Genomic DNA, 144,179 nt, shown 5'->3' on the forward strand with positions numbered 1-144,179 from the left:
TCGGCAACAACGTTAAACTGTCTGCAATGTTGTTATCAGTCCGCAATATTGTTAACAGACCACAACATTGATAACAATCCGCAACATTATTAACAATCCGCAATATTGTTAACAATCTGCAATATTGCTAAAAGTCTGCAACATTGTTAACAATCCGCAATATTGTTAACAATCCATAATATTGTTAACAATCTGCAATATTGGTAACATTCCGCAATTTTGTTAACAATCCACAATATTGTTAACAATCCATAATATTGTTAATAATCCGTAATATTGTTAACAATCCACAATATTGTTAACAGTCTGCAGCATTGTTAACAATTCACAATGTTGTTAACAGTCTACAACATTGTTAACAAGTTGCAATATTGTTAACAGGTTACAACATTGTTACCAATCCACAGTATTGTGACAGTCCGCAACATTGTTAATATTCGGCAATATTGTTAACAGTCCGCAACATTGTTAACAGTCTGCAACGTTGTTATCAATGCACAATATTGTTAACAGACCACAACATTGATAACAATCCGCAACATTTTGAAACTGTCTGCAACATTGTTAACAGTCTGCAACGTTGTTATCAATGCACAATATTGTTAACAGACCACAACATTGATAACAATCCGCAACATTTTGAAACTGTCTGCAACATTGTTAACAGTCGGCAACATTGCTTACAGTCTGCAATGTTGTTAACAGACCGCAACATTGATAATCCGCAACATTGATAACAGTTGGCAACATTGTTTACAATCTGCAATGTTGTTATCAGTCCGAAACATTGATAACAATCTGCAACATTGTTAACAATCCGCAACATTGTTAACAGTTGGCAACATTGTTAACAATCCGCAATATTCTTAAAGTTCCGTAATATTGTGAACAGGCTGTAATATTGTTAACAGTCCACAACATTGTTAACAGTATGTAATATTGTTAACAATCCATAATATTGTTAAAAGTCTGTAACATTGTTCACAGTCTGTAATATTTTTAACAGTCCGCAATATTGTTAAAAGTCTGCAACATCGATAACAGTCGCAACATTGATAAATGTCTGCAACATTGTTAACAATCCGTAATATTGTTAACAATCTGTAAAATTGTTAACAGTCCGCAACGTTGTTCAAAATCCGCAACATTGTCAAAAATCCGAAAAATTGTTAACACTCCGCAACATTGTTAACATTCTGTAATATTGTTAACAATCTGTAATATTGTTAACAGTCCGCAACATTGATAACAGTCCACAACATTGTTAACAGTCTGTAACATTGTTAACTATCTGTAATATTTTAACAGTCCGCAACATTGATAACAGTCCACAACATTGTTAACAATCTGTAACATTGTTAACATTCCATAATATTGTTATCAATCCATAATATTGTTAACAGTCTGTAACATTGTTAACTATCTGTAATATTGTTAACAGTCCGCAACATTGATAACAGTCCGCAACATTGTTAGCAGTCTGTAATATTGTTAACAATCAATAATATTGTTAACAATCCATAATATTGTTAGCAGTCTGCAACATTTTTAACAATCCACAATATTGTTAACAATCCATAATATTGTTAAAATTCTGTAATATTGTCAGTTGTCTGGAATATTGTTAACAATCCACAATATTGTTAACAATCCGTAATATTTTTAACAGCCTGTAATATTGTTAACAGTCCACAACATTGATAACAGTCTGTAATATTGTTAACAGTCTGTAATAATTTTAACAGTCTGCAATAATGTTAACATTCCATAATATTGTTAAGAATCCATAATATGTTAAGAGTCTGTAACATTGTTAACGATCTATAATATTGTTAACAGTCTGCCACATTGATAACAGTTCACAATATTGTTAACAGTCCGCAACATTGTTAACAATCCACAATATTGTTAACAGGCTGCAACATTGTGAACAAACTGTAATATTATTAACAGGCTGCAACATTGTTAACAATCCACAATATTGTGAACAGTCTGCAACATTGTTAATATTCGGCAACATTGTTAAAAGTTGGCAACATTGATTACAGTCTGCAATGTTGTTAACACTCCACAATATTGTTAACAGACCACAACATTGATAACAATCTGCAACATTGTTAACAATCCACGATATTGTTAACAATCCACAACATTGTTAACAGTCTGCAATATTGTTAACAGCCCACAACATTGACAACAGTCCGCAACATTGTTTACAGTCTGTAATATTGTTAACAATCCATAATATTGTTAACAGTCTGCAATATTGTTAACAGTCCACAACATTGACAACAGTCCGCAACATTGTTTACAGTCTGTAATATTGTTAACAATCCGTAATATTGTTAAAAGTCCGAAATATTGTCAACTGTCTGTAATATTGTCAACAATCCGCAATATTGTTAAAAATCTGCAGTATTGTTTACATTATGCAATCCGGTTTTACTTTCACTTCCTTTGAGTGCACACACAACAGCTCTGCTGTCCACCCCTTTAATATTTCTGTCCATGAAAAGCTGTTCTCATGTGCCCAGAATTAATACATGAACCCACAATGTGTTGGCCCAATCCCTTCTGAGCGACTGGTGCCTTTATATCATGTTGACTATGTGACAGATGAGAAAAGATGGGAGGAAGCATAGACACTGGCCTCATTCTGTGCTCTACACAGTAAAGTCCCACAGCTTGTGACTTCTCCTTTAGCGATTTTGTTTACCTGCGCAAAGGTCTTTGGACACGCAATAGCCCATTGTGGACCCAGATCGTCACCTATCCCTGATTTAAGCAAACAAAAAACAACAAGAACTTGTAACAAGTTAGTTCTTTCTGCAAGCCCTCTGCCAAACTGCCTACCTTTTCGATAGGATGTATATCCTTGGATATTTAGCTCCCAGTCCTGATCCCCATGCAACCATGTCTCCGTGATGCCCACCACATCATACCTGCCAATTTCAATCTGCGCCTAATATCATGATCTAAAATTGTTGAACTCAATATTCAGTCTGGAAGGCTGTAAAGTGCGGAGTCGGAAGATGAGGTGCTGTTCCTCCAGTTTGCATTGAGCTTCATTGGAACATTGCAGCAGGGCAAGGATGGACATGTGGGCATGAGAGCAGGGTGGAGTGTTAAAATGGCAAGTGGGGCAATCTGTTAGTCTGCAACAGACCCAGACATTGGGTGAGCAATGCCCCTCTCCCCAGTGGTTTGGGAAATATAGATCCCAAGTTATCTGTTCTTCCAAAGCTTGTTAACCCTATCCCTGCTCTCAGAGGCTGCATCATAAAATGTTATTTTCTGTTAGATATCTACCTATATTTTTATTTGAATGAAATAACACACCTTGCCCCCACTGTCACCCTCAAGAGGCTTGTTCCACAGATTGACCGCTCACTCACTGTGATGATTGTTTCCACAGATTCCACAAATTTCACCCCTCTTCAAGCTTCAGGGGGCTACAGTTCTGGATAAGGTGAAGAAGACGCAAGATTATTCTGGAAAGAATCAAGCGAGTTCTGATTGAAGGCATAGCTTGTGAAGACTGGATCCTTGAAAATGAAGTCACACAGCTGCCAGACGTTCATTGGAAGACCAAGGATAGAAAGTAGGCCATAACATGAAACCAAGTTTAAAACATCAGCTTTTGAGATCCGTAGTAAAACAAAATAAACTTTAAAAAATAAATTCTCAAGAAAAACAACATTCACCTCCTTCACACCGGTTCGAGAAATATTATTGGACTGTGTGAAAGTTCCTTTGTACTGCAGTAATACGTAATATTGTTAACAATCCACAATATTGTTAACAATCCATAATATTGTTAACAATCCATAATATTGCTAACAATCCACAATATTGCTAACAATCCACAATGTTGTTAAAAGTCCACAATATTGTTAACAATCCACAATATTGTTAACAATCCATAATATTGCTAACAATCCGCAATGTTGTTAAAAGTCCACAATATTGTTAACAATCCACAATATTGTTAACAATCCGCAATGTTGTTAAAAGTCCACAATATGATAAACAATCTGTAATATTGTTAACAGTCCGAAACATTGTTAACATTCCACAACATTGATAACAGTCTGCAACATTATTATCATTCGGCAACATTGTTAACAATCTGAAATATTGTTAAAAGTCCTCAATATTGTTAACAATCAGTAAAATTGTTAACAATCCGTAATATTGTTAACAATCTGCAATGTTGTTAACAATCCGGATATTGTTAAAAGTCTGCAACATTGCTAACAGTCCGTAATATTGTTAACAGTCCCTAATATTGTTAACAGTCTGTAATATTGTTAACAGAATGTAATATTGTTAACAGTGCGTAATATTGTTAACACTCTGTAATATTGTTAACAAACCACAATATTGTTAGCAATCTGCAATACTGTTAACAATCCTTAATATTGTCAACAATCAGCAATATTATTAACAATCTGTAATATTGTTAACAGGCTGTAATATTGTTAACAATCCACAACATTGTTAACAAAACGTAATATAGTTAACAGTCTGTAATATTGTTAACAATCCACAATATTGTTAACAGGCTGCAACATTGTTAACAATCTGCAATATCGTGAACAGTCAGCAACATTGTTAATATTCGGCAACATTGTTAACAGTCCATAACATTGTTAACAGTCTGCAACATTGTTGATAGTCCACAACAATGATAACAGTCCGCAACATTGTTAACAATCTGCAACATTGATAACAGTCCGCAGCATTGTTAACAATCCGCAACATTGTTAACAATCCATGATATTGTTAACAGTCCACAACACTGATAACAGTCCACAACATTGTTAACAATCTGCAATATTGTTAACAAACCACAACATTGATGATAATCTGCAACATTGATAACAGACCGCAACATTCTTAACAAACCGGAATATTCTTAACAATCTGCAAAATTGTTAAAAGTCCACAGCATTGTTAACAATCCACAACATTGTTAACAATCTGCAATATTGTTAACAGTCCGCATCATTGTTAACAGTTGGCAACATTGTTAACAATCTTCAATATTGTTAACAGTCCACAACATTGTTAATAATCCGTAATATTGTTAACAATCCACAATATTGTTAACAATCTGTAATATTGTTAACAATCCACAATGTTGTTAACAATACATAATATTGTTAAAAGTCTGCAACATTGTTAACAATACGCAATATTGTTAAAACTCCATACTGTAATATTGTCAACATTCCATAATATTGTTAACAATCCGTGATATTGTTAACAATCTGTAACATTGTTAACTATCTGTAATATTGTTAACAGTCCGCAACATTTCTAACAGTACGTAATATTGTTAACTAGCCATAATATTGTTAACAGTCTGTAACATAGTTAACAGTGTGTAATGTTATTAACAGTCTGCAATATTGTTAAAAATCTTCAACATTGTTAACAATCCGGAATATTGTTAACAGTCTGCAATTTTGTTAACAATCCGTAATATCGTTAAAACTCTGCAACATTGTTAACAATCCACAATATTGTTAACCATCCATAATATTGTTAACAATCTGTAATATTGTTAACAGTCTGCAACATTGTTGACAGTCTATAACATTGTTAACACTCCACAACATTGTTAACATCTGTAATATTGTTAACAATCCATAATATTGTTAACAGTCTGTAACATTGTTAACTATCTGTAATATCGTTAAAAGTCCACAACATTGATAACAGTCCACAACATTGTTAACAGTCAGCAATATTGTTAACATTTCATAATATTGTTAACAATCCGTAATATTGTTAACAATCTGTAACATTGTTAACTATGTGTAATATTGTTAAGAGTCCGCAAACTGATAACAGTCCGCAATATTGTTAACAATCCATAATATTGTTTAAGTTCCGTAATATTGTCAACAGTCTGTAATATAGTTAACAATCCACAATATTGTTAACAATGCGCAATATTGTTAACAGTCGGCAACATTGTTAACAGTCTGTAATATTGTTAACAATCCTTAATATTGTTAACAGTCTGCAAAATTGTTAACGATCCAAAATATTATTAATAGTCCGCAACATTGTTAACAGTCCACAACATTGTTAATGATCCATAATATTGTTAACAGTCCGCAAAATTGATTACAGTCTGTAATATTGTCAACAGTCTGTAATACTTTTAATAGTCTGTAATATTGATAAAAGTCTGTAACATTGCTAACAGTCTGCAAGAGTGTTAACATTCCGTAATATTGTTAACAATCCGCTATATTGTTAACAGTCTGTAATATTGTTAACAGACTGCATCATTAATAACAGTCTATAATTTTGTCAACAGTCCGCAACATTGTGAATAATCCGCAATATTGTTAACAATCCGCAATATTGTGAACAGTCCGCAACATTGTTAACGGTCTGCAACATTGTTATCAATGCGCAATATTGTTAACAGACAGCAACATTGACAACAATCCGCAACATTGATAACAGTCCGCAATATTGTTAATAGTCGACAAAATTGTTAACATTCCGCAACATTGTTAACAATCCGCAACACTGTTAACAGTCAGCAAAATTGTTAACAATCCGCAGTATTGATAACAATCTGCAATACTGATAACAATCCGCAATGTTGTTAACAATCCGTAATATTGTTAACAATCCACAATATTTTTAACAATCCGTAATATTGTTAATTTTCCGCAATATTTTTAACAATCCATAATATTGTTAATAATCTGTAATATTGTTAACAATCCACAATGTTGTTAACAATCCACAATATTCTTAACAATCCATAATATTGTTAACAATCCAGAATTTTGTAAGCAATCCACAATATTGTTAATAATCTGTAATATTGTTAACAATCCGCAACTTTATTAACATTCCACAACATTCTTAACAGTATTCAAGATTATTAAGATTCTGAAAAATTGTTAACAATCTGCAATATTGTTAAAAATCGTCAGCATTGTTAACAATCTGTAATATTGTTAACAGTCCGCAATATTGTTAACAATCCGTCATATTGTTAAAAGTCTGCAACATTGTTAACAATCCACAATATTGTTATCAATCCATGATATTGTTAACAGTCCATAAGATTGGTAACTGTCCATAATATTGTCAATACTCTGTAATATTGTTAACAAACCACAATATTGTTAACAATCTGCAATAATGTTAACAATCCGTAAAATTGTTAACAATCAGCAATATTCTTAACGATCCATAATATTGTTAACAGGCTATAATATTGTTAACAGTCCACAATATTTCTAACAGTATGTAATATTGTTAACAGTCTATAACTTTGTTAACAGTGTGTAATATTATTAACAGTCTGCAATATTGTTAAAAGTCTGCAACATTATTAACATTCCGCTGCATTGTTAACAATTTGCAATATTGTTAAAAATCTTCAACATTCTTAACAATCCGGAATATTGTTAACAGTCCGCAATATTGTTAACAATCCGTAATATTGTTAACAGTGCATAATATTGTTAACAATCCGCTATGTTGTTAACAGTCTGTAATATTGTTAACAGACTGCATCATTGATAACAGTCTGTAATTTTGTCAACAGTCCGCAACATTGTGAACGATCCGAAATATTGTTAACAATCCGCAATGTTGTTAACAATCCGTAATATTGTTTAAATTCCGTAATATTGTCAACAGTCCGTAATATAGTTAACGATCCGCAAAATTGTTAACAATCCGCAATATTGTTAACGGTCTGCAATATTGTTAACAGTCCGCAACATTGTTAACAGTCTGTAATATTGTTAACAATCCTTAATATTGTTAACAGTCCACAAAATTGTTAACGATCCAAAATATTATTAACAGTTCGCAACATTGTTAACAGCCCACAACATTGTTAATGATCCATAATATTGTTAACAGTCTGCAAAATTGATTACAGTCTGTAATAATGTCAACAATCTGTAATACTTTTAATAGTCTGTAATATTGATAAAAGTCTGATATATTGCTAACAGTCTGCAATAGTGTTAACATTCCATAATATTGTTAACAATCCGCTATATTGTTAAGTCTGTCATATTGTTAACAGACTGCATCATTGATAACAGTCTGTAACTGACAACAGTCCGCAACATTGTTAACAATCCGCTACACTGTTAACAGTCGGCAAAATTGTTAACACTCCGCAGTACTGTGAATAGTCCGCAACATTGTTACCAATCCGTAATATTGTTAACAATCAGCAATATTTTTAACAATCCGTAATATTGTTAACTTTCCGCAATATTTTTAACAATCCGTAATATTGTTAATAATCTGTAATATTGTTAACAATCCACAATGTTGTTAACAATCCACAATATTGTTAACAGTCCATAATATTGTTAACAATCCACAATTTTGCAAACAATCCACAATGTTGTTAACAATCCATAATATTGTTAACAATCCATAATAATGTTAACAATCTGCTATATTGTTAACAGTCTGTAATATTGTTAACAGACTGCATCATTGATAACAGTCTGTAATTTTGTCAACAGTCCGCAACATTGTGAATGATCCGAAATATTGTTAACAATCCACAATTTTGTAAACAATCCACAATATTGTTAACAATCTGTAATATTGTTAACAGTCCGCAACATTGTTAACATTCCACAAGATTCTTAACAGTCTTCAACATGATTTAGATTCCGCAACATTATTAACAATCTGCAATATTGTTAAAATCCTCAACATTGTTAACAATCCATAATATTGTTAACAGTCCGCAATATTGTTAACAATCCGTCATATTGCTAAAAGTCTGCAATATTGTTAACAATCGACAATATTGTTAACAATCCATGATATTGTTAACAGTTCATAATATTGGTAACAGTCCATGATATTTTCAACACTCTGTAATATTGTTAACAAACCACAATATTGTTAACAATCTGCAATACTCTTAACAATCTGTAAAATTGTTAACAATCAGCAATATTCTTAACAATCTGTAATATTGTTAACAGGCTATAATATTGTTAACAGTCCGCAACATTGTTAACAGTCTGTAATATTGTTAACAATCCTTAATATTGTTAACAGTCCGCAAAATTGTTAACAATCCGCAATATTGTTAACAGTCCATTACATTTTTAAAAGTCCATAATATTGTTAGCGGTCTGTAATATTGTTAACAATCCGCAATATTGTTAACAATCCACAGTATTGTTAACAATCCATAATATTCTTAATAGTCTGTAATATTGTTAACAGTCCGCAACATTGTTAACGATCCATAATATTGTTAAAAATCCACAATAATGTTAACATCCATAATATTGTTAACAATCCATAATTTTGTTAGCAGTCTGCAACATTGCTAACAATCCGCAATATTGATAACAATCCGTAATAGTTTTAAAAGACCGTAATATTATCATCAGTCTGTAATACTGTTAATCCGCAATTATGTTAACAATCCGCAATATTGTTAACAGTCTGTAACATTGTTAACTATCTGTAATATTGTTAACAGTCCACAAGTTTGTTAACAGTCCGCAACATCGATAACAGTCTGTAACATTGTTAACAGTCTGTAATATTGTTAACAATCCATTATATTGTTAACATTCCGTAATATTGTTAACAGTCCATAATATTGTCAACAGTCTGTAATATTGTTAACAATCCGCAATATTGTTAACAATTCTTAATATTTTTAACAGTCTGCAACATTGATAACAGTCCACAACATTGTTAACAGTCTGTAATATTGTTAACAAACTGTAATATTGTCAACACTCTCTAACATTGTTAACAATCCGCATTATTGTTAACAATCCATAATATTGTTAACATTCAGTAATATTGTTAATAGTCTGCAACATTGATAACAGTCTGCAATATTCTTAACAGTCTGTAATATTGTTAACAGTCCGCAACATTCTTAACAGTCTGTAATATTGTTAACAATCCGTACTACTGTTAACAGTCTGCAACATTGATAACAGTCCGCAAAATTGTTAACGATCCATAATATTATTAACAATCCATAATATTGTTAACATTCTGTAGCATTGCTAACTATCTTTAATATTGTTAACGGTCTGCAACATTGTTAACAGTCCGCAATATTGATAACAGTCCACAACATTGTTAACAGTCTGTAATATTGTTAACTACCCATTATATTGTTAACAATCCATAATATTGTTAGCAGTCTTCAACATTGTTAACAATCCGCAATATTGTTAACAATCTGTAATATTGTTAAAAGTCTGTAATATTGTCAACAGTCTGTGAGATTGTTAACAGTCCACGACATTGTTAACAATCCATAATATGGTTAATAGTCTGCAACATTGTTAACAGTCTGCAACACTGTTAACAATCTGTAATATTGTTAACAATCTGTAATACTGTTAACAGTTTGCAACATTGATAATGGTCCACAATATTCTTAACAGTTTGTAATGTTGTTAACAGTCCACAACTTCGTTAATGATCCGAAATATTGTTAACAGTCGGCAACATTGATAAAAGTCCGCTACATTGTTAACATTCTGCAACATTGATAACAGTCTGCAATATTGCTAACAGTCTGCAACAGTGTTAACAGTCCACAGCATTGTTAACTGTCCACAACATTGATAACTGTCTGCATCATTGCTAACAGTCTGCAACATTGTTAACAGTCTGTTATATTGTTAACTGTCTGCAACATTGTTAACAGTCTGCAACATTGATAACAGTCTGTAATATTGATAACTGTCTGTAACATTGTTAAAAGTCCACAACATTGACAACATTCTGCAATATTGTTAACAATCCGTAATATTGTTAACAGTCAGTAATATTGTTAACATTCCACAACATTGATAACAGGATGTAATATTGTTAACAATCCGCAACATTGATAAGAATCCGCAACCCTGTTAACAATCTGTAATATTGTTAACAGTCCACAACATTGGTAACAGTCTGCTACATTGTTAACAATCTGTAATATTTTTAACAGTCCGCAACATTGGTAACAGTCTGCTACCTTGTTAACAATCTGTAATATTTTTAACAGTCCACAATATTGTTAACAGTCTGTAATACTGTTAACATTCCGTAATACTGTTAACAGTCTGCAACATTGTTAACAATCTGTAATATTATTAACAATCCGTAATATTGTTAACAATCTGTAATACTGTTAACAGTCTGCAACATTGATAACAGTCCACAATATTCTTAACAGTTTGTAATATTGTTAACAGTCCGCAACTTCGTTAATGATCCGAAATATTGTTAACAGTCCACAATATTGATAAAAGTCTGCTACATTGTTAACAGTCTGCAACATTGATAACAGTCCACAATATTCTTAACAGTTTGTAATATTGTTAACAGTCCGCAACTTTGTTAATGATCCGAAATATTGTTAACAGTCCACAACATTGATAAAAGTCTGCTACATTGTTAACAGTCTGCAACATTGATAACTGTCTGCAATATTGCTAACAGTCTGCAACATTGTTAACAGTCTGCAACATTGATAACAGTCTGCAACATTGATAACAATCTTTAATATTGTTAACAGTCTGTAATATTTTTAACAGCCTGTAATATTGTTAACAGTCCGCAACATTGACAACGTTCCGCAACATTGTTAACAATCGTGACATTGTTAACAGTCAGTAATATTATTAACATTCCACAACATTGATAACAGGATGTAATATTGTTAACAATCCACAACATTGATAACAATCCGTAATCTTGTTAACAGTCTGCAACATTGTTAACAATCAGTAATATTGTCAGCAGTGCACAACATTTTTACCAGTCCACAACATTGCTAACAGTCTGCTACATTGTTAACAATCTGTAATATTGTTAACAGTCAGTAACATTGTTAACAATCTGTAATATTGTTAACAGTCCACAACATTGGTAACAATCTGTAATATTGTTAACAGTCCACAACATTGGTAACAATCTGTAATATTGTTAACAGTCCACAGCATTGGTAACAGTCTGCTACATTGTTAACAATCTGTAATATTGTTAACAGTCAGTAACATTGTTAACAATCTGTAATATTTTTAACAGTCCGCAACATTGATAACATTCTGCAACATTGTTAACAATCCGTAATATTGTTAACAGTCCACATATTGTTAACAGTCTGTAATACTGTTAACATTCCGTAATACTGTTAACAGTCTGCAACATTGGTAACAGTCCGAAACTTTGTTAACAATCCGTAATATTGTTAACAATCCGCAACATTGTTAACAGTCTTGAACACATACACAGCAATCAGTTAGTTACTAACTATCCATTCCTTTTCTATTATACCCTATTAAAGCTGCTCACAACTGACCATTGCTCCTGTGTGGAGGTGACCTGCTCCTGCTTCTGTTCCCACTCCTGTCTCTTCTCCCGTTTCTGCTCCTTCTCCAGCTCCCACTCCCAATCCTGGTCCAACTCCCACTTCTGTTGCCACTCCCGCGTCTGCTCCTTTTCCCGCTCCTGCTCCCACTCCCGCTTCTGCTCCTGTTCCTGCTCCCACTCCCGCTCCCACTCCCATTCCCGCTTCTGCTCCAGTTCCCACTCCCACTCCCGCTTCTGCTCCAGTTCCCACTCCCATTCCCGCTTCTGCTCCTGTTCCTGCTCCCACTCCTACTCCCACTCCCACTCCCATTCCCGCTTCTGCTCCAGTTCCCACTCCCATTCCCGCTTCTGCTCCAGTTCCCACTCCCATTCCCGCTTCTGCTCCTGTTCCTGCTCCCACTCCCACTCCCGCTCCCACTCCCATTCCCGCTTCTGCTCCTGTTCCTGCTCCCACTCCTGCCCTGGCTCCCACTCCCATTCCCGCTTCTGCTCCAGTTCCCACTCCCACTCCCACTCCCACTCCCACTCCCATTCCCGCTTCTGCTCCTGTTCCTGCTCCCACTCCTGCCCTGGCTCCCACTCCCACTCCCACTCCCACTCCCATTCCCGCTTCTGCTCCTGTTCCCACTCCCACTCCCACTCCCACTCCCACTCCCATTCCCGCTTCTGCTCCTGTTCCTGCTCCCACTCCTGCCCTGGCTCCCACTCCCACTCCCACTCCCACTCCCATTCCCGCTTCTGCTCCTGTTCCCACTCCCACTCCCACTCCCACTCCCACTCCCATTCCCGCTTCTGCTCCTGTTCCTGCTCCCACTCCTGCCCTGGCTCCCACTCCCACTCCCACACCCACTCCCATTCCCGCTTCTGCTCCTGTTCCTGCTCCCACTCCTGCCCTGGCTCCCACTCCCATTCCCGCTTCTGCTCCTGTTCCTGCTCCCACTCCTGCCCTGGCTCCCACTCCCATTCCCGCTTCTGCTCCTGTTCCCACTCCCACTCCCACTCCCACTCCCATTCCCGCTTCTGCTCCTGTTCCCACTCCCACTCCTACTCCCACTCCCACTCCCATTCCCGCTTCTGCTCCTGTTCCTGCTCCCACTCCCACTCCCACTCCCATTCCCACTTCTGCTCCAGTTCCTGCTCCCACTCCCACTCCCATTCCCGCTTCTGCTCCTGTTCCTGCTCCCACTCCTGCCCTGGCTCCCACTCCCATTCCCACTTCTGCTCCTGTTCCCACTCCCACTCCCACTCCCACTCCCACTCCCATTCCCGCTTCTGCTCCAGTTCCCACTCCCACTCCTACTCCCACTCCCACTCCCATTCCCGCTTCTGCTCCTGTTCCCACTCCCACTCCTGCCCTGGCTCCCACTCCCATTCCCGCTTCTGCTCCAGTTCCCACTCCCACTCCTACTCCCACTCCCACTCCCATTCCCGCTTCTGCTCCTGTTCCCACTCCCACTCCCATTCCCGCTTCTGCTCCTGTTCCCACTCCCACTCCTACTCCCACTCCCATTCCCGCTTCTGCTCCTGTTCCCACTCCCACTCCCACTCCCACTCCCACTCCCATTCCCGCTTCTGCTCCAGTTCCTGCTCCCACTCCCACTCCCACTCCCATTCCCGCTTCTGCTCCAGTTCCTACTCCCACTCCCACTCCCACTCCCATTCCCGCTTCTGCTCCAGTTCCTGCTCCCACTCCCACTCCCACTCCCATTCCCGCTTCTGCTCCTGTTCCTGTTCCCACTCCCACTCCCACTCCCACTCCCACTCCCGCTTCTGCTCCTGTTCCTGCTCCCACTCCTGCCCTGGCTCCCACTCCCACTCCCACTCCCACTCCCACTCCCATTCCCGCTTCTGCTCCTGTTCCCACTCCCACTCCCACTCCCACTCCCACTCCCATTCCCGCTTCTGCTCCTGTTCCTGCTCCCACTCCTGCCCTGGCTCCCACTCCCATTCCCGCTTCTGCTCCTGTTCCTGCTCCCACTCCTGCCCTGGCTCCCACTCCCATTCCCGCTTCTGCTCCAGTTCCCACTCCCACTCCTACTCCCACTCCCACTCCCATTCCCGCTTCTGCTCCTGTTCCTGCTCCCACTCCTGCCCTGGCTCCCACTCCCACTCCCACTCCCACTCCCATTCCCGCTTCTGCTCCTGTTCCCACTCCCACTCCCACTCCCACTCCCATTCCCATTCCCGCTTCTGCTCCAGTTCCCACTCCCACTCCTACTCCCACTCCCACTCCCATTCCCGCTTCTGCTCCTGTTCCTGCTCCCACTCCTGCCCTGGCTCCCACTCCCACTCCCACTCCCACTCCCACTCCCATTCCCGCTTCTGCTCCTGTTCCTGCTCCCACTCCCACTCCCACTCCCACTCCCATTCCCGCTTCTGCTCCTGTTCCCACTCCCACTCCTGCCCTGGCTCCCACTCCCATTCCCGCTTCTGCTCCTGTTCCCACTCCTACTCCCACTCCCACTCCCACTCCCATTCCCGCTTCTGCTCCTGTTCCCACTCCCACTCCCACTCCCACTCCCACTCCCATTCCCGCTTCTGCTCCTGTTCCCACTCCTACTCCCACTCCCACTCCCACTCCCATTCCCGCTTCTGCTCCTGTTCCCACTCCCACTCCCACTCCCACTCCCACTCCCATTCCCGCTTCTGCTCCTGTTCCCACTCCCACTCCCACTCCCACTCCCATTCCCGCTTCTGCTCCTGTTCCTGCTCCCACTCCCACTCCCACTCCCACTCCCATTCCCACTCCCACTCCCATTCCCGCTTCTGCTCCTGTTCCCACTCCCACTCCCGCTCCCACTCCCATTCCCGCTTCTGCTCCTGTTCCCACTCCCACTCCTGCCCTGGCTCCCACTCCCACTCCCACTCCCACTCCCACTCCCACTCCCATTCCCGCTTCTGCTCCTGTTCCCACTCCCACTCCCATTCCCGCTTCTGCTCCTGTTCCCACTCCCACTCCCATTCCCGCTTCTGCTCCTGTTCCCACTCCCACTCCCACTCCCACTCCCATTCCCGCTTCTGCTCCTGTTCCCACTCCCACTCCCACTCCCACTCCCACTCCCACTCCCACTCCCACTCCCACTCCTGCCCTGGCTCCCACTCCCACTCCCACTCCCACTCCCATTCCCGCTTCTGCTCCTGTTCCCACTCCCACTCCCACTCCCACTCCCACTCCCACTCCCACTCCCACTCCCACTCCCACTCCCACTCCTGCCCTGGCTCCCACTCCCACTCCCACTCCCACTCCCATTCCCGCTTCTGCTCCTGTTCCCACTCCTACTCCCACTCTCACTCCCACTCTCACTCCCACTCCCACTCCCACTCCCACTCCCACTCCCACTCCTGCCCTGGCTCCCACTCCCACTCCCACTCCCACTCCTGCCCTGGCTCCCACTCCCACTCCCACTCCCACTCCCATTCCCGCTTCTGCTCCTGTTCCTGCTCCCACTCCTGCCCTGGCTCCCACTCCCACTCCCACTCCCACTCCCATTCCCGCTTCTGCTCCAGTTCCCACTCCCACTCCTGCCCTGGCTCCCACTCCCACTCCCACTCCCACTCCCATTCCCGCTTCTGCTCCTGTTCCCACTCCCACTCCCACTCCCACTCCCATTCCCGCTTCTGCTCCAGTTCCCACTCCCACTCCTACTCCCACTCCCACTCCCATTCCCGCTTCTGCTCCAGTTCCCACTCCCACTCCTACTCCCACTCCCACTCCCATTCCCGCTTCTGCTCCTGTTCCTGCTCCCACTCCTGCCCTGGCTCCCACTCCCATTCCCGCTTCTGCTCCTGTTCCTGCTCCCACTCCTACTCCCACTCCCACTCCCTTTCCCACTCTTGCACCCGCTCCCTCTTCAAGAAGGTAGCTCACCATCACCTCCTCAAGGGCATTTAGGGCTGGGCAATAAATGCTGGCCCAGCCAGTGACGCTCACATCTCAAGACTCAATTATAGAAATGAATTTAGAGGTAATTGTGTGGAATCATGAACGATAAACTCAACTAACTGGTTAATTAATGCCTACTGTAACTTAATGACAATGGGTGGAATTCACTCCTCCTGACATGGGCCTCACACGTCCATTGCAGAACTGGTGGGAAACCCATGTCACTTGCGCAGTGGGTGAGCGGGGGAGCCCCTCAGACACCGATCTGCTAACATCGGGCCTTCCTGACAACGTAGGACCCTAGCGGTGGAAATCCTGCCCACTGGGAGCTGCCGGCCAAACAGAGGGAGCAGCGGATGCTGCCGCAAATGCTGCAGGGACCTCACTTGGGATTGTCATCGGCTCCCTGGTCTGAGGTGAGTGAGGGCAGGATGGGGGGGGTGGGGGGGTGGGGGGGGGGTTGTCGCGGGGAGGGCCTTGCAAGAAGGGGGCATGAGGATCAGAGACAAGGGCAGGGGGTGGTTTCCAGCAGTCCTCTCCCGAGCCCATATCAGTCCCTCGATCAGGCACAGAGTGCCTGACAGCGAGGGATTCCCCTCACCCCCATACCCCGGGAATCCGCTGGCAATCCCAGCAGGATTTGCTGCTCGGTCTTTGGGAGGCATGGGAAAGCTGTGCGGACCTCAGTTAATCTCAGAGATGCTAATCGATCCCGGTGGGCTCAGGGCTAACTGGTGTCAATTGGCTGATTCCTGAATCTAATTGACATCCTGCTGCAAGTGGGCAAGTTTCTCCCATGGGCTCATTCCCACCTCCGATGTAATTGTGGGAGGTTTTGCCTCAGCGAGAGGGCAAGGTGCACCCTCTCACACTGTTCAGTTCTCCCAGCTACCATCCTTCCCTCCACGACCGGCTGAATTAAATCCTGCCACCACCTTCTCAGGGGTGACTAGTGATGGACAATAAATGCCAGCAATGCCCACATCCTGTGAACGAATAAAAAAAATATTGCTGAGTTTGTCATCTAATATTTCCTTACTACTGGATGATTATTGTGCAGCAACCATGGAACCTTCTTGAGGCCAACCATTGAATGATGGAGGCCACTCAACCCATCATACCTGTGCTGGCTCTTTGAAAGAGCTAGCCAATTAGTCCAATTTCCCTGCCCTTTCCCCATTGTCCTATATATCCTGAGAGTTACTATTGAATCAGCATAGACGGTGCATTCCAGATTGTAAAAACTTGCTGCTTCCAAAATTATATTCTCCTCACTTTCTTGCTGGCTTTTCTGGAAAAATCCCGGATGATTTCTTATTTGTGACAAGTCTACCGTATGTGGTCAGCTGGTAGTGAGACATCCATTGGAATAGAGATTTCTCAAGAATCCAAACCCATGAGCAGGAAGATTGAGGTGTTGCTGTGAAGCCCTGGGTCCAGTTATTGGTTTGTACCATCTGCCAGGGAGGTATCTTCAGTTTGACAGTTCTCGGTCCAACGAGCTATAAGCTCAGCAACCTTGGTGAACTCAGAGTATTTCCAATCATCAGTTTTGTTGTAAAAGCGACTGTGAAAGGGGAAGAGTATGTGTTGTAAGCTGTAGGTTATAATGAGTGAAAAGGTGTTGACAGCTTGAGTCTGTGCTCGCAGTTTGATCTATGAACATTGGAGGCTTCTAATCAGGTGTTATTGTTGGATGTGTTACAGAAAATCCTTCTGTATTTTTGCAAGTGTTTTGGGGGAAGCTCCACAGTGATGATGCACAATTCCAGGGTAGGAGAAGGCTTAAAATAATGATAAAAACAAAAAATTGCGGATGCTGGAAATCCAAAACAAAAACAGAATTACCTGGAAAAACTCAGCAGGTCTAGCAGCATCGGCAGAGAAGAAAAGAGTTGACGTTTCGAGTCCTCATGACCCTTCGACAGAACTAGGTGAATCCAAGGAAGGGGTGAAATAAAAGCTGGTTTAAGGTGTGTGTGTGTGTGTGTGTGTTGGGGGCGGGGGGGGGGGTAGGTGGTGGTTGGTGGGTGGGGGGGTTGGGGGGTGTTGTTGGGTGGGGGGAGAGAAGTGGAGGGGGGTGGTGTGGTTGTAGGGGCAAGCAAGCAGTGATAGGAGCAGATCATCAAAAGATGTCACAGACAACAGAACAAAAGAACACATAGGTGTTCTGGCGCACTGACCTCTACCTCACAGAGGCTGAGCGTCAACTCACAGACACTTCCTCCCACCTCTCCCTGGACCATGACCCCACCACTGAACATCAAGCCATTGTTTCCAGGACTGTCACTGACCTCATCTCCTCTGGGGATCTTCCTCCCACAGCTTCCAACCTGATAGTCACCCAACCTCGGACGGCCCGCTTCTACCTCCTACCCAAAATCCACAAACAGAACTGGCCCGGTAGACCGATCGTCTCAGCTTGCTCCTGCCCCACAGAACTCATTTCTCATTATCTTGATTCCCTTCTCTCTCCCCTTGTCCAGTCCCTTCCCACCTACATCCGTGATTCCTCTGACACCTTACGTCACATCAACAATTTCCAGTTCCCTGGCCCCAACCGCTTCCTCTTCACCATGGACGTCCAATCCGTCTACACCTCCATCCCCCACCAGGATGGTCTGAGGGCTCTCCACTTCTTCCTCGAACAGAGGCCCAAACAATCCCCATCCACCACTACTCTCCTCCGTCTGGCTGAACTTGTTCTCACGCTGAACAATTTCTCCTTCAACTCCTCTCACTTCCTCCAAATAAAAGGTGTGGCTATGGGTACCCGCATGGGCCCCAGCTATGCCTGTCTCTTTATGGGGTATGTGGAACATTCCTTGTTCCAATCCTACTCCGGCCCCCTTCCACAACTCTTTCTCCGGTACATCGATGATTACTTCGGTGCTGCTTCATGCTCTCGTCAGCACTTGAAAAAATGTATTAATTTTGCTTCCAATCTCCACCCCTCCATCATTTTCACGTGGTCCATCTCTGACACTTCCCTTCCCTTCCTTGACCTCTCTGTCTCAATCTCTGGTGATAGACTGTCCACCAATATCCATTAAAAGCCCACCGACTCCCACAGCTATCTCGACTACAGCTCCTCACACCCCGCTTCCTGTAAGGACTCCATCCCATTCTCTCAGTTCCTTCGCCTCCGTCGCATCTGTTCCGATGATGCCACTTTCAAAAACAGTTCCTCTGACATGTCCTCCTTCTTCCTTAACCGAGGTTTTCCACCCACAGTCGTTGACAGGGCCCTCAACCATGTCCGGCCCATCTCCCACGCATCCGCCCTCACGCCTTCTCCTCCCTCCCAGAAACATGATAGGGTCCTCCTTGTCCTCACTTATCACCCCACCAGCCTCCGCATTCAAAGGATCATCCTCCACCATTTCCGCCAACTCCAGCATGATGCCACCACCAAACACATCTTCCCTTCACTCCCACTGTCGGCATTCCGTAGGGATCGCTCCCTCCGGGACACCCTGGTCCACTCCTCCATCACCCCCTACTCCTCAACCCCCTCCTATGGCACCACCCCATGCCCATGCAAAAGATGCAACACCTGCCCCTTCACTTCCTCTCTCCTCACCGTCCAAGGGCCCAAACACTCCTTTCAAGTGAAGCAGCATTTCACTTGCATTTCCCTCAACTTAGTCTACTGCATTTGTTGCTCCCAATGTGGTCTCCTCTACATTGGAGAGACCAAACGTAAACTGGGTGACCGCTTTGCAGAACACCTGCGGTCTGTCCGCAAGAATGACCCAAACCTCCCTGTCGCTTGCCATTTTAACACTCCACCCTGCTCTCTTGCCCACATGTCCGTCCTTGGCTTGCTGCATTGTTCCAGTGAAGCCCAATGCAAACTGGAGGAACAACACCTCATCTTCCGACTAGGCACTTTAGAGCCTTCCGTACTGAATATTGAATTCAACAACTTTAGGTAGGTCTTGACATCCCTCCTCCATCCCCACCCCCTTTCTGTTTCTTCCCCCTTCCTTTTGTTTTTTCCAATAAATTATATAGATTTTTCTTTTCCCACCTATTTCCATTATTTTTAAATATTTTTAAATCTTTTATGCTCCCCCCACCCCCATTAGAGCTATACCTTAATTCCCCAACCATCCATTCTTAATTAGCACATTCGTTTAGATAATATCACCAACTTCAACACCTATGTGTTCTTTTGTTCTTTTGTCTGTGACATCTTTTGATGATCTGCTTCTATCACTGCTTGCTTGTCCTTACAACCACACCACCCAGCTCCACTTCTCTCCCCCCACCCAACCCACACCGCCCCCACCCCCCCCCCACTCCACAACACACACACGCCTTAAACCAGCTTATATTTCACCCCTTCCTTGGATTCACCTAGTTCTGTTGAAGAGTCATGAGGACTCGAAACGTCAACTCTTTTCTTCTCTGCCGATGCTGCCAGACCTGCTGAGTTTTTCCAGGTAATTCTGTTTTTGTTTTGGAGAAGGCTTTCCATCTTAAACATGTGAGACTGGGATGAATCCACTGACACAGCAGAAACAACTGACCCTGACTGAACCTGAACCTGGGAGGTTTTGGGGATGGTGGGTGGGTGGGTGGGTGGGGGGTGTTGGGTTAGGGTGGGGATGGTGTTTGTCTGTGACTGGACACAGAGATCGCTGAAACCTCTCATACCATGGGTTCAACTGACACAATACAGACAGTAGCAGGGTCAGCTGTGATCGTGGGGATGGTCATACCTGCTCCTTTGTGAGTTGTCCCAGGCTGGGATAAAGGCACCAGGTTCAGGGCTATGAGTCACGGCCAATGGCAGCAGAAAGAGTGACTTTTCGGTGCTGATAGTGGAAGATCTGGAAGCTCGAGGGACAAAAGCTGCTTAAAGGTGGTGGATCCTTTGGGAACAGAACTTGTGTTTGCTGTAAACACAGGAAGAAGGTGATAGGAAACCACCTCACGTGTTCTTTTCCCAGTCGTATTGTTCATTGAAACTGAAAATGAGAGGCTCATGTGAGCAACAGAAAAGACAGAGCAAGACCACAAATCTGGAGAAATGGGCAGAGGAGCTCTCTTAGACAGATCACTGCTGCTCCAGTAAATGAGGCATCGCAGATTAATGAGGACAAGGTGAACAAGGCCTTTTATTAACCTCCGTCCCCTCAGGGACTGTTCAGAGGATCTCCCTTAGACAGATCACTGACCTTAAACATGAAACACGGTGTATTTCTGCCAGGTGTTAGTTGTGATTCAGTGAGTAACATTTGTGACTCTGACTGTGGATTCAACTCAAATTCTAGTTGTACGGCAGGAGATTGGAAAGGTAAATTCAACCTCTGCCTCACTCTACAGCTGACAGCAGATCCCGGAGCAGATCCCGAAGCAGATCCCAGAGCAGATCCCGGAGCAGATCCCGGAGCAGATCCCAGAGCAGATCCTGGAGCAGATCCTGGAGCAGATCCCAGAGCAGATCCTAGAGCAGGTCCCAGAGCAGATCCCGGAGCAAATCCCAGAGCAGATCCCGGAGCAGATCCCGGAGCAGATCCCGGAGCAGATCCTGGAGCAGATCCTGGAGCAGATCCCAGAGCAGATCCTAGAGCAGATCCCAGAGCAGATCCCGGAGCAAATCCCAGAGCAGATCCCGGAGCAGATCCTGGAGCAGATCCCGGAGCAGATCCTGGAGCAGATCCTGGAGCAGATCCCGGAGCAGATCCAGGAGCAGATCCCAGAGCAGATCCTGGAGCAGATCCCAGAGCAGATCCTGGAGCAGATCCCAGAGCAGATCCCAGAGCAGATCCTGGAGCAGATCCAAGAGCAGATCCTGGAGCAGATCCCAGAGCAGATCCTGGAGCAGATCCCGGAGCAGATCCCAGAGCAGTCCTGGAGCAGATCCCAGAGCAGATCCCAGAGCAGTCCTGGAGCAGATCCCGGAGCAGATCCCAGAGCAGACCCTGGAGCAGATCCCAGAGCAGATCCTGGAGCAGATCCCAGAGCAGTCCTGGAGCAGATCCCGGAGCAGATCCCGGAGCAGATCCTGGAGCAGATCCCAGAGCAGATCCTGGAGCAGATCCCAGAGCAGCCCTGGAGCAGATCCCGGAGCAGATCCCGGAGCAGATCCTGGAATAGATCCCAGAGCAGTCCTGGAGCAGGTTCCAGAGCTAATCCCGGAGCAGATCCACTCTCAGTGAGAGCACTGCTCATGCTCACTTATGCAACTCTTTCTCCAAAAGGGGCCAGTTACCTGCGAACAGGAAGGTGATTTGCACCAATCAAATACCCGAAACTGTGGGGGTCCCGGCATTCCCCTGGGGGGTGGGGGGGGGGGCAGAAATCCCCCTGGGAGAGGGGGGCTCGGTGTTTCCGCTGGGAGAGGGGGTACTGGGAGAGGGGGTACTTGGGGGGTGCTGGGAGGAGAGTACTGGGAGAGGGGGGGCCGGGGGCTGGGAGGGGGGTACTGGGAGAGGGGGGGCTGGGAGGGGGGGGGCCGGGGGCTGGGAGGGGGGTATTGGGAGAGGGGGGGCTGGGAGGGGGGGGCCGGGGGCTGGGAGGGGGGGGCCGGGGGCTGGGGGGGGGTACTGGGGTGGAGGAGGGGTTCAGTCTCACTGGGTCTGGCTGGGGGTGTGGGCTCTGTGATCTCTCCCATATCAGGATGATTGATTTACCCCCCTTGTGGGTACGTTAATTGATCCTAATTGACCACCCAGTGGGCAGGTAGCTGGTCCCAGTCTCCCCCCCCGATACCCTTGGCAAGATCGCAGAGGCGGGAACACACGGGGCTGAATCTCCGGAGATTTTCACTGAAGTGCGGGAACAGGCAAGAAAAACCAACGTTTTACACCTGCCCCCACCCCGACCCCCCCCCCCGGCCACAATGGCGGCTTCTCAGGCTGTGTCACATTCATCAGTATTCCCGGGAAACACAGCGTTCCCATGGCAGGCATGCTCCGATTTGCCCGTCACTCTGTCACCTCACTGCTTCATCTCGCCGGGCCCCACATTTAAACTCCAGCGCCTCTCAGCGCTTCCAGCCTAGGTGCTGCGGGGAAGACGTGGACTCGAAAGGCACAAAGACTGGCAGCCCCCAGCTTTAATGAGGCGGCCCTCGAGCTCCTTCTGGACACCGCGGAGGCTCACCGTGATATCCCCCACCCCTGCTGTGGGCAGCTACATCACCAGACCAGCTCGGGAGGCAGTGGCAGCGATGGTCAGTGCCAACGCTGCACAGGAGAGGTCGGCCATCCGATGCAGGTGGAGGGTGAATGATCTCAACCGTGCCCCCAGGGTAAGGCAACCATCTCATCGCTCTAACCTCACACACTCACAAGCCCATCACACACTCACTGACATCTCACTCACTGCCAGCTCAAGGGACATCACCACTCGCTCTCTCACACACACACCCACCCTGGGATACCCTCCTTCCACAGTACAACCCACGCCCTGCAGCTTCATCCCTGGCGTGAGGCCACTTCTCCCTCTTCACCAGGCCAGCCCCAGCCCTGCAGCTATTCAAAGTCACCCCCACTTTATTTTATGGTTTGTCCGGTAGGTAGAGATCTGCCTGTGAGCCCCCTAACAGTGAGGTGGTGCTGTCTGTGAATCCTGGCGCTGATGACTAGGGGTGCTGCCTGAAGCAAGGTAAACAACCAAACCTCGAAGTCCCGAGCAAAGTGCAGGTCACCAGGCGCACGTCGCTTATGTACAGATGTGAAACTCGTCGGCGTGTAATCACACTGATGTGGGCAGATAATCCAGGAGTGGGGGGGGGGGGGATGAGTATAGCGAGCTGGCCTTATAATGATATGCAGATGTATTACAATAAAATTCCTGACATCCAATGGTGGGAAACACAGCCCGCCATCAACAGCTGAGCGGACAATCGCAAACTGGTGCCACCACCTTCTCACCATCTTGTCTGCTCACATTGCTGAGCACACCCAACATCAGCGGGCACGGACCACTCTGCCAGTTGACTAGATAACTTCTGAAAGCTGTTTCACTTTCAGAAATTCCCCTCCTGTCTCCAAAACCACCTCCAGGCCACTGAGAAGATTCATCCTCTGTCTCCTATCTCTCTCCCCACTTTCTCTCTCTCCCTCTCTCTCTGTTTGACTCTCTTTCACCTCCCTCCCTTTCTCCTGCTCAACAATCCCTATCAGTGATCATCAGGATAGTGTGATCTCACTCCAGGCTCAGCCTGCTAATTACATCAATGTAAACTCTCCCAGGGCGAGTGTTCTCTTCTGCTGAGTTGGGCAGTGTGGCGAGGTCTGCCCTGTGTTCCTTCTCCTTTAAGGTTACATCTGAGTGGAGCTAATGAGTTACAATTTGTTCTCAAACCAGCTGTATCTTAACTCGCTAATAATTCACCATATTACATTCCTGCTAATTGAATCAACAACAGATAGCCATCAGTACAAGGCTTACTAACACAGACAAACAACTCACACAATCCATTCAGAGTCACAAACCCCTTTATGACCAAGAGACACTTTGCAGTTTAGATGCAGCCATGTCTTAAACCTTCATTGTTTGAGGCCTTTACCATTCTGTGCAATTTCTAAACCCATCTGTTAAATTAGATAAAACATCAAATCTATTCTGTTTTATTTAGGATCTGCTTATTTTAAGTGATGCCCTCCTTCACCAAATGGGACTGCATCAAACAACAACTTGTATTTATCTAGCACCTTTAACATTATAAAACATCACATGAGGACATTATTAAACAATTGACAGTATTTGACACTAAGCAGCATAGGCAGATGTTAGGACAGGTGATTAAAAGTTTGATTAAAGAGATAGGTTTTAAGGCGCTTCTTAAAGGAGGAAACAGGGGTAGGGAGGTGGAGAGGGTCAGGGCCCAGGCACAGCACCAATGCTGGAGTAACTAACCAGGGAAGTACGAGAGGCTGGAATTGGAGGACCACAGAGACCTTAGAGTTGTGGGCAGGAGAAGGTTACAGAGATAGGGAGGGGTGAGACCATGGAGGGATTTGGAGGATCTCATTGGCTGTAAAACACTATGAAAGGTGCTATAGAAATGCACTTGCTCTATTATTCCCTATTTTCTTGGTTTGAAAAGCCATGTATTTTCCGAAAGGATGGAATTCTGAAAAAGGTCAGTGAAAACCTTCCCTATTCGTGGCTTCCCTTGTTGACACAGTAAGTTCTTGAGAGCTATGTTACCCAGGGGCAGTTACTTTTCTAATGGCTTAACAAAGAAACTGTTTTATATTCTGCTCCTGGTTTTATTCCCTGACAATACTGGCGGGAGGAACTTGCCTGCTGGCTCCAGCTGGGAGAGCTGATTGGTGGGACCATGTCTGACCTCCTTCCTGTCTAATGCTGGTGGAGGATGACAGGGGTGGAATATCCCAGTGACTCCAGCCCAAAGCCCCTCTCCCATTCACTTCGGCTTGAGTGTGCCACTAGAACTGGTGCACATAAGGGAGGGAGTGTCACTATTAAAATATCTTTCTAAAAGCCTTTTGAAACTCAGTGATAAACACCAGTTTGGTGCTTTAGCCTAGTAACCTGTCAGTTCAAATGTGAGAGACAGCCATCCTGTTTTTACAGACTAGGTAAACATATTTTGTTCTCACTGGAAAAGCCTCTTACTGATCTGAGTCTGAGGCCCAGTTCAGAGCTCAACAACAATGTGTGGCTCCACTCAATCACTACTCGCTGTTAAATCCTGTTTAGAAAAAAGCTTGTGTAACACCAGATACCTGGGAGTACAGTTTAAATATTTTGGGATTACCTCTCCTCCATCAACTCCCAGAGAATGTGGCTGATTAAAATCAAAATCAGATTAAAATTGCGATTCATCGCAAGAATTCAATGCCTGATCCGGGGTGTGTGGGTAAGCTAGGTGTTATTAGTGGCTCTGTAACTCAGGGATTGAAAGTAGATGTTAACAGTAGGTGCTGCATGAGGAGGCAGGCATTCATGGTGTCCAAACATCCACTGAATTTCTGTGTTTTTTCTGATTGGATGCCTCTCCTTCTTTCGAAAGAAGTGTCTTTGATCACTTGACAGAAACACACAATGTGGCCCTGCTGGTCCAAATCCAGTAACTGGAGCACGTGCTGCACCGCCTGTCTATCAGTAACTGGAGCATGTGCTGCACTGCCTGTCTATCAGTAACTGGAGCATGTGCTGCACTGCCTGTCTATCAGTAACTGGAGCACGTGCTGCACTGCCTGTCAGTAACTGGAGCGTGTGCTGCACCGCCTGTCAGTAACTGGAGCACATGCACATGCTGCACCGCCTGTCAGTAACTGGAGCACGTGCTGCACTGCCTGTCAGTAACTGGAGCACGTGCTGCACTGCCTGTCTATCAGTAACTGCAGCATGTGTTGCACCGCCTGTCTATCAGTAACTGGATTACGTGCTGCACTGCCTGTCTATCAGTAACTGGAGCATGTGCTGCACCGCCTGTCAGTAACTGGAGCACGTGCTGCACCACCTGTCAGTAACTGGAGCACGTGCTGCACTGCGGGTCAGTAACTGGAGCACATGCTGCACTGCCTGTCAGTAACTGGAGCACGTGCTGCACTGCCTGTCAGTAACTGGAGCACGTGCTGCACCACCTGTCAGTAACTGGAGCACGTGCTGCACCGCCTGTCAGTAACTGGAGCACGTGCTGCACTGCCTGTCAGTAACTGGAGCACGTGCTGCACCACCTGTCAGTAACTGGAGTACGTGCTGCACCGCCTGTCAGTAACTGGAGTACGTGCTGCACCGCCTGTCAGTAACTGGAGTACGTGCTGCACTGCCTGTCAGTAACTGGAGCACGTGCTGCACTGCCTGTCAGTAACTGGAGCACGTGCTGCACTGCCTGTCTATCAGTAACTGGAGCATGTGCTGCACCGCCTGTCTATCAGTAACTGCAGCATGTGTTGCACCGCCTGTCTATCAGTAACTGGATTACGTGCTGCACTGCCTGTCTATCAGTAACTGGAGCATGTGCTGCACCGCCTGTCAGTAACTGGAGCACGTGCTGCACCACCTGTCAGTAACTGGAGCACGTGCTGCACTGCGGGTCAGTAACTGGAGCACATGCTGCACTGCCTGTCAGTAACTGGAGCACGTGCTGCACTGCCTGTCAGTAACTGGAGCACGTGCTGCACCACCTGTCAGTAACTGGAGCACGTGCTGCACCGCCTGTCAGTAACTGGAGCACGTGCTGCACTGCCTGTCAGTAACTGGAGCACGTGCTGCACCACCTGTCAGTAACTGGAGTACGTGCTGCACCGCCTGTCAGTAACTGGAGCACATGCACGTGCTGCACCGCCTGTCAGTAACTGGAGCACGTGCTGCACCGCCTGTCAGTAACTGGAGCACATGCACATGCTGCACCGCCTGTCAGTAACTGGAGCACGTGCTGCACTGCCTGTCAGTAACTGGAGCACGTGCTGCACCGCCTGTCTATCAGTAACTGGAGCACGTGCTGCACTGCCTGTCAGTAACTGGAGCACGTGCTGCACCACCTGTCAGTAACTGGAGTACGTGCTGCACCGCCTGTCAGTAACTGGAGCACATGCACGTGCTGCACCGCCTGTCAGTAACTGGAGCACGTGCTGCACCGCCTGTCAGTAACTGGAGCACATGCACATGCTGCACCGCCTGTCAGTAACTGGAGCACGTGCTGCACTGCCTGTCAGTAACTGGAGCATGTGCTGCACTGCCTGTCTATCAGTAACTGGAGCACGTGCTGCACTGCCTGTCTATCAGTAACTGGAGCATGTGCTGCACTGCCTGTCTATCAGTAACTGGAGCACGTGCTGCACTGCCTGTCAGTAACTGGAGTACGTGCTGCACCGCCTGTCAGTAACTGGAGCACATGCACATGCTGCACCGCCTGTCAGTAACTGGAGCACGTGCTGCACTGCCTGTCAGTAACTGGAGCACGTGCTGCACTGCCTGTCTATCAGTAACTGGAGCATGTTCTGCACCGCCTGTCTATCAGTAACTGCAGCATGTGTTGCACCGCCTGTCTATCAGTAACTGGATTACGTGCTGCACTGCCTGTCTATCAGTAACTGGAGCATGTGCTGCACCGCCTGTCAGTAACTGGAGCACGTGCTGCACCACCTGTCAGTAACTGGAGCACGTGCTGCACTGCGGGTCAGTAACTGGAGCACATGCTGCACTGCCTGTCAGTAACTGGAGCACGTGCTGCACTGCCTGTCAGTAACTGGAGCACGTGCTGCACCACCTGTCAGTAACTGGAGCACGTGCTGCACCGCCTGTCAGTAACTGGAGCACGTGCTGCACTGCCTGTCAGTAACTGGAGCACGTGCTGCACCACCTGTCAGTAACTGGAGTACGTGCTGCACCGCCTGTCAGTAACTGGAGTACGTGCTGCACCGCCTGTCAGTAACTGGAGTACGTGCTGCACTGCCTGTCAGTAACTGGAGCACGTGCTGCACTGCCTGTCAGTAACTGGAGCACGTGCTGCACTGCCTGTCTATCAGTAACTGGAGCATGTGCTGCACCGCCTGTCTATCAGTAACTGCAGCATGTGTTGCACCGCCTGTCTATCAGTAACTGGATTACGTGCTGCACTGCCTGTCTATCAGTAACTGGAGCATGTGCTGCACCGCCTGTCAGTAACTGGAGCACGTGCTGCACCACCTGTCAGTAACTGGAGCACGTGCTGCACTGCGGGTCAGTAACTGGAGCACATGCTGCACTGCCTGTCAGTAACTGGAGCACGTGCTGCACTGCCTGTCAGTAACTGGAGCACGTGCTGCACCACCTGTCAGTAACTGGAGCACGGCTGCACCGCCTGTCAGTAACTGGAGCACGTGCTGCACTGCCTGTCAGTAACTGGAGCACGTGCTGCACCACCTGTCAGTAACTGGAGTACGTGCTGCACCGCCTGTCAGTAACTGGAGCACATGCACGTGCTGCACCGCCTGTCAGTAACTGGAGCACGTGCTGCACCGCCTGTCAGTAACTGGAGCACATGCACATGCTGCACCGCCTGTCAGTAACTGGAGCACGTGCTGCACTGCCTGTCAGTAACTGGAGCACGTGCTGCACCGCCTGTCAGTAACTGGAGCACATGCACATGCTGCACCGCCTGTCAGTAACTGGAGCACATGCACATGCTGCACCACCTGTCAGTAACTGGAGCATGTGCTGCACCGCCTGTCAGTAACTGGAGCACGTGCTGCACTGCCTGTCAGTAACTGGAGCACGTACTGCACTGCCTTTCAATAACTGGAGCACATGCACATGCTGCACCGCCTGTCAGTAACTGGAGCACATGCACATGCTGCACCGCCTGTCAGTAACTGGAGCACGTGTTGCACCACCTGTCAGTAACTGGAGCACATGCACATGCTGCACCGCCTGTCAGTAACTGGAGCACGTGCTGCACCGCCTGTCAGTAACTGGAGCACGTGCTGCACCGCCTGTCAGTAACTGGAGCACATGCACATGCTGCACCACCTGTCAGTAACTGGAACACGTGCTGCACCGCCTTTCAGTAACTGGAGCACATGCTGCATTGCCTGTCAGTAACTGGAGCATGTGCTGCACCGCCTGTCAGTAACTGGAGCACGTGCTGCACCGCCTGTCAGTAACTGGAGCACATGCACATGCTGCACCACCTGTCAGTAACTGGAGTACGTGCTGCACTGCCTGTCAGTAACTGGAGTACGTGCTGCACTGCCTGTCAGTAACTGGAGTATGTGCTGCACCGCCTGTCAGTAACTGGAGCACGTGCTGCACTGCCTGTCAGTAACTGGAGTACGTGCTGCACCACCTGTCAGTAACTGGAGCATGTGCTGCACAGCCTGTCAGTAACTGGAGCACGTGCTGCACTGCCTGTCAGTAACTGGAGCACATGCACATGCTGCACCGCCTGTCAGTAACTGGAGCAGGTGCTGCACCACCTGTCAGTAACTGGAGCACGTGCTGCACCGCCTGTCAGTAACTGGAGCACATGCTACACTGCCTGTCAGTAACTGGAGCACGTGCTGCACTGCCTGTCAGTAACTGGAGCACGTGCTGCACTGCCTGTCAGTAACTGGAGCACGTGCTGCACTGCCTGTCAGTAACTGGAGCACGTGCTGCACTGCCTATCAATAACTGGAGCACATGCACATGCTGCACCGCCTGTCAGTAACTGGAGCACGTGCTGCACTGCCTGTCAGTAACTGGAGCACATGCACATGCTGCACCGCCTGTCAGTAACTGGAGCAGGTGCTGCACCACCTGTCAGTAACTGGAGCACGTGCTGCACCGCCTGTCAGTAACTGGAGCACATGAACATGCTGCACCACCTGTCAGTAACTGGAGCATGTGCTGCACTGCCTGTCAGTAACTGGAGCACGTGCTGCACTGCCTGTCAGTAAATGGAGTACGTGCTGCACTGCCTGTCAGTAACTGGAGCACGTGCTGCACTGCCTATCAATAACTGGAGCACATGCACATGCTGCACCGCCTGTCAGTAACTGGAGCACGTGCTGCACTGCCTGTCAGTAACTGGAGCACATGCACATGCTGCACCGCCTGTCAGTAACTGGAGCAGGTGCTGCACCACCTGTCAGTAACTGGAGCACGTGCTGCACCGCCTGTCAGTAACTGGAGCACATGCTACACTGCCTGTCAGTAACTGGAGCACGTGCTGCACTGCCTGTCAGTAACTGGAGCACGTGCTGCACTGCCTGTCAGTAACTGGAGCACGTGCTGCACTGCCTGTCAGTAACTGGAGCACGTGCTGCACTGCCTATCAATAACTGGAGCACATGCACATGCTGCACCGCCTGTCAGTAACTGGAGCACGTGCTGCACTGCCTGTCAGTAACTGGAGCACATGCACATGCTGCACCGCCTGTCAGTAACTGGAGCAGGTGCTGCACCACCTGTCAGTAACTGGAGCACGTGCTGCACCGCCTGTCAGTAACTGGAGCACATGAACATGCTGCACCACCTGTCAGTAACTGGAGCATGTGCTGCACTGCCTGTCAGTAACTGGAGCACGTGCTGCACTGCCTGTCAGTAAATGGAGTACGTGCTGCACTGCCTGTCAGTAACTGGAGTACGTGCTGCACCGCCTGTCAGTAACTGGAGCACGTGCTGCACTGCCTGTCAGTAACTGGAGTACGTGCTGCACCACCTGTCAGTAACTGGAGCATGTGCTGCACTGCCTGTCAGTAACTGGAGTACGTGCTGCACTGCCTGTCAGTAACTGGAGTACGTGCTGCACTGCCTGTCAGTAACTGGAGCATGTGCTGCACCGCCTGTCAGTAGCTGGAGCACGTGCTGCACCGCCTGTCAGTAACTGGAGCACGTGCTACATCGCCTGTCAGTAACTGGAGCACGTGCTGCACTGCCTGTCAGTAACTGGAGCATGTGCTGTACTGCCTGTCAGTAACTGGAGCACGTGCTGCACTGCCTGTCAGTAACTGGAGCACGTGCTGCACTGCCTATCAATAACTGGAGCACGTGCTGCACTGCCTGTCAGTAACTGGAGCACATGCACATGTTGCACCACCTGTCAGTAACTGGAGCATGTGCTGCACTGCCTGTCAGTAACTGGAGCACGTGCTGCACTGCCTGTCAGTAACTGGAGTATGTGCTGCACTGCCTGTCAGTAACTGGAGTACGTGCTGCACTGCCTGTCAGTAACTGGAGTACGTGCTGCACCGCCTGTCAGTAACTGGAGCACGTGCTGCACTGCCTGTCAGTAACTGGAGTACGTGCTGCACCACCTGTCAGTAACTGGAGCATGTGCTGCACTGCCTGTCAGTAACTGGAGTACGTGCTGCACTGCCTGTCAGTAACTGGAGTACGTGCTGCACCGCCTGTCAGTAACTGGAGCACGTGCTGCACTGCCTGTCAGTAACTGGAGTACGTGCTGCACTGCCTGTCAGTAACTGGAGTACGTGCTGCACCGCCTGTCAGTAACTGGAGCACGTGCTGCACTGCCTGTCAGTAACTGGAGTACGTGCTGCACCACCTGTCAGTAACTGGAGCATGTGCTGCACTGCCTGTCAGTAACTGGAGCACGTGCTGCACTGCCTGTCAGTAACTGGAGTACGTGCTGCACCGCCTGTCAGTAACTGGAGCACGTGCTGCACTGCCTGTCAGTAACTGGAGTAGGTGCTGCACCACCTGTCAGTAACTGGAGTACGTGCTGCACCGCCTGTCAGTAACTGGAGCACGTGCTGCACTGCCTGTCAGTAACTGGAGCACGTGCTGCATTGCCTGTCAGTAACTGGAGCACGTGCTGCACTGCCTGTCAGTAACTGGAGCACATGCTGCATCGCCTGTCAGCCTGATTGAGTGCTGTGCTGTTGCTGACATCTTTCAGATCAAACATTAAACTAAGGACAGGATTTTCCAGTCCCGTCTGGTGTCGGGATCGTCCGGTCCCTCTGAAAGTCAATGGATTTTTGGCTGGGCTGCTGAATCTCCCACAGTGGGTCCTGCCACAATGGAGCCAGGAAATCCCGGCCTCAGGTCCTGTCTGCTCTGCCAGAGAGTGGTGAATGTGGCACTTCACTACACAGTGGCTGAAGTGAAGTGTATAGATATCTGGAAGGGGAGGCTGGATAAACACATCAGGCAGAAAGGAATAGAAGGATCGAGTGGGATGAAGAGGGGTAGGCAGAGGTTCCTGTGGAGCAGAAACACCAGCATGGATCAGATGGGCCGAATAACCTGTTTCTGTGCTGTACATTCTATGAAGGCTCATACCCACCCTATTGAACACTCTGCTGCGGACTGACCCACTGGGATATGAAAGGAACTTCATAAACTCAAGCTGTTTCCAGGCTCATAAGCAATTGGACAATGGAGGAATATGATTGGACAATGGAGGGATATGATTGGACAATGGAGGGATATGATTGGACAATGGAGGAATATGATTGGACAATGGAGGGACATGATTGGACAATGGAAGGATATGATTGGACCAGTGGAAGGACATGATTAGGTGATGGAGAGAGATAATTGATCAATAGAATGATATGATTGGGTGATCGAGGGATATGATTGGGCGATGTAGGAATGTGATTGGATGATGGAGGGATTGCTGACTTTTGATGCAGAGTCCTGAGACTGATCCCGTGTGACTCACAGTGTTCACCCTAGCTGAAAGTTTACAGCTTCAAGCTTCTGGGCTTGGGAGACACTGGGGGTTCTTTGACTTCGTCAGATAAGCGAATGAGACTTGGATCAGCAGAATCTTTGACCATTTTATATCGAATTTTATTGTGACACAGAATTGCTCCGGGTTGCTGCTTCCTTAGATGTTCAGCATCCTTATACTGGGTAAAATCCTGCTGCGTTCAGTCTCTGTAAATGACTCTAGTGGAATGAGAGTTTATAATCGAGCAAGTCCTTACTCTTTCAGCACTGCAGGTTAGCAACTCAGTGATTACATTCTGACCCCTGTTTACATTCAAGCTGCCATTTATTTTCTAACTATATTGACAGCCTAAAGATATAACACTGAGGAGTTCTGGGGAGGTTAAATATTTAATAAAACTAGTAGCAGCTCACTGGGAGAGTACTGAAGGATTTGACAATGTGTTAAGGGTGAGTTATACTTGACTTTTATAAAAGCAGAGAATTGTGGAGCAGAATCTGCGAGGTTATATGGCCATGTTATTGTTACTGCAGCTGGGTCAGTCCCACCCTCTTTGGATCCTAATCTGCAACATTTCCTTATCCAGGTGATTCACTGGAGAGAAATAGCCCTCGAACTAAAAAAATGAAGCTTTTGTAATGCAACTATCAGTTTGTGAAACAGCTTGAGTTTATGAAGTTCCTTTCATATCCCAGAGCACACCTCAGCCAATGAAGTATTTTTGAAGTGTGATCACTGTTGTATTGTAGGAAGCGCAGTAGGCAATATGTGCATAGCAAGATCCCACAAACAGCAATCTATTTGAAATAGATAGTCTTTTTAAGAGATATTGGTTGAGGGATAGGGGATTGGTCAAAAGACAGAAAACAGAGAGTCAGAATAAACATATCATTTTCAGGATGGCAGACTGTGATTAGTGGAGTGCCACAGGGATCAGTGCTGGGGCCTCAGCTATTTACAGTCTATATTGACTTAGATAAAAGGGACCAAGTAAAGTAACCATGTTTGCTGAACTTGGTGGGAATGAAAGCTGTGAGGAGGATGCAAAGAGGCTACATAGGGATAAGTGAGTGGTCAGCAAGGTGGTAGATGGAGTCTCATGTGGGGAAGTGTAAGGTTAATCACTTTGGTAGGAAGAATAGAAAAGTTGAATGTTTTTTCAAATGGTAATAAACCATTAAATATTGTGTTCAGAGGGATTTGGGTATCCTTGTACACAAATCACAGAAAGCCAACATGCAGGTGCAGCAAGCGATTAGGAGGCAAATAGCAAGTTGGCCTTTATTGCGATGGGAATTGGAGTACAGAAGTAAGGAAGTCTTGCTGTGAGACCACATAATGTGTGCAATACTGGGTGCAGTTTTGGTCTCTATACCTAAGGAATAACATTCTGTCTTGGAGGAGGTGTAGTGAAGGTTCACCATCGATTTCCGGGATGAGGTTTCTTCTATTAATTAATAGGAAGAGGCCATTCAGCCCCTCAGGCCTGATCCACCATTCAATGAGATCATGACTGATCTGTGGCCTAACTCCACACACCTGCCATTGCCCCATACCTATAACTAATAGTTATCAAAATCGAAAAGGAGAGATTGAGTATAATGGACCTGTACTCTCTGGAGTTTAGAAGAATGAGAGGTGATCTCAATAAAATGGATAGAATTCTTAGAGAGCTAGACAGGGTAGACACCCTGGGTAGAGAGGTTGTTTCCCCTGGCTGGGGAGTCTAGAACACAGGGACACCGTCTCAGGATAAGAGATCAGCCATTGGGGACTGGGATGAGGAGAAATTTCTTCACTCAGTTTATTCTGACTCTCTGTTTTCTGTCTTTTGATTCTTTGGAATTCTCTAGCCCAGGGAGGTGAAACGCTGAGTGAATCAAGACTGAAACTGACAGGTTACAGATCTCTCAGGGAATGAAGGGAAATGGGAGCAGGTGGGAAATGGAGTTGAGGCAGAAGATGAGCTACGATCATGTTGAATGACAGAGATGGGCCGAATGGTCTATTCCTGCTCCTATGCTGGAGTTTCCAGGAACTCAGACAGCCTCCGGATGTGGTTCCTCCAGCTCCATTCTAGAAAGGAGCATCCCATTGGCTATAAACTCTGGTGGGATTACAGAGGGGAGAGGGAAAGGGTTCATTTACTGTGACCCAGAACAACTACCTAGTCACGAGGCACATCTCTGTCTCCCTGTCTCTCTCTCCCTGTCTCTCTCTCTCCCTGTCTCTCTCTCCCTGTCTCTCTCCCTGTCTCTCTGTGTCTCTCTTTCTCCTCTCTCTCACTGTCTCTCCCTGTCTCTCTCTCCCTGTCTCTCTGTGTCTCTCTTTCTTCTCTCTCTCACTGTCTCTCCCTGTCTCTCTCTCCCTGTCTCTCTCTCTCCTTGTCTCTCTCTCTCTCCCTGTCTCTCTCCCAATCTCTCTGTGTCTCTCTTTCTCCTCTCTCTCACTGTCTCTCCCTGTCTCTCTCTCCTTGTCTCTCTCTCCCTGTCTCTCTCTCCCTGTCTCTCTCCCTGTCTCTCTGTGTCTCTCTTTCTCCTCTCTCTCACTGTCTCTCCCTGTCTCTCTCTCCCTGTCTCTCTGTGTCTCTCTTTCTCCTCTCTCTCACTGTCTCTCTCTCTCCTTGTCTCTCTCTCCTTGTCTCTCTCTCCTTGTCTCTCTCTCCTTGTCTCTCTCTCACTGTCTCTCTCTCTCCTTGTCTCTCTCTCCCTGTCTCTCTCTCCCTGTCTCTCTCTCCCTGTCTCTCTCTCCCTGTCTCTCTCTCCCTGTCTCTCTCTCCTTGTCTCTCTCTCCCTGTCTCTCTCTCCACCTCTCTGTGTCTCTCTTTCTCCTCTCTCTCCCTGTCTCTCTCTCCCTGTCTCTCTCTCCCTGTCTCTCTCTCCCTGTCTCTCTCTCTACCTCTCTGTGTCTCTCTTTCTCCTCTCTCTCACTGTCTCTCCCTGTCTCTCTCTTCCTGTCTCTACCTCCTTGTCTCTCTCTGCCTGTCTCTCTCTCACTCTCTCTCACTCTCTCACTCTCCTGTCTCTGATTGTCTCTTTGTGTCTCTCTAACCCTGTCTCTCTCTCTCTGCTTCTCTTTCTAACTCTGTCTCTGTTTCTCTCTCTTTGTGTCTCTGACTCTGTCTTCTCTCTGTCTTTCTCTCTTTCTCTCTGTCCCTTTCTCACTCTTTCTCACTCTCTCTCTGTCTCTCTCTCCCTGTCTCTCTCTCTCCTTGTCTCTCTCTCCTTGTCTCTCTCTCCTTGTCTCTCTCTCCCTGTCTCTCTCTCCCTGTCTCTCTCTCCCTGTCTCTCTGTGTCTCTCTCTCCCTGTCTCTCTGTGTCTCTCTTTCTCCTCTCTCTCACTGTCTCTCCCTGTCTCTCTCTCCCTGTCTCTCTGTGTCTCTCTTTCTCCTCTCTCTCACTGTCTCTCTCTCTCCTTGTCTCTCTCTCCTTGTCTCTCTCTCACTGTCTCTCTCTCTCCTTGTCTCTTTCTCCCTGTCTCTCTCTCCCTGTCTCTCTCTCCCTGTCTCTCTCTCACTGTCTCTCCCTGTCTCTCTCTCCCTGTCTCTCTCTCCTTGTCTCTCTCTCCCTGTCTCTCTCTCCACCTCTCTGTGTCTCTCTTTCTCCTCTCTCTCACTGTCTCTCCCTGTCTCTCTCTCCCTGTCTCTCTCTCCCTGTCTCTCTCTCTACCTCTCTGTGTCTCTCTTTCTCCTCTCTCTCACTGTCTCTCCCTGTCTCTCTCTTCCTGTCTCTACCTCCTTGTCTCTCTCTGCCTGTCTCTCTCTCACTCTCTCTCACTCTCTCACTCTCCTGTCTCTGATTGTCTCTTTGTGTCTCTCTAACCCTGTCTCTCTCTCTCTGCTTCTCTTTCTAACTCTGTCTCTTTTTCTCTCTCTTTGTGTCTCTGACTCTGTCTTCTCTGTCTTTCTCTCTTTCTCTCTGTCCCTTTCTCACTCTTTCTCACTCTCTCCCTGTCTCTCTCTCCCTGTCTCTCTCCCTGTCTCTCTGTGTCTCTCTTTCTCCTCTCTCTCACTGTCTCTCCCTGTCTCTCTCTCCCTGTCTCTCTGTGTCTCTCTTTCTCCTCTCTCTCACTGTCTCTCTCTCTCCTTGTCTCTCTCTCCTTGTCTCTCTCTCCCTGTCTCTCTCTCCCTGTCTCTCTCTCCCTGTCTCTCTCTCCCTGTCTCTCTCTCACTGTCTCTCCCTGTCTCTCTCTCCCTGTCTCTCTCTCCTTGTCTCTCTCTCCCTGTCTCTCTCTCCACCTCTCTGTGTCTCTCTTTCTCCTCTCTCTCACTGTCTCTCCCTGTCTCTCTCTCCCTGTCTCTCTCTCCCTGTCTCTCTCTCCCTGTCTCTCTCTCCCTGTCTCTCTCTCTACCTCTCTGTGTCTCTCTTTCTCCTCTCTCTCACTGTCTCTCCCTGTCTCTCTCTTCCTGTCTCTACCTCCTTGTCTCTCTCTGCCTGTCTCTCTCTCACTCTCTCTCACTCTCTCACTCTCCTGTCTCTGATTGTCTCTTTGTGTCTCTCTAACCCTGTCTCTCTCTCTCTGCTTCTCTTTCTAACTCTGTCTCTGTTTCTCTCTCTTTGTGTCTCTGACTCTGTCTTCTCTCTGTCTTTCTCTCTTTCTCTCTGTCCCTTTCTCACTCTTCCTCACTCTCTCTCTGTCTCTCTGTTGTTGCATGTGTCTTTGTCTCTCTCCGCCTCTCTCCCTCTCTGCCTCTCTGTCTCTCTTTCTCCTTTCTCTCCCTGTCTCTCTCTATATATATCTCTCTCTCTGTCTGTCTCTTTCTCACTCTCTCGCACTCTCACTCTCTGTCTCTGATTATTTTTTTGTGTCTCTCTAACTCTGTATCTCTCTCTGCCTCTCTCCATTTTACTCTGTCTCTGTTTCTCTCTGACTCCGTCTCTCTCTATCTCTCTGTTTCACTCTCGCTCTCTCTCACTCTGTCTCTCTGTGTCTCTGTTGCTGCATGTGTCTCCCTCTCTGTCTCTATGCGTCTCTGCTTTTCTCGTTCTATCTCTCGGTCTCTCTATCTCTCTGACTCTGACACATTTCCATTTCTTTTCTCTTTGACAGCTGTGTGTTTTTATTTGAATAGCCTGAGTTTATCTTTACTAATGGTTTTGAATTGGGGACAAGTGGTGTTGGCAGAGAGACTGCCTGTCCCTAATCTGTTCTGGTGTGACTCTGCTCAGCTCCTGAGGTCAAACATCAGTGACCTGAAATACAGAAGCTCTGAACTACAAGGCTCTGAGGCAGTTTGTGAATGCTCCTGATTTTGGACCCTGAGCGACAGCTTTGGACAAGGGACAGGGATAGATCTCAGGGTATGGGGGAGGGTCCTTGTTGATGATTTGTCTTCTTTTTATTTGTGGAGTGAATAAAGCTTTGTTTAGGCTACAGAAATGAAGCAGCTTTATCACTGCAACATATCAATGGAGTTGATTCCTAATGTGATGAAGTTAACATCTTAAGAACTGGAGGAGTCCATTCAGCCCCTCGAGTCTGTTCCATCATTCAGTGAGATTGTGGTTGATCTGTATTTTAACCCCATTTACCCCCCCCTCCTCCCTTGGTTCCATCACCTTTCCGACATTGCTGGTAAAAAATCTATCAAACTCAGTTCTGCCATTTCCTCCCCCCCCCTCTCCCACTCAGGAGAGAGTTCCAGATTTCCTCTCCCCTTTGAGTGAAAAAGAGCTTCCTCATCACCCCCAAACAGCCCAGCTCGAATTTTAAGGTTCTGCCCCCTTGTTCTGGACCAGCCCCCATCCCCACCAGAGGAAATAATTTTTCTTTAATGACTCTATTGAATCCTTTCATCATCTTAAACACCTCGATTAGATCACCCTTTAATCTTCTAAACTCAAGGGAATTCATTCATGGGATGTGGGTGTCGCTGGCTGGGTCAGCATTTATTGCCCATCCCTAAATGCCCCTTGAGAAGGTGGTGGTGAGCTGCCTTCTTGAACCGCTGCTGTCCATGTGGTGTAGTTACACCCACAGTGCTGTTAGGGAGGGAGTTCCAGGATTTTGACCCAGCGACAGTGAAGGAACGGCGATATATTTCCAAGTCAGGATGGTGAGTGACTTGGAGGGGAACTTCCAGGTGGTGGTGTTCCCATCCACCCGCTGCCCTTGTCCTTCTAGATGGTAGTGGGAGTGGGTTTGGAAGGTGCTGCCTAAGGAGCCTTGGCGAGTTCCTGCAGTGCATCTTGTAGATGGTACACACTGCTGCTACTGTGTGTCAGTGGTGGAGGGAGTGAATGTTGAAGATGGTGGATGTATAGGAAATGACTGGGTCTAGATGTTTCAGATACCCAATCCCAATGCTCTCTCGCACTGTAGCTGATGTATGGAGTGTGTGCAGATGTTTAGGGTGCCCAGGCCCAATGCTGACAGACAGCCTGACTGACTAAGCCTCTAAATTCAATCAAAAAGAGAAGATGCAGAGATGGAAACACAATCACTGTTCCCTCTTGGCTCCAGCTCTTATCTCAACATTCCCTGTTTATTACTGAGGCTGCTGGAGCAGCAGCTGGAAAATATGCATTTCTGTTTGAGATAGCCTGGGATTGGTTTGAATTGTCTAATGGGTGAAAAATGTTCTGTGAGGATGTGGAAAAGAGATAGTTTTCCTGTCACTCACTATGGGAAATGACATCATTAGTAAATCCATCTCCATTGCAATCTTGACTAAGTAGCTCTATCGTTCTCTGTGTCGAGTGAGATAATTGTCCTCCCATTCCTCCCCTGCCTGGTGTAAGCATGTGCTGATTTGGTGTTAGTTTGTGGAGAGTCTGCAGTCTCTCAATTCCACTGTTTGTGGAGCCAGGCTACAGATTAGGCTGTGTTCAGACTTTTTCAGCTGTCCCATAACAACCCACCCACCCACCCTGCTGCCGTCAGCCTGTTTTCTGTTGTAACTAATTAGATTGTCTGTCTCTGACTGTGTCTGGGGACCTCAGGCACAGGCGAGGAGCTGTGACTTGGTGAGCTGACAGAACACACAGATACAAAGACTTCAAATGTCGACATAACTGGCATTCAATTTCCTCTCTGCTGTGTTTCTGAAGCAAATCAACATCGGCCATAAGCCTCCGTGAACATTACTTAAATATTCACATATCTAATATATAATATTAGATATAATCTATAATAATGTATAGGCACCATTAAATGGACTAAAGATTATTCCAATAATTTGTAACAATGAAACAGTGAGAGAAACGCAAGGAAAATGAGAGCTTTTCCCTCACAACAGGAGCCGAATGACAATCTCGGAACTAAAATCCAAACCAAGTTAAGACAAGCTTTAAAGTGTGCAGCTGGGGTGCCTCTTGAGAAAAGGGTGTTTGAGTTGGTTTAAGAGGTTTTTGAAGATTTGAACACCGTTTACTCTTTCCCATCCTTCTGGATAGGAAACATCACTGGTCAAGGCTGAGGGAATTGAAGAGCAGAAAGAGGCTGTGTGAGGGCAAGATGTCGATAATAACTAAAACGTTCAATTAATGATCAGAAAAATGTAGACCCTCAACCAATGAGGGGACAAACAATAGGAGATGATCAAGAAACTCAAGCCAATAATGCAGACCAACATTACCATTGCCAGTACTGAGGGAGTGCAGCACTGTCAGAGGGTCATTACTGAGGGAGTGCTACACTGTCAGAGGGTCAGTACTGAGGGAGTGCTGCATTGTCAGAGGGTCAGTACTGAGGGAGTGCTGCACTGTCAGAGGGTCAGTACTGAGGGAACGATGCACTGTCAGAGGGTCAGTGCTGAGGGAGTGCTGCACTGTCGGAGAGTGAGTACTGAGGGAGTGCTGCACTGTCGGAGGGTCAATACTGAGGGAATGCTGCACTATGAGAGGGTCAGCACTGAGTGAGTGCCGCACTTTCAGAGGGTCAGTACTGAGGGAGTGCTGCACTGTCAGAGGGTCAGTACTGAGGGAGTGCTGCACTGTCAGAGAGTGAGTACTGAGGGAGTGCTGCACTGTCGGAGGATCAATACTGAGGGAGTGCTGCACTATGAGAGGGTCAGCACTGAGTGAGTGCCGCACTTTCAGAGGGTCAGTACTGAGGGAGTGCTGCACTGTCAGAGTGTCAGTACTGAGGGAGTGCTGCACTGTCAGAGGGTCAGTACTGAGGGATTGCTGCACTGTCAGAGAGTGAGTACTGAGGGAGTGCTGCACTGTCGGAGGGTCAGTACTGAGGGAGTGCTGCACTGTTGGAGGGTCAGTACTGAGGGAGTGCTGCACTGTCAGAGGATCAGTGCTGAGGGAGTGCCGCACTGTCGGAGGATCAGTACTGAGGGAGTGCTGCACTGTCAGAGGATCAGTACTGCGGGAGTGCTGCATTGTCAGAGGGTCAGTACTGAGGGAGTGCTGCACTGTGAGAGAGTCAGTACTGAGGGAGTGCTGCACTGTCGGAGGATCAGTACCGAGGGAGTGCTGCACTGTCGGAGGGTCAGTACTGAGGGAGTGCTGCACTGTCAGAGGATCAGTGCTGAAGGAGTGCTGCACTGTCAAGGATCAGTACAGAGGGAGTGCTGCACTGTCAGGGGTTCTGTACTGAGGGAGTGCTGCACTGTCAGAGGGTCAGTACTGAGGGAGTGCTGCACTGTCGGAGAGTGAGTACTGAGGGAGCGCTGCACTGTCAGAGGGTCAGTACTTAGGGAGTGCTGCACTGTCAGAGGGTCAGTACTGAGGGAGTGCTGCACTGTCGGAGAGTGAGTACTGAGGGAGTGCTGCACTGTCGGAGGGTCAGTACTGAGGGAGTGCTGCATTGTCAGAGGGTCAGTACTGAGGGAGTGCTGCATTGTCAGAAGGTCAGTACTGAGGGAGTGCTTCACTGTCAGAGAGTCAGTACTGAGGGAGTGCCGCACTGTCGGAGGATCAGTGCTGAGGGAGTGCTGAATTGTCAGAGGGTCAGTACTGAGGGAGTGCTGCACTGTCAGAGGATAAGTACTAAGGGAGTGCTGCACTGTCAGAGGGTCAGTACTGAGGGAGTCCTTCACTGTCGGAGGATCAGTGCTGAGGGAGTGCCGCACTGTCGGAGGGTCAATACTGAGGGAGCGCTGCACTGTCAGAGGGTCAGTACTGAGGGAGTGCTGCACTGTCGGAGAGTGAGTACTGAGGGAGTGCTGAACTGTCAGAGGGTCAGTACTGAGGGAGTGCTGCACTGTCAGAGGGTCAGTACTGAGGGAGTGCTGCACTGTCGGAGAGTGAGTACTGAGGGAGTGCTGCACTGTCGGACGGTCAGCACTGAGTGAGTGCCGCACTTTCAGAGGGTCAGTACTGAGGGAGTGCTGCACCGTCAGAGGGTCAGTACTGAGGAACTGCTGCAATGTCAGAGGGTCAGTACTGAGGGAGTGCTGCACTGTCGGAGGGTCAGTACTGAGGGAGTGCTGCACTGTCAGAGGATCAGTACTGAGGGAGTGCTGCACTGTCAGAGGATCAGTACTGAGGGAGTGCTGCATTTTCAGAGGGTCAGTACTGAGGGAGTGCTGCATTGTCAGATGGTCAGTACTGAGGGAGTGCTGCACTGTGAGCGGGTCAGTACTGAGTGAGTGCCGCACTTTCGGAGGGTCAGTACTGAGGGAGTGCTGCACTGTCAGAGGGTCAGTACTGAGGGAGTGCTTCACTGTCAGAGGGTCAGTACTGAGGGAGTGCCGCACTGTCGGAGGATCAGTGCTGAGGGAGTGCTGAATTGTCAGAGGATCAGTACTAAGGGAGTGCTGCACTGTCAGAGGGTCAGTACTGAGGGAGTCCTTCACTGTCGGAGGATCAGTGCTGAGGGAGTGCCGCACTGTCGGAGGATCAGTACCGATGGAGTGCTGAATTGTCAAAGAGTCAGTACAGAGGGAGTGCTGCATTGTCAAAGGGTCAGTACTGAGGGAGTGCTGCACTGTCAGAGGACCAGTACTGAGGGAGTGCTGCACTGTCAGGGGTTCAGTACCAAGGGAGTGCTGCACTGTCAAAGGGTCAGTACTGAGGGAGTGCTGCACTGTCGGAGGGTCAGTACTGAGGGAGTGCTGCACTGTCGGTGGGTCAGTACTGAGGGAGTGCTGCACTGTCAGAGGATCAGTACTGAGGGAGTGCTGCACTGTCAGGGGTTCAGTACCGAGGGAGTGCTGCACTGTCAGAGGGTCAGTATTGAAGGAGTGCTGCACTGTTGGAGGTGGTGTTTGTCAGATGTGATGCTATACTAAGATGCTTCTGCTGTCTCATGTGGATGTAAATGATTCCATGGCCACTATTTTGAAGAAGAGTTGGGGAGTTCTCCCCGGTGTCCTTGCCAATATTTATCCCTCAACCAGCTTCAGCGGAATAGATGATCTGATCGTTGTCAGTTTGCTGTTTTAATTTTATTCATGGAAGTGACTTCAGGAATTAAAATGGCCATAAAAAGATTTTGGATTGCTGCAAAAACCAGCCTAGTTCAGCAATGTCCTTTCCTTGTCAGGCTTAAAAACATAGGAGAGGAAGAGGCCTTTCAGCCCCTCTCGAGCCTGTTACACAGGAACAGGAGGAGGCCATTCAGCCCCTCTGGGGCCTGTTACACAGGAACAAGAGGAGGCCTTTCAGCCCCACTGGGGCCTGTTACACAGGAACAGGAGGAGGCCTTTCAGCCCCTCTCGAGCCTGTTACACAGGAACAAGAGGAGGCCTTTCAGCCCCACTGGGGCCTGTTACACAGGAACAGGAGGAGGCCTTTCAGCCCCTCTCGAGCCTGTTACACAGGAACAGGAGGAGGCCATTCAGCCCCTCTGGGGCCTGTTACACAGGAACAGGAGGAGGCCTTTCAGCCCCTCTCGAGCCTGTTACACAGGAACAGGAGGAGGCCATTCAGCCCCTCTGGGGCCTGTTACACAGGAACAGGAGGAGGCCTTTCAGCCCCACTGGGGCCTGTTACACAGGAACAGGAGGAGGCCTTTCAGCCCCTCTCGAGCCTGTTACACAGGAACAGGAGGAGGCCATTCAGCCCCTCTGGGGCCTGTTACACAGGAACAGGAGGGGCCATTCAGCCCCTTGACCCTATTCCAAAATTCAGATACAGAATGGCTGATATGTATCCCTTTACCTGTCTTGGTTAATATTCTTTTGCCTAATGAAGATCTATCGACCTTGCTGTATTCCCATGAGGTGTTAGGGGAGTTTGTCACTTTTTATTATCCTGTGTGAATAAGAGTCAGTTTATTAAGAGAAGGAAGTGTTAACTTGGCAAAGAGGGTTATTTAAAGATTAATCGTGAATTTTTACCCTTTTTTAATTGAGATGTTATGAGACACGAAGGGGAGCTTGTGTCTGTCTGCTGAGTGATTGGCAATGTGTCTGGTCACGAGGGGAACATTATATAATGTAAGGATGGCTTTGTGGCACTCATTACCCTCGACTGGTTCTGATTAAGACATCACAGGTGGATGACAGAGCTGTCGGTGGGTCGATTAATGTTGTGACATGTGGGATTTGGGTGATCACCTGTTAACAAACGTGAGGAGAGGCCTGAGAACTGAACAAGGAGAAATGACTCCCCACACGAACAGATTGTAAACTCTCCTCAAATCCCTATTGTCTGGGCTGAGATTAGAATGGGGGTGGACAGGGGGCACTACATGGTTTTTGCATAAATCTTTCTGGATGGAGTTAAGTAACTCAGAGACCATCTCCCCAGGGACAGCACTAAAGGTATTGTTTGAAAATCTAATCTATGGTGTATTTGCTGGATTCGCGCTGTGCTGTGCATTTCTTACAGCCCCATCTCCCTGGTACATTACTATATTAACCTTCCATTACTGGAATTAGTAATGGGGGTAGGGCAGCTCCTGGAACACCAGTATTTCCACTGTCTCCTTGTAGCTCAGCTCTGGCTAAGAATCCCCCTATTCCCAGGAATACCCAAATCCCATATTCCTAGGAATCTCGCACACTCCCAGAATACTCCCACATACCCAAATCCCCCATATTCCCAGAAACCCCTCACTTTCCCACTGTCCCTCAAATTCCTGGTTCTGCCAAATCCCTAGAAAAGCCGCAAATTCCCAGCTCCCAACTCATTCCCGGTTAGTGTCCCTGTTACAGACAGATGTTACAAACAGACTCTGCTCAAAACAATATTGGCAGACACACTCTGAAATCCTGCTGGTGAGAAACCATTCAAAAATAATGTCTGTTTGCTACTAATTAGCAATTAATGTATTGTCAAATCTCATTCTCCCTCCATCTTTCTGATCTATCTCTGTCTCCTCTCTCTCTCTCTCTCTATATCTCTCTCCCTCTGTCTCTTCTCTCTCTCTCTGCCTCTCTCTCTTTCTTTAGCTCTGTCTCTCTCTCTCAGTCTCTCTCTCTGTCTCTCTGTCTCTCTCTTTCTCTGCCTGTATCTCTTTTTCTTTGTCTCTGTCTCTGTCTCTGTCTGTCTTCCTCTCTCTCTCTCCCTGTCTCTTTCTGTCTCTGTCTCTCTCTCTCTCTGTCTCTCTCTCTCTGTGTCTCTCTTTCTCTCTCTCTCTCTGTCTCTCTCTTTCTTTGTCTCTTTCTCTATCTCTCTCTCTCTTTGTCTCTGTCTCTATCTCTCTGTCTGCCTTTCTTTGTCTGTCTCTCTCTCTCTTTCTTTGTCTCTTTCTCTGTCTCCCTCTCTCTCTGCCTCTCTGTCTGTCTGTCTCTCTCTCTCTCTGTCTCTCTCTCTGTCTCTCTCTCTGTCTGACTCTCTCTGTCTCTCTCTCTCTCTCTCTCTCTCTCTCTGTCTGACTCTCTCTGTCTCTCTCCCTGTCTCTCTCACTCTCATTGTTTCGATGGTCTAGGAGGCCACACCATTGCATTCTTGCCCCGTTCTCTTCCAATGGACCTTTTTGTCCATTTGGAATTTCCACCTTCATTTATCTAACCACGTCCTGCTTCACTCTGTCGATGTGGTGAAAGATTCCATACTGTTTTTTGGACAATATTTAATGTTTTGTTTTACAATCCATCAACAAAAGAGAAATTCTTTCTGCATGGTCAAGTTTTCATTCAAGCCACAGGTTCCACCACTAACGGACATGAATCTCCACCCACTCACTCAGCCTGTCTATATCCCCTTGCAGATTCCTTATGCCCTCATCACAACACGTCCTCCCACAGATTTTTGTATCATCAGCAAATTTGGATACATTACTCTCTGCCCCCTCCTCCAAATCATTAATATAGAGAGTAAATAATTGATGCCTTAGGACTGATCCTTGTGGCACTCCACTAGTTATGTCTTTCCAACCTGAAAAACAGACATTAATGCCGACTCTTTGTCTTTTGTGTGTTAACCAATCCTCAATCCATGCTAACACATTACCCCCAATACCATGAGCTCCTATCTTGTGCAATAACCTTTTATGTGGCACCTTATCGAATGCCTTCTGGAAATTCAAATACACTACATCTATCACATCAGCTGCCCACCCTCTTCCATACCCTCTGCCCACCCTCCCCAACACCCTCTGCCCACCCTCTTCCATACCCTCTGCCCACCCTCACCAACACCCTCTGCCCACCCTCTTCCATACCCTCCGCCCACCCTCCCCAACACCCTCTGCCCACCCTCTCCAACACCCTCTGCCCACCCTCCCCAACACCCTCTGCCCACCCTCCCCAACACCCTCTGCCCACCCTCTTCCATACCCTCTGCCCACCCTCACCAACACCCTCTGCCCACCCTCCCCAACACCCTCCACCTGCCCCCTCCAACACCCTCCACTCTCCCTCCATCTCCAACAGTCTGCTCCTTGTAGAGGGGAGGAACTGGTTCTGTTCACCACACAATGACAGGGTGATTGAATCCAAATTAAACCTTAAAACACAGGATAACCCAGACAGGGGTAAATTAGACAGTGGTAAATTTGGGGTTAAACTGGATGGGGTTAATTGAATGGGGGTTAAATGGATGGGGGTTAACTGGATGGGGGTTAACTGGATGGAGGTTAATTGGATGGGGGTTAACTGGATGGGGGTTAATTGAATGCAGGTTAACTGGATGGGGGTTAATTGAATGGGGGTTAACTGGATAGGGGTTAACTGGATGGGGGTTAATTGGGTGGGGGTTAATTGAATGGGGGTTATTTGGATGGGGGTTAATTGGATGGGGGTTAATTGGATGGGGTTAATTGAATGGGGGTTAATTGGATGGGGCTTAATTGGGTGGGGTTTAATTGAATGGGGGTTAAATGGATGGGGGTTAATTGGATGGGGTTAACTGGATTGGGGTTAATTGGATGGGGGTTAATTAGATGGAGGTTAATTGAATGGGGGTTAATTGGATGGGGGTTAATTGGGTGGGGGTAATTGGATGGGGGTTAATTGGATTGGGGTTAATTGGGTGGGGGTTAATTGGATGGGGTTTAATTGAATGGGGGTTAATTGGATGGGGGTTAATTGGATGGGGGTTAATTGGGTGGGGGTTAATTGGGTGGAGGTTAATTGAATGGGTGTTAATTGGATGGGGGTTAATTGGATTGGGGTTAATTGGATGGGGGTTAATTAGATGGGGGTTAATTGAATGGGGATAATTGGATGGGGATTAATTGGGTGGGGGTTAATTGGATGGGGGTTAACTGGATGGGGGTTAATTGAATAGGGGTTAACTGGATGGGGGTTAACTCGATGGGGGTTAATTGGGTGGGGGTTAATTGTATGGGGGTTAACTGGATGGGGGTTAATTGAATGGGGGTAACTGGATGGGGGTTAACTGGGTGGGGGTTAATTGGGTGGGTGTTAATTGGATGGGAGTTAATTGAATGGGGGTTAATTGGATGGGGGTTAATTGGCTGGGGGTTAATTGAATGGGGGTTAATTGGATGGGGGTTAATTGGGTGGGGGTTAATTGGATGGGGGTAATTGGATGGGGGTTAACTGGATGGGGGTTAATTGGATGGGGGTTAATTGAATGGGGGTTAATTGGGTGGGGGTTAATTGGGTGGAGGTTAATTGAATGGGTGTTAATTGGATGGGGGTTAATTGGATTGGGGTTAATTGGATGGGGGTTAATTAGATGGGGGTTAATTGAATGGGGATAATTGGATGGGGATTAATTGGGTGGGGGTTAATTGGATGGGGGTTAACTGGATGGGGGTTAATTGAATAGGGGTTAACTGGATGGGGGTTAACTCGATGGGGGTTAATTGGGTGGGGGTTAATTGTATGGGGGTTAACTGGATGGGGGTTAATTGAATGGGGGTAACTGGATGGGGGTTAACTGGGTGGGGGTTAATTGGGTGGGTGTTAATTGGATGGGAGTTAATTGAATGGGGGTTAATTGGATGGGGGTTAATTGGCTGGGGGTTAATTGAATGGGGGTTAATTGGATGGGGGTTAATTGGGTGGGGGTTAATTGGATGGGTGTTAATTGGATGGGGTTAATTGGATTGGAGTTAATTGGATGGGGGTTAATTAGATGGGGGTTAATTGAATGGGGATAATTGGATGGGGGTTAATTGGATAGGGGTTAATTGGGTGGGGGTTAATTGGATGGGAGTTAATTGAATGGGGGTTAATTGGATGGGGGTTAATTGGGTGGGGGTTAATTGGATGGGGGTTAATTGGATGGGGGTTAATTGGATGGGGTTAATTGGATTGGAGTTAATTGGATGGGGGTTAATTAGATGGGGGTTAATTAGATGGGGGTTAATTGAATGGGGATAATTGGATGGGGGTTAATTGGATGGGGGTTAATTGGGTGGGGGTTAATTGGGTGGGCATTAATTGAATGGGGGTTAATTGGATGGGGGTTAATTGGATTGGTGTTAATTGGATGGGGGTTAATTAGATGGGGGTTAATTGAATGGGGGTTAATTGGATGGGGGTTAATTGGGTGGGGGTTAATTGAATGGGGGTAATTGGATGGGAGTTAACTGGATGGGGGTTAATTGGATGGGGGTTAATTGAATGGGGGTTAATTGGATGGGGGTTAGTTGGGTGGGGGTTAATTGAATGGGGGTTAATTGTGTGGGGGTTAATTGAATGGGGGTTAATTGGATGGGGTTAATTGGATTGGAGTTAATTGGATGGGGGTTAATTAGATGGGGGTTAATTGAATGGGGATAATTGGATGGGTGTTAATTGGGTGGGGGTTAATTGGATGGGAGTTAACTGGATGGGGGTTAATTGGATGGGGGTTAATTGGGTGGGGGTTAATTGGGTGGGCGTTAATTGAAAGGGGGTTAATTGGATGGGGGTTAATTGGATTGGTGTTAATTGCATGGGGGTTAATTAGATGGGGGTTAATTGATTGGGGGTTAATTGGATGGGGGTTAATTGGGTGGGGGTTAATTGGATGGGGGTAATTGGATGGGGGTTAACTGGATGGGGGTTAATTGGATGTGCGTTAATTGGATAGGGGTTAATTGGATGGGGGTTAAGTGGGTGGGGGTTAATTGGATGGGAGTTAATTGAATGGGGGTTAATTGGATGGGGGTTAATTGGGTGGGGGTTAATTGAATGGGGGTTAATTGAATGGGGGTTAATTGGATGGGGGTTAATTGGGTGGGGGTTAATTGAATGGGGGTTAATTGGATGGGGGTTAATTGGATGGGGTTAATTGGATTGGAGTTAATTGGATGGGGGTTAATTAGATGGGGGTTAATTGAATGGGGATAATTGGATGGGGGTTAATTGGGTGGGGGTTAATTGGATAGGGGTTAATTGGGTGGGGGTTAATTGGATGGGAGTTATTGTATGGGGGTTAATTGGATGGGGGTTAATTGGGTGGGGGTTAATTGAATGGGGGTTAATTGGATGGGGGTAATTGGATTGGAGTTAATTGGATGGGGTTTAATTAGATGGGGGTTAATTGAATGGGGATAATTGGATGGGGGTTAATTGGGTGGGGGTTAATTGGATGGGGGTTAACTGGATGGGGGTTAATTGGATGGGGGTTAATTGGATGGGGGTTAATTGAATGAGGGTTAATTGGATGGGGGTTAATTGGGTGGGGGTTAATTGGGTGGGCGTTAATTGAATGGGGGTTAATTGGATGGTTGTTAATTGGATTGGTGTTAATTGGATGGGGGTTAATTAGATGGGGGTTAATTGAATGGAGGTTAATTGGGTGGGGGTTAATTGGATGGGGGTAATTGGATGGGGGTTAACTGGATGGGGGTTAATTGGATGAGGGTTAATTGAATGGGGGTTAATTGGATGGGGGTTAGTTGGGTGGGGGTTAATTGATTGGGGGTTAATTCGATAGGGGTTAATTGGATGGGGGTTAATTGGATGGGGATAATTGGATGGGGGTTAATTGGATGGGGGTTAATTTTGTGGGGGTTAATTGGATGGGGGTTAATTGGATGGGGTTAATTGGATTGGAGTTAATTGGATGGGGTTTAATTAGATGGGGGTTAATTGAATGGGGATAATTGGATGGGTGTTAATTGGGTGGGGGTTAATTGGATGGGGGTTAACTGGATGGGGGTTAATTGGATGGGGGTTAATTGGGTGGGGGTTAATTGGGTGGGCGTTAATTGAAAGGGGGTTAATTGGATGGGGGTTAATTGGATTGGTGTTAATTGGATGGGGGTTAATTAGATGGGGGTTAATTGATTGGGGGTTAATTGGATGGGGGTTAATTGGGTGGGGGTTAATTGGATGGGGGTAATTGGATGGGGGTTAACTGGATGGGGGTTAATTGGATAGGGGTTAATTGAATGGGGGTTAATTGGATGGGGGTTAGTTGGGTGGGGGTTAATTGGGTGGGGGTTAATTGAATGGGGGTTAATTGGATGGGGGTTAACTGGATGGGGTTAATTGGGTGGGGGTTAATTGTATGGGGGTTAACTGGATGGGGGTTAATTGAATGGGGCTTAATTGGGTGGGGGTTAATTGAATGGGGGTTAATTGGGTGGGGGTTAATTGGGTGGGCGTTAATTGAAAGGGGGTTAATTGGATGGGGGTTAATTGGTTTGGTGTTAATTGGATGGGGGTTAATTGTGTGGGGGTTAATTGATTGGGGGTTAATTGGATGGGGGTTAATTGGGTGGGGGTTAATTGGATGGGGTTAATTGGACGGGGGTTAACTGGATGGGGGTTAATTGGATGTGGGTTAATTGGCTGGGGGTTAATTGAATGCGGGTTAATTGGATGGGGGTTAGTTGGGTGGGGGTGAATTGGGTGGGGGTTAATTGAATGGGGGTTAATTGGATGGGGGTTAACTGGATGGGGTTAATTGGGTGGGGGTTAATTGTATGGGGGTTAACTTGATGGGGGTTAATTGAATGGGGCTTAATTGGGTGGGGGTTAATTGAATGGGGGTTAATTAGATGGGGATTAATTAGATGGGGGTTAATTGGATGGGGGTTAATTGAATGGGGGTTAATTGTATGGGGGTTAATTGTGTGGGGGTTAATTGAATGGGGGTTAACTGGATGGGGGTTAATTGAATTGGGGTTAACTGGATGGGGGTTAACTGGATGGGCGTTAATTGGGTGGGGGTTAATTGAATGGGGGTTAATTTGATAGGGGTGAATTGGGTGGGGGTTATTTAGATGGGGGTTAATTAGATGGGGGTTAATTGGATGGGGGTTAATTGAATGGGGGTTAATTGGGTGGGGGTTAATTGGATGGGGTTAATTGGGTGGGGGTTAATTGGGTGGGCGTTAATTGAAAGGGGGTTAATTGGATGGGGGTTAATTGGATTGGTGTTAATTGGATGGGGGTTAATTAGATGGGGGTTAATTGATTGGGGTTTAATTGGATGGGGGTTAATTGGGTGGGGGTTAATTGGATGGGGGTAATTGGATGGGAGTTAACTGGATGGGGGTTAATTGGATGGGGGTTAATTGAATGGGGGTTAATTGGATGGGGGTTAACTGGATGGGGTTAATTGGCTGGGGGTTAATTGTATGGGGGTTAACTGGATGGGGGTTAATTGAATGGGGCTTAATTGGGTGGGGGTTAATTGAATGGGGGTTAATTGGGTGGGGGTTAATTGGGTGGGCGTTAATTGAAAGGGGGTTAATTGGATGGGGGTTAATTGGTTTGGTGTTAATTGGATGGGGGTTAATTGTGTGGGGGTTAATTGATTGGGGGTTAATTGGATGGGGGTTAATTGGGTGGGGGTTAATTGGATGGGGTTAATTGGACGGGGGTTAACTGGATGGGGGTTAATTGGATGTGGGTTAATTGGCTGGGGGTTAATTGAATGCGGGTTAATTGGATGGGGGTTAGTTGGGTGGGGGTTAATTGGGTGGGGGTTAATTGAATGGGGGTTAATTGGATGGGGGTTAACTGGATGGGGTTAATTGGGTGGGGGTTAATTGTATGGGGGTTAACTTGATGGGGGTTAATTGAATGGGGCTTAATTGGGTGGGGGTTAATTGAATGGGGGTTAATTAGATGGGGATTAATTAGATGGGGGTTAATTGGATGGGGGTTAATTGAATGGGGGTTAATTGTATGGGGGTTAATTGTGTGGGGGTTAATTGAATGGGGGTTAACTGGATGGGGGTTAATTGAATTGGGGTTAACTGGATGGGGGTTAACTGGATGGGCGTTAATTGGGTGGGGGTTAATTGAATGGGGGTTAATTTGATAGGGGTGAATTGGGTGGGGGTTATTTAGATGGGGGTTAATTAGATGGAGGTTAATTGGATGGGGGTTAATTGAATGGGGGTTAATTGGGTGGGGGTTAATTGGATGGGGTTAATTGGGTGGGGGTTAATTGGGTGGGCATTAATTGAAAGGGGGTTAATTGGATGGGGGTTAATTGGATTGGTGTTAATTGGATGGGGGTTAATTAGATGGGGGTTAATTGATTGGGGTTTAATTGGATGGGGGTTAATTGGGTGGGGGTTAATTGGATGGGGGTAATTGGATGGGGGTTAACTGGATGTGGGTTAATTGGATGTGGTTTAATTGGATAGGGGTTAATTGAATGGGGGTTAATTGGATGGGGGTTAGTTGGGTGGGGGTTAATTGGGTGGGGTTTAATTGAATGGGTTTTAATTGGATGGGGGTTAACTGGATGGGGTTAATTGGGTGGGGGTTAATTGTATGGGGGTTAACTGGATGGGGGTTAATTGAATGGGGCTTAATTGGGTGGGGGTTAATTGAATGGGGGTTAATTGGATGCGGGTTAATTGGGTGGGGGTTAATTAGATGGGGATTAATTAGATGGAGGTTAATTGAATGGGGTTTAATTGTATGGGGATTAATTGTGTGGGGGTTAATTGAATGGGGGTTAACTGGATGGGGGTTAATTGAATTGGGGTTAACTGGATGGGGGTTAACTGGATGGGCGTTAATTGGGTGGGGATTATTTAGATGGGGGTTAATTAGATGGGGGTTAATTGGATGGGGGTTAATTGAATGGGGGTTAATTGGGTGGGGGTTAATTGGATGGGGTTAATTGGATTGGGGTTCATTGGATGGGGGTTAATTAGATGGGGGTTAATTGAATGGGGTTAATTGGATGGGGGTTAATTGGGTGGGGGTTAATTGGATGGGAGTTAACTGGATGGGGGTTAATTGGATGGGGGTTAATTAGATGGGGGTTAATTGGGTGGGGGTTAATTGGATGGGGGGTAATTGGATGGGGGTTAACTGGATAGGGGTTAATTGGGTGGGGGTTAATTGGATGGGGGTTAATTGAATGGGGGTTAATTAGTTGGAGGTTAATTGGGTGGGGGTTAATTGGATGGGGGTTAATTGTGTTGGTGTTAATTGGATGGGTTTAATTGGATGGAGGTAAATTGGATGGGGGTTAATTGGGTGGGGGTTAATTGGATGGGGGTTAATTGGATGGGGTTAATTGTGTGGGGGTTAATTGGATGGGGGTTAATTGAAAGGGGGTAAATTGGTTGGGGTTAATTGGGTGTGGGCTAATTGGATGGGTTTAATTAGATTGGGGTTAATTGGGTGGGAGTTAATTAGATGGGGTTTACTTGGATGGGGGTTAATTAGATGGGGGTTAATTGAATGGGGATAATTGGATGGGGGTTAATTGGGTGGGGGTTAATTGGATAGGGGTTAATTGGGTGGGGGTTAATTGGATGGGAGTTAATTGAATGGGGGTTAATTGGATGGGGGTTAATTGGGTGGGGGTTAATTGAATGGGGTTAATTGGATGGGGGTTAACTGGATGGGGATAATTGGATGGGGGTTAATTGGGTGGGGGTTAATTGGATGGGGATTAACTGGATGTGGGTTAACTGGATGGGCGTTAATTGGGTGGGGGTTAATTGGGTGGGGGTTAATTGGATGGGGATAATTGGATGGGGGTTAATTGGCTGGGGGTTAATTGGATGTGGCTTAATTGTGTGGGGGTTAATTGAATGGGGGTTAATTGGATGGGGGTTAATTGGATGGGGTTAATTGGATTGGAGTTAATTGGATGGGGGTTAATTGAATGGGGATAATTGGATGGGTGTTAATTGGGTGGGGGTTAATTGGATGGGGGTTAACTGGATGGGGGTTAATTGGATGGGGGTTAATTGGGTGGGGGTTAATTGGGTGGGCATTAATTGAAAGGGGGTTAATTGGATGGGGGTTAATTGGATTGGTGTTAATTGGATGGGGGTTAATTGGATGGGGGTTAATTAGATGGGGGTTAATTGATTGGGGGTTAATTGGATGGGGGTTAATTGGGTGGGGGTTAATTGGATGGGGGTAATTGGATGGGGGTTAACTGGATGGGGGTTAATTGGATGTGGGTTAATTGGATAGGGGTTAATTGAATGGGGGTTAATTGGATGGGGTTAGTTGGGTGGGGGTTAATTGGGTGAGGGTTAATTGAATGGGGGTTAATTGGATGGGGTTAGTTGGGTGGGGGTTAATTGGGTGGGGGTTAATTGAATGGGGGTTAATTGGATGGGGGTTAACTGGATGGGGTTCATTGGGTGGGGGTTAATTGTATGGGGGTTAACTGGATGGGGGTTAATTGAATGGTGCTTAATTGGGTGGGGGTTAATTGAATGGGGGTTAATTGGATGGGGGTTAATTGGGTGGGGGTTAATTAGATGGGGATTAATTAGATGGGGGTTAATTGGATGGGGGTTAATTGAATGGGGGTTAATTGTATGGGGGTTAATTGTGTGGGCGTTAATTGAATGGGGGTTAACTGGATGGGGTTAATTGAATTGGGCTTAACTGGATGGGGGTTAACTGGATGGGCGTTAATTGGGTGGGGGTTGATTGAATGGGGGTTAATTTGATAGGGGTTAATTGGGTGGGGGTTATTTAGATGGGGGTTAATTAGATGGGGGTTAATTGGATGGGGGTTAATTGAATGGGGGTTAATTGGGTGGGGGTTAATTGGATGGGGTTAATTGGATTGGGGTTAATTGGATGGGGGTTAATTAGATGGGGGTTAATTGAATAGGGTTAATTGGATGGGGGTTAATTGGGTGGGGGTTAATTGGATGGGGGTTAATTGGATGGGGGTTAATTGAATGGGGCTTAATTGGGTTGGTGTTAATTGGATGGGTTTAATTGGATGGAGGTAAATTGGATGGAGGTTAATTGGGTGGGGGTTAATTGGATGGGGGTTAATTGGATGGGGTTAATTGGGTGGGGGTTAATTGGATAGGGGTTAATTGAAAGGGGGTAAATTGGTTGGGGTTAATTGGGTGTGGGCTAATTGGATAGGTTTAATTGGATTGGGGTTAATTGGGTGGGTGTTAATTAGATGGGGTTTACTTGGGTGGGGGTTAATTGGGTGGGAGTTAATTAGATGGGGTTTACTTGGGTGGGGGTTAATTGGATGGGAGTTAATTGAATGGGGCTTAATTGGATTGGGGTTAATTGGATAGGTGTTAATTGGATCGGGGTTAATTAGATGTGGGTTAATTGGATGGGGGTTAATTGGATGGGGGTTAATTGAATGGGGTTAATTGGATTGGGGTTAATTGGATCGTGGTTAATTGGGTGGGGGTTTATTGGATGGGGGTTAATTGGATTGGGGTTAATAGGATCGTGGTTAATTGGCTGGGGGTTAATTGGACAAATATAAAACAAACGGTTGGCCTCATTCTTGCTGAGCTACAATGCATGGATTGAGTTAAAATGATCCCCAGTTTCCCATTCCTAACTTACATCTGTTTGTGAGAGATGATCAGGTGTAATGTTGAATCCCTATAGCTCACTCTGGTTAACCCCCTACCAGCTGGTTATCCAAAAGCGATGGTGGAGTGTGGGATCCATTGGTTGGTGATGTCTTGTAGAATGATGATTGGAGAGAGACAACTTGACAGGAAATGAATCAAAGATGCCGTGAGGTAGAGGAAAGTGAGAGAGTTTGGGGAGGAGAGCAGCAATGTCTATCCATGGAATTATATAAAACACTGGTGAGGCCACAACTGGAGTATTGTGTATAGTTCTAGTCACCAGATTACAGGAAGGATGTAATAGCTCTGGAGAGAGTGCAGAGGAGGCTTACAAAAATGTCGCCAGGGTTAAAAAAGTGTAGCTATGAGGAGAGATTGGATAGGTTGGGGTTATTTTCCTTAGAACAAAGGCTGAGAGGTGACTTGATTGAGGTGTACAAAATTATGAGGGGAATAGATAGAGTGGACAGGATAAAATTGTTTCCCTTGATGGAGAATTCTAGAACCAGGGGACATAGATTCAAGATAAGTGGCAGAAGGTGTAGGGGGACATGAGGAAGAACTTTTTTATGCAGAGGGTAGTGGGTGTCTGGAATTTGCTGCCCAAGTTGGTGGTAGAGGCAGAAACTCTAAACTCTTTTAAAAAGTACCTGGATCTGCAACTTTGAGTGCTGTAAGCTGCTGGGCTATGGGCCGGGTGCAGGAAGGTGGGATTAGAAAGGGCACCTGGGAGTCCTCGGGCTGGCATGGACAAGGTGGGCCGAATGGACTCCTTCTGTGCTGTAACTTTTCTATGGTTCTATGGATTGGTAAGATTCAGATAGAAACAGAGAGGGTTGGGGGAGGGGGTGGGGATAGCCAAGGCTGAGGGGAAGGTGAAAGATGACCAACAATTTGCCAGCCCGGTGCAACGGGTTAGGAACATGCAGCACACAGAGAGGCCATTTGGCCCATCGTGCATTTGCTGACTAAAGCAGTGTTAGAGAAACAGAAGCAGAGCTGAATCCTCAGGAACTCAGTCCCCCACAGCCTCAGTCTCTGTCCACAGTCTCAATCACTGACACCATTCGCCCTCAGGGTCTGAGTGTCCCTAGCCCATCCCTAGTTACCCTCGGAGAGTGACGATAAGACACAACCTTGCTGGGTGTTGGCTTGTTCTATACAATGTTACAGGTTAACAACATTGATGCGGGTCTGGAGTCACAAATAGACCCAGACTGGGTGACGACAGCAGCATTCCTCCTCTCAAGGAGCCAACTGGGTTTTTCCGACAATCCAGCAGGCTCCGTGTTCACTTTTACTGATGCTAACTTTTACTAACAGACTTTTAAAACGGAATTCACACTGTCAGACTGCCAATTAATGGGTTATTTTTAATCCAGGCTTCTGGATGGCCAGACAGATCACCCCCACCAGCTCAAACACGCAGCTTCCCCCAACCACCTGCAGGGCCATGAGTGGAACATGGAGCGAGTCTGATCTGATGCTGCTAATTAACATTTGCTGGAACTGGAACTCTGTGGATTGGTTTCACTGGAAGCAGCTGAGGTGAAGATCTGAGTCATGGAGGGAGAGGGTAAGCAGCACGGCCTTATGAAATGGGAGGATGTTGTAAAAGGAAAAATAATCTTTGCAAGAATGGTTTTAAAATGACAATATTTACACCAAACTATAGGGGAGTTAATGGGCTCGAACAGAGTTGGACTGGTTTAGACATTCTTGTCAGTGGAACGATTAACTTAAAGACTAACCCCAATGTCTGGCTTCAACTCAGTTCTTGCCTTTTTAAGCAATAGCCGGCTGGTTGGCTGCAGAGGGTAATGATGGAGCGATTCATTTGGAAACAGGACATATAGTTTGTAAATGATTTTTGGATAAGCCTTTAGACAGTGCAGCCCTATTGATACTTACCAGTACCTGTACAGAGTGAGGAATTGGCACATGTAGAAAGCAGTTAAACGTCAGTGTTTTTCATAGTGTCTGGCTGCAGTTCCAGGGAGGAACTTAATCAGCGGAATTCTGCGAATTCTGTTCTGAACACAAGCTTCTCAGTGCTTACAGTGAACTTCACATTGTCTGTAGCTTGTGTTTGTCCAGGAAGGTTGATTGCTGGTTTCGTTCCTCTGTTAACGCCTATAGCACTTCATGTCTAATCATATGTTAATCTAACTTGGGCGTGTGGCAATTGAACTTTGTAATCGGGACAGTATTTTGTGACCCAGGCTTTTGCTCCCAGATTGGGTGTGCAGAGACTAGAGAATTCCCGGCTCCGCAAACCCAACCTCTAAAACTGGCTGCTCAAACTTCCGATTTTCTGTCTGGCAGGGCAGGGCAGGAGTCAGGCCACACAGCGTGATGATCCCTGGAAAGATCCTGAGGGTTAGAAGCTGAGAGTGATGGTCACCTTCACAGCCGCTGGTAGGGCCGGGCCTCGGTGGATTGGGGCCATGTGACAAGTCGGTCACCACCTCATGGTTTAGCCTCAGTTGCCTTTGGCACTGCTCCTTCGTCATGTTGAGGTAGGATGTCCTAGGTCTGTACACATCTCACATGGGTAGTTGTAATCCTGCCTCTCCCTCTCCTCGGTCCTGCTAACCGGGCAGCAGCCTCTTCCTTCCTTCTGACCTCCTGGTTGACCTCTGACCTCTGGCTGCTCTTGGTGACTGGCTTCTATGGTCTCTATGTGTGAGGGTGCCTCGCTCATCTTCTATGTTCCTTCACAACGTGCCCTTCTCCAGCACAGCATTCTAGCTGGCACCTGGGTGCATGAGTCAGTAGGGGCAACAATAATTGCCCTTCGAGACCAGGAGCCCTCCCACAGCAAACCCCCCCCGCCCCAGCACCCGGGGTTAAGGAAAGACGGTTGGAATTTGTTTGGTGCCACCTTTGGGACTATGAATAAAATTTTAAGCATGTTCCACAGGGGTTGGGGAGGGGGTTGGGGGGGGTTAGTGGGCAGGGGGGAGGTTCCCTACCCCTCCAAAGGGGTTCTCTGGCTATCCAAAAGTACGCCAAGTTCAGACCTGCTCCTACCAAGTCTACTTTGCACACTTTGGGTCCCACACTCCCAGGTCACCAGAATCAGACTAGAGTGGAGGCAGCTGCTGATTTAAATGACCAGCTGCCTCTGTAAGCCTCACATTCGGAAACACGCTCCACCCCTGTCACAACGGGGAGCGCTGTGTTTGGGGGCGGGACTTGTGACCTTTGGCCAGTTTCGCTATCTTGGCCATGACGGAGAGGCTTTCTGTTGTGGCCGAAATCTGGGCCTGTGTCTTTGATGTGTGCGTTGCCAAACTTTCCATGGCTGCTTTGTTCGCATCTCAGTGTGCTGGGGCCAGATGCAGCTCGTTTTATTTTCCAGACATCAGATGAATGTAGACAGCAACAGCTGTGATCTAACCTCACTTACGTCACATCACAGGAAGGGGACAGACTGAATTGTTCGTGAAGATAAAAGCAAAATACTGCCGATGCTGGAAATCTGAAACAAAAACAGAAGATGCTGGAAATACTCAACAGGTCTGACAGCCTCTGTGGAGACAAAGACAGAGTTAACGTTTCGAGTCCGTATGACCCCTCTTCAGAGCTAAAGGAGAGTCATACAGACTGGAAACGTTAACTCTGTCGTTCTCTCCACAGAGGCTGTCAGACCTGTTGAGTATTTCCAGCATTTTCTGTTTTTGTTTGAGACTGAATTGCTCGTTGCTTGTCTGAACATGTCAGAGATGGAGATTGGACACAGGGTTTAACATGCAGATCGAGGGATCTCTTCATCCATTCTGGTAATCAGTAACGCAGATCAATACCAGGAAGAATTATTTTGCCATTAAGTGAAACCTAGGCAGGTCTAACATGGGCTGCAGCCCTGACAATGGTAAAGAGGGGCCAAGAGCTGATCAGGGACTGGACAGCATTCCACTTTGACCCACAGTTTGAGGGATCGTGTACTGTGATGTTCGGATGTGCCATGTTTTGCTCAGAACGTTTCAGGACTGGGGAATGATAATGGGATCATAATCTATTCACATATCCTTTCCAGATTGGAATCACAGTGCCTTCTGACACAAAAGGAGGCCATTCAGCCCTTCATGTCTATGCTGGATCTTTGAAAGAGCTATCCCATTAACCCCACTCCCCTGCTCATTCCCCAGAACCCTGCAAACCTATCACTATTCCAAAATTCCCTTTTGAAAGTTATTATTGATTTTTTAAATATTTTTGTTATTTGGACGTGGGTGTTGCTGGCTGGGCCAGCATTTATTGCTCATCCCCAAATGCCCTTGAGAAGGTGGTGGTGAGCCACCTTCTTGAACCGCTGCAGTCCATGTGGTGTAGGTACACCCACAGTGCTGTTAGAGAGGGAGTTCCAGGATTTTGACCCAGCGACAGTGAAGGAACAGTGATATATTTCCAAGTCAGGATGGTGAGTGACTTGGAGGGGAACTTCCAGGTGGTGGTGTTCCCATCTGTCTGCTGCCCTTGTCCTTCTAGATGGTAGTGGTTCTGGGTTTGGAAGGTGCTGTCGAAGGAGCCTTGGTGAATTCCTGCAGTGCATCTTGTAGATGGTACACACACTGCTGCTACTGTGCGTCAGTGGTGGAGAGAGTGAATGTTAATGGATATTGTGCCAATCAAACGGCTGCTTTGTTCTGGATTTTGTCAAGCTTCTTGAGTGTTGTGGGAGTTGCACTCATCCAGGCAAGTGGGGAGTATTCCATCCTGACTTGTGCCTTGTAGATGGTGGGCAAGAGTCAGGAGGTGAGTTAAGCATTGCATGACTCCTAGCCTTGACTGGCACAAACTCGATGGGCTGAAGGGCCTTTTTCTGTGCTGTAGACCTCTATGACTCCAGGACCTGGCCTTGTAAGCACGGTATTTATATGGCTAGTCCAGTTCAGTTTCTGGTCAATAGTAACCAACAGGATGTTGATAGTGGGGAATTCATTGATGAAGCAGCTGAAGATGGTTGGGCCTAGGACACTACCCTGAGGAACTCCTGCAGTGATGTCCTGCAGCTGAGATGACTGACCTCCAACAACCACAACCATCTTCCTTTGTGCTCGGTATGACTCCAACCAGCAGAGGGTTTTCCCCCTGATTCCCATTGACTCCAGTTTTGCTAGGGCTCCTTGATGCCACACTCGGTCAAATGCTGCCTTGATGTGAAGGGCAGTCACTCTCACCTCACCTCAGGGGTTCAGCTCTTTTGTCCATGTTTGAACCAAGGCTGAACTGAGTTGTGTGAGCAGGTTATTGCTGAGAAAGTGCTGCTTGATAGCACTGTTGATGACACCTTCTAACACTTTACTGATGATGGAGAGTAGACTGATGGGGCAATAATTGGCCGGGTTGGATTTGTCCTGCTTTTTGTGTACAGGACATACCTGGGCAATTTTCCACATAGCCGGGTAGATCCCAGTGTTGTAGCTGTGCTGGAACAGCTTGGCTAGGGGCGCGGCAAGTTCTGGAGCACAAGTCTTCAGTACTATTGCTGGAATATTGTCAGGGCCTTTGCTGTGTGAAGTTGGAGGAGATTACCGAGATGGGGAAAGCAAAGGCCGTGGAGGGATGTGAAAAGAAGGATGAGAATTTTCTATTTGACATTTCGATAGACTGAGAGCCAGTGAAAGTCAGTGAGCACAGTGGTTGAGATGGACTTGTACAAGTTAAGGCACAATTCAAAAAAAGGCCAAAATTTTGAAGAACTTGATCCAGCCACTATGAAGCAGGTTTTGCTTCAAACAAATCTACAAATTAGGAGCAGGAGAAGGCCATTCGGCCCCTCGAGTCTGCTCCACCATTCAATAAGATCATGGTTGATCTGAATGTAACCTCAACCCTACATTCCTGCCTACCCCGATAATCTTTCACCCCCAATAACCTTTCACCCCTTTGCTTATCAAGAATCTAACTACTTTGCCTTAACAATATTCAAAGGGAGGAATTGTCCCAGATCTGCACTAAGTGTGGGAGCAGGAATGAAATAATACATTTTACCTGCCAATCACAATGGGGGGTTCTCGCACCATATCGTCCCCTTCCTGCCTCATAAGTTATGTAGTCACAGGAAACACAGCCTCTGGCCCACCACGCTGTTACCTCGCTGCTTCCTCATGCCGGGCGCCATGTTTAAACTGCAGCTGCGCCCACACTTCTCAATGCTTACAGCCCAGCACAGCTCCGGTGAAGACGTGGCCCCAAAAGCCAGGAAGAGCTCAGCCCCCTGATTCAGTGAATCATCCCTGGGACACCTTCTGGATGTTGTGGAGGCTGCCGTGATGCCCTCTACCCCTGCTCTGGCTGCCAGAGGCCCATCAGTCTCACCGCTCTGGCTTGGGAGGCGGTGGCAGAGGTGGTCAGTGCCAATGCTGCACCAAGCGGTCGGCCATCCAGAGCAGAAGAAGGTGCCACCAGGGTAAGTCAATCATCTCATCAATCTCAACTCACTCACTCATAATCCCATCACACGTTCACTGACATCTCACTCACTGCCAGCTCAAGGGACATCACCACTCACTCTCTCACACACACCCATACATCTCCAACTGGCCTCATCTCCTCTGGAGACTGCCTCCTCATCCCATCCATGGCTCCACTCAGCACACAATCACTCCTGGTATCCTTCTCATTTGGCCGGTCATGCACCTTGCTCACGCTCTCTCCATCTGTCTTTACGCAGGACAAGATTGCGCAGAATCAATGGGAGAGGTCCCAGGCTGGGGGTGGAGTGCTGGATATCAAGGCCCTCGCTCTGTTGGAGAGTCGTGGGTTGGAGTTGGCCGGAGAGGACATGAACCCGTTCCTGCAGCGATGGTGAGGTTGGTGGTCACACCCACATGAGGATCCTGCACCACATCATCCATCTCTCAACGCTGCTCTGAGCCCAATGTTCTGTCTTCAACGTGGCTGCCAAGCACTAATAATCTCCACTTTCTGTCCTGGGCACATCTGACACGTCCCCCTCAAATAGCTGTGGCCCTGACCCCAGTGCTAAGAGCACCTCAGGCTAGAGCCCTCTAGGTCTCGGCCCTCCAGAGGACGCACACCAAGGTCATCAGAGACAGGGTGTAGCAGTCAGCAGGCTGCCTCCACCTCCGCTGTGGATGTCGGGGGAGCACCAAGATGTAGCGGCAGGGTTAGGAATGTTAAGATGACATAATTGCACAGCCTGGCCACGGGTGTTAGTCACTTGTACATAATGTTCACTATTGTAAATAAATTCCCAAGAATGTCTCCTTGCCTGTGGCTCCTTGTTCTGATGAGCAGTGTTCGTGTCACTCAGATGTGAAACCTTGGCTCCTGCACAAGATAAATGCAGGTGTCTCAGTCCAGGGCCTCTTCCCTGTGCAGTGTGTAACCTTCAGAGTAAAGTGATGGTCTGGTTTCACACTCCCTGGACACATTACTGATGCCTGCACCTCGATGGTGCTGGTCATTGCTGCCAGAATGTCGTGGGCAGGTGTCACAGAGTTCCCTCATACTCTCTGTGTGCTCTCAGCATCTTTGAGGTGGGGCTGGCCCCCATCTCTTCAGCATCTGTGACCAGTGATGCTGTGCTCCTGAAGGGGACAGGTGCTGAAGGCTGACAAAGGATCAGGTGCAGTTAAAGTTTCACGGCTGCGTCTCCATGACATGAGCCTGAACACTGAGGGGATGTGCACTGCCATCAGCCACGCAGGAGTCAAACGTTCACAGATGCAAGGAGAGAATGTCAGGACTGTCCTCACTGCATCTCATCATCATTCTCCATGAACCTTGCGGCTATGAGGGCCTCCTGAGCACCTGCCTCCTCTGGCTGGTGTGAGGACCTCATCACAGTCATCCTCGCCTGTGAGGACCTCATCACAGTCATCTTCGCCTGCGAGGACCTCATCACAGTCATCCTCGCCTGCGAGGACCTCATCACAGTCATCCTCGCCTGCGAGGACCTCATCACAGTCATCCTCGCCTGCGAGGACCTCATCACAGTCATCCTCGCCTGCGAGGACCTCATCACAGTCATCCTAGCCTGCGAGGACCTCATCACAGTCATCCTTGCCTGCGAGGACCTCATCACAGTCATCCTCACCTGCGAGGACCTCATCACAGTCATCCTCACCTGCGAGGACCTCATCACAGTCATCCTCACCTGCGAGGACCTCATCACAGTCATCCCCTTTGAGCTCCTCCTATCACAGGATACATGGAGTTCCTCCATCCCCTTCTCAGCCTGGTCCTCCCCTGTTGCAGCGCCAGGTTGTGCAGTGCAGCAAGCTACAATGATGCACGACACCCTTTGGGGACAGTATTGCAGAGCTTCACCGGAACTGTCCGGGCACTGGAACCTCATTTTCAAAATGCCTTATCATTTGCTCCACCAAAATCTGGGTTGTGGAATGAGCCTGGTTTTACTGTCGCTCTGCTGCAGTCTGAGACCCCCACACAGGTGTCATCGGCCACGTCCTCTGTGGGTAGCCCTTGTCCCCGAGGAGCCAACCCTGCAGCCTCTGTGGACCCTGGGAGATGTCAGGGATCTGAGACCTGGGTCTAGCGAGGCGTCTACGAATGGCGGTTGTGGATTTTCAGCTGTGTGTACAGCAGACCCGGCTGCCCCTTCACCCTGAGGGAGGTTCTCCTCCCTGTGTCGAGCCAGGTGTCTACGCCGCTCTCTCCTTCTTCTCCTCTGCTCCCTGTAAACGATGAGCCATCCGCTAAATCACCAGGCTCCACAATGCTGATGTTCTCCCCCAGCAGGATCAGAGAGAGAGAGAGACGCAGGGTTTAGCATACGTGTCGGAAGAACCCTGTTGTTTAAGTCTCAAGGCCCCTTCATGTATGCCAGAGTGCTGGCCACCACTTGAATGGCCAGTTTGCAGTGTGCTTCATGACCATCCGAAAGCCTACCCACCTCCTCCCCACTTGACCAATTAGCGGCAGCTTTGGCCACTGGACTGAACGCTGTGCTCCCAGCTCAGGCACAGGCTTTTGCCTGACCCGCATTGCAAGGCTGCACTGTTAGCTTGAAGCGGGAGGGGTAATAGTCCAAACCTTAATAAAGACATTGCACGGGCTCTGAGCGCCTCCACCATTGAGTGTGCCATGGCCACCTTATGGAAGGGGATTCTACCACTTTCCCAGTCGGCCAATTGTTCTGCTGCCCTCTAAAATGCACATTAATTTGCAATCTGTGCCCGAGGGTGAAAGGTTCTGGAGCATTTGGTGGCACTTTCATGCTTTTGTGTTGCTTAAGTGGACAAAATGCTTCAGAGGCCCAGCTCCAAGTATGTCAATGGAGCTGCAGCTGAATGGTCTCAGCTGTGGAAGAATGCTCACTTTTGACAAGCTTTTCCAAGTATGTGGCCTCTTCCCTCATTCCACCCCTCCCCCACCCCACCGTCCGCATGTGTTCATGGATTTACTTCAGTCTGTACTGCCTTGCCCACCACCCCATTACGCCCCTCCACACTGGAGCCCTTGCCCAGGCACTGCACTGAAAGCTAGCCAGCAAAAACGTGACTTGCCCGTGCCCACCCAAATGCACCTTACCCCTTCCTTGATGTGCTACAGGCGATGCTCGCGAGCGCTGAGCAAGGTTGTGTGCTCTCACCTCTGAGCTCACCAGGTGCACACCTTGTAAAGGCAGTTGTGAAGTACACTGTTCTGCAGCCACATCAACATGGACAGGGGCTGATTCCAGCAAGCAGGGTTTATAATTAGATGCTAAATTAGGTACTGAAATTAGGTTCTCGATGTGCAGCGGCAGGAAACATAGTCCCGCCACTGACGGGCGGCACAGACCATCACAAACTGGTTTCACAACGCGTGAAAGCAATTTTTGGCCTTCTTGCCATATTGACCACTCAGGCCCGCCATGACGCCCACCACCAAATTCCGGTCAATTCCGCCCAGAGACTCTACTTCCACCACCTTTTCAGGAAGAGAGTTCCAAACACTCTCAAGCCCAAGGGAAAACATTTCTCCTTATCTCTGTCTTCAATGTGTGACCGCTTATTTTTAAGCGGTGACCCTCAGTTCTAGATTCTCCCACAAGAGGAAACATCGTCTCCTCTTCCACCCTGTCAGACTCTGCTGTTCAGTAATGGTTCAGATGAAGCATGAAGCTGGGAGGTTGGGGTTTGACATTGGGTGGAGAGGAGTCAATGGGACAGACTCACTCACTCATTTAACTTACTATCAATATGAAGACAAAGCCACTAATGTTAAACTTGTGGAGTAAATACACCCGACATATCACTGCTGCTGTTACACACAGTCCATGTCCAAATGCAGCAAGACCTGGACAATATCCAGGCTTGGGCTGACAAGTGGCAAGTACCATTCACACCACACAAGTGCCAGGCAATGACCATCTCCAACAAGAGAGAATCTAACCATTGCCCCTTGACATTCAATGGCACTACCATCACTGAATCCCCCACTATCAACATCCTGGGGGTTACCATTGACCAGAAACTGAACTGGACTAGCCATATAAATTCTGTGGCTACAAGAGCAGGTCAGGGGCTAGGAATCCTGCAGCGTGTAACTCACCTCCTGACTCCACAAAGCCTGTCCACCATCTACAATACACAAGTCAGGAGTGTGATGGAATACTCCCCACTTGCTTGGATGAATGCAGCTCCCACAACACTCAAGAAGCTTGACACCATCCAGGACAAAGCAGCCGCTTGATTGGCACCCCATCCACAAACATTCACTCCCTCCACCACCAACGCACAGTAGCAGCAGTGTGTGTACCATCTACAAGATGCACTGCAGGAACTCACCAAGGCTCCTTCGACAGCACCTTCCAAACCCATGACCCCTACCATCTAGAAGGACAAGGGGAGCAGACACATGGGAACACCACCACCTGGAAGTTCCCCTCCAAGTCACTCACCATCCTGACTTGGAAATATATCGCCGTTCCTTCACTGTCGCTGGGTCCCTACAGCACTGTGGGTGAACCCACATCACACGGACTGCAGCAGTTCAAGAAGGCAGCTCACCACCACCTTCTCAAGGGCAATTAGGGATGGGCAATAAATGCTGACCCAGCCAGTGATGTCCACATCCCATGAATGAATAAATAAAAAGACAGAAGAACTTTGGGGGTTCTTGACTGCTGACTGGTTACTGAGCTCTGCGATGTGGGACCAACATAGGAACTAGGAGCAGGAGTGGCCATTCAGCCCCTTGAGCTGCTCCACCATTCATTCAGATGCTGGCTCATGTGTTTGTTATTCGAGTTCCACATTCCCATCTACCCCTGATAACCTTTGATCCGCTTGCCTAACAAGAATCTATCGACCTCTGCCTTAAAAATATTCAGTGACCCCACCTCCACCACCTTCTGAAGCAGAGAGTTCCAAAGTCTCACAACCCCCGAGAGAAAAAGATTCTCCTCATCTCTGTCCTAAAAGGGCGACGCCTAATTTTAAACCAGTGCCCCCTAGTTCTCGACTCACCCACAAGAGGAAACATCCTTTCCATGTCCACCTTGTCGAGGCCGTTCAGGGTCTTGTAAACTTCAATCAAATCACCCCCCCCCACTCTCCTAAACTCCAGTGGAAACAAGCCCAGTCTGTCCCATCTTTCCTCTGAGTCCACATTCCCAGCTGACTCTGGATCATGGGGGGCGGGGGGGGGGGCGGGCGGGGGGGGTTGTTGCTGGACATGTTTACGTGTGTTTGATTAACTCATCTCAACAGAGGGCAACAGGAAGAGCCCTGAGCTGAGCTGCCAGACCTGAGTGAAGGAATAACCAGGGTTACTTCAAATCCACAGCCCCTTCCTTTGTCAGTTTGTGGGATAGTTTCTTGAAATCTGACCGGGTTTAAAGAGCCTCCCAGTTGCCAGGACAACGAGAAAATGATTCCCCGTTGAGAGTTTGGGCAGCTGATGTGAGACCACCTGCGGGATTTTAAACCTCAGCTCGTCCTGGTTGGATTTGTTAATCTGGATTTCACTGAGGCTCCGGCAGCCCAGTCCTGTTCCAGACCTTGATATTCCGGCCGGAATTACTGGAAAAGAGTAGCAGGCAGGGAAAACCCAGCCATTGAAATGATATTAAATGCAGACTTAGTTGTGGTAGCTGGAATCCGTTTAAAATTGAGCTGCTGAACAATAAATGGATTTGAATTGATTCTGGTGTGTGTATATAACAAAACCCAGTCTATATCATGGAGGATAAATCGAAGGAAATCAGCCAAGATAGACAACCTCCATGATCCCTCTTGCTGTGCCTTCAGAGACCAGTGAAAGTCATTCATTGTGGGGCTGGAGGTTTCTCATAGTCAGCTCCGGGATTATTGGATCTCAGCCGAGGCTCAGCTGGTAATACTCTCGCCCGCAAGTCACAAAATCCCTCTCGAGAGACTTTAAACATAAAGCCTCAGCTGGCAACCCAGAACGTTCTCAGCTTCGAAGGTTCTCGGTCTTTGGGACCATTTCCGGATCCCAACCCGGATGATGTCCGAGGACCTGCCCACCGCTAAAACCTGCCTGCGGGCAGCCAATTAACAGGCAGCTTCCAGGATCCCCGCCCAATTAGAGATGGCGGGCTGGAAGGCCAATCAGAATGGTCTGGGCTGTGGGCAGCGCCAGCCCTACCCAGAGAGGTGGGAACTGCTAATGTCGGGGGGGGGGTGGGGGGGGAGAGAGAGAGCATGAGGGCCTGACCGGATGCAGGTTCCCCCTGAACAGTGAGTGCAGCCACAGCGGCCTTGGCCCTCGGTGTACAGGGCAAAGCCTCCACAGCACGGCCTGCAGCTGGGCGGGTGCGAGGCATTTAAAGAAGGCCTCATTGTCCACCCCCAGGCCTACTGCTGGGAGGCAGCCCTCAGGCACCAGCCGGTCTTTGACAGAGAAGTGGGAGGAGATGTCGGATGTCAGGAAGATGCCAGCAGCATCAATCATTGGCCCCCAAGTGTTTTCCCCATTAGTTGACCCTAATTGGCTGTCTGCTGTTGGGCAGGTTGCTGCACCCCCCACCCCATCCCCCACCACCACCTCAGCAACACTGTACAGAGATGGGAACATGTCAAATGTTTTCCGCAAAACAATTTTAAGAAGCAATCCCCACCTCCGGTTCCACTGAGCTAATAAGGTGCAGCACTGAGAGAGTGCTGCACTGTCGGATAGTCAGTACTGAGAGAGTGCTGCACTGTCAGAGGGTCAGTACTGAGGGAGTGCTGCACTGTCAGAGGGTCAGTACTGAAGGAGTGCTGCACTGTCGGATAGTCAGTACTGAGGGAGTGCTGCACTGTCAGAGGGTCAGTACTGAGGGAGTGCTGCACTGTCAAAGGGTCAGTACTGAGGGAGCGCTGCACTGTCAGAGGGTCAGCACTGAGGGAGTGCTGCAATGTCAGAGGGTCAGTACTGAGGGAGTGCTGCACTGTTAAAGGGTCAGTACTGAGGGAGTGCTGCAATGTCAGAGGGTCAGTACTGAGGGAGTGCTGCACTGTTAAAGGGTCAGTACTGAGGGAGTGCTGCACTGTCAGAGGGTCAGTACTGAGGGAGTGCTGCACTGTCAAAGGGTCAGTACTGAGGGAGCGCTGCACTGTCAGAGGGTCAGGAATGAGGGAGTGCTGCAATGTCAGAGGGTCAGTACTGAGGGAGTGCTGCACTGTTAAAGGGTCAGTACTGAGGGAGTGCTGCACTGTCGGAGTGTCAGTACTGAAGGAGTGCTGCACTGTCGGAGGGTCAGTACTGAGGGAGTGCTGCACTATGAGAGGGTCAGTACTGAGGGAGTGCTGCACTGTCGGCTAGTCAGTACTGAGGGAGTGCTGCACTATGAGAGGGTCAGTACTGAGGGAGTGCTGCACTGTCAGAGGGTTAGTACTGAGGGAGTGCTGCACTGTCAGAGGGTCAGTACTGAGGGAGTGCTGCACTATGAGAGGGTCAGTACTGAGGGAGTGCTGCACTGTCGGAGGGTCAGTACTGAGTGAGTGCCACACTGTCAGAGGGTCAGTACTGAGGGAGTGCTGCACTATCAAAGGGTCAGTACTGAGGGAGTGCTGCACTGTCAAAGGGTCAGTACTGAGGGAGCGCTGCACTGTCAGAGGGTCAGTACTGAGGGAGCGCTGCACTGTCGGAGGGTCAGGACTGAGGGAGTGCTGCAATGTCAGAGGGTCAGTACTGAGGGAGTGCTGCACTGTCGGAGGGTCAGTACTGAGGGAGTGCTGCACTGTCGGAGTGTCAGTACTGAGTGAGTGCTGCACTGTCGGAGGGTCAGTACTGAGGGAGTGCTGCACTGTCAAAGGGTCAGTACTGAGGGAGTGCTGCATTGTCAGAGGATCAGTACTGAGGGAGTGCTGCACTGTCAGAGGATCAGTACTGAGGGAGTGCTGCACTGTCAGAGGATCAGTACTGAGGGAGTGCCGCACTGTTGGAGGGTCAGTACCAGTCCCTGGTCACTCTGCTCGATGCCCAGTATTGGCCTTATCCAGTCCCTGGTCACTCTGCTCGATGCCCAGTATCGGCCGTGTCCAGTCCCCGGTCACTCTGCTCGATGCCCAGTATCGGCCGTGTCCAGTCCCCGGTCACTCTGCTCGATGCTCAGTATCGGCCATGTCCAGTCCCCAGTCACTCTGCTCGATGCCCAGTATCGGCTGTGTCCAGTCCCCAGTCACTCTGCTCGATGCCCTGTATCGGCCATGTCCAGTCCCCGGTCACTCTGCTCGATGCCCAGTATCGGCCGTGTCCAGTCCCCGGTCACTCTGCACAGTGCCCAGTATCGGCCTTGTCCAGTCCCTGGTCACTCTGCTCGATGCCCAGTATCGGCCGTGTCCAGTCCCTGGTCACTCTGCTCGATGCCCAGTATCGGCCGTGTCCAGTCCCTGGTCACTCTGCTCGATGCCCAGTATCGGCCATGTCCAGTCCCCGATCACTCTGCTCAGTGCCCGGTATCGGCCGTGTCCAGTCCCCGGTCACTCTGCTCAGTGCCCAGTATCGGCCGTGTCCAGTTCCCGGTCACTCTGCTCAGTGCCCAGTATCGGCCGTGTCCAGTCCCCGGTCACTCTGCTCAGTGCCCGGTATCGGCCGTGTCCAGTCCCCGGTCACTCTGCTGTTCATACGTCAGAGGGAAGGGAGGAGCTGGATTCCTCAACAAGGACATAGAAACCCAGCCTGAGCCTTTGTCCTCCCTCAACCTCCCTCACCCTCCCTCACCCTCCCTCACCCTCCCTCACCCTCCGTTACCCTCCCTCACCCTCCCTCACCCTCCCTCACCCTCCCTCACCCTCCCTCACCCTCCGTTACCCTCCCTCACCCTCCCTCATCCTCCCTCACCCTCCCTCACCCTCCATCACCCTCCCTCACCCTCCGACACCCTCCCTCACCCTCCCTCACCTTCCCTCACCCTCTCTCACCCTCCATCACCCTCCCTCACCCTCCATCACCCTCCCTCACCCTCCCTCACCTTCCCTCACCCTCCCTCACCCTCCCTCACCCTCCCTCACCTTCCCTCACCCTCCCTCACCCCCTGTCACTCCCCACTCTCCTTTACTGATCCGATTCCACTCAGCTCTTTTTAATCATTCACAGGATGTGGGCTTCACTGGCTGGGCCAGCAGTTATTGCCCATCCCTAATTGCCCTTGAGAAGGTGGTGGTGAGCTGCCTTCTTGAACCGCTGCAGTCCATGTGGTGTAGGTACACCCACAGTGCTGTTAGGAAGGGAATTCCAGGATTTTGACCCAGCGACAGTGAAGGAATGGTGATATATTTCCAAGTCAGAATGGTGAGTGACTTGGAGGGGAACTTCCAGGTGGTGATGTTCCCATCTATCTGCTGCCCTTGTCCTTCTAGATGGTAGTGGTCATGGGTTTGGAAGGTGCTGTTTCATTTATCTACAAATAGTCTCTTTTGGAGGATCAGTTCTGTACCTGTATGATTCCTACACATTGTAGACATTGCTTTTAATTTTATTCTTTTATAGTTTTGCATCAAAAGCTTTTGAAACATGCATTAAGGAAATTCAGATTGAATATTCAAAACTCTAATTTGCTGAATGCCTGAGAGATGTTCCGGATTTCAGGAGGAAATAGTCATTTTAGGAACATAGAAATAGGAGCAGGGCTAGGACCATTCGGCCCCTCAAGACTGCTCTGCCATTCATCTAGATCAAGGCTGATTAGCTAACTCAACACCATTCCCTCAGACTATCCCCTATCTCCGTCATGGTTTTAATGTGTAGAAATGTATTAATCTCTATCTTCAAGATATTCAGTGCTAAGCCTCCACTGTCCCGTTTATGGACTGTGAAAATCGCTTTGCTTTATGAATTGTAAAAATTCTAATACTTATGATTTCTGATTATTTGCAAATATTTTGCCTGTGAAATCTCCTGCTTCCAACACAGTCCATTCTGACCAATGTCCAATGCCACCCTCTAGTGGCCAAGCGGAGCTTCCCATCTGGCAATGCTAACCTGATGGCAGAGTCTGAAACACGCATATTAATTGCTCCAAAAAAAAATGGCCATTTTTATTATTTGACAACCTCAAACTTGTGTCTTTTGATTTATTTGTCCACATCCAAGGGGGATTACCATTGTCCAAATGCAGCAAGACCTGGACAATATCCAGGCTCAGGCTGACAAGCGGCAAGTAACAATCGTGCCACACAAGTGTCAGGCAATGACCATCTCCAACAAGAGACAATCTAACCATTGCCCCTTGATGTTCAGTGGCATTATCATCACTGAATCTCCCACTATCAACATCCTGGGGGGTTACCATTGACCAGAAACTGAACTGGACTAGCCATATAGATACTGTGGCTACATGAGAAGGTCAGAGGTTAGGAATCGTGCGACAAGTCACTCACCACTCTGACTTGGAAATATATCGGCCGTTCCTTCACTGTCGCTGGGTCAAAATCCTGAGACTCCCTTCCTAACAGCACTGTGGGTGTACCTACACCACATGGACTGCAGCGGTTCAAGAAGGCAGCTCACCACCACCTTCTCAAGGGCAACTAGGGATGGGCAATAAATGCTGGGCCCAGCCAGCAATACCCATGTCCCATGAAAGAATTTTAAAAATTGTGCATAAATAACTTGCAATTTTTACCCCTAAATTTCAAAGTGTTGTTTAGGAAGCAAATCTTATATTTTTCCAGTTTAGATATTCCCAATATATCCAGTTCCCTTCAGTTAACTTTGTTTCTGAAACCCTGACTGAAATGGTGAATGTAAAACTGCTTTATGCTTTTTTTTTAAGAGAAGGATAAGATCTGAAGAAGGTTGTAAGTCCAATCAGGTAAATATCACCAATGTTATAGAACATGCTGCATTGTCAAGGTTTGAAATAAACAATGGAGATTGCAGACACTGCCTGTCAGTCCGATTACAGTCTATCATTCCCAAGCTAACGCTGATCAATGGCCTGAGAGAATTCTATTCCTGCTTCAGTCGCAGCCTCAGAGCTTGGATATGTCTGGCCAGAGGCGGGTGGGGTGGGGTTGGACTTAGGGGTTCTCACACCATTTATGTCTACGTCACCCACCTGCTCGAAATCTTCCCTAATGGCTCCAGGTCCTTGTATCGTGGCTCCCACTTCCCCTCCCCCATTTCCCATCCTTTATCCTCCCATTGGCAGCCAAGCAACTGGTAACTCCTTTTCTCAGGAATGTTCTCCCTAAACCCCCTCCACCTCGCCACCTCGATTAGGAGTGACTTTAACCAAACCTGGAGAGTTGGAAACTTTGAGGATTAGTTTGATCTCCTCTTTTACACATACCCTCTAGAGGCCCTGCCAGCATTCTGTCTACCCCTAATGGTCAGGTTAAAATCACCTCCAATCTCGTTTGCCCAGCTCTTCAGTCTCCTGATATTTCCTGTTTCCCTGCCCCTGTGAAACACGTTGGGACATTCTTCCTGTTACAGGGACTTTAAAGACATCAAAACCAAAATACTGCGGATGCTGGAAATCTGAAATAAGAGCAGAAATGCTGGAAATATTCAGCAGGTCTGAAACTGTTGAATCAAATGTTGAGTTCAAAATGCTGTAAAGTGTCAAACTGAAAGATGCCCGATTGGTCATCGAGCTGTAATAGGACAGTATAAGAGGGCAAGTGCAGAAAGAACCCTGTTGGATTGAGGCAGAGAGTTAAACTGACAGGAGACTGGAGGTTCAGAATCATTGGACAGAATGGGGGTGTTCCTCAAAGTTTTCTTCCTTAACTGAGATTTTCCACCCACGGTCGTTGACAGGGCCCTCAACCGTGTCCGGCCCATCTCCTGCACATCCGCCCTCACACCTTCCTCTCCCTCCAGGAACCATGATAGGGTCCCCCTTGTCCTCACTTATCACCCCACCAGCCTCCGCATTCAAAGGATCATCCTCCGCCATTTCCGCCAACTCCAGCATGATGCCACCACCAAACACATCTTCCCTACACCCCCCACAGCGGCATTCCACAGGGATCGTTCCCTCCGGGACACCCTGGTCCACTCCTCCATTACCCCCTACTCCTCAACCCCCTCCCACAGCACCTTCCCATGCAACTGCAGAAGGTGCAACACCTGCCCCTTTTCTTCCCCTCTCCTCACCATCCAAGGGCCCAAACACTCCTTTCAAGTGAAGCAGCATTTCAATTGCACTTCCCTCAATTTAGTCTAATGCATTCACTGCTCCCAATGCGGTTTCCTCTACATTGGAGAGACCAAACGCAGACTGGGTGACCACTTTGCAGAACACCTTCAGTCTGTCCGCAAGCATGACCTAGACCTCCCTGTCACTTGCCATTTCAACACTCCACCCTGCTCTTATGCCCACATGTCCGTCCTTGGCCTGCTGCAATGTTCCAGTGAAGCTCAACACAAACTGGAGGAACAGCACCTCATCTTCCGACTAGGCACTTTACAGCCTTCTGGACTGAATATTGAGTTCAACAATTTTAGATCATGAATTCTCTCCTCCATCCCCACCCCCTTTCCGATCCCCCTTTTTCCCAATAATTTATATAGATTTTTCTTTTCCCACCTTTTTCCATTATTGTTAAATGTATTTCCATCCATTGTTTTATCTCTATCTTTTAGCCTATTTCGATCCCTTCACCCCACCCCACCCCCACTAGGGCTATCTGTACCTTGTTTGTCCTGCTTTCTACCCTTAATTAGCACATTCCTTAGATACTATCACCACCTTCAACACCTCTTTGTCCTTTTGTCTGTGACATCTTTTGGTTATCTCCACCTATCACTGGCCCTCAATCCAGCTCTACCTGTCCCTCCCCCCCCCCGAAACCAGCTTATATTTCACCTCTTTTATTTTTACTTAGTTCTGTTGAAGAGTCATACGGACTCAAAACGTTAACTGTGTTCCTCTCCGCAGATGCTGCCAGACCTGCTGAGTTTTTCCAAGTATTTTTGTTTTGGATTTCCAGCATCCGCAGTTTTTTGCTTTTATCTTAGTGTTCCTCAAAATGTTCTCCGCAATGTGGAAGAGGCCGTAGTGTGAGCAGTGAATGTACTAAATTAGAAGAAGGACAAGTAAATCCCTGTTTCACTTAGAGGAGCGTTTGTGGCCCTGGGAGGTGAGAAGGGTAGAAATGAAAGGACAGATGTTGTAACTTCTGCATTTATATGGAAAGCTGCTGTGGGGAATGGTGAGGGTGTTGGGACTGATTAAAGAATGGACCAAGGTGTCTCACAAGCAATGGTCCCTATGGAATGCTGAAGCTTGGGGGTTGGGGGAAGACCTGTTTGGCAGTGGCATCGTGCTGGAGGTGGCGATATAGCAGATGATGCATTGCTAGTAGGGAAGATGAGAACAAGGAGACTCCTGTTGGATTTATGGGAGGGAGGGGAAAGGGAGAGAGCAGGAGAGTGGAGAATGGGACAGAAAGGTTTAAGGGCTCTGGCAACCTCAGCTGAAGAAAAAGAAAGACATCGGGAGTAAAAACAGAAACTGTTGGAAAAAAACTCTTCTGGCTGCACCTGTGGAGCGAGAAGCAGAGTTAAAGTTTCGAGTCTTCTTCGAAGACATGGGAAGCACTGGTATGGAAGGTTGCACATCAGAACCGGTGCAACACAGGCGGAGAATCCTGGAAAATGGAATAGAGTCTTTACAGGAAGCAGGGTGTAAGAAAATAAAGTTGAGGTATGTATGGGAGTTAGTGGAATCGTAGTGGATATTGGTGGAAAGCCCAGAAACGGAAACAGAGAAGTCAAGAGGGAGGAGAGTCGGAAATGGCTGAAGGCAAAGGGCGGAAATTGAAGGAAAAGTTGATCAAATTTCCCAGTTAGTCCCCAAAACTACCCCAGTTATTGGGCAGCTATCAGCTGACCAATCACCCATTGAAGCAATCATTTATTTAACATTAGTCCTCCTTGAACAAAGATCAGCAGAAACAATCCACCAATCACAGATTTGTAGCTGTCACTTCTCAAGAACCAGGTAACTGAGTTAACTGTAATCCTCCTTGCTGTTGATCATTCCCATGGACATACCAGTGGCACATTGTCCATCCTCAGGACTGCGTAACCAATGGTGCCCCCTTCACATCCTCAACATTGTCCCCGTCCTTGATCAGTCACTGAGCTTGACCTTTACAATCACAAGATCGGATCATCAATCACACTGACAAATCTCTGACCCCTTCAAACCAAACATGAAGTTTAATGGAAGTCAGGACAAATGTTAGCGGGGAAGAGATTGATTTGTATCTGCTTGGTCCCACTCATATTTAAGCCCACGCCTTTTCGAACATTAAAGTTTCCCATGAATTTCCAGTGCCAGGTTATCCTCGTTAAGTATATAGGTTTGTGTCTAACTTATTGAAGAATGTGACACACTTCACCACAGCTAAAACAGGAACATACACACGGAAGGAAGGATTTCAGTGAGAGTACAACGTACATTCCCCAGGTATGAGGAAATAAAAAGACTGGAGAAATTAGGGTTTTTTCCATTAGATTATGGGACAATACAATGAAAGTGTTTACAGTTATGAAGGGATGAGATCGGACAGGTAGAACCAGACTGGTTCCAGTGGTTGAGGAGTCAGTAATGAAGGGTCATAGATACAAGGTTAAATGGAAGAGATCTGAAGCATGGGTGAGGAGTATTTTTTTCCCCCACACACAGTTGGGAGGCTTTGGAATTCACTTCCAGGGTGAGTGATTGAAGCAGAAATTATATCAACAGTTAAGTGCAGATCGGATAGTAAGTGAAGGAAAGGGGGTTAAAGGGATATAGGAATATGGTTGGTAAATGTGGTTAGAATGATTTGCTGGGTAAAGGCAGACAGGTACTGCTGGCCCCCCCAATCGCCTGTTCCTGTTTTATAACTCGTATTTCTATGACTTTCTAACTACACTCTTTATCTGATGGTGTTTAGTGACTCATCCCTCAGTAAACACTGGACTTCAGCCAGTGGAAGTCAAGCCGTGCTCTTAAAGGCTCATGGCTGAAGCAATATATTACTGGTTGAAGGTGGGTCAGAAATATCGGCCTCTGAATCACAACTGGAATAGATTGCTGGATGGGGGCTGGAATGATGGGTTGCTCAAGTATCTGTTTGGGTTGGAGTCTGAGATCATGTTTGGCTGTTTAGGAGGTGACATGGAGTCACTGTGTAAATCCCCCTGAGATAAAAGCCCAGTTATTATCTCAGCTGCTTATTGGGTAGAGTTGATGAGGTGTTTGTCTTGGTTTTTACCCAGAGGTCACTGAGTCTCCTTTTCTATTGAGCTGTGTTTGGATAGGAACAACAGGGTCTTAATCCCGGTGTTGGGTTACAGGCCGCCCTATCTGATGCCTGTTGGTTTTTTCTGCAAAATCAATTTTCTTAAGTGGTTTTCTTTTCATTATTAGAAGAGAAAGGTACCTTCACCGTAATTGAAGCTTTAAATGTGCAATTTGGTTAACCTTCTCCTTCAGGTAAATACAATTGCTGAGTTCAGTGATTTACATTCCAAGGACAGCTCAGAATCTCTGGCACTAAAGTGGCCAAAAACGTCACCAAGCCATGGTTAACTCCTGTGTTAACCCAGCTGGTGTATTGTGCCCTTTCTGGACACCACACTTTAGGAAGGATGTCCAAGCTCTGCAGATGGTGCAGAGGAGATTTACTAGAACGAAACCAGGGATGGGGGATTTCATGGAGAAGCTGGAGAAAATGGGGATTTAAACAGAAAATGCTGGAAAAATTCAGCAGGTCTGGCAACATCTGTGGACAGAGCAACAGAGTTAACGTTTCAGATCCGTATGACTCTTCTTCAGAACATGAGATTGTTCTCCGTAGAACAGAGGAGGTTAAGAGGAGATTTAGTGGAGATGTTCAAAATCAAGGAGAAACTGTTCCCAATAGCAGGAGGGTCAGTAACCAGCAGGACGCAGTTTGAAGAGAATCAGTAAAAGAGGCAGAGGGAGAGATGAGGGAGAATGTTTTTTACACACAGCGAGTTGTTGTGATCTGGGACGCGCTGCCTGAAAGGGCGGTGGAAGCAGATTCAACAGGAACTTTCAGATGAGCAATTGGATAAATACTTGAAAAGGAAACAATTTGGAGGGAAATGGGAGAATAAGCAAGGAGAGTGGGAACTAATTGGATTTCTCTTTCGAAGAACTGGTACAGATGCGATGGGCTGAATGGCCTCCTGTGCTGTATGATTGTGTGACCAGTGAGATATCAACAGGAATCCATGTCTGCTGCTTACCACAGAAAACTGTAAAAAAACAAAGTTGATAAGAGATTCCCAGCTGATTAACTGGGGAGGGCTGCAATACCTCAGGTCTGCTCTTTTGGAGTTATTGCGACTAGCATGTAAACGCTTGATCATTAAATGGAGCCAATAATCTGTCTATTGTGAGAAGGTAAGAGTATTAAGCCACCTTGTCAAGTGGAAGAAGCCCCTTTATCCCTCAGAGGTAAACCGATGATACCTGTGATGCAGCAGAATTTCTTCACCTCCCACTTCAGAGTGGACAGCCTCACTCCCCTCAATAGGTGGGCTAGTCGTGTGTGAGCTTTTCAACATTTCCCAGGATTAGTGTGGACATTAGCACAGGGCTGTCTGTCTCCTTGTCCCTCACTCCTGACGGTAGGAATGTGACAATGAGAGTCCATCATTTGGGATTTTGAGCTTTTAGCCATGTCTGGTACCCTGTGCAGTGAAACACAAATCTGTTTGTTTGCCTTATTCCTGTCAAGTGTCTCTCTCCAGGTTTATCCTTGTTTAATTTGACCTTTTACTGTGAAAAACTATTCATTTTGGCATTTCATCCCTTTCTCCAGTAATCTCTAAATATTAAACAAATTCTTCAGAGGCTGGCAGGTCATTTGGGTCCTTTCACTTGATCAGTTGGGCCAAAATAATTCACAATTAAAGAAACAAAAACCTAGTTTTATTTAGAATACTGTAAATAATTAAAGGATTCTAAGGCTCTGGGAACTTTAGGACCTTTTCCAGTCTGTTCAGTGTTTCCTTAGTCAGCAAGTACTTTATAAGAGTGGTTGACTAGAACAAGTTAGATGATTGTCCACAAGAGACTTTATGCTATTGAGAAGTATCTATGGAAAGGGCAAATAGGTTTCACTGAAGCTCCCAGTGGAATGGTGTTAGGAGTACAGTTTTGCGTCTGCTTTCACACTTTGGGAGTTGCACGATGGAAGCGATTTCTCTCACGTGAAGGAATCTTGGGAAGTGAGGGGGGGGGGAATCTTCGGCTCGGTGAGAGGGGCCGGGGCCTGCTTGCCAAGGTGTAAAACGATGCAGGGTAACGTCGGGCGTGTGTCCTAATGTCACCGCGCGTCATTTAGATTTTCAGCTGGCTGTGCGCCCGCCAAACTGTCAAAGGCCATTTAACTAACAATTAAAATAATTAACGGAGCTGCCCGTCCAACCTTAAGGTTGTTGGGCAGGTGAAGAGCCCAGGCGGCCTTCACGTTTTTCATGGAACCTCATCCACCGGAGGGATGAAGTTTCATAAATGATTTTAAATTTTCTCAAAACTTTTTATTGAAATTTAATGCACATGTCCCAGCTCATGTGACAGTTTCACATGAGGGAACATGTCATAAAAATTTTTCAACACTTTATTGAACTGTTTAAACCGTATCTCCCTGAAGCAGCTGTGTGCCTCAGGGAGATTTCTGCGCTCTTTCGTATGCATGCGCGAGACAGTGCGCTTCTGACTCAGGGAACTGCACCCCCTCCACCCACACAGAGACCGCACAGCGCTCCCAGGTGCACATCACACTGCATGGTCCTTAATTGACCTGCCCACATAAAATGGCAGTGCAGACCTGATTGGGGGTGCCGAGCGGGTCTGCACCGGTCCCCGCACAACACCCCCAATGGGGGGAAAATTCTACCAAGGGACTTTCTGATGTTAGTTTCATATTAATTGTGTTTAATTGTGTGCAGGGGCGAGGCATTAACTGGGGATTCACTTGTGCCTCCATAAATAGGAACAGACTGAAACTGTAGTTGTTGGGTTAGGAGGTGCATGCTTGTAATGCACAATTCTGTAAATAAATGCTTATAATAGTGTGTAAAGATTGGCTCCAGTTCTATCCTTCAACGTCTGATTTTTTTTTTTCAGGACTATATCATGCAAGAGTGCTGGGGAGAGGACAGTTAGTGCTGACTTTATTTGGCAAGTGACCTTTTACTGAAGGTTCTGAGCTCTCAGTTGTGTTTTTCTTGTTCTGTCTTGTTCCACTTCCTCCCCTGTTCCCTGTTCATTCTGGAGGTTGGGAGGGGTTGGTTCTCAGGTTGTCCTGCTCTGTAGATCCTGGTGAGTGATGGTTTATGAGTGGGGAAGACAGTATCAGTGATGCCTGACTCCAACCCAATCCCTTCCATATATTCATCCTCCTCCTCTTCATAATATTAGAGTCATAGAGTCATAGAGGTCTACAGCACAGAAAAAGGCTCTTCGGCCCATTGAGTCTGTGCCGGTCAAACAAGTCCCTAACTATTCTAATCCCATTCTCCAGCACTAGGCCCATACCCTTGTATGCCATGGCATCGCAAGTGCACATCCAAATACTTCTTAAATGTTATGAGAGTTTTTGCCTCTACCACCCTGTTAGGCAGTGAGTTCCAGATTCCCACCACCCTCTGGGTGAAAAAATTCTTCCTCACATCCCCTCTAAACCTCCTGCCCCTTACCTTAAATCTATGCCTTGTGGTTATTGATCCCTCCACTAAGGGGAAAAGTTCCTTCCTGTCTACCCTATCTATGCCCCTCATAATTTTATAAACCTCAATCGTGTCCCCCCTCAATCTTCTCTGCTCCAGGGAAAATAACCCCAGTCTACCCAATCTCTCCTCATAACTAAAGCTCTCCAGCCCAGGCTACATCCTGGTAAATCTCCTCTGCACTCTCTAGTGCAATCACACCCTTCCTATAATGCAGATTCCAGAACTGCACACAATGCTCTAGTTATGACCTAACCAGTGTTTTATACAGTTCCAGCATAACCTCCCTGCTCTTATATTCTATGCCTCGGCTAATATAGGCAAGTATCCCATATGCCGCCTTAACCACCTTATCTACCTATCCCGCTACCTTAAGGGACCGGTGGACATGCACACCAAGGTCCCTCTGATCCTCAGTACTTCCCAAGGTCCTACCATTCATCATGTATTCTGTGCCTTGTTTGTCCTGCTTAAGTGCATCACCTCACATTTATCCGGATTAAATTCCATTTGCCACTGATCAGCCCATCTGACCAGCCCGGGTATATCCTCCTGTAATCTGTTATCCCCCTCACTATTTACCACCCCGCCAATTTTCGTGGCATCCGCGAACTTACTGATCAACCCTCTTACATATTGAAATGAATGGATTACGCACTGAGACATAAACAGCACCCTGAGCAGAGTTAATGTGGCAGAAAAGATCTTGTCTCAAACCCCAAAGTACTAAAGATATTGCATGATCGATAAAGAAAAGATTAATCTTTGGAAAAAGCATGAACCAGCTACCTCAGTGAGTGCTCTGTCCGAGAGACACCTTACTCAATGTGGAGATGGGGTAGAGGGGTTCGTCAGACACTATTTAAATATAGCAGCCTGTTCTAGGGGGTATTTAAATATAGCAGCCTGTTCTAGGGGGTATTTATATATAGCAGCCTGTTCTAGGGGGTATTTAAGTATAGCAGCTTGTTCTAGGGGGTATTAGAGGCATTTGGCTGTTCTTTGGGTTGGGAATGCAGGGACAGTTTTGTTCCTGTGGTGGATTCCAGCTGTTTCTGAACTGATTTGCCTAATCCTGTCACAATGGGACATGTTGGCTGTTACTTTCCTTATTGTTGCAGTAACACATAGAGTCTTGACTTATTCCAGGAGGCAGGTCCCAACACCTGACCCTACCCTTCACTTATTTCGAGGTGAAGAACAGTTCCACTCCTCAGATCCCAGAGCAACGAGCTCAGGTTTCTGACCGGCGGCCGGGATTAGAATATAACTCAGACAGAATTTTCCTGTATCTTCCTGATTGTCAATGTTAAGGAATCTCAGTTCAGATAAGCAGAACTATCATTATTCTGTTTGGAAAAAGAAGACTTGCATTTGTATAGCACCTGTCACAATCTCGGAATCTTCTAAAGAACTTTACAGCTAATGAAGTAATTTTGAAGTGCAGAGTGGAATTGTCCCAGATTTGCACTAAGTTCGGCAGTGAGTGGGTAAAACAACCTGTTATCTGCCAGCCACAATGGCTGCTTCTCACGCCGTGTCATCCCAAACCTGCCCAGTTCATTATGCATTCCCAGGAAACACGCTGGTTCCATGACAGGCGGTGTCTCATTCGCCCGCCACACCATCACCTCGCCGCTTCATCACGCCCGGCACCATATTTAAAATGCAGCCACACACACACCTCTGGGTGCTCCCAGCCCAGCGCTGCTGCATGGAGAACAGGACAGCCTGGAACGGCAAAGACAGCAGCCCCCTGGTTTAATGACCCGTCCCTCGGGCACCTTTTGGACGCTGTGGGTGTCGCCCGTGATGTCCTCTACCCCTGCTCAGGCTGTGGGGGGGTGGGGGGGTGGGGGGCATCACCAATCCAGTGTGGGAGGAGGTGGCAGTGGTGGTTGGCGCCAATGCCCTGCAAAAGTGGACAGCCACCCAGTGCCACTACAGGACGAATGGTCTCATCCTGTCCCCAGGGTAACTCACTCTTCTCATCACTCTCAACTCCCACACTCACCAACCCATCACACACCCACAGGGACCTCACACCTCAAGGGACAACAGCACTAACTCTCACACACACCCTCACATCTCCATCAGCCTCATATCCTCTGGAGCTCACCACACAAACATCCCACACGGAGCCATGTGTCCTGCTCACCCTCTCTCCATCTGTTTCCATGCAGGAGAAGCTGGTTCACAGCAGCAGGGAGAGGTCCCAGGCTGGGGGTGGAGTGGCCCACATTAGGCCCCTCACTCACTTTGAGAAGTGTGTCATCGCGCTGACTGGTGAGGACGTGGACTGTGTCTGTGGTGACAGTGAGGTCAGAGGTGAACATCCTCATGAGGATCCTGCACCACATCATCCCTCTCTCAACCAACTGTGAGTGCTCTCTGTCTCTCTCTCTCTCTCTCTCCTGCTTTTGACTCTGCTGCTCTGCACTAATTATCTCTACTTTGGTTCACAGGGAGCTCTGCCAAGCGACCGACACCCTCAGTCAGCCAGTCCCTCAGCTCTATCCAGGTCCTCACCTCCAGCCAAGAGGTCACCTCCTCCATTGAAGAGCTGGAAATAAGCAGCCTGGAAGACCCATCACAGCGCTTACCCACACCCTCCACCAGCGCAGAGACACACACCTCGGTGGGACCTAGATCTAGAACAGGCTTGGGTTCACAATCTGGACACGTGTCTGCAGCAGGAGGAGGCAGGTTCAGCCGAGCTCCCCGACACTCGGAGGGCTGCTGGGGAACAGGCATCTGTGAGGTCCCAGTCAGATGATGAACCTCTGGATTCGGCCTCCCTGCTCATCATGGAGAGTCAGCAGAAGGTGGGGGAACGTCATGCAGAGCTGTTGGAAGCCCAAAACAGAATGGCACGTGAGCAGGAAGAATGCGTCTGCCTGCTCTCTGATGAAGTGGTGCCCACATGTGTGCGTATGGAGGTCTCCATGGAGAGGATGGCGGACGACAAGGGGACCCTGGTCCAGCAGAACATGGAGTTGCGCGTAGACCCCCACTCCATCACGGGAGCCATGGGTGAGTTCCTGCAGTGGCAACACGAGAGGGAAATGGAGCATTTCAACGTCCTTTCAGGTGCTTCTTCCCCTCAAGGAGTCAGGCCAGTGCCCTCGGGCACCTGAAGGGAAGAGGAGTAGCAGCTGGACACCCCTGGGTCATCCACTCAGTAATCTCAGAGGCTGTCCACTCCCTCCGAGTCCCCTTTGCCTGTGAGCCCCTCAACCTCATCCTCTGTCACTGCAGAGGGAGCAGCTGGCCAATGAGTGATTCTGGAGGGAGAAGTGTGTGTGTGTGTGTGTCTGTGTGTGTCTGTGTGTGTGTGTGTGTGTGTCTGTGTGTGTGTGTGTTTGTGTCTGTGTGTGTGTGTGTCTGTGTCTCTGTGTGTGTGTGTGTGTCTGTGTGTGTGTGTGTCTGTGTCTCTGTGTGTGTGTGTGTGTGTGTGTGTCTGTGTGTGTGTGTGTGTGTGTGTGTCTGTGTGTGTGTGTGTGTGTGTGTGTCTGTCTGTGTCTGTGTGTGTGTGTGTCTGTGTGTGAGTGTGTGTGTCTGTGTGTGTGTGTGTGTGTCTGTGTGTGTGTGTGTGTGTGTGTGTCTGTGTGTGTGTGTGTGTGTGAGTGTGTGTGCGTGTGTGTCTGTGTGTGTGTGTGTGTGTGTGTGTGTGTGTGTTTGTGTCTGTGTCTGTGTGTCTGTGTGCGTGTGTGTGTGTGTGTGTGTCAGGGCATTTTGGGCCTTGTGCAAGCACTCTCCCACACACGCGGATCCTTCACGTATCGCACTTGCCTCAATGTCCCGAGCATTTTTTCAATGCTGCCTGCTGGGATTCTCTTTCAGTTGTCCATCTGAGCTGACCTGCATCTCCGCGTATCCACTGATCACCCTCCCATACAGCACCTAATCTCGCCCACCAGGACTCTCGTTTTCACTTTTGATTTAGACAGCATAGTGGCGGTTCAGTTTTTAATTCGCTCTCCAGTCTTTTCCCATCCCCCAGTAACCCATTCCCTTTTTCCCATCTTTGTTGAACTCCCTGGCATCACCTTCCACCTCTCCTCCATGAGCTACCAGCCACAACACTTTTCCTTTGGGGATGTCCAGGTGAATGTTCCTTCCTGAAAATCCCACCCCCATCCACATTAACCTCCCCGACCTCCTCCTTCCTACCCCCAGAGTACGTGTCTGCATCCGAGTCCCCACCAACCACCCTCGCTGTCCCTTCTATCAATACTGTTAAACCCCTACCCTCCCATCCTACCCCCTCACTCTGCCCTCGGTCATTCTCACCATCCCCTCGTACCACCCCACCCTCAGTTCGCACCCCAGGAGGCAGTCATGGGCTCATCAGAGTCCTCCCTTGCACATTCACCTGGACATCCCCCCCACTCCGGAACGCCTCCCCCCTCGGAACTACTCCACCACCCCTCCAAGAACTCCTTCACCCCAGACTCCCCCCATTACTCCTTCCCCCTTCCCGACTTCTTCCTCCGCCCTTAATCCCTCCCCTCACCACACTCCTTCCTCCTCCCAACTCCTTCCCTAAAACCCTCCACCCGCCCTTACACCTACCTCCCCAGTTGTCACCTTCTCCCCCGTTACCCCCTCCTCCCCTGTACTCCCTCCCTCTGTCCCAACCTCACCCTCCTGACACCTCCTCCTCCCCCAGTCAATCCTAGACCTTCCTCTCCCACCCTCTCCACTCCCTTGAACGTCACCCATTGTGAGCAGACCCTCAGAATGACATTGACTTTCTAACTTCCGTGAGCTGCTTCACGGCAGAGCCACATGCATGAGAACCCACCCAGCATGGACATTCCTGCACTGTGCCATTAGTGCCGGGTTCCAGCATCCTCTGCTTCTGGGATGTCCACGGTGTGACCAAGGCCCTGGCGGGTAAGTCCCGATTTCTGCACGTGACACTTGTCAAGACGTGTCCTGCAGCGGTGTGTTTTCCCGCCGATGTGGGTGGACAATCCAGCAGTGGGGCGGGTGAGTCTGGCGGGCTGGCCTTATAATGAGATGCTGATGTATTACAGTGAGGTTCCCGGTGTCTGATGGCCATCGATGGGCTGAGCGGATGATCACAAACTGGTTTAACAATGTCACGAAACGGATTTCCGGCCTTCTTACCATATTGGCCACTCACGAGCATGCCTGACGCCAGCGGGCATGGAAAATTGTAATGTAGGAAATGCAGCAGTCAATTTGCACACAGTAAAAGCTCCCACAAACAGCAATGCGATAACGACCAGGTATTGTTTTTAGGGGTGTTGATTGAGGGATAAAAATTGGCCAGGACACCGGGGAGAACTTTCCTGCATTTTCAATTCACTCATGGGATCCTTTACCTTCACCAGGACAGGGCCTCAGTTTAACATCTCATCCAGAAGGTGACAGCTCTGACAGTGCCGCACTCCTTCGATACTATACTGTGGTCATGAGCTCAACTAAAGCAGGGCTTAAACTTTCAGGTCAGCAGTGAGAGAGTTATCCACTAGCTTAGTGCTGATAATACAGGAGAATGGAGAAACCAGCTGTTGCCCCTGGTGTGCTGGATCCTGCTTAACTCTGGGAAAAGGAGCAGCCACACACTGTACCGAGAGGGGATGGTGGGGACTGTCCCAGTTTGTGAATCTTCCTGTCTATTTCCTGTCTGTGTCACCATGTCCCTGTTTTCACAACAGCACTGAGCCTATTGTGGGAGCTTGGCTGATCTCTTTACTCTCCAGTGACTATCCATGACTGTGCGCAGTGTTCAGACACTGAGAATATTTCACTCCCCATTCTATCTGACACAAATCCTCTGAATGCCACAAACCCCTCTCCCAGATTCAATAAACAAACCCCAAGAAAACCAAAGCCTCTTGTCGAGACCCCCAGGAACAGCTGAAACCAAGACCTTTGGATCTTTGGTCAATTTATGTTATTGAATGAAAATCAAGAATAGCAAATAGTGCAGACGGTGATGTTTGTGCAAATGTCTCGCTATTTGTTAGAGCGTTGATGGAGTTTTCCTTAATGTGGCAGTAAATTCACCCACCATTAATACAGCTCATGTTTAAACAAGTATCAACAAGGGGAAAATTTCATTTCAAAATTCAACACACTTACCAAGAGAGTTCCAGGATTCAATGGGGCTGTCATTACTCTCTGATGATATTAATAACAGGGTACCTGGCATTGTGTTATGGCTGTGTTACTGCATTAAGAGTCCTGGGAGAGGTAGGTTCCAATCCCTGTGTGGGCAGTTTGAGAATTTGAATTCAGTTTATATACATCTGGTCTCAGTGGAAGTGACCATGAAGCTGTCAGACAGCCTGAAAAATCCAACTGGTTCATTAATGTCCTTCAGGGAAGGGAAGCTGCCCTCCTTACCCGGTCTGGACCTGTGTGTGACTCCAGTCCCACAGCATTGTGTAGCGAGCAAATCAGTTCCATCAAACCACAGCGACTCAAGGAGATGGTCCATCACCATCACTACCCACCACCATGGGCCAGCGAGGGATTGGCAATTAATGCAGCTTTGCCAATGTCACACACATCCTAACAATTAATTTTTTAAAAACACAGATGTTTTAAGCTTCAGAACCATCGCTGTTTGTGGGATCTTGCTGTGCACAAGTTGGTTGCTATGTTTCCTTCATTACAACAGTTACTACACTTCAAAAAGTGTTTCTGAGATCGTGAAAGGTGCTATAGAAATGCAAGTTTTTCTTTCTCACATATCAGGCTTCCCTGCTTGAACAGCCTTTCTAGAAGATCACTCATGGTTGAGAGAAATTCTTCCCTCACTCCACGCTGACTAGCACTACCATAAACCTGGCCAATCACACATCAGCTCTCATAATAATAGCTTCACATTAATATCCACTTAATCTGTCACCTGAGCCAGAACCCAGACTGCTTCATTCCACCGTGAACCAGGTAACACCCAAACCCTCCTTGAAATTGTGATCGGGCTCTACTTGGCCTGCCTGAGGTGAGTAGTCTCCCCCTCCTCACATTCTGTCCCTGTCCCTCTGATTCAGCACCAAAGGGATCCTGAGAGGAAACAGATCACTGTGATTCCCCGGGGAGCAAACACTGATCCACTGAAGATCTCCCACTGACTGCAGGGGCCACATCCTGTTGTGGAAGTTCACAGGTCAGTAGACATGGTCAGACTAGCACATGGGAAGTCCTAGTGGCACCAGTGTCAGTCTGAAGCAGAAGAGGCTGATAAATCTGTCACTCTGTCTCTCTGTGTCACTCACAGACACACACAGACTCACATACATAGACAGACACACATGGATACACACATACTTGCACACACAGACACACACACACACACATACACAGGCACACACGGCTTCACACACATGGACACCCAGACTGACACATACTCACACACACATAATCACACATGCAGATATGCACAGACTGTCACACACAGACTCATGCACACATACACACACAGACTCTTACACACAGACTCACACACAAAGACACATTTACACAGACTGACACAGATTGACGCATACTCACACACATACTCACACAGATATGCACATACTCACACATACACACACACATTCTCCCAGACTCACACTCACTGACACACCCACATACTATCACACACACACACTCTCACTATCACACACACACACACTCTCTCTATCACACACACACACACTCACTATCACACACACACTCTCTCTATCACACACACACATTCTCACTATCACACACACACACTCTCACTATCACACACACACACACACTCACTATCACACACACACACTCTCACTATCACAAACACACACACTCTATCACACACACACACTCACTATCACACACACACACACTCTCTCTATCACACAGACACACACTCACTATCACACACACACTCTCTCTATCACACACACACACACTCACTATCACACACACACACACACTCTCTCTATCACACAAACACACTCTCACTATCACACACACACACACTCTCTCTATCACACACACACACACTCACTATCACACACACACACTCTCACTATCACACACACACACACTCTCTCTATCACACACACACACACACTCACTATCACACACACACACTCTCACTATCACAAACACACACACTCTCTCTATCACACACACACACACTCTCTCTATATCACACACACACACACTCTCTCTATCACACACACACACACTCTCTATCACACACACACACTCTCTCTATCACACACACACACACTCTCTCTCTATCACACACACACACACACATCAAAATCAAAGGAATGACTTGGCTCTGAGTCAGTGTTGAATATCTGCAGTATACAGAATGAATTGCCAAGCATCTCATGCTGAATTTCAAAGCAGAGTAATGAATTTACCTGATTGTAAATTATTCAATATTTATGTTAATTATTTACTTTCTTTAGCAGATTTAAATTAACAAACATAAATGGAGTATAATAATTCCTCAATCTTTCACTGAAGTGCAAGTGAATGAAGGCAATACCAGCTGACTCATTAATCAATGTCCTGATTCTTTCCAAAAGAAACCCATTCTCCTCATAACAAACCAGAGATTTTGCATAAACTCAATCCTTTCAATCCTGCAGCAGGTTTGCTTCACTACCCTGACTAGATTGTGTTTTAAAGATCTGGATTGAATTATCTACAATAAACTTGCTAAATATTAAAATTCCATTCGCAACTATTAGTCACAATATTTCTGCTTCTCTGTGTTGATGGAGGTGAACACTAGCACAGGGAATGGACTGTCTATTGGATACCAGGACTGAATCTGCCCACAGGCGTAGGAACCCAGATATAGTGACCACAGCCGGGAGGGTCAGGGACTGTACATTGTGCTGTGTTACAGTGACTGTACGCAGTGAGTGTATCACAGTGACTGTACACAGTGAGTGTATTACAGTGACTGTACACTGTGCTGAATTACAGTGACTGTACACAGTGACTGTATTACAGTGACTGTACACAGTGACTGTATTACAGTGCTGTATTACAGTGATTGTACACAGTGAGCATATTACACTGACTGTACACAGTAAGTCTATTACAGTAACTACACAGAATGTATTACAGTGACTGTACACTGTGCTGAATTACAGTGACTGTACACAATGACTGTATTACTGTGACTGTACACTGTGCTGTATTACAGTGACTGTACACAATGACTGTATTACAGTGACTGTACACTGTGCTGCATTACAGTGACTGTACACAATGACTGTATTACAGTGACTGTACGCTGTGCTGCTTTATAGTGACTGTACACAGTGACAGTATTATGTTGACTGTACAATGTGACTGTATTGTGGTGACAACACATTTGGATGATCCTGGAGCCTTTCCTGTGTTTTGGAGATGGTGTTCCATAATCTTGCCTATTATTCCTTGAAAACCAGAATCTTGCTTTCAAAATCCCACCATGGAGCCTCCCTTTTCTATCTCTGTAACCACATCAGTTCTCAGATCCCAACTGTTCCACTCCTACCACTCTTATCTTCTTATGTAATCCTCTGAGATCCATGTGCTCCTCCAATTCTGGCCTCTTAATCACTCCACATTTGGCGGCCGTTACTCCAGCTGCTGAGGCCCTAAGCTCTGGAATTCCCTCCCTAAACCTCTCTCTCTATCTCCTCCCTTAAGATGCTCCTTAAAAAATCGTCTGTCTTTTTCTGCGCTTTTGGTCACATGTTTAAATATAAGAACATAAGAAATCGGAGCAGGAGGAGGCCATTCAGCCCTTCCAGCCCACTCCACCATTCAATCCAATCATGGCTGGCCTTCTCCTTCAACGCTATTCTCCCGCTCTATCCCCGTATACTGGAATGTTTTTAATATCCAGAAATCTATCCATCTCAGTCTTGAACATACCCAATGACTGAGCCTCTGCCGCTATCTGGATCAGAGTATTTCAAAGATTCACCACCCCCCGAGTGAAGAAATTCCTCCTCATCTCAGTCCTATATGACCTACCCCTTATTCTGAGACTGTGTCCCTGGTCCTAGACCCCCTGCCCAGCCAGGGGGAAACATCCTTCCTGCATCTATCCTGTCGAGCCCTGTAAGATCTTTGTATGTTTGAATGAGATCCCCTCTGATCCTTCAAAGCTCCAGAGAATAAAGGCCCAGTCTATTTAATCTTTCCTCATTGGCCAATCCCTCCAGCCCAGGAATAGGATCAGTGAACCTTTGCTTTTTTTTCAAAAATATCTTAGGGTCCTTAAATCAGGCTTTTTACCAATGGGAGTAAATGTCACAAATATAAAAGTGCAGGAGAATAATCAATGTGGACGCCCCTTCACCCGCAATATTGCATTTTGTTTACAGTTTACTTTAATAGTCCATTAATTCTCAAAGCTGAAATGCTTTTCTATTGGAAGTAGAGGTGTGAGGGAAAAGGATATCATTAGTTTACCTCTGTATTCCAAAACAGGCACAAAACTAGAAATGACCTTTATTCACCTTCAAAAAATATATTCACATAACCATGGGCGGAATTTTATGCAGGTGGGATTTTACAGTCCCACCCCCTTCGCCGTAGGGCAGGAAAGTTCCTCCCCATCTCCTGATGTGATTTGGGGGGGTGTTGAATATTAGTTTAATGAACACTCCTGTGAATTGCCTCTGGACATTTTACTACATCAGAGGTGTTAGAGTGGGATTAATCATTCTTCATGATCTGTGCTGAGGGGGTTTTAATCACTTAACATTGTATGACTGCAGCAGGGTGTAGATTAGGCTGCAGGTTGCCAGTGGTGGAGATGGAGCTGCTATTTACACAGCAGCTCCCTGGATCCATTCACTCCTCTATCAATCCGAGCAGTGATTGCTCTGAGATCTGTGTGGTTTGGGATTAATGCACTCAGAGATTAGAACGCAACCTTTAAGAAGCCAACTCCAGCTGCACAGGAGATGACAGCAGCAATCTGAGCAAGAGGCCTAGGCTGGCTAGTTTGCTGTCAAAGCATTAACCACAGCTTTCAGGAAGGTTGTCACACTCTGCAAGAATGTCTTAACACAGTACAACCTGGCAGCACCCAAAGGTGGCCGTCATGACACTGAGCGATTACATCAGCTTGCTGGGATATCATCACTGAGGATGACTCACTGACTCTCCAGCTCAATGAGTTCTGAGATAGTTGGTAAGTCCAATGTGGAATCTGCAGACTCTGCCATGTGTGAGGTACGAGGTGCTTGAAGAGTTGGATAGATGAGTTGTTTGGAGGTTTGTGCTCTCCCTCCGGTGATTTGACTTTGCCTCTGTACTTTACCAAAGAAGTTTCTCAACGTGCTCTTCCTGAATGAGCCTTCTCCATTTGGGTTGGGCCTCCCCTGAGTTGGTGGGAATGTTTGTCCTTGAAGCATTCTGTAGGGGATGAGCTTTTCTCTCCCGAACTTAGGGAGCGATTAGGATATTCAGAAGTCCATTCACTTTAACACTAACAAATACACACTCTCTGGCAGTGTGTGTTACACTCTGTACAATTCTCAAAACCTGCATCCTAAACCCGTACACAAGCCAACCTGCTTTACACAGAGAGAAGATATCAGCCAGACCCAGTAAAACCCTGACTCTATACAGTAGGAACAATAATGTTCACCCATCAGTTATACAGGACAGAACATTAACAGTGGCAAATGGATCTGCCAGAAGGCTTTTTAAAGCGAGCAGCTTTGAAGAGTTTGTGATGATTACAAATCACCAAATCCACAAATAAGATTTCTCAGAAATATTTAAAGCAGACTTCACCCATAATCTGTTCCAATGAAGCTAAGTATTCCCAAAATGGGATTTATTCGAAAAATGCATGCTATCTTTGAGGTCTGTCCGTGTAGCATTGTTTTCTGGTTTCAATATTCACTGTGATTCTGTGGATGAATGGGAAAAGTCTGAGATCACAGGACTGCTATAAACCCAGCACTCACAGAGAAACAAAACAGAACAACTAGCCAGTTCCGCTTACAGCAAAAAATTGTTTAAGTGGAGCAATTTCTCTTGAAAAGCAATTATACAATCATAGAATCAAAAGGAGACGGTTCAACCCATCATGTCCCTGCTGGCTCTTTGAAAGAGCTATCCAATTAATCCCACTTCCCTGTTCTTTCCCCATTATCTTGTAAACTTTATCCTCCTTAAAGTATTTATCTAATTCCCTTTTGAAATTTACTTTCAGTCAGCACACTCCAGATCACAACAGCTGACTGTGTCAAAAAAATTCTCCTCATCTCCCCCTCTGCTTCTTTTATCATCTTCAATTTGGTGTCCTTTGGTTACCGACCCTCCGGCCACTGGAAATGGTTTCTCTCTGGAATTAGGGCTCTTCGTGCATGAATCACAAAAAGCTAACATCCAAGTTCAGCAGGTAATAAGGAAGGCAAATGGAATGTTGGCCTTTATTTCAAAGGGAATGGGGTATAAAAGTAGGGAAGTCTTGCTAATACTATACAAGGCACTAGTTAGACCACACCTAGAATACTGTGAACAGTTTTGGTCCCCTTATCTAAGGAAAGATAAACTGGCATTGGAGGCAGTCCAGAGAAGGTTCATTAGGTTGTTACAGGATATGGAGGGATTTTCTCATGTGGAGAGGTTGAGTAGGTTGGGCCTGTACTCACTGGAGTTTAGAAGAATGAGAGGTGACCTTATTGAAACATATAAGATTCTTAGGGGGCTTGACAGGGTAGATGCTGAGAGATTGTTTCCCCTTGTGGGAGAGTCTAGGACCAGAGGGTATAATCTCAGAGTAAGGGGTCACCCAGTTAAAACAGAGATGAGGAGGAATTTCTTCTCTCAGAGGGTAGTCAATCTGTGGAATTCTTTACCACAGAGAGATGTAGAGGCTGGGTCGTTAAGTATATTCAAGGCTGAGATAGACAGATTTTTAATCAGTAAGGAAATCAAGGGTTATGGGGAAAAGGCAGGAAAGTGGAGTTGAGGATTATCAGATCAGCCATAATCTCGTTGAATGGCGGAGCAGACTCGATGGGCCGAATGGCCTACTTCTGCTCCTACATCTTATGGTCTTATCTACAACACAAACTCAAGGAACAGCACCTCATCTTCCAATGAGGCATTGTACAGCCTCCAGGACTCAGACCCTGAATCCTGTTTTCCCCATTTTAATTGTTTTCTTTTTGCCATGTGCTGCTCTGAATCTTGTTTTTCATGTTTTTGCTTTGCTTTCAGACAGAGCTGTTCATTATTCTGCAGCTGACACTCACTCTGGACATGTTTTGTCTCTTTACCACAACCATTACCACTCCCTTCGTCTTTTGCTCCAGGATGTATTTGTCATTTAACCTCTCTTGCCCTCTACCCTATCTCATACCTTCTCTTTCGTTCTTCCTTCTCCCCCACTGCCAATGGCATAAATCCTATCCCATTTCTACCTACCTTCAGTTCTGAATGAGAGTCATATTGGTTCAAAACATTAACCCTGTTTCTCTATCCACACACTGGCCCACTGAGGCTTTCTGCTTTTAGACCAGGAAGAGCTCCCCTGCTCTTCCTCTGAATGGTGCCCATGGGACCTTTCAAACTTGCCTGAGAGGGAGGCACGTCTGAACGACGGCACTTCTGACAATACAGCACCCCCTCAATGCTGGGAGTATCAGTCTGGATGTTGTGCTGAATTCTCTGCAATGGGATTTTTTTTATTCATTCACAGGATGTGGGTGTCACTGGCTAGGCCCGGCATTTATTGCCCTTGAGAAGGTGGTGGTGTGCTAACTGAGTCACTCGCTGGGCCATTTCAGAGGGCAATTAAGAGTCAACCAAATTGCTGTGGGTTTGGAGTCACATGTAGACCAGACCAAGTAAAGACAGCAGATTTCCTTCCCTATTCACATTAGTGAACCAAATGGAGATTTTTTTGGATGAGAATTGACAATGGTTTCATGGGTTTCATTAGACTTTTAGTTTAAAATTTTTATTGAGTTCAAATTTCACCACCTGCCATGGATTTGAACCCATGTCCCCAGGGGACTCCCCGGGGTCTCTGGAATACTAGCCCAGTGACAATACCACAACACCACCACCTTCACACCTGGTCCCACAACCTCCTGACTGAGAGGTGAGCACGCTACCCATTGAGCCACAGCTCCACAAGCCTGACTGACGCCCAGAGAAGTCCCTAATGGTGCGGTTGCCCGCTGACCCTTTGCTTACAAGGTACCCCTCCCTCTCTGTGGCGCTGGAGAGAGGTGGGCAAAGCTGGAAGGTTCAGGCCCAGCTCATCCTCCAGGATACCCTGCAGAATGTGTTCGGAGCTGAGGACTTCACCGCTGAAGAGAATGTGTGCGACTAACCAATCCCATTAGTCAGGAGGCACAGTGTTCTGGGCAATAGCTGAATGAGGAGCTTGTCTGACAGGATAATGAAGAAATGGACCTTTTTGCATTGGAACCTTGATAAATGGTTGATCCAGGTGTTTTCAATAATCACAATAAGCACAAGAGTAAAAAGTATTTTAGGTTGAGTATAATCCATTATTAAACCATTAAATGCTGCATATAAAAGCACACTGTACACAGCACTATCAATAATCTTCTGTCCAAGTCTAGACTCATAGAATTACTCAGGCCCTTATTCTATTTAATAAAAATCAAAACAAGACGCATAAAAAATCTCATTACAATTTAACAGGGTTACTGCAGCCCATGAGAACCACAAGTTTAATTTTCATAAGAGCATCCATTCTTCAATTATGTCAACAATGGAATATAAATGGCAAATTTAATGCTAACAATATCTCTCAGTGCACATTGACAGGTAAAAGCCACTCTGCAGAGTCAATGTGAGGTGTGTCATGAGAGAGCTGGTACAACAAACTCACCAGAAGATACCAGGATTTAGCCATGTTTGTTTAATTGTCTGACAAACTTCTGCTTCCTATTTAATTATTTTGACAAAACTGCCCTATAAGGAATGTTTGTTTTTTTTAAACACAGGGTTGGATTACTTTGCCTGTTCATTGCTGAGTGCAGTAACCTATTGTTAACCAATTCAACCAATGTACATAACGTTAACATAACACCACATCTTAATCAAACTCCAGGTTAAGATTAACCATCACATGCCTTTTGGCTCAATATAAAAAGAAATGCTTGCATTTATATAGCACCTTTCACAACCTCAGTGTATATTGAAAGCATTTCACAGCTAAGAAAGCCTGTTTTCAAAGTCTAGTCGCTGTTGTAATGTAGGAATGTGGCAGCCAAACTGTGCACAGCAAGATCCCATGTTCTTCTACTTAAGAAGTGATCCTCTGAGAATTGGATCAGAATTTGCAGCCATTCCCTGGTTTAAGGAAGACTGACGGAAAAGATTGGGTGATTTTTGTGGAAGCAGGGACACAGCAGGGACCCTGAAAGCAGGTTGGGGCCCTCCAGATCTCAGTCTTCCATAGGATGCCCCATCAAGGTCATCAGAGACAGGGTGTAGCAGTCAGCAGGCTGCCTCCACCTCCACTGTGGATGTCGGGGGAGCACCAAGATGTAGCAGCAGGGTTAGGAAGGTGAAGAGGATGTAGTTGCACAGCCTGGCCATGGGTGTTAGTCACTTGTACATAATGTTCACTATTGTAACTAAATTCCCAAGAATGTCTCCTTGCCTGTGGCTCCTTGTTCTGATGAGCAGTGTTCTTGTCACTCAGATGTGAAACCTTGGCTCCTGCACAAGATAAATGCAGGTGTCTCAGTCCAGGGCCTCTTCCCTGTGCAGTGTGTAACCTTCAGAGTAAAGTGATGGTCTGGTTTCACACTCCCTGGACACATTACTGATGCCTGCACCTCGATGGTGCTGGTCATTGCTGCCAGAATGTGGTGGGCAGGTGTCACAGAGTTCCCTCATACTGTCTGTGCGCTCGCAACACCTTTGAGGTGGGGCTGGCCCCCATCTCTTCAGCATCTGTGACCAGTGATGCTGTGCTCCTGAAGGGGACAGGTGCTGAAGGCTGACAAAGGATCAGGCGCAGTTAAAGTTTCACGGCTGCATCTCCATGACATGACCCTGATCACAGAGCGCGAGTGAGCTGCCCTCGGCCAGACAGGAGTCAGACATTCACAGAGACAATGTGAAGATCTAAGGAGTGAGCTCACTGTGTCGTCACCATCCTCCTGGAACCAAGCGAATATTAGGGCCTCTGCTACATCTCCATGACATGAGCCTGAACACTGAGGGGATGTGCACTGCCATCAGCCACACAGGAGTCAAATGTTCACAGATGCAAGGAGAGAATGTCAGGACTGTCCTCACTGCATCTCATCATCATTCTCCATGAACCTTGCGGCTATGAGGGCCTCCTGAGCACCTGCCTCCTCTGGCTGGTGTGAGGACCACATCACAGTCATCCTCACCTGTGAGGACCTCATCACAGTCATCCTTGCCTGTGATGACCTCATCACCAACATCCTCGCCTGTGAGGACCTCATCACAGTCATCCTCGCCTGCGAGGACCTCATCACAGTCATCCTCGCCTGCGAGGACCTCATCACAGTCATCCTCACCTGCATCATCCACTTCAACATCCTCCTCATTGGAGGAGACATGCAGCTCTTGCGTCTCCCAGTGCTCTTGTATCTTGGCTTTCCTGATCTCGGGCGAAAGTTCTGTGCCTTTGCGAAGACGCCACCTGTGGCCTCCTGGATACACTTGTCCTTGGAGGCTTGTGAGATCCCACACAGGTCACCTGTGGAACCCTGGATGGAGCCACTGGTATAAAAATTGAGTGTCGCAGTCACTTTCACGGCCACTGGCAGTGGATGTCCTCCATGTCCCTGTGACGCCAAATCCTGCAGCAGCTGGCATATGTGACTGACCAGTTCCCTAGACATGCGTAGTCTTCAGCAACACTGGATCTCAGTCATCTGCAGGAATGACAGGAGCCGTCTATAGACCCTGGGTCTAGCGAGGCGTCTACGAATGGCGGTTGTGGATTTTCAGCTGTGTGTACAGCAGACCCGGCTGCCCCTTCACCCTGAGGGAGGTTCTCCTCCCTGTGTCGAGCCAGGTGTCTACGCCGCTCTCTCCTTCTTCTCCTCTGCTCCCTGTAAACGATGAGCCATCCGCTAAATCACCAGGCTCCACAATGCTGATGTTCTCCCCTAGCAGGATCAGAGAGAGAGAGACGCAGGGTTTAGCATACGTGTCGGAAGAACCTCTGTTGTTTAAGTCTCAAGGCCCCTTCATGTATGCCAGAGTGCTGGCCACCACTTGAATGGCCAGTTTGCAGTGTGCTTCATGACCATCCAAAAGCCTACCCACCTCCTCCCCACTTGACCAATTAGCGGCAGCTTTGGCCACTGGACTGAACGCTGTGCTCCCAGCTCAGGCACAGACTTTTGCCTGACCCGCATTGCAAGGCTGCACTGTTAGCTTGAAGCGGGAGGGGTAACAGTCCAAACCTTAATAAAGACATTGCACGGGCTCTGAGCGCCTCCACCATTGAGTGTACCATGGCCACCTTATGGAAGGGGATTCTACCACTTTCCCAGTCGGCCAATTGTTCTGCCCTCTAAAATCCACATTAATTTGCAATCTGTGCCCGAGAGTGAAAGGTTCTGGAGCATTTGGTGGCACTTTCATGCTTTTGTGTTGCTTAAGTGGACAAAAATGCTTCAGAGGCCCAGCTCCAAGTATGTCAATGGCGCTGCAGCTGAATGGTCTCAGCTGTGGAAGAATGCTCACTTTTGACAAGCTTTTCCAAGTATGTGGCCTCTTCCCTCATTCCGCCCCTCCCCCCCACCCCCTACCATCCCCGCAGCATGTGCTTGAGTCTTTCCTTCAGGCTGCCTGTGCTGCCTTGTCCCCCACCTCATTCTGACCAGCGCTGGAGCCCTTGCCCAGATACTGCACTGCAGGGCAGGAAAAAGCGACTTGCCTGTGCCTCCCACTGTGAATGTGCAGCGCCTCTTCCTTGATGTCCTACAGGCGACCCTCACAAGTGCTGTGCAAGGTTGTGTGCACTCACCTCTGAGTTCCCCTCGAAATTCAGCTCACCAGGTGGACGCCTTTAAGAGCAATTGTGAAGCACGATGTTCAACGTGGGTGATAAATTTAACGTGGGGGGATGATTCTGACCAGTAGGGCTTATTATTAGATACAAATGTATTAAAATGACGGTTCCGATGTGTGTCAGTGGGAAATGCAGTCCGCCATTGATGGGTGGAGCAGACGATCACAAACTGATTCCAAGATGGGATAATACCAATTTCTGGCCTTCCCAACATATCATCCCCCCGCCCGTCATAATGCCCGACACCAACGCAGCCGGAAAATTCCGGTCCAAGTCTCTGGAGTTGGTCTTGGACCCAAGCTTTCTGAGTCAGAGGTGAGAGTGAATCAAAGAGCTAAATTAGAGGGATGGGGGTACAGGTGATGGGTAAAGAGCTAAAATTTGTTTTGTTGACACATAGGAATAGGAATCGCGTTACATGTTTAGTTCACATTCTGGAAATAGCGAAAAAGAGATCAAAGATCTGATAAGAAACCAACAGAAAAATTGTAAGAACAATGTGAGGCACGAGAATGAGACTCATTATTCACACCTAGCGGGGTAAAGGGAGAAATTAGCAAAGAGTTTCTACAGTCCGTCTCGGACTGATTTCAGAGCTTGTTTTTCAGGAGGAAGGAGGTCTGTGACTGGAATAGGGCGGTTTGGTTGAGTGAGAATCAGAGAACATCCAGGACATAGCCCAGAAACATAATTAGGTTCAACATTCAAATTGGAAAGGAGAGCGAAAGGTCAAAGATAAAAGGTATTTGATTGGATAAAAGCCAATTACAACAAGATGACAAGGGAACAGCCCAGATAAAATGGAAGGAAAAATTACCAAATTAGACAGCGCACAAACAATGGTAATTGTTCAAACAGGAGATGGTTAGAGTAAAAATTAAACTATTCCCAGTTAAGTGAAGCTAAATAGGGGGATTGAAATTAAAAGAGAGACTTTAAAAATATGAAAAATAATTTTAACAATTTAAGCGAATTTATGAAATATAGAAGGAACTCAAACAAGATTGGATCAAATGAAAGGGTATACAGAAGGAAAGGGTATACAGAATGATAAGATATACAGAATGATAAGATATACAGAATGATAGTGTATACAGAAAGACTGGGTATAGAGAATGATTGGATATACAGAAAAACTGGGCATGCAGAATGATTGGGTATACAGAATTGGGTATACAAGGTATACAGATATTGCAAAGGTTATGGGCCCTGACAATATTCCAGCAATAGTACTGAAGACTTCAGCTCCAGAACTTGCTGTGCCCCTAGCCAAGCTGTTCCAGTACAGCTACAACACTGGCATCTACCCGGCTATGTGGAAAATTGCCCAGGTATGTCCTGTACACAAAAAGCAGGACAAATCCAACCCAGCCGATTACCGCCCCAGTCTGCTCTCAATCATCAGTCAAGTAAAGGAATGTGACATCAACAGTGCTATCCAGTGGCACTTGCTTAGCAATAACCTGCTTACTGATGCCCAGTTTGGATTCCGCAAGGGCACTCAGCTCCTGAACTCATTCCAGCCTTGGTTCAAACACGGACAAAAGAGCTGAACTCCCGAGGTGAGGTGAGAGTGACTGCCCTTGACATCAAGGCAGCATTTGGCCGAGTGTGGCATCAAGGAGCCCTAGCAAAACTGGAGTCAATGGGAATCAGTGGGTAAACTCTCTGCTGGTTGGAGTCATACCTAGCACAAAGGAAGATGGTTGTGGTTGTTGGAGGTCAATCATCTCAGCTCCAGGACATCACTGCAGGAATTCCTCAGGGTAGTTTCCTCAGCTCAACCATCTTCAGCTGCTTCATCAATGACCTTCCTTCCTTCATAAGGTCAGAAGTGGGGATGTTCACTGATGATTGCACAATGTTCAGCACCATTCACAACTCCTCAGATACTGAAGCAGTCCATGTCCAAATGCAGCAAGACCTGGACAATATTCAGGCTTGGGCTGACAAGTGGCAGGTAACATTCACACCGCACAAGTGTCAGGCAATGGCCATCTCCAACAAGAGAGGGTCTAACCATCACCCCTTGACATTCAACAGCATTACCATCGCTGAATCCCCCATTATCAACATCCTGGGGGTTACCATTGACCAGAAACTGATCTGGACCAGCCATATAAATCCTGTAGCTACAAGAGCAGGTCAGAGGCTAGGAATCCTGTGGTAAGTAACTCACCTCCTGACTCCCCAAAGCCTGTCCACCATCTACAAGGCACAAGTCAGGAGTGTGATGGAATACTCTCCACTCGCCTGGATGAGTGCAGCTCCCACAACACTCAAGAAGCTCGACACCATCCAGGACAAAGCAGCCTGCTTGACTGGCACCCCATCCACAAACATTCACTCCCTCCACCACTGACGCACAGTAGCAGCAGTGTGTGTACCATCTACAAGATGCACAGCAGGTATTCACCAAAGCTCCTTAGGCAGCACCTTCCGAACCCACATCCACTACCATCTAGAAGGACAAGGGCAGCAGATAATTGTGAACACCACCACCTGGAAGTTCCCCTCCAAGTCACTCACCATCCTGACTTGGAAATATATCACCGTTCTTTCACTGTCGCTGGGTCAAAATCCTGGAACTCCCTTCCTAACAGCACTGTGGGTGTACCTACACCACATGGACTGCAGCGGTTCAAGAAGGCAGCTCACCATCACCTTCTCAAGGGCAATTAGGGATGGGCAATAAATGCTGGTCCAACCAGCGAAGCCCACATCCTGTGAATGAATAAAAAACTGATTGGGTATGCAGAAAGACTGGGGAATATTAAATAATCTTATGGAAAAGTGAAAGAATAGTTAAGGAATGGGTGGAGATGAAGAGGGATGAAAATGGAAATCTTCAGGAGGATGAGGGATTAATGAAGATACTGAAAAAGACAAAAGCTAAAAGCAAAATTCTGCAGGTGCTGGAAATCTGAAATAAAAACAGAAAATGCTGCAAATACTCAGCAGGTCTGGCAGCATCTGTGGAGAGAGAAACAGAGTTAATGTTTTAGCTCTGAAGAAGATTCATAACGGATGCGAAACATTAACTCTGTTTCTCTCTCCACAGATGCTGCCAGACCTGCTGAGTATTTGCAGCATTTTCTGTTTTTGTACTGAAAAAGACTTTAGCAAGTTTTCACACAATTATAATGTTATTGCAAAGGGTAGAATACTTGGAATTGGAGCATTTCAACAGAATAAGGAAGGAGTGCGTAAAATAACTTGTGGGAAGGCTCAGGTGGTTCTCAGGTAATTGCTGGAATAAGGAGAGTGGTCAGAGAGTGGGAGGGCTGGGGCTGTGAGCACCATCTTTTAAACAGCTTTCAGTTTCAAAGCTGTGCCAGAGATCTGCAGATTGTGGATAAGTTAAAATTGGGGATGTTGATGAAGCCTGATTGGAGGAGGGGAACTTTCTCAAAGTGTTGTGGAGCTGAAGGAGATTACAAAGATAGGGAGGGGTGAAGTCATGCAGGGATTTGAAAACAAGAATAACATTTTTAAAACTGAGTGAGTGCCATACCAGGGTTCAAGGTAGGTCAGTGAGCATTAGAATTCTACAGAAAATGAGATTATTCATGTGAAAATGTTCATTAATATTGTTAAGTTCGGTAATGAAGCAAATCTAAATCTCAATTAGTTAGAATCAGGTGAACTTGTGGCCTAATTCCTGTCATTATAGGCTGTGAATTCAGTCCTGCTTCATCCTCACTGGTTGTTCATTCGAAGCGAAGCACAAATTCTTCAACCGGCCCTCAGATATCTTGCGTCTATGTGCTGGTGCACATTAGCTCACCTTTTCCTGTCTCTTTCTATTCCTTTGTTCCTGGGATTTGGGTGACATTGGAGAGTGTAGATTCATTAAGAGTCAAGAATGCAGAGTGAGACTGGGGCCATGTGTAAACCCAGGCTGGATAAGGATGGCAGCTTTCTTTCACTGAAAGGCTCAGGGAAACCATGTTGGGTTTTTACAACAATCTGTCAGTCCTGCTCACTTTTACTGGCATAAGTATTGAAGTAATTTCCAAATCTTGACATGGTTGAATTTGAACTTGTGACCTCGAGTTAGTTAGTTAATGATCAGCCTGAATAACCCCAAGTTGCAGCAAAAAAATCTTGTTAATGGATCAGAGGTTAAACCTCAGGTTTTAAAAGTCCCTACACTGCTTCAGAAAATACGCCTGCATTTAAATGTTGAAAATAGTATTGGCATGAGGCTATCAGTACCCTGAGCCCAGACATCCTATAATAATAAACTGGCAACTGAAAGCTAACTTCAGTGCTGCTTGTTAACAGGGAACTGAGCTGCTGAATGACTGCCACACTCATCAGACTTACAGAGGTGCTGAAAGTAGCTATTCACAACTGCACAGCAGCAAGTGTTGGAACATAGACAGACATGATAATCTCAGTAAAACAGTAGAGATTGGTCTGTAATCGGGATTATAAAGTTTATGGTTTGAAGTACAGCACTGTGATAGATTTCACATTTTCTGCCTGTGTTCAAAGGGTTTATCCTTGAAGTGAAATAGTGAAGTCATCGTCTAGACATCTGAGATTGTCGAATGGATACAGCGAGCTGCTCGGGTTTGTGCTTTCTTTAATAGAAACTGGCACTCGGACTCTGATTGAAGTTAAAAAAACAGAAAAAAATACAGCCTGCTAGCTTCATTGTAGATATTGGGGTTCAGTCAGGGTCTGGTCACTGTTTAATGGAGAAGAGGCTGCCTTTATTCCGTATATTTTACCCAATTTTAGATCTTGGACAGGTACACAATGAAGAGAAATAGGTGGAAAAATGTGGCTGTTTTGAGAATTCAAGATTTTTAAAAATAACTTCTGTTTTCTCTTTCATTTAGTTTGCACTTAACTGAACCTGGTGTGGGTTATGTAACCAGGAAAATAATTGTGTTAAAGTTTTCCACACAGGCAGAATCAGTCCAATACCTTTCCCTGGTCCTTTCCCTAGTTATCCTCCAAACCAATCAATTCTTCTCCCTGCCATTAGACTGAGACAGATTAGTTTGAAATTCTGTACCTCACCCTAGTTTTTAACTCAGTGTTAATCAATCAGAAACTGTAGGTGAGAAATGTTTCTGCAGGACAAGGACATAATGTCTAAAACGTCTCTCGGAATTTCTATCAGAGATGTTAGGATAAAGCCCCTTCAATTCCATCATTGCAAGCTTATTTACAAATGTGCTGCTGCAGGAAATCATTAGTGCCACATCGCTATGTTACAGCAGTATACACACACTGCCATTGTCTGCATCAGTGTTCATTGAACTTTAGAACTTAGCAGCCCGTGCAGTTGAGTTCAGTTTAACAACACCATGTATGCCCAGAAAGATGGTGTTGCCATGGGATCCCCTCTAGGTCCAGCTCTCGCTAACAGTTCGATTGGTTTCTGATTGGATGATCCCTAACCTCCTACCCTGTTCATATTTCTGATACATAAATGATACATTTGCAATCTGTGAACATGCAGCCATGTGTAAGGATTTCCTTACAAACCTTCATACATTCAATCCCACGCTCAGATACACTTTAGAGATGGAGCTGTCTAACAAGCTGCCTTTCCTCAATGTGCTGGTTGAGAAATCCGCTAATGGTTTCATTACTTCTGTCCACCCCAAGCCAACCTTCACCAGTCAATATATAGGTTGGGATTTGTGTAGTTCCATGCACTACACGATTGGTCTTATCAGCAATCTCATAAATAGGGCCTAGTCATTTGCTCACCTCACAAGCTTGACGCAGAAATTGTGCACATGAAAGCCATCCTGAAGGCTAATGGTTATCCTAATCAGATCAGTGTTCACTGTGCAGCACACAAACTCACAAATAGGCCAAATGCCACCATGTTTGCACCTGAAAAGTGCCTTGTTTACCACCGATTACCCTGGAGAGGCAAAGTATCTCAAAACTTTGAACAACGTGTTAAGGAAGCCATTTCACGCTGCTACTATGCAATGGCTACACAAGTGGTATTTCCCACTAACAGGATGTTGCTGTCAGTCCAAAAACATGTTCCGCCTATTACATAATTGAGCAACATCATGTATGAATTTCTATGCCAGTGTGATGCCAGGTACATAGGCCATTCTTCCCAGTGATTGGCTGATTGAATCAAACAACATGTTCTTTTTGTTGTTTGTGACAGGCAGAGTACAGGCCGTACTCAGTCAGCCCACACTTGCAAAACCCAAAATATAACGTCTACTGTTAGATGTGATTCCGCGATTGGACACCACTTGCCGAACAATCCTGAATGCGCTAATCAGTTTAAGATACTCAATTTAAAATAATCAGTTGAGCTTGTAATGTGCCTCATTTACACTTGCTAAAAGTGACATACATTCACATGCAGGGACCCATTCTCTGGCAATACCTCAGCCAATCAATCACCTTGTCAGCCAATCAGCATCCTTTCCTCCTGTAATATAAATAGTTGTGATTGTTTGAAATTTGGCATTCTTGCAGTTGTCCTGATGAGTGCAAGATGAAAAGCTTCAGCAACATGTCTCTCTTTTCAGTAATATTCACATTCAATGAATTGTTTGTTTAATGGAACCATTACACTGGACAAATTTCCATTAATTGTTCAGATGACCAGAATTTTGATGGACAATGTTGGTTTTAAGGAGCATTTTAAAGGGGGGGAGAGAGGTAGAGAGACAGAGAGATTTGGGGAAGGGAATTGCAGAGCTTAAGCAGCTGAAGGCATGGTTTCCAATGGTGGAACAATAGAAATCTGGGATGCTCAAGAGACCAGAATTGGAGGAGTGCAGAGATCTCAGTGTCTGGCAGGACTAGAGGAAGTTACTGATATAGGGAGGGTGAGGTTGTGAAGGAATTTGAAAACAAAAGCAATGTGATGCCAGGCCAGGAGCCAATGTAGTTCAGATTTCATGGGACTTGGGGGGCGGTGAATGGGACTACTGCAGGAGATTGCCAGACCCACTGTGAAAATGACTGCCTGGGGACACTAATGTCCGCAGAGTTTAACTTCAAGGCAAAAGCCTATTTTTTCTCAAATTAACGCTTCATTCCCTCAATAGCAAAGTCATGAGATTAGTTTGAAGATTAGTTTAAAGAGAGGGTGATCAGTAATTGGCCTCAGTGCCCTGTCTTAGGGATTTGGAGTGGGCAGAATTCATCCCCTGATCATTGTCCAGCAATCTGGTTGAAAGGCCAGTGTGTTAGTATTGGGTGAGAACAGAATTGAGCTCATTCATGATGGTCCTTACAGTCAAATAGCCCACTATTACTCACCGCCAAACAGGCTGGAGCCCCTGTGAGGAATCAAAGAGGAGAGGAAATGTGGGAGAATATTGTTCAAAAAATTGGCTTAATAAAATGAAACCAAATGATTTCTGTTCAGGAATGTTCCTGTGTGCAAGGGCTAATGCAGCCAGGGGAGTTTTATGTTCAGTTGAGAGAACTTGTCTTGTGATCGAAGGTCTGGGCATGCCAAGTGGTGTGAGCCCATCATATGATGGGGAGTGGGGAAGATCGGTGTAATCATGTGGAAGAGCTCATTAGAAAATAGGAAATAGAGACAGAACAGAGGAAGTGAGCTTTCAGCAGAGTCAAAGCGGGTCAAGCTGTTCTGTGTGAGGGCACAAATTTGGTTATAAATCTGTAAAAATGAGATTGCCTGATCCAGAGATTGATTAACCCTCGATCGGCTGCATTCATTTGCCAATTCTGCTCTGCTGTGTTATTTCCACAATACTGTTCACCTGAACTTCACGTGGAACCAGAACTCTATGAGCAGACCTGTATTTTTATAGCACCTTGCACCTCCTCAGGATGTCCCAAAGTGCTACACCACTAATGAAGTACTTCTAAAGTGTACTCACTGTTGAAATGTAGAAAACACAGCAGCCAATTTGCACATAGATGAGAATAACACCACCTAGAAGTTCCCCTCCAAGTCATTCGCCATCCTAACTTGGAAATATATTGGAACTCCCTCCCTAACAACATTGTGGGTTTATCTACACCACATGGGCTGCATGGAGTCTATCTGAATGCAGGAAGCATTCATAACAAAGTAAATGAATTGATGGCCCACATTGAAGTAAATAAGTATGATCTGATGGCAATTACGGAGAGGTGACTGCAGGACAACAATGATGGGGCCCTTAGTATTAAAGGTACATGACATTCAAGAAGAATAGGAAGCTAGGTAAAGGTGGAGGGGTAGCACTGTTAATCAAATAAGGCATTGGTGCAATAGTTAGAGATGACCTTGGTTTAGGAGATCAGGATGTAGAATCGGCTTGGGTGGAGATGAGGAATAGTAGGGGTAGAAAGTTCACTAATGGGAGTGGTTTACAGGCCCCCTAACATTATCCACAGTGCAGGGCAAAGTATTCATGAGAAAATATTGTGTGCTTGTGATAAAGGGATGGCAATAATCATGGGCGATTTTAATCTAATAAATTGGAAAAATCAGATTAGCAATAATCTGGATGAGGAGTTCTTAGAATGCTTTTGAGATAGTTTCTTAGAGCAGCATGTTCTGGAACCAACCAGAGAGCAGGTTATATTAGATTTCACATTATGTAACATGACAGGATTAATTAATGACCTCAGAGTAAAGGCACCCCTAAGTAGCAGCAACCACAATGTGATTGAATTTTACATCCAGTTTGAAAGGGAGAAGAGTGGGTCTAAGACTAGTATCTTAAACTTAAATAAGGGCAACTATATGGGGATGAAAGCTGAGCTAGCTGAAGTGAACTGGGAAACTAGGCTAGATAAGAGATCAATAGAGAAGCAGTGGCAGACATTTAAGGAGATATTTCAGAGTATTCAGAATAAGTACATTCCTACTATGAAGAAAAATTCTAAGGGAAGGACCCACCATCATTGGTTAACTAAAGATGCTAAGGAAAGCATCAAACATAAGGAAATAGCACACAACTCCGCAAAGATGAGTGGCAGGACAGATGATTGGACAGGATATAAAGAACAGCACAGAATGACTAAAAGGTTAATCAGGAGAAAGAAATTAGAGTATGGAGGAAGCTAACTAGAAATGTAAAAATGGATAGCAAGTGTTTCTACAGGTATTTAAAAAGGAAAAGAGTAAGTAAAGTGAGTGTTGGTCCTCTGGAGAATGACAGTGGGGAGTTAATAGTAGATAATAAAGAAATGGCTGAAGAAATAAACAAATATTTTGCTTCTGTGTTCACTATAGAGAGACAAAAACCATTCCAGTAATAGCTGTAAATCAGGAGGTGAATGGGAGAAAGGAGCTTGGTAAAACTGAAACCCCCTAGGGAAACAGTACTGAACAAATTGATGGTGGAGCTGCAGCCGGCAAGTCTCCAGGTCCAATGGACTACATTCCTAGGGTCTTAAAAGCGGAGGCTAATGAGCTAGTTGATGCACTGGTGTTAATTTTCTAAAATTCGCTGGATTCTGGAAAGGTTCCATCAGATTGGAAAGTAGCAAATATAACCGCTCTATTCAAGAAGGGAGGGAGGCAGAAAACAGGAAACTATGGGCCAGTTAGCTTGACATCTATTGTGGGGAAGTTATTAGAATCAATCATTAAGCAGATTATAGCTCAGCACTTAGAAGAGTTTAAGGCATAGGGTCAGCGTGGTTTTGTGAAAGGAAAATCATGTTTAACCAATTTATTGGAGTTTTTGAAAGAGTAACTTGTTAAGAAAGGGGAGCCTGTAGACATACTGTACTTGGATTTCCAGAAAGCATTTGATAAGGTGCCACATCAAAGATTATCATAGAAAATAAAAGCTCCTGGTGTAGCGGGTAAGATATTAGCATGGATAGAAGATTGGCTGGCTGGCAGAAAGCAGAGAATATGCATAAATGGGTCATTTTCTGGTTGGCAGGATGTGACGAGTGGAGTCCCACAGGGATCTGTACTGGGGCCTAAACCTTTTACAATTTGCATCAATGACTTAGATGAGGGGAGTGAAGACATGGTAGCTAAATTTGCAGCTGACACAAAGATAGTTAGGAAAGTATGTTGTGAAGAGGACATGAGGTTGCAGATGGATATAGATAGATTGAGTGAGTGGGCAAAGATCTGGCAAATGGAGTTTAATGTGGGGAAATGTGGAGTTGTTCACTTTGGCAGGAAGAACAAAAAAGCAGAGTATTACTTAAATGGAGAACGGCTGCATAATTCTGAGGTCAGAGGGATCTAGGTGTTCTAGTACATGAGTCACAAATTAGCATGCAGGTACAGCAAGTAATAAGAAGGCTAATGGTGATCTATCCTTTATTACGATAGGGATCGAACATAAAGTAAGGATGTTATGCTTCAGTTATACAGGGGGCATTGGTGAGACCACACCTCAATTACTGTATGCAGTTTTGGCCTCCTTATTTAAGGAAGAATGTAAATACATTGAAGGTGATTCAAAGGAGGTTTACTAGGTTAATACCTGGGATGAATGGGTTGTCTGATGAGGAAAGATTGGACAAACTGGGCTTGTATCCACTGGGGTTCAGAAGAGTGTGGTGTGATTTGATTGAAGTATACAAGACCCTGAATGGCCTTGACAAGGTGGATGTCGAAAGGATGTTTCCTCTTGTGGGTGAGTCCAGAACTAGGGGGAACTGTTTTAAAATTAGGGATTGCCCGTTTAGGACAGAGGTGAGGAGAAATTTTTTCTCTGAGGGAGAGGATTGTGCAACTTTGGAACTCTCTGCTTCAGAAGGTGGTGGAGGTGGGGTCATTGAATATTTTTAAGGTAGAGGTAGATAGATTCTTGTTAGGCAAGGGAATTAAAGGTTATTGGGGTTCGATCCGAATGTGGATCTCGAAACGCAAGATCAGCCATGATCTTATTGTATGGCGGAGCAGGCTCGAGGGGCTGAATGGTCTACTCCTGTTCCCATTTCTTATGTTCTATTATGTCCTTATGCAGCAGGTCAAGAAGGCAGCTCAACACCACCTTCTCAAGGGCAATTAGGAATGGGCAATAAATGCTGGTCCAGCCAGCGAGGCCCATATCCTGTAAATGAATGATAAAAAAAAACACAGCAAGATCCAAGAAACAGTATTGTGATAATGACCAGGTCATCAATTTTTAAGTGATATTGGTTGAGGGATAAATATTAGCAGAACACCAATGATAACTGGACACCAGTGATAACTGGACACCAGTGATAACTGGATACCAGTGATAACTGCCCTTGCTTTTCTTCTTATAGTGACATGAACCTTTACATTCACCTGAGTGGCAGAAAGGACTTTGGATTAACATCTCATCTAAAACACATTTTCATGGGTTTCCCAAAGACACCAAAATAGCAGACAGACCTGAGATCGGGAGGACCCGCCCATATATCCGACAGATCCCATTTTTGCCAGTAGGGGAAAGGAGGAAGGTGTGATTCACACTTGAGAGAAACCCAAACTAGGCAGGGCAATTTGAATTTGGTACTGAGTTCAAACAGACCCCATTTTCACTGCAGCAAGGACTTTAACCCGCAGTATGAAAGTTACACATTTTTAGAATAGTTGTAAATGCTGATGAGGGGGATATAAGGTCTGTAGAACTGTAAAGCTGTCAAGTTATTTTAATCCCCAGCACTTTAAAAAATAAAAAACATACAGCCTGTGTCAGTGAGAAGAAAGAAAATTAAGCTGTTAAGTTATTTAAATTACCAGCCCTTTAAAAACATTAGGCTGCCTTTGTCAGTGGGAGTTGATAAAACCTGTTCTAGTGTTTACAATAGCTGTTTGTTGACATTACCCCAAGGGTTATCATTTTGCCATTATTAATACTTGACTGTTTTGTTCACAGTTTGACTGACAGCTGGAAGAGGTTCTTAAAATCTTTGATGTAGGGTTATGAATGAAAGTTTATTTTCCTTTTTATAACAGATTAAGTACTTGAGGTGATTTAGAAGTCTTGAATGGACTTTCATGAGTAGTAGTGTTTTCTTAATATGCTGAAGTCTATAATAGGTATTTAGAGCTTATTTTACTTCATCTCAACATGGCTCCTGAGGTATGCCATGGGGGATACAGGGTGAGTTGGCATGGAGGGTGTAAGGGCAAAGGCTGGTAGGTGGGTTGGCAGGAGTTGGCATTAAGTTAGCATGGGGACTATAAGGGGTCAATGGGAATGATAAATGGGCATGGGGAGTGATTGGGAATGTGAGAGGTTGTGAGGGGTGAGGCTAGATGGCCTAATATTTAATAAAACAACTAGGACAAACTGAGGCAGGCCTTTTAAACAGCCTGCCTTGACATTCGGCTGCCCCATGGCTGCCTCCAATCTGTGTTCGGGAGCGGCGAGCCCAACTCCATTCAGCACCTGCCCACTGGTGGGAAGATTCCACCCTCCAGGTGAGTTTCTCCTGGGGTGGGCACATTGAGCCAGGAGATTTCCTGACTCTCGCTGCCTGAGGGAAAACTTGGGCCTGTATCTCTGACAGTGCAGCACTGCCTCATACTGCACTGGAGTAGGGTCAGCCTAGACTATGTCTGTGGAGTGGACCTGTAACCACCTGTCTTCCCAGTGTACAGGAACCCACAGAGTCTCTGGTGCAAAGTCTCCGGGACCATTTTCCTTAGACCTTCTCTCCGAAACACACATTTTGGCCCCTAAGTTTCAGTTAACAGAAGACTCGGCCCCCTTTTTGAAACCATCTCTTCATAAGTTCTGGGTGTTGGAGAGACACTTGGACAGAGAGGTTTGCAAACTCCAGAAACACACAATTAGCTTTGACTGATCTGACACAATGGCCTTGATTTTGGGCGTTCCCACATTTCATAGCTACAGTTCCTGTTAACGCAAAGTGCAAGGATGTGATCCACCCACTGTAGACCTGAGAGGGAGGAAATATTGTCAGGACCGAGAAGTCCCAGTGCTGTATAAATGCTCAGTGTGTTGGTCAGACACACAGACCAATGTCAATAGCTTTAGAGAAACTACCTGAGTTCAGATTGTCCCAGTCATGTGATAGACAGGTCTGTACTCTATAACATCACCAAATAAGAAACTAAACCATTCAATACAAAACAAACATCACTCTTTACAACTTAAACTTTCACCAAAGTTTCCAAATTGTAACTCACAGCACAGTAATATTTTGTTAAATCGGAATGGGTTTCTTTCACTGTTCCAGACCACTTTCTAGTCTCTTTATCAATCACCTTTTAGTGGGTCCCCTCTCAGCAGGTAATTATTTCATGTTGAATTATGTGACAGTGAACACCAGCTCTTCCCTGATGTATGTTAATGAGTTGTTCATTTGAACAGGAGGACCTTTGACCCCAGCTACTAGACATCACAGTACTGGGTCTCCATGGCAACAAAACCCAGGAGATTAATATGTCAAAGTGTAAAAAACAAAACCCCTACATTTTGTTTTAAGTGAGGAGCCTTCAGCTGTACAGTCAAAAGGGAAACAAGAGTTAATAAGTTTTTCTTTCAGTCACCAGATTAGCCCACATGTCCTTCAAGCGATTTCCTACTGATTGGACAATCCATAGCTGTTTGCGATTCAATCTCGTTTTCACACATGAGCAGTTTTACTGAACCATTGATGTCTTTATCACATGATGAGGCCATGCCTTACTGATTACTGACAGATACTTGGGAACCTTTGTCGCCAATACACTTAGAATTTCTCAGATCCTTTACAAATTATCTGTCAGGAAAACAAAACACAGTGCAATGAAAGTGTGTTTCCTGTGTGAGTCAGACAGCAAATTAGCCTGATTACATCTCTGGCTGTCAATGTCAGGAGCCGACTGTAACCTCTCCAACACGGAAAACTCAATTGATTCCTTCACAATCCTAATGGGCCGATACCTTGAGAATGAGAGTGCGATTTGTTTTTGACCTATTTCACTGCTAACCTTTGCATTGAATTCACCTTAGGTTGCTTTAGGTTTGAACGTTGGGATATCTTTGGGAGTGAGTGGTTAAGGAAATTTTGCCAAATTGTGAACCAGAGCAACGGGGCCGCTTATGTGGCACCAGCCCAACGATGTCGTCATCATGAGGTAAGAGAATTGCCCTCCATTATGAGCGTTTAGCACAAACCCGGTTTGCCATGTTGCACATCAATTTACTCAGCTGATGCAGAAACCCATGCATGGGATACATTCCACTGAACATGTGTCCTGTGTCTACTCTCAAACTGCGGCTATCCTGAAAAATGTAATGAAATGCTGATAACCTTGTTACTACTCATCTTTGAAGTTCTATGATTGGATCAGGACTTTAGAAAACACAAGATAAAAATGTTTTCTTTGTAAACTTTATTGGCCCACTTATTTAACCATACATTTAATAATTCAGTCCAAACAGAAACAATAGGAATCATGAGGCAAGTTGCTCATTGGGATCAGACAAAGAGCGATAAGGAAAATGTGTTAGGTTTAATGAGAAACTGGATGTACACTAGTGATTAACATTGTGAACAGATTGTAGAGATTGTAAGCAATTGGAAAATCATAAACTCAGTCAACAGGGTCTCAATAAGTGTCAGTGAGTAGCACTTTCACTTGTGAGTCAGAAGGTTGTAGGTTCAAGCCCCACTCCAGAGACTTGAACATTTAACCTTGACAAATGGAGATTCAGTTTTCTGATGAGATGTTAAATCAAGGCCCCACCTGCCCACTTAGTTAGACATAAAAGATCCCATAGATAAAAACAAAAAACTACAGATGCTGGAAATCCAAAACAAAAACAGAATTACCTGGAAAAACTCAGCAGGTCTGGCAGCATCGGCGGAGAAGAAAAGAGTTGACGTTTCAAGTCCTCATGACTCGAATGGTCATGAGGACTCGAAACGTCAACTCTTTTCTTCTCCGCCGATGCTGCCAGACCTGCTGAGTTTTTCCAGGTATTTTTATTGTTGTTTTGGATTTCCAGCATCTGCAGTTTTTTGCTTTTATCAGCTTAGCTCAGTGCTCCTTGTGGGAACTTGTGCACAAATTGTTTCCCTTCCATAGTGACTACACTTCAAAACAAACTCATTGGCTGTGAAATACCCTGGGGTGGCTAGAGGACATGAAAGGCACTATAGAAATCCAAAATCCTTCTTTAAATCTGGTAGCAATACTGGTGATCATATTTTCCATTAGAGTTTAATACAATTACAGCTTGTAGATCAGAAACTGGAAGATTCCACTGGTAAATAGGGTAAAGTCAGGAAAAGACAAAGGTTGTTTAGAACACAACTGAGTTAGGAAAAGATTGTCTAATGTTATCAATCTCCATTGCTATTTGTAGGAACTGTTAATGTTGAATAATTAATAAGCATAAGGTGCAAAGTGACTGCTATGAATATGTGTGTGTGTGTTTTGAAACATTTTAAATTTAAGAGTCCTAAATATTTAAATGCAGGGTTAAGATTTGCCTAGGAACCAGTCACCTGCTGGACTGACAAACAACGGCTCATTGGAGTGAGAAAAAAAGTTCAGAAAAAATACCTGATCTGTTAAAAAGGAAATTTTGAAAACTGCAATAAAAGCAAATGGAAATGGTCTTGTTTTCTCTTTAATCGCTATGTCACACACAGCAACGCATCAGGATCTTAACCACATTCCATTAAGTCACTGTAAAAGGACATTTCTCTTCACTCTCATCTTACTGTCACTGTAATCACTTTAAATCGGTGATCCCTTGTCACTGACTCCCCAACCACAACAAAAAGTCTCACTCTCATCACTACCAAAAACCCTTCAAATGTTTAAATAACTATAATATCCAGAGTTAATGCGTGTGCAATTCTACCCACACTGTCGTTTGGTACAGCCTATCATATCGCACTACGAACCTGACATTCTGATAACGGCAAGTGAAGTTCAACAATTGCAGTTAGATCCCAGTTTTAGCCACTGCTTTTTATCTTTGTTGGCCAGGGTTGAGCACCAGTAGACTGGTGTAATCAATTTGCACTCACTCCTGATGCAGGGTAACAAGTAAAATCAGCTAGTAACCATTTTCCTAAGTAAAATCCTTGCAGATACTTGATCAGCCCAATTCCTGCTCTCCAGCACTGCAGATACCAGCTTAAGAGGTGAGTTCTGAGCAGGCAGACAATAACCAGGTGGATTTCCATCACTGCACAAGGCAAGCATATGTTTCATCAGGTGAAGATCCAGAATACAATGCCTCCTGACTAACAACTTCTGATATTCCACAGTAACAACATCTGACAGGGGGGTAAAGTTTCTCTTTCTACAATATAATTAATGTGTTACTCTCCAATATGATTCACGTCAACCTCTCACTAACATTAATGAATCAAAGAAATTATACTCCATCGCCACATCGACATTGTGCTCCTTCACCTTGTTCTATCTGGCTAATCATATCAAAAAGATATCTCATCTAATTGGTTGGGATTTGCTGTCCAGTCATTAACCAGTGGGGCCTTTGTCTTTATTCCAAGTTTCATATAGGTTTTGTTAATCCAGTTTAGAGTATTCAACTTTCCGCAAGTACAGCCTGTGGCAGTAAAAATTCTACATTTCCTGTTGGAAAATAAGGAATTTTATTGTTGGACCTTTTCCAGTTTCTTTTCTTGCAGCAGAATGTGAGACGCTCATTAAATAACATTGGCCTGGATCTTTCGAGGAGCAGCAATCGTTGTCGGATGTGTAAGTGTGAGGCAGGTCTGGGTAGGGGGTTAAGTGGAGGGTGGATGAGGTGGTAGGTGGATCTGGGGCTTAGTCGGGTGGTCAGAGGGTAGCTGGGTTGAGCTGCGAGGTAGTCGGGTGGTCAGGGGATAGTTGGGTCAGATTGAGGGGTAGTCGGGTGGTCAGGGGGATAGCTGGGTCAGGTTGAGGGGTAGTTGGGTGGTCAGGGGGTAGCTGGGTCAGGTTGAGGGGTAGTCAGGTGGTCAGGGGGTAGCTGGGTCAGATTGAGGGGTAGTCGGGTGGTCAGGGGGTAGCTGGGTCAGATTGAGGGGTAGTCAGGTGGTCAGGGGCGTAGCTGGGTCAGATTGAGGGGTAGTCAGGTGGTCAGGGGGGTAGCTGGGTCAGGTTGAGGGGTAGTTGGGTGGTCAGGGGGTAGCTGGGTCAGGTTGAGGGGTAGTCGGGTGTCGGGGGCAGTTGGATGGTTGGGGGCTAGTCAGCTCGGGTCGGGTTAGTCAGGCGGTCGGAGGGGGTGGTAGTTGGGTGATTGGGAGGGGTAGTCAGGGTTCTGAGGTTAGTTGGGGGTTCAGTGTGAGATTTGGGGGGGCTCAATTGTGGAGTTACCAAGGTTCTAATCTGTCTAACATTTCCTAGGTAACTATCCAGGAAGTGCATCGGAACCTGTCCCAAGTCTCCGTAACTCACAGTCAGAGACATTCACAGAGGGTCCTGGGGAACAGGGGAATTTCCCATCGGAAGTTAAAACTTACAGGGCAATTCCTACGGAGGTCCGCATGTCAGGACTTCCAAAGAGTTCTGATGCACGTCTTCAGTTGTACATCCGGTCTCCGACGATCCAGAGACTGGAAGGTTTGGCCCAGTGTTTTATACGCTGGGATTTGACAGTATAACAACTAGGAAAGTGATTAAACCACCAATGCCTCTGAGTCTGGATTGAAGACTCTGTTTATCTTCACAATCAGAAGCACCATCAAGCCAATAGTCTACCTCAACTCTTCCCCCTTCTCCTTTCCAAGCTGCCCTTCCCCCTTTGCCCTTTCACCCTTTCCCCGCCTTCCCCCTCCCCTCCACTGTTCCCGTCTCCCCTCCCCCGCCCTCTCTTAACCTTCCTAATGAACTCCTTTGATCATCTTCGACACCTCAATTAGATCACCGGTTAATCTTCTAAATCAAGTATAATCTATAGATAAACAAGGTTCCAATGAAAGGCCACTTGATCTGAAACATTAACTCTGTTTCTCTCTCCACAGATGCTGCCAGACCTGCTGAGTTTTTCCAGCATTTTCTGTTTTTATTTCAAATTTCCAGCATCCGCAGGATGTTGCTTTTGGATCCTAAAGGGTTTGGCCTTTGTTGTTCTGCATTGGATGAATATGTTTAGCATTGACACAAATACAAAAATATGCTGGAAATATTCAGCAGGTCTGACAGCCTCTGTGGAGAGAGAAACAGAGTTAGCGTTTCGAGTCCGTATGACTCTCCTTCAGAGCTAAAGGAAAGTAGAAAAGATTTCCAGAATCCACAGTATTTTGCCTTTATCTTAATGTTTAGCATTGAGTTTATTGAGACTCCTAAGACTCTCTCTGCTTCATTCCTGACTAAGCTCGTTGCCTATTTTTCTGTGCGATTCTTTATTTTAAAGTGTTAAATAGCCAACTAGTTTGCAATTAATCATCTGGCGGTTAATCCTGAAAAGACACAGATCAGTTCTTTTCATGTAGGGTTTGAGATACAAAGCGACATGGGAGAACACTGGCACACAACTTTAAACTAGTTTATCTTAGAGTAACATTAGATCACACCCTGAACTTCAAAGATCACGTCATCAAAGTTAAGATGAAGGTGCAGCCAGAAACAACATCTTAAGGAAGTTGGCCAACTCTAAATGGGGGACTGACCTGAGCACATTACAAAAGTTGCCCTTGCACAGACCACGCAGCAGTTGATCATTCTTGTGCAGCCTGGGAACACTCTCCCCAGACAAAGAAGTTGGATCCCATCCTCACTGCAGCACTCAGTGCTCTTCCCTAGCTGTTTGAAAAATATTAAACTATAAGACTGCTGGTATTGTTCCACCCACCATAAGGAGGCAAGTTACATGCAGAGGAGAGCAGACAAAGCGAACCAGTGGCCCCATCACCCTCTCTTCCAGAAGGAGCCAACAACAAAGAGGGTCAAGTCAAGGAGCATCTTCTCACACAGTCACCAGCACACCCCCAACCCCCCGACAGTAGCCCTCACAGCCTCCACCTTGCTGACTGGTCAATACATCTCTGGACAGAGGCAGACAAATGGTCTAATGACCCAGCAGAATCCCTTCTATCAGGAGCCAGTCAAAAATGGTTGACCTGTCTGTGTATCAATTACCTCAGGATTGATTCAAAGAGTCATACAGACTCATAACGTTAACTCTGTTTCTCTCTCCACAGAGGCTGTCAAAGCTGCTGAGTTTTTCCAGCATTTTCTGTTTTTATTTCAGATTTCCAGCATCCACAGTATTTTGCTTTTATTTCAGGAGTGGTGTTAGCCACTGCATAGCCTTAAGGCAGAAGTGGGGATAGAGCCAAACGAATTGTGTCGGCTGTGACTGTGGAGAGACATCCTAAACAATAAAACATTTCCTAAAATGCCCTCCACAATCAGAGACATGCAGCAATGAATCTCCAGCTACAGGGGGAACAGTGGTGACAGAAGGTGACAAAACAAGATCAAGTGTTTAAAAGTGATTCGCCATTCACCAGTACAGTGTAGAATTTCTGGCTCTAACTTCTTGTGACTCCATCAACTCTCCATCTGCAAATCTGACCACTTTACATTGTGCATTGCAACCGCCTGGATGTTGGGGCCCTAAAGTCAGCCCACAAAGGGGAGCTCCGAGCCTGCCCAAGACAGTGACCCACAGGTACAATCCTCCGGCACGTGGCCTCCAAATTACCCCCATCCCCCATCTCCACCATCCTATTAAGCCCACTCCACACTCACTCCACCCTCCACGCTCACTCCACCCTCCACACTCAATCACCCTCCACACTCACTCCACCCTCCACCCTCATTCCACCCTCCACCCTCACTCACCCTCCACCCTCACTCACCCTCCACCCTCGCTCACCCTCCACACTCACTCCACCCTCCACACTCAATCACCCTCCACACTCACTCCACCCTCCACCCTCATTCCACCCTCCACACTCACTCACCCTCCACACTCACTCCACCCTCCACCCTCACTCCACCCTCCACACTCACTCACCCTCCACACTCACTCCACCCTCCACCCTCACTCCACCCTCACTCCACCCTCCACCCTCCACACTCACTCACCCTCCACACTCACTCACCCTCCACCCTAACTCACCCTCCACAATCCCTCACCCTACACTCTCTCACGCCCTCCACCCTCACTCATCCCCCACCTCACACACCCTCCACCCTCACCCACCCTCCACCCATACTCACCTCCTTCTCACCTCTACCCTCCACTCTCACTCACCCTCCTCCTCACCCTCACCCACCCTCCACCCTCACCCACCCTCCTTCTCACCCTCCACCTGCACCTACCCTCCTCCTCCTCCTCACCTTCTACCCCTCACCCTCACACCATCCACCCTCACTCATCCTCCTCCTCACTGACTCTCCTCCTCACCCTCACTCAGTTACTCACCCTCCACCTCACTCAGCTTTCGCTTACCCTCCCACTCACTCACCCTCCACCCTTATGCGCACACACACACACACACACACAAACACTTTTCAACCCTCCAGCCCTGAAGAACCACAGTGTGATTATAACTGGGAATCTCTCCTGTGACAATTCATCTGGTGCCATTCAGATGTTACACTGTATAATTTTTACCATCACCAAAGTGGGTTGTTCCTCCCTCAAGTAAAGAAAGAGGTGGGTATTGTTAATGTAACATTGCATCAAAGCAGCACTACATAGGCTGTTTAGACTCCCAGAAGCAGCTAGTGTGGCCCACATAATCTCTCCACTGATATCACTAAGAACCACACTTGGACCATGTAAGTGATGTCCCACAGCTCTGTCTGCCCCTAGGGAACCTTTATTGAAAAAAATACCTACCTCACCACCAGGAAGGAGTTTGGTCAGGTAGGATGTTCAATTTATAAAGTTGTGTGACCTGCGATTTGTTAGGCTGTTGTTGATAATCCTCTTGTTTAACCCATAAACAATTCCAATGTTCCATGTGGAATTGTAAGACTGATGGTCACCGGTGTCTGTGTCTGTTCTGTTCTTTCCTGAACTTAGGCAACTCATTGGTCTGTGTTAGCAAATTAGTCAGTTTGAACTGTCAGCACAAAATAGAAGATAAAAACATAAAATCTAAAATTCTGAAATAAAATTTAAGATTAAGAGGATTTTTTTCCCAACGACCTTGTAGATCAAGCTGTTAATGCTGTGTCCCTTCACCTCTTTATAAAGGAGCTGAATGAAGTTCAGTGGTGAGCTGGGTGTGAGAGCTGCAAAGCCAGCAGAGATAGCCTGGTCTGGACTGAAATAATTCAGTACACGTGGACATCATGGCACAATAATTGGCTTCAACAGATTAGGAAGGTGACAATTAACTTGGACTCTCTCTACCCTAATCCTATTTCTCTGCCTTTTCCCCACAGCCATTTTGTTTCCTTTCAAACCCAATCTAATTCCCTCTTAAGTGTCTTAGTTTCTGCGTCAATAGTTGCTTCAGGTTAAGATTCCACTGCCTCACAGCTCCCTGAGTGAAAACATTTCATCGAACCTATTCCCCAAACTAACCACTCACCACCAGCCCCGACTCCCTTCGTACCACTGAGCATAACCTTTTGCTCTTTTCCCCTTCACACGTTTTGTAAGTTTGAAACACTCGGAGCAGAATTTCCTGCTGCATTTGCTTTGTGATGTCTGTACCTTAGTGTAAAGGGATTACAGTTTCTCTGCCGGCTAATTAATGGCTCCGGCCTTCAAACTAATGGTGATTGTCGAGTTGCACTCAACTGTGCTGTGAACTGTAATGAATCCTAGTGAAGAGCATGGTATTTGGACAAAGGAAAATAGGACAGGGACATGGTCGGGTCTGTTTGTAGATGTTTCTGTCTGAACAGTAAATGAAAGACATTATCTTTCCTGGGTAGAAGACCAGCGCTCTTTATAAAAATGACCCTTCCAAACCATTAGTTACTAATTAAATTCATTGCACCAAATATTATTAACTTATGGAAGAAAGCAAAGAGAAGCTATTTAACTTTCAACAAGCTAAGATCAATCAAATATTTAGCACAAAACAAATTTGTCAGAAAAGCAGGAATCCTTCAAAACAAAACAAAATGCAGGATAACAGGATTCTGAAAATAAACTAATTGGATTATATCAGATTTGCAGATTCTGTACACTGAGCTGATTGACCAAATGACTTTTTTCTGTCGATCTTTATGTTGCTTTTACTGAAACATGTTCTTGGATCTATAACTGCTTGGTAGTCCTGCAATGAATATAAATCTCTCTAATTTACATATTTGTTCCTGTTTAGTTTGTAATATTTAAAATATGTTGCACCACAAGTACCACTGAAATTAAATCTAAAATCTCCCACTGGGAACTCTGAAATTGATCTGCTCTAATTCCGATACCTCACCATATTCAGGATGATCTGAGTGAGGCTCTGGGGGAAAGAGCCTTTAAGAGGATGTACCTCGGAAAGCTGGGGATGTAACCTATGACTTGCTCTCGGGGTGCTTTCTATTATCCCCTTCGCTGTCAGGTCAGGTGAGCTGAAGGTGCTGGGGATATGGGCTCAGAGGGGCTGGAACATGTTCCAAAACAGGGTTTGCCATGGTGAAACAGAAACTGGGCATTTAGGAGTGATGCTCTCCTCTCCACTGCAGGTAAGAAACTGGTCATAGGTGAGAGGAGCTCCTGGTGTTATTGAATGCAGTGTAGGACTGGCCCCTACCTCACTCCTGCGCTATGCTGATCACCCAACCATCGGCAGCTTTATCTGATGGTGGGAGGGTCCTCGCTGTCAGGTCCTTCCTGCATACTCGAAATCCCTTGGCCTCTGCAGGCTGCCCTCGTGGTGGTTGTGGTGGGAAAGAGGCCCCTGCCCAACTCCTTCTGGAATTTTCCAGCTCTGGAAAGAGATGCAGTGGTTTTTTTCAAGGTTCACCACGAGTAGCTCTGTACTCTAGGGATGCACATCACAATAACCATAAAGTGCTGCTGGAGGACCATCGACTGGGTGAAAGAAGCTTTTTGGTCTGAAAAGCCATGAAGACCCTCCCTCCATTGTACACCGAGGAACTGGAGCCCGTGTAAAACCCCTCAGATACATGCTTGACATGAAATAGAGCCATAGAACCATAGAAAAGTGACAGCGCAGAAAGAGGCCATTCAGTCCATCATGTCTGTGCTGGCCAAAAAAAGGGAAAAAAGAAACTAGCTGCTCATTTTAATCCCACTTTCCAGCCCCTGGTCTGTAGCCTTGCAGGTTACAGTGTTTCAGATGCAGATCCAGGCACCTTTTAAATGAACTGAGCGTTTCAGCCTCAACCACCAATTTAGACAGTGAATTCCAGACACCCACCACCCTCTGGGTGAAAAAGTTTTTCCTCATGTCCCCTCTAATCCTTCTACCAATCACCTTAAATCTGTGCCCCCTGATAATTGACCCCTCAGCTAGGGGAAACAGGTCTTTCCTGTCGACCCTATCTAGGCCCCTCATAATTTTGTACACCTCAATTAGGTCACCCCTCAGCCTTCTCTGTTCTAAGGAAAACAACCCCAGTCTATCCAATCTTTCCTCATAGCTGCAATTTTCAAGCCCTGGCAACATTCTTGTAAATCTCCTCTGCACTCTCTTCAAAACAATTATGTCCTTCCTGTGATGCGGTGACCAGAACTGTACACAGAATTCCAGCTGTGGCCTAATCAGCATTTTTTATATAGTTCTATCATTGCATCCCTGCTTTTGTATTCTATACCTCATCCAGTAAAGGAAAGCACTCCAAATGCTTTCTTGATCAGCTTATCCATCTATCCTGCCACCTCCAGAGACCCATGGACATACACTCCAAGGTCTCTCACTTCCTCAACTCCTCTCAATAACTTCTCATTTATTGAGTATTCCCTAAGCTTTGTTTGCCCTCCCCAAATGCATTACCTCACACATTACCTCCAGGATTGAATTCTATTTGCCACTTTTCCGCCCACTCAACCAAACCATTGATACCATTGTGGAGTTGACAGCTATCCTCTTCACTATCGACTACAGGATGAATATTGTTCTTGTAACCTGTAATTATAGGTGTAAGGAGACATTTCAGAGTACCACACACTGTTTTGAAAGAAACAGATCTGTCTTGCACTTTATATAATGATAAAACAAATTTTATGAATTAAGACCAGAATGTTGGGTTCGGCAAGCAGGATTGGGCCTTGCTCACTGACACAGTGAAGTCGGGCGTGTGTCCTGACATCACCGCACTTCATTCCGATTTTCAGTTTGGCAATCGCACACCGGAGTTGGCTGTGCACCCACCGAACTGTCAAAGGCCTGTTAAGGCCATTTAAAAATGAATTAAAGCAAAAGCTGAGCTGCCCGTCCAGCCTTAAGGTGAAGAGCCCAGGCGGCCTTTACATTTTTCATGGAACCTCATCCATGGGCGGGATGAGGCTTCATGATGTGTTTATAAATTAAATAAATGTTTTTATTAAAATTCGTTGACATGTCCCAGCTCACGTGACACTGTCACATGAGGGGACATTTCTTTAAAAAAAATGTTTTCTTTATTTAAGTTATTGATATTGAAACTAATCTCGGTGAGGCAGCTCCGAGCCTCAGGGGGGATTTCTGTGTCCATTCACACGCTGGCCCCAACTCTCCCTCCTCCCCCCCAACCCCACCGCCCCCCCCCACCCCACCCCGCGCACAGGGAGCGCTCACCGCTTCCAGGTGTAATTCACGCTGGGTGGGCATTAACTGGCCGGCCCACATAAAATGGGGGCACCCAGAAACTTCCCCCCACAGTATACTTTAGGAAAGAAAGGTGCTCTCTCTCCGAGTGCCTGAGAGTCACGCCACGGTCTGTGTAGAGAAAAGAACCTACAGAAAGGGCACCTACTATAACATTTCATCACTGAAGCGCACCTTTATGTAATAATGTTCCGAGATATAGTGTGATGGCGATAGCACTGAATTCTATCATGCTGGCATTTTTGAGGATCACCTAAATGCTGTAGTGGCTAGTTTTCTGTTCAATTTACACTCCTCAACCCACCTCTCCTGCTACACTAATACTATTGCTATCCAACAATCCTCCCTACACCTTTTCTATGAAGCTCAAATGATTATTCTGTCAACATCTCCTATCATTACTGTAACGCCAGCTCCATGTGTCAGGCAGAATGCTATCATTCTTTCAGTTATACTCATACCCTTTATTAGAAATCAGCAAAATAAACATCTTAAAAAACAGCTTTTTACTTCTCTTAACATACTTTTTGATTGTTGTTAAAGTATATCACAAAGATCAGTTTCTAGATTGAAAAATCAATGGTTGATTGACTCAATTTCTTTTATACATCATTGATGTGTCTCCAGCCTCCAGAGGTATTAGCTCTCCAGTGTCCAGTGATATTGGCTCTCTAATGGCTAGTGATATTAGTTCTCCAGTGTCCAGTGATATTGGCTCTCCAGTGTCCAGTGATATTAGTTCTCCGGTATCCAGTGATGTTAGCTCTCCAGTGTCTTTTGATATTGGCTCTCCAGTGTCCAGTGATATTGGCTCTCTAGTGTCCAGTGATATTGGCTCTCCAGTGTCCAGTGATATTGGCTCTCCAGTATCCAGTGATATTAGTTCTCCAGTATCCAGTGATATTGGCTCTCCAGTGTCCAGTGATATTAGTTCTCCGGTATCCAGTGATGTTGGCTCTCTAGTGTCCCATGATGTTTGCTCTCCAGTGTCCAGTGACATTGGATCTCCAGTGTCCACTGATGTTGGCTCTCTAGTATCCAGTGATATTTCTCCAATGTCTGGTGATGTCTCTCCAAGGATCATTGTTAATGAAGTTTATTGAAGTTTATTTAAAGATTGATTTGTCTTCCAGGACTTTGATCACCATATTCCTGAACAGAAGTTACTGTTGGATACAATTGAAAAACTTTCATCAGTTCCCCATAATCATGAAACATTCTAGAGATTTTTTTTCTCATACAAAGAAATCAGTCATTTGTTTGCTGAGAAAACAAATTCTCTCTGTGTGGCCAAAAGCTGAGCTAACAAGAGAAACATTTCTGTCTGTTTCAATTCCACAGTTGATGTGCCGTGTCTCTTGGTATTGTACTTAACTAAAGTCCGTGACTGTAAAGCAGTCATCTGCCCAGAATGCCTCCATGTGCCTGTTGTAAGGAAGTGGCGTTGAAAGGCAGTCATTTACTTGAAAAGAGCTGTGATTTAACATCAGCTGTCAAAATCTGAACTCTATGTATGAAAGAAATCTTTTAAAAATGTATTAAACATCAGGAATCTTTGACATTTAACAGAATGTGCCACTACACACACCGTGAGATGTGATAGGATAGATAGGGAGAAACTATTTCCAATGGTAGGAGGACCAGTGGCTCTGGGACACAGATTTCAGATAATCGGCAAAAGAGCCAGAGGGGAGATGAGTATTTTTTTATGCAGTAAGTCGTTGTGATGACCTGGGATGCGCTGCCTGAAAGCGCAGTGGAAGCAGATTCAATAGAAACTTTCATGGGATAATTGGGTAAATACTCGAAAAAGGAAAATTTGCAGGATTAAGGGGAAAAGGTGGGAGTGGGGCTAATTGGCTCCTTCAAAGAGCCGGCACAGGCATGATTGAGTGAATGATCTCCTTCTGCGCTGTGTGATTCCATGTGAGGAAGTCAGTCTTTAAGAGATGTATTTACCACATCTGTTTGTCATAGTCTGAAAGACTTCACACTTTGGCCGTTCTTATTTCATATTATTGAAAAAGAGACCACTGAGCTGCTGTCACCGGGCTATCCACTACCAATAGATCAACTTGCTTCACAATTTTATGGTTAAGGATTTGACTGGGAGCCAATTATCCAATCTGCTCAGACGCTGAGGAATCTGAAAGAGGATATATCCCCCTATTGGTTAATTGACAATCAGACATTTCTCAGATGAAGTTGGATACACAAAAGCCCGCTTGGCCTAAATAGCCAAGTGGTTATGGTACTGGGCTTGTAACCCCAAGATCAAGAGTTCAAATCTCACAATGGCAAACTATGAAACAATGTAACTTCATCTGAAACAGATGGAAACAGGTTTACTCAAAAGAGTATCAAGAGTTCAAATCTCACAATGGCAAACTATGAAACAATGTAACTTCATCTGAAACAGATGGAAACAGGTTTACTCAAAAGAGTATCAAGAGTTCAAATCTCACAATGGCAAACTATGAAACAATATAACTTCATCTGAAACAGATGGAAATGGGTTTGTACTCGAAAGAGTTACACAAAAACCCTCAAACCCAATTCCAACCTGTCCTCCTATTCTGGGCTGCCAAAGAAAATCATCACTAAACAGGGACAAGTCAGGACCAGGAACAGCTGCTCTGGACTGCTACAGGACATCATCCCCGAGTATTGGAGAACTGTGAAAAGGCAATGCCTGTCTGTTTACCTGGACACCTTCTTACTCACAGCAAAAGCAGTATTAGGCTGGACCAGAAAGATTCGTCTCCCCTAGCGGAGAGGTCAATTACCAAGGGTGCAGATTGGTGGAAGGATTCGAGGAAAGATGAAGAAAAACCTCTTCACCCAGAGGGTTGTGGGTGTTTGGAATTTGCTGCCTGGATCAGTGGTGGAGGTAGAAACCCTCAGCTCATTTAAAAGGTTCCTGGATCTGCAGCTGAAGTGCTGTAACCTGCAAGGCTATAGATCGGGTGCCAGAAGGTGAGATTAGAATGAGCGGCTAGTTTTTATTTCAGCCGGCACAGACACGACGGGCTGAATGGCCTCTTTCTGTGGTGTAACTTTTCTATGTTCCTATATCTCTAGATATTTTATAAAAAATATACAGGGTGAGGTCTTAGTCCCCTACACAATATTTAATTTGATGCAGTTTCTGCTCATCCTGTACTGGATGTCAGATACGCAGCCTGATAATTTATCAACAATGGAGGAGTTGAGAGAAGTGCTGGTCTGATAGATCTGGGTGTTAGCGGTGTACATGTGAAAACTAACGCTATGTTTTCGGATGATGTTGCTGAGGGGCAGCATGTAGATGAGAAATTGGAAGGGACCAAGGATAGATCTTCTGAGGACACCAGAGGTAACAGTACAAAAGCAGGAAGAGAGGTCATTGATGGTGATTCTCAGGCTGCAGTTAGATAGATCAGAGCGGAACCAGGTGAGAGCAGTCCCACACAGTTAGACGACAGTGGAGAGGGGCTGGAGGAGGAAGAGGATGCAGTCAGTCGTGTCAAAGGCTGCAGACAGGTCGAGAAGGACAAGGAGGGAAAGTTTACCTTTGTCACATTCACACTGGGTGTCGTTTGTGACTTTGATAAGAGCTGTTTTGATATTGTGACAGGGATAGAAACCTAATTGGAGGGATGGAAACATGGAGTTCCAGGAAGACAGCAAAATGTTCAAGGACTTTGGAGAGGAAAGGGAAGTTGGAGATGGGATAGTAATATGCAATAACAGTGGGGACAAGGATTTTTTTTTGAGGAGAGGGGTGAAGACAGTAGTTTCGAAAAGAGGAGGAGGACAACAATTGAAGAGCGAGAACCATTAATAATATCAGCTTACATGGGGACTAAAGGGGAAGTTGAATGGTCAGCAGCTTAGTGAGAATAAGGTCAAGGGAGCAGGATGGGTGTCATGAACAAGCTGAACTCAGAGAGGGCATGAGAGGAGATAGGGGAGAAACAAGAGAAAGATGTGAGTTCAAGGCTAGGATATCACTAATTTCCTTTTCACAGTAAGTGAGAGCTGCTTCCTCACTGGATTTTGTATTTACCCAGCTAAGTATATCAAGTTTGTGGGACAGGTTTTCCTGGCCCTGTAGCACATTCAAACTGGGAGCAGGAGCTTTAAAATATTACATAATAGTACCTGGGCTGGTGACACAGGTGAGACAGTGCATTGCACCATCACCTGTGAGACTGCGCTTTACACCATCCTCTGTGAGTCTGTACATTACAACATCCTCTGTGAGACTGTGCATTGCACCATCACCGGTGAGACTGTACATTACACCATCCTCTGTGAGACAATGCATTACAACATCACCAGTGAGACTGTGCATTACACCATCACTGGTGAGACTGTACATTACACCATCCTCTGTGAGACAATGCATTATACCATCACCAGTGAGACTGTGCATTGCACCGTCCCCTGTGAGACTGTGTATTGCACCATCACCGGTGAGACTGTGCATTGCACCATCACCGGTGAGACTGTGCATTACACCATCACCGGTGAGATTGTACATTACACCATCCTCTGTGAGACTGTGCATTGCACCATCACCGGTGAGACTGTACATTACACCATCTTCTGTGAGACAATGCATTACACCATCACTGGTGAGACTGTGCATTGCACCATCACTGGTGAGACTGTACATTACACCATCCTCTGTGAGACAATGCATTACACCATCACCAGTGAGACTGTGCATTGCACCATCACCGGTGAGACTGTGCATTGCACCATCACTGGTGAGACTGTACATTACACCATCCTCTGTGAGACAATGCATTATACCATCACCAGTGAGACTGTGCATTGCACCATCCCCTGTGAGACTGTGCATTGCAAAATCACCAGTGAGACTGTGCATTGCACCATCACCGGTGAGACTGTGCATTGCATCATCACCGGTGAGACAGTGCATTGCACCATCACCTGTGAGACTGTGCATTACACCATCACCGGTGAGACAGTGCATTGCACCATCACCTGTGAGACTGTGCATTACACCATCACCGGTAAGACTGTGCATTGCATCATCACCGGTGAGACTGTGCATTGCAACATCACCGGTGAGACTGCAGTGCACCATCACCGGTGAGACTGTGCATTGCACCATCACCGGTGAGACTGTGTATTGCACCATCACCAGTGAGACAGCGCATTGCAACATCCTCTGTGAGTCTGTGCATTACACCATCACCGGTGAGACTGTGCATTGCATGATCACCGGTGAGACTGTGCATTGCAACATCACAGGTGAGACTGCATTGCACCATTAGCGGTGAGACTGTGCATTACACCATCCTCTGTGAGACAATGCATTATACCATCACCAGTGAGACTGTGCATTGCACCATCCCCTGTGGGACTGTGTATTGCAACATCACCGGTGAGACTGTGCATTGCACCATCACCAGTGAGACTGTGCATTACACCATCACCGGTGAGACTGTGCATTACACCATCACTGGTGAGACTGTACATTACACCATCCTCTGTGAGACAATGCATTATACCATCACCAGTGAGACTGTGCATTGCACCATCCCCTGTGAGACTGTGTATTGCGACATCACCGGTGAGACTGTGCATTGCACCATCACCGGTGAGACTGTGCATTACACCATCACTGGTGAGATTGTACATTACACCATCCGCTGTGAGACTGTGCATTGCACCATCACCAGTGAGACTGTACATTACACCATCTTCTGTGAGACAATGCATTACACCATCACTGGTGAGACTGTGCATTGCACCATCACTGGTGAGACTGTACATTACACCATCCTCTGTGAGACAATGCATTACACCATCACCAGTGAGACTGTGCATTGCACCATCACTGGTGAGACTTTGCATTGCACCATCACTGGTGAGACTGTACATTACACCATCCTCTGTGAGACAATGCATTACACCATCACCAGTGAGACCGTGCATTGCACCATCACCGGTGAGACTGTGCATTGCACCATCACTGGTGAGACTGTACATTACACCATCCTCTGTGAGACAATGCATTATACCATCACCAGTGAGACTGTGCATTGCACCATCACCGGTGAGACTGTGCATTGCACCATCACCGGTGAGACTGTGTATTGCACCATCACCAGTGAGACAGTGCATTGCAACATCCTCTGTGAGACTGTGCATTGCACCATCACCGGTGAGACTGTGCATTGCATCATCACCTGTGAGACTGTGCATTGCAACATCACAGGTGAGACTGCATTGCACCATTAGCGGTGAGACTGTGCATTGCACAATCCCCTATGAGACTGTGCATTACACCATCACCGGTGAGACTGTGCATTGCACCATCACCTGTGAGACTGTGCATTACACTATCACCGGTGAGACAGTGCATTGCACCATCACCTGTGAGACTGTGCATTACATCATCACTGGTGAGACTGCATTGCACCATCACCGGTGGTACTGTGCTTTATACCATCACCGGTGAAACAGTGCATTGCACCATAACCTGTGAGACTGTGCATTACACCATCACCGGTGAGACAGTGTATTGCACCATCACCTGTGAGACTGTGCATTACACCATCACTGGTAAGACTGTGCATTGCATCATCACCGGTGAGACTGTGCATTGCAACATCACTGGTGAGACTGCATTGCACCATCACCGGTGAGACTGTGCATTGCAACATCACCAGTGAGACTGTGCATTGCACCATCACCGGTGAGACTGTACATTACACCATCCTCTGTGAGACAATGCATTACAACATCACCAGTGAGACTGTGCATTACACCATCACTGGTGAGACTGTACATTACACCATCCTCTGTGAGACAATGCATTATACCATCACCAGTGAGACTGTGCATTGCACCGTCCCCTGTGAGACTGTGTATTGCAACATCACCGGTGAGACTGTGCATTGCACCATCACCGGTGAGACTGTGCATTGCACCATCACCGGTGAGACTGTGCATTACACCATCACCGGTGAGATTGTACATTACACCATCCTCTGTGAGACTGTGCATTGCACCATCACCGGTGAGACTGTACATTACACCATCTTCTGTGAGACAATGCATTACACCATCACTGGTGAGACTGTGCATTGCACCATCACTGGTGAGACTGTACATTACACCATCCTCTGTGAGACAATGCATTACACCATCACCAGTGAGACTGTGCATTGCACCATCACCGGTGAGACTGTGCATTGCACCATCACTGGTGAGACTGTACATTACACCATCCTCTGTGAGACAATGCATTATACCATCACCAGTGAGACTGTGCATTGCACCATCCCCTGTGAGACTGTGCATTGCAAAATCACCAGTGAGACTGTGCATTGCACCATCACCGGTGAGACTGTGCATTGCATCATCACCGGTGAGACAGTGCATTGCACCATCACCTGTGAGACTGTGCATTACACCATCACCGGTGAGACAGTGCATTGCACCATCACCTGTGAGACTGTGCATTACACCATCACCGGTAAGACTGTGCATTGCATCATCACCGGTGAGACTGTGCATTGCAACATCACCGGTGAGACTGCATTGCACCATCACCGGTGAGACTGTGCATTGCACCATCACCGGTGAGACTGTGTATTGCACCATCACCAGTGAGACAGCGCATTGCAACATCCTCTGTGAGTCTGTGCATTACACCATCACCGGTGAGACTGTGCATTGCATGATCACCGGTGAGACTGTGCATTGCAACATCACAGGTGAGACTGCATTGCACCATTAGCGGTGAGACTGTGCATTACACCATCCTCTGTGAGACAATGCATTATACCATCACCAGTGAGACTGTGCATTGCACCATCCCCTGTGGGACTGTGTATTGCAACATCACCGGTGAGACTGTGCATTGCACCATCACCAGTGAGACTGTGCATTACACCATCACCGGTGAGACTGTGCATTACACCATCACTGGTGAGACTGTACATTACACCATCCTCTGTGAGACAATGCATTATACCATCACCAGTGAGACTGTGCATTGCACCATCCCCTGTGAGACTGTGTATTGCGACATCACCGGTGAGACTGTGCATTGCACCATCACCGGTGAGACTGTGCATTACACCATCACTGGTGAGATTGTACATTACACCATCCGCTGTGAGACTGTGCATTGCACCATCACCGGTGAGACTGTACATTACACCATCTTCTGTGAGACAATGCATTACACCATCACTGGTGAGACTGTGCATTGCACCATCACTGGTGAGACTTTACATTACACCATCCTCTGTGAGACAATGCATTACACCATCACCAGTGAGACTGTGCATTGCACCATCACTGGTGAGACTTTGCATTGCACCATCACTGGTGAGACTGTACATTACACCATCCTCTGTGAGACAATGCATTACACCATCACCAGTGAGACCGTGCATTGCACCATCACCGGTGAGACTGTGCATTGCACCATCACTGGTGAGACTGTACATTACACCATCCTCTGTGAGACAATGCATTATACCATCACCAGTGAGACTGTGCATTGCACCATCACCGGTGAGACTGTGCATTGCACCATCACCGGTGAGACTGTGTATTGCACCATCACCAGTGAGACAGTGCATTGCAACATCCTCTGTGAGACTGTGCATTGCACCATCACCGGTGAGACTGTGCATTGCATCATCACCGGTGAGACTGTGCATTGCAACATCACAGGTGAGACTGCATTGCACCATTAGCGGTGAGACTGTGCATTGCACAATCCCCTATGAGACTGTGCATTACACCATCACCGGTGAGACTGTGCATTGCACCATCACCTGTGAGACTGTGCATTACACTATCACCGGTGAGACAGTGCATTGCACCATCACCTGTGAGACTGTGCATTACATCATCACTGGTGAGACTGCATTGCACCATCACCGGTGGTACTGTGCTTTATACCATCACCGGTGAAACAGTGCATTGCACCATAACCTGTGAGACTGTGCATTACACCATCACCGGTGAGACAGTGTATTGCACCATCACCTGTGAGACTGTGCATTACACCATCACTGGTAAGACTGTGCATTGCATCATCACCGGTGAGACTGTGCATTGCAACATCACTGGTGAGACTGCATTGCACCATCACCGGTGAGACTGTGCATTGCAACATCACCGGTGAGACTGTGCACAATCCCCTATGAGACTGTGCATTACACCATCACTGGTGAGACTGTGCATTGCACCATCACCTGTGAGACTGTGCATTGCATCATCACCGTGAGACTGTGCATTGCAACATCACTGGTGAGACTGTTCATTGCAACATCACCGGTGAGACTGCATTGCAACATCACCGGTGAGACAGTGCATTGCACAATCCCCTATGAGACTGTGCATTACACCATCACGGGTGAGACAGTGCATTATACCATCACCAGTAAGACTGTGCATTGCACCATCACCTGTGAGACTGTGCATTACACCATCACGGGTGAGACAGTGCATTGCAACATCATCTGTGAGACTGTGCATTACACCATCACCGGTGAGACTGCATTGCATCATCACCGGTGAGACTGTGCATTGCAACATCACCAGTGAGACTGCATTGCACCATCACCGGTGAGACTGTGCATTGCAACATCACTGGTGAGACTGTGCATTGCACAATCCCCTATGAGACTGTGCATTACACCATCACAGGTGAGACAGTGCATTATACCATCACCGGTAAGACTGTGCATTGCACCATCACTGGTGAGACTGTGCATTGCACCATCACGGGTGAGACAGTGCATTTTATACCATCACCGGTGAGACTGTGCATTGCACCATCACCGGTGGTACTGTGCTTTATACCATCACAGGTGAGACTGTGCATTTAACCATCCCCTGTGAGACAGTGCATTGCACCAACGTAGGTGAAGCTGTGCATTACACCATCACAGGTGAGATTGTACATTGCACCGAGCCAACATTAATTTTTGTTATGAAATTCACTTTGATTACTCTCCTCTACCTTCATCTGCCTAACATTTATACCTGAAGGAACCTCACTAAAATAAATTTACCGATCATTTATCTCATTGCTGGTTATGGGAGTTTTCTGTACACAAAATGACTGTGCGTTTTCTACTAACAGTGACAACACATCAAAAATATTTTATTGGCTGTAAAGTACTTTGGACCAGCCTGAGGATATAAAAGGCACTATATAAATACAAGTTCCTTTTCTTTCTACCACAATAATAATGTTAGGCAGCAGCCTCAGCCCCTCAGCTCCAGTCACTGTGGTTTATTGCCTAGAACACAACCACATTGAGGATTCAAAATGTTGCTTAGATCTCCCAGTAGACATCTGGTATTGAAAGATCAAAGGCATTGCTGCAATCCATCCAGGTCCTGTATTACTGCTGCTGTTTAGATTCACAACACTTACATTCCCCAAACTACCACTTTCATCTTTTCAGCTTGCCTGTTATTTTAAAGGTGGATTATTCCACCTTTCCCATTCCACGTATCTGCCTCTCTGTTCTTTTAATTCCAATTTACAATTTTCATGTTAACTCTGTTTTTATTCTGCTCTCATGGTATTAACTATTTCCCAGATTATAAATTGGCCTTATTCTGCTGCTTTCATTTCCTGCCTCTTTTCCATTTCTCCCTCCTCCTGTTCCCCATGTTATTTTTTGATGTTGGGTTTTGGGAGGTTTTTTTGTTGCTTCCTGTCCTCATTTTGATGCTGAGCTATCTATTTCCTGCCTATTTACTAAATGCCAAATTCGCAAATTGTTGGGGGAGAATTCAGCCTTTTTATCATCCAGGAATCCAATCTTGTTTCTTTGTTAGATTTGAAATCAGTCAGACTGGATCAATATCTACATTCAGACTGGATCAATATCTAAATTCAAACTGGATCAATATCTACAGTCAGACTGGATCTATATCTACAGTCAGACTGGATCAATATCTACAGTCAGACTGGATCAATATCTAAATTCAAACTGGATCAATATCTACAGTCAGACTGGATCTATATCTACAGTCAGACTGGATCTATATCTACAGTCAGACTGGATCTATATTTCCAGTCTGATTTTAGCTATACTTATAGTCAATCTGGATCTACATTTACAGTCAGACTAGATCTATATTTACATCCAGACTGGATCAATATCTACAGTCAGGCTGAATCAATATCTATAGTCAGACTAGATCTAGATCTACATTCAGGCTGGATCAATATCTGAAGTTAGAATGGATCTATAGCTACAGTTAGATGTTATCTATATCTACATTCAGTCTGTATCTATATCTATATCTACAGTCAGACTAGATCTATATCTACAGCCAGACAGAATCTATATATACATTCAGACTCGATCTGTATCTACAGCCAGACTTGATCAACATCAACAGTCAGTCTGTATCTATAACTACAGTCAGACTAGATATATATGTATGTTCAGACTGGATAAATATCTACAGTCAGACTGGATCTATAGCTACAGTTAGATTATATCTACATCTACAGTGAGACTTGATCAACATCTACAGTCAGCCTGTACCTATATCTACAGTCAGCCTGTATCTATATCTACAGTCAGATTGGATATATATATACATTCAGACTGGATCCATATGTACAGTCAGGTTGTATATATATCTAAAGTCAGACTGGATGTTTAGTGTCCATAAACATTCAGACTGGATCTATATCTACAGTCAGACTGTAACTATATCTACATTCAGACTGGATCTATATCTACAGCCAGACAGAATTTATACGTACATTCAGACTGGATCAAGAGCTACAGTCAGACTGGATATATATCTACATTCAGACTGGATCCATATGTACAGTCAGATTGTATATCTATCTACAGTCAGACTGGATGTTTAGTGTCCATAAACATTCAGACTGGATCTATATCTACAGTCAGACTGTAACTATATCTACATTCAGACTGGATCAATATCTACAGCCAGACTGGATTGATATCTACAGTCAGACTGCATCTATAGCTACAGTCAGATTATATCTATATCTACAGCCAGATTGGTCAACATCGACAGTCAGTCTGTATCTATAACTACAGTCAGACTAGATATACATGTACGTTCAGACCGGATCAATATCCACAGTCAAACTGGATCAATATCTACTGTCAGACTGGATCTATAGCTGCAGTTAGATTATATCTACATCTACAGTGAGACTTGATCAACATCTACAGTCAGCCTGTATCTATATCTACAGTCAGACTGGATCTATATCTACAGCCAGACAGAACTTATACATACATTCAGACTGGATCAAGAGCTGCAGTCAGACTGGATATATATCTACATTCAGACTGGATCCATATGTACAGTCAGGTTGTATATATATCTACAGTCATACTGGATGTTTAGTGTCCATAAACATTCAGACTGGATCTACATCTACAGTCAGACTGTAACTATATCTACATTCAGACAGGATCAATATCTACAGTCAGACTAGATTGATATCTACAGTTAGACTGCATCTATAGCAACAGTCAGATTATATCTGTATCTACAGCCAGACTTGATCAACATCAACTGTCAGTCTGTACCTATATCTACAGTCAGACTAGATATATATGTACATTCAGACTGGATCTATAGCTACAGTTAGATTATATCTACATCTACAGTGAGACTTGATCAACATCTACATTCAGCCTGTATCTATATCTACAGTCAGCCTGTATCTATATCTACAGTCAGACTGGATCTATATATACAGTCCAACTAGATCTGTATGTACATATAGACTGGATCAAGAGCTACAGTCAGACAGGATCAATACCTACAGTCAAATTTATCTATATGTACAGTCAGGCTGGATCTATATTTACAGACAGGCTGGATCTATATCTACATTCAGACTGGATCGATATCTATAGTCAGACTGGATCTATATCAACAGGCAGACTGGATCTATACATACAGTCCGACTGGATCTATACCTACAGGGTCAGACTGTATTTAAATTTACAGTCAGACTGGATCTATATCTAGAGTCAGGCTGTTTCTATATCTGCAGCCAGACTGTATCTTTATCTACATTCTGACTGGACCTACACCTACAGTCAAGCAGGATCTATACATTCAGACCGGATCTACATCTATTGTCAGACCATATCTATAGCTACAGTAAGATTCTATCTATATCTACAGTCAAACTGGACCTATCGCTACATTCAGACTGGATCTATATCTACAGTCAGATTGGATCCATATCTACAGTCAGACTGGATCTATATCTACAGTCAGACCGGATCTTTATCCACAGTCAGACTAGATCTATGCCTACAGATAGACTGGATTCTTATCTACAGTCAGACTGTATCTAGATCTACAATCAGACTGGATTGATATATAGGGTAGTCATATTGGGGGATTTCAGCTTCCCCCAAAATTAATTGGGTTAGTCATAGTGTGATAGGTTTAGAGGAAGCGGAATTCTTAAAATACATCCAGGATAGCTTTTTAAACCAGTATGTAAAAGATCCTACAAGAGAGGGGGCGGTTCTGGACTTAATTTTAAGGAATGAAGCCGGGCAAGTGGTAAAGGTATCAGTGGGGGACCATTTTGCAGATAGTGATCATAACTTCATTAGATTCAAGGTTGTTATGGAAAAGGACAAGGATGGGCCAGAAATCAGAGGTCTAAATTGGGGGAAGGCTGATTTTAATAAGATCAGATATGATTTGGCCAGAGTGGACTGGGAGCAGCTACTTTTAGGTAAATCTGCGTCAGAGTAGTGAGACTCATTCAAGAAGGAAATAGGGAGAGTACAGGGCCAACATATTCTGGTAAAGATAAAGGGTGGGATCAACAAATCCAGGGAACCCTGGATGTCGAGGGATATACAGGATTGGATAAAGAGAAAAAGGGAGGCTTATGGCAGATACTGAGGGCTCAAAACAGAGGAAGCCCTAGAGAAGTATAAAATGTGTAGGGGCAAGCTTAGGAGAGCAAAAAGGGGGCATGAGAAAACATTGGTAGGTAAAATAAAGGAAAATCCAGAGTTATTTTACAAGTACATTAAGAGTAAGAGGATAACTAGGGAAAGAGTAGGGCCCATTAAGGACCATAGTGGTAATTTGTGTGTAGAGCTGGAAGACGTAGGTAGGGTTCTAAATGAATACTTTGTGTCAGTGTTCACAAGTGAGAGGGATGACATGGGTATGGAAATCAGGCAGGACTGTGATATAATTAAAGAAATTAGCATAGAAAGGGAAGAGGTTCTAAGTGGTCTGGCAGGCTTGAAAGTAGATAAATGTTCCAGGCCCAGATGAAATCCCAGGCTGTTGGGTGAGGCAAGGGAGGAGATAGCAGGGGTGCAGGCAATAATTTTCAATACCTCTCTGGCCACAGGAGAGGTGCCAAAGGACTGGAGGACAGCCAATGAGGTACCATTATTCAAGAAGGGAGAGAGAGATTAACCAGGGAACTACAGACCAAGCAGTCTAACCTCAGTGGTGGAGAAACTATTGGAAGCAATTCTGAGGGACAGAATTGATCTGCACTTGGAGAGGCAGGGATTAATCAAGGACAGTCAGAGTGGTTTTGTTAAGATGAGGTCATGTCTGATCAATTTGATTGAATTTTTTGAAGAGGTGACCAGGTGTGTAGATGAGGGCAATGCATTTGACAAACTCTACTTGGACTGCAGCAAGGCTTTTGATAAGGTCCCACATGGGAGACTGATAACGAAGGTAAGAGCCTATGGGATCCAAGGCAATTTGGCAAATTGGGTCCAGAATTGGCTGAGTGGCAGGAATCAGAGGGTGTTGGTCGAGGGGTGTTTTTGTGACTGGATGCCTGTATCCAGTGGGGTTCCACAGGAATCAGTATTGGGTCCCTTGTTGTTTGTAGTGTATATAAACGATTTAGACTTGAATGTAGGAGGATTGATCAGTAAGTTCACGGATGACATGAAAATTGGTGGAGTGGTAAATAGTGAGGAGGATAGCCTTAGATTACAGGAGGATATAGACGGACTGGTCAGATGGGCTGATCAGTGGCAAATGGAATTTAATCCAGAAAAGTGTAAGTTGACGCACTTGGGCAGGACAAACAAGGCACAGAATGCACGATGAATGGTAGGACCCTAGGAAGTACCAAAGATCAGAGGGACCTTGGTGTGCATGTCCACCTGTCCCTTAAGATAGTTGGACAGGTAGATAAGGTGGTTAAGAAGGCATACGGGATACTTGCCTATATTAGCCGAGGCATAGAATATAAGAGCTGGGAGGTTATGCTGGAACTGTATAAAATGCCGGTTAGGCTACAGCTAGAGCATTGTGTGCAGTTCTGGAATCTGCGTTATAGGAAGGATGTGGTTGCACTAGAGAGAGAGCAGAGGAGATTTACCAGGATGTAGCCTGGGCTGGAGAGTTTTGGTTATGAGGAGAGATTGGACAGACTGGGTTATTTTCCCTGGAGCAGAGGAGATTGAGGGGGGACACGATTGAGGTTTATAAAATTATGAGGGGCATAGATAGGGTAGACAGGAAGGAACTTTTCCCCTTGGTGGAGGGATCAATAACCAGGGGGCATAGATTTAAGGTAAGGGGCAGAAGGTTTAGAGGGGATGTGAGGAAGAATTTTTTCACCCAGAAGGTGATGGGAATCTGGAACTCACTGCCTGATAGGGTGGTAGAGGCAGAAACCCTCATAACATTTAAGAAGTATTTGGATGTGAACTTGCGATGCCATGGTATACAAGGCTGTGGGCCCAGTGCTGGAGAATGGTAGAATAGTTAGGTACTTGTTTGACTGGCGCAGACTCGATGGGCCAAAGGGCCTTTTTCTGTACTGTATGCCTCTATGACTCTATATCTACAGTCAGTCTGTATCTATATCTACGGTCAGATTGGATTAATATCTACAATCAGTCCGTATATTTAACTACAGTCAGACTTGTTCTACATCCACAGTCAGACTGGAGCTATATCTACAGTCAGACTGGATCCATGTCTACAGTCAGACTGGAACTATATCTACAGTCAGATTGTTTCTATATCTGTAGTCAGATTGTATCTTTGCCTACATTCAGACTGGATCTATATCTACTGTCAGACCGTACCTATATCTACAGTCACTGGATCTATATCTACAGTCAGATTGTTTCTATATCTGCAGTCAGACTGTATCTGCCTACATTCAGACCGTACCTATATCTACTGTCAGACCATACCTATATCTACAGTCAGACTGGATCTATATCTACAGTCAGACTGGATCTATATCTAGTCAGACTGGATCTATCTCTACATTTAGACTAGATCAATATCTACATTCAGACGGGATCTATATCTACAGTCAGATTGTATCTATATTTACAGTCAGATTGTATCTATATCTACAGTCAGACTGGATCTTTATCTACATTCAGACTGGATATATATCAACAGACAGACCGGCTCTACGGCTACAGTCTGGATCCATATCTACAGTCAGATTGTATCTAGATCTACAGTCAGACTGGATCTATATCTACAGCCAGACTGGATCCTTATTTACAGTCAGTCTGTATCTATATCTACAGTCAGACTTGTTCTATATCTACAGTCAGACTGGGTCTATGTCTGCAGATTATATCTATATCTACACTCAGACTGGATCATTATCTACATTCAGACTGGATCTATATCTACTGGCAGGTTGGATCTGTATATACATTCAGACTGGATCTATACCTACAGTCAGGCTGGATCTTTACCTACATTCAGATTGGATCCATATCTACAGACAGACTGGATCTATGTCTACAGTCAGATAGGATCATTATCTACAGTCAGTATGTATCTCTATCTATGGTGAGTCTGTATCTATATGGGTATTGGGGTTGGTACTGATGTTGGGGTTGGGGTTGATTCGGTACGGGTGTTGGGGTTGATATGGTACAGCTGTCGGGGTTGGGTTGATTTGGTATAGTTGTTGGAGATAGGGTTGATTCGGTACGGGTGTAGGTGTTGGGGTTGATTCGGTATGCGTGTTGGGGTTGGGGTTGATTCGGTTTGGGTGTTGGAGTTAGGGTTGATTTGGTACAGGATTTGGGGTTGGGGTAGATTCGGTACGGGTGTTGGGGTTGTGGTTGATTCGGTATAGGTGTGGGGTTGGGGTTGATTCGGAATGGGTGTGGGGTTGGGGTTGATTCGGAATGGGTGTGGTGTTGGGGTTGATTCGGGATGGGTGTGGTGTTGGGGTTGATTCGGAAAGGGTGTGGGGTTGGGGTTGATTCGGAATGGGTGTGGTGTTGGGGTTGATTCGGTATGGGTGTGGGGTTGGGGTTGATTCGGAATGGGTGTGGGGTTGGGGTTGATTCAGTATGGGTGTGGGGTTGGGGTTGATTCAGAATGGGTGTGGGGCTGAGGTTGATTTGGTATGTGTGTTAAGGCTGCGAAATAATTGGTACAGGTGTTGGGGATTGTGGTTTATTCAGGATTGGTCCTGGGGTAGGGATTGATTCAGTATGGTGTTGGGGTTGGGGTTTATTCGGTATGGGTGTTGGGTTAGGTGTTTATTCAGTATGGGTGTTGGGGTTGGGGTTGATTTGGTACGGATGTGGGATTGGGGTTAATTCGGTACGGGTGTGGAATTGGGGTTGTTTCGGTATGGGTGTTAGGGTTGGGGTTGATACGGTACGGGTGGTGGAGTTGGTGTTGATTCGGTATGGGTGCGGGGTTGGGGTTGATTCGGTACGGTTGTGGGGTTGGGGTTGATTCGGTACAGGTGTGGAATTGGGGTTGATTCTGTATGGGTGTTGGGGTTGGGGTTGATTTGGTATGGGTGCTGGGGTTCAGGTTGATTCTGTATGGGTGTTGGGGTTGGGGTTGATTTGGTATGGGTGTTGGTGTTCAGGTTGATTCAGTATGGGTGTGCGGTTGGGGTAGACTCGTTACAGGTCTGGGGTTGGGGTAGATTCGGTATGGGTGTTGGGGTTGGGGTAGATTCATTACGGGTGCAGGTTTGGGGTTGATTCGGTATGGATGTGGGGTTGGTGTTGATTTGTTACGGGTGTGGGGTTGGGGTTGATTCGTTACGGGTGTCGGGATTGAGGTTGATTTGGTATGAGTGTGGGGTTGGTGTTGATTTGTTACGGGTGTTGGGATTGGGGTTGATTCGGTACAGGTGTAGGATGGGGTTGATGGGGTATGGGTGTTGGGTTGGTGTTGATTCGGTACAAGTGTGGGGTTGGGTTCAATTTGTTACGGGTGTTGGGATTGGGGTTGATTCAGTACGGGTGTAGGATTGGGTTTGATGGGGTATGGGTGTTGGGTTGGTGTTGATTCAGTATGGGTGTGGGGTTGGTGTTGATTCGGTACAAGTGTGGGGTAGGGTTCGATTTGTTATGGGTGTTGGGATTGGGGTTGATTCATTATGGGTGTGGGGATGGGGTTGATTGGGTATGGGTGTTAGGGTTGGGGTTGATTTGGTATAGGTTTTGGAGGTTGTGGTTTATTTCGGATCGGTGTTGGGGTAGGCGTTTATTCGGTATGGATGTTGGGTTTGGAATTTATCTAGTATGGCTGTGGGGTTGGCTCTGATTCGCTATGTGTGTTGGGGTTGGGGTTGATTCAGTACGGGTGTGGGCTTGGGGTAAATTCGGCATGAGTGTTAGGGTTTGGGGTTGATTAGGTATGGGGGTGGGTTTGGGGTATATTTGGTATGGGTGTTAAGGTTGGGGTGGATTCGTTAAGGGTTTTGGAGTTGGGCTTGATTCGGTACAGGTGTGGGGTTGGGGATGATTCGGCATGGGTGTGGGGTTGGGGTTGATTTGTTATGGGTGTGGGGTTGGAGTTGATTCAGTATGGGCGTGGAATTCGGGTTGATACTATATGGGTGTTGGGGTTGGGGTTGATTTGGTATGGGTGTTGGGGTTCAGGTTGATTCAGTATGGGTGTTGGGGTTGGGGTTGATTTGGTATGGGTGTTGGGGATCAGGTTGATTCAGTATGGGTGTTGGGGTTGGGGTTGATTTGGTATGGGTGTAGGGGTTCAGGTTGATTCGGTATGGGTGTGCGGTTGGGGTTGACTCGTTACGGGTCTGGGGTTGGGGTTGATTCGGTATGGGTGTGGGGTTGGGGATGATTCGGTATGGGTGTGGGGTTGGAGTTGATTCGGTATGGGTGTGGGGTTGGGGATGATTCGGTATGGGTGTGGGGTTGGGGTTGATTCGGAATGGGTGTGGGGTTGGAATTGATTTCATATGGGTATGGGGTTGATGTTGATTCGGTACAGTGATTGGGGTTGAGATTGATTTGGTACAGGTGTTGGGGCTGGGTATGGGTGTTAGAGTTGAGCTTCATTTGGTACGGGTATTGGGGTTGGTGTTGATTTTGTACGGGTGTTAGGGCTGCGAATGATTCGGTACACGTGTTGGGGTTGGGCTTTATTCACAATCGGTGTTGGGTGGGGTTTGGTTCGGTATGAATGTGGGGTAGTTTTTGATTCAGAACAGGTGTTGGTGTTGGGGTTGATTCGGTATGGGTGTAGGGTTGGGGTTGATTGGGAATGGGTATGGGGTTGTTTTTAATTCGGTACAGGTGTTGAGGTTGGGGCTGATTCGGAATGGGTTTAGGGTTGGGGTTGATTCGGAATGGGTGTGTGGTTGGGGTTGATTCAGAATGGGTGTAGGGTTGGGGTTGATTCGGAATAGGTATGGGGTTGGGGTTGATTCAGTATGGCTGTGGGGCTGGGGTTGATTTGGCAAGGGTGTTAGGGGTGCGAAATATTCGGTACCGGTGTTGGGGGTTGTGGTTTATTCAGGATCGGTATTGGGGTTGGGATTGATTCAGTATGGTGTTGGGGTTGGGTTTTATTCGGTATGGGTGTTGGGTTTGGGGTTTATTCAGTATGGGTGTGGGGTTGGGGTTGATTCGGTACGGATGTGGGGTTGGGGTTAATTCGATACGGGTGTGGGTTTGGGGTTGATTCTGTATGGGTGTTAGGGTTGGTGTTGATTCGGTACGGTTGTTGGAGTTGGTGTTGATTCGGTATGGATGTTAGGGTTGGGGTTG

The 144,179-nt window shown here is 46.5% G+C and overlaps 1 protein-coding gene and 1 long non-coding RNA gene across 4 annotated transcripts; both read left to right on the top strand.

The window, feature by feature from the left end:
• Positions 1–21,442: 21,442 nt before the first annotated feature.
• LOC121279197 (probable inactive protein kinase DDB_G0270444) lies at positions 21,443–22,490 on the top strand. Its single transcript, XM_041190218.1, has 2 exons — positions 21,443–21,484; positions 21,591–22,490. The coding sequence occupies exons 1-2, from the start codon at positions 21,443–21,445 to the stop codon at positions 22,488–22,490; spliced, it is 942 nt and encodes a 313-aa protein (XP_041046152.1).
• A 35,167-nt stretch (positions 22,491–57,657) lies between these two features.
• Positions 57,658–115,048, top strand: LOC121279279. 3 transcript variants are annotated; one of them, XR_005943352.1, is made up of 4 exons: positions 57,658–57,951; positions 58,701–58,894; positions 113,436–113,560; positions 114,909–115,048. It is a non-coding gene; the product is annotated as an uncharacterized LOC121279279 (long non-coding RNA). The 3 variants fall into 3 exon arrangements; XR_005943354.1 differs by lacking the exon at positions 58,701–58,894 and adding an exon at positions 73,582–73,620; XR_005943353.1 differs by lacking the exon at positions 58,701–58,894 and having other exon boundaries at positions 57,660–57,951.
• Positions 115,049–144,179: the final 29,131 nt, after the last annotated feature.

Source organism: Carcharodon carcharias, chromosome 6 (genome assembly GCF_017639515.1).
Source record: "Carcharodon carcharias isolate sCarCar2 chromosome 6, sCarCar2.pri, whole genome shotgun sequence".
NCBI lineage: Eukaryota > Metazoa > Chordata > Chondrichthyes > Lamniformes > Lamnidae > Carcharodon > Carcharodon carcharias.

Excerpts from the sequence above, each read along its gene's own strand:
- LOC121279197 (XM_041190218.1), top strand. The coding sequence starts at position 21,443 with ATGAAACACGGTGTATTTCTGCCAGGTGTTAGTTGTGATTCA. Across the intron at positions 21,485-21,590 it reads CAGGTGTTAGTTGTGATTCA|CAGATCCCGGAGCAGATCCC; the intron begins GTGAGTAACATT and ends TACAGCTGACAG.